The following is a 141334-nucleotide window of genomic DNA, read 5'->3' on the forward strand; positions in this document are numbered from 1 at the left end:
GACAGCCCCTCCAGACCCATCTAACCCCCCCACTCCCTGTCCATGACTGTCGCAACCCCTCTCCACACCCTTGCCCCCCTGGTAGCCCCCCCCCCCCAAAACTCCCGACCCATCCAACCCCCCCTTCCTGTCCCCTGACCAGGGCCAGCTTTAAAGAGCCCAGGAATCGGGCTGCGCTCCGGCCGGGGTTGCAGGGCTTGGGGTCGGGCCGGAGGTGCTCAGCCGGCGCTGCTGGGGCCCGGGCCGGGTCCGGGCCGGGGGTGCTGGGGCCCGAGTCGGGCCGGGGGTGCTGGCGTGCTGGGGCCCGGGCCGGGCGTGCTGGGGGCCGGGCCGGGGGTGCTGGGGCCGGCGCTGCTGGGGTCCGGGCCGGGGGTGCTGGGGCCCGGGCCAGGCTGGCGCTGCTGGGGCCTGGGCCGGGCCGGGTCCGGGGGTGCTGGGGCCGGCGCTGCTGGGGCCTGGGCCGGGCTGGGTCCGGGGGTGCTGGGGCCGGCGCTGCTGGGGCCTGGGCCGGGCCGGGTCCGGGGGTGCTGGGGCCGGCGCTGCTGGGGCCCGGGCCGGATCCGGGGGTGCTGGGGCCGGCGCTGCTGGGGCCCGGGCCGGGTCCGGGGGTGCTGGGGCCGGCGCTGCTGGGGCCCGGGCCGGGTCCGGGGGTGCTGGGGCCGGCGCTGCTGGGGCCTGGGCCGGGCCGGGTCCGGGGGTGCTGGGGCCGGCGCTGCTGGGGCCCGGCCCGGGCCGGCGGTGCTGGGGCCGGCGCTGCTGGGGCCCGGGCCGGGTCCGGGGGTGCTGGGGCCGGCGCTGCTGGGGCCCGGGCCGGGTCCGGGGGTGCTGGGGCCGGCGCTGCTGGGGCCTGGGCCGGGCCGGGTCCGGGGGTGCTGGGGCCGGCGCTGCTGGGGCCCGGGCCGGGCCGGCGGTGCTGGGGCCGGCGCTGCTGGGGCCCGGGCCGGGCCGGCGCTGCTGGGGCCGGCGCTGCTGGGGCCCGGGCCGGGCCGGCGCTGCTGGGGCCTGGGCCGGGCCGGGTCCGGGGGTGCTGGGGCGCGGGCCGGGTCCTGGCCGGTGCTGCTGGGGCCGCCGGGCGCCGCTTGGCCAGGGCCGCGCCTCCCCGGAGCTCTCCTCCTCCTCCCCCCCAGCTTACCTGCTGCTGCCGCCGGCCTGCCCCTGCTTCATTTCGAGCTTCGCGGGAATCAGGGGAGCAGGGGGCGGAGCGTTCAGGGGAGGGGAGGAGGGGGAAGACAGCTGCGGGGCCAGCGGAGTGGTAAGGCTGCAGGGGATGGGGGGAGCCGGGAAGGGGCTTTGGCTGCCCAGCGGCACTTGGCCGCTGCTTTTCGATCTATAAATAGCCGACTGGGGAAATCCCGGACATTTTTAGATTTTTAAAAATCCCCCCCGGACGGCTATTTATAGAACGAAAAGCCGGACATGTCCGGGGAAATCCGGACATATGGTAGCCCTATTTATCCTCCTTCAGAATCACTGGTTTCCAGCCAAAAAAACTCGGTGAATCATGTGATATCAGCCCCATACTGTCTGAATAATCAATATGCATGATCCTGACTAAGTGTATATGCTGCATTTGGGAGCATATTTTCCACCGTGGGAAGACAGACACATGCTAGCTCTGCTTGAACTAGTGCACCAAGAATAGCAGTGTGGCTGTGGTGGCCTAGGCAGTAGCTCAGTCTAGCTGCCTGAGTATGTACAGAGAGGGTTGAACATGATTGTACTTGTGTGGCTAGCCCAAGCTGCTACCTGTATCACCATGGCTCAAGCTAGTGTGTGTCTGTCTATGCACACTGGGAAGCACACTCTCAGCTGCAGTGCAGATATACCCTAAAAGGGTAACCTCCCTGTAACAGGATGCTGGCCAGGAGGTCCTGAGCCAGGCCCCTGTTAGCCCAGCTCCAATTAAGAAGCATTCATTGGGGTTGGCTGAGTAGGCCATGCCAAATTGCTAGAAAAGAAGCATCTGCAGGCCTCATTAGCCAGGGGGCTTTATAAGGCTGGCAGGCAGGAAGTGAAGGGGGAGGGAAAGCCAAAGCCTGTGCATCCCTGGTGGCTGGAGAAACTAGCTGTCCCCCAGGTTGCTGGTTGGGAGCAGACTATAAACAGAAGGTGGTAGGAACGGACACTGAAAATAAAAAGCACTGGTGATTGCACTCAGAAGAGGTCTCTGGCTGATTTGTTGCAAGGGCAAGTGAACTCCTCATTACACTCCCATTTTATCCATGTTAGAGTGTGCAGCAGCTGTGGTCTTACTTTACTCAGATTCCTTTAGACACCAAGACGATGGAGGATCAGAGTGAAGAAATACGTACTTACAAAGCATAGTCAGAATACAGTTACAAATTTCACCATGCGGTACGGTCTAGCTCTTACAAACTGGCCAGAAAGAGTTGAAATATCTCTGCATGAGATGAAAATACAGCAATAGCTCCTTTAGGAAAACCAGTAAAAAGGGACAGAAATTACAAGTCTTTGAAATATTTCAAAGAGGCCTATACATTTTTGCAAACCATCCAAAATATGAAACTGATTATGTATTTAGTGACAGTTTTATAGCACTACAGTCTCCAGTGTCGAATGATAAGGGGCTGAGGCAGCAGGCAGGCCATAGACTGTAGTGGCTGTGAGCCTACATGTCATAAAGTTTAAGCTGCTCCTTCATATCTCCTTCAGACATCTCTCCAAAAGTCTCACTGTTTTCCTTCATGAGCCTGAAGATGGCAGTCAGCTGCTCTCTCTGAACCCTGTCAAGAAGAAAAGTAAAAGGAGAAATAGCCACTCTCCAAGAGGCACTGTGAATAGCAATGATGGAGTCAAATGAGACAGGACGCTCACCTTACAAGTCCTGTTGACTTCAGCAAACCTGCACATATACAATAAGCAGGATTTGACCCTTAATACCCACTCCTCTCACACACACACACACACACACACACACACTAACTATCCAACTCTTTATTCCAAGACATATCCCCTTATTTTGAGCTGTCTTAGGGCTTGTCTACAGACACTCTTATATTCTGAAATAAGTGTCCACACATGGAGTTATGCTAAAATAGTTATTGCACTTTAAATATTACCTTAATCCAAATTAACTTTCAAGTGTACACAAGCCATTAGTCTGCTACTGGGAAATGAGTGATCAGAGAGAAGTCAGTCTAGCATTGGGGTTTACTAGGTTTTTTTCCCCAGTGTTGAGTAATGGGCATCAGGAGTTGGCCCTGAACCTAGAACATGGACATATTCTGTTATACATACCCCTAATTTTTTTTAGGGGGAAGGAGGAAAGAGTACTGTTTCATTACTAGCTGGGATTGGTTACAGGACTGATGTGGTCTCACTGCAAGTCTCCCTGAGAGTGCAGCAAGTTTCCCACCTATTACATGCAGTCCTTGGCTCTCCTTCCTAGGATTATAAGAACTCAAGGAGCCATGGTGTTATGACTGTAACAAGGGCAGAACAAGGCTTTGCTATTATTATCTAAACCTCAAAGCTCTTACTGCCCTTCCATCCCCCAGGAGAACAGAGTCTGTTGACCCACAGCAGGTCAGAAATGCAGAGCTGGTGCTGTCCACAGATTCAAACCCTCTCAGCATCACTGGTCCCTGAAGCAGGCTGCTGACCGTGGATGGAAGATTGGCCTTAACTCTCTGCCGTCCCAAAACCCACCTTCCTAGGATTCTCTGCTTCTGGCACAGCCAGCCCTCCTGTCTATAGTAGTAGAATCTCATTCCAGTTGCCAAACCTATCCTGACAAGTCCCTTCCTTACCTGCCAGATATTCTGGCACCAGGCCCTGATAATAAACTCTAGGGACTCTTTTGCCGCAGCCGAGACAGACAACGGGCGAGTTTGCAGCAAGAGTTTTCGCTAACAAATGAAAGCATGAGAATTTTGTTTTACTCCATGGTGACGATACCACCATGGAATGAGTCTCTGCAGGTTGTGCTGGGAAGCAGATATTACAAGTGGCAATCTCACAAGCACAGGAAGATGGAAGATCAGAACTCAGCCGGCATTAAGCTATGTCTTCACTGCACTAAAAGATGTGATATTATATCAAGATAGTAATATCAATGTAAAATCCTACTGGAGACAAGTCAATATAGCTAGATGAGGTCGATCCTATAACACCCTCCTCCCTCCCCTCCACTAGGATTTTACATCTAGATAGTTATCTTGAGTTAGTTACCTTGATGTAGAAATACACCTTTTTTTGGTAGTGAAATCACAGTTTTAGGAATGTGGTTGCTTAAAACTTAAGGGGGAAGCTGCTTAGAAGTTGTGGCGATGGGAGTGGTATAAATGTCTAGAGCAGACAAAAGACGTGAAAAGCTCTGTGTAGCTCGAAAGCTTGTTTCTTTGACTAGTAAAAAAAATATATTACCTAACCTCCCTTCTTTCCCTAGAGAAGACAGAAACAGTTTCAATGTGTGTGTGAAACAACAGAGCACAGCACTGATCCATCAACAGCAATTCCACTGTGCTCTGTTGTTTCACACACAAATTGAACCGGTTTCTGTCTTCTCTAGGGAAAGAAGGGAGGTTAGGTAATATTTTTTGATGTATCAGTGCTGTGCTCTGTTGTTTCACACACATTAAAAAACAAAATCAATGGTAGGAGATGGGCCATAGTCACAGGTGAACAAAGGAGCTTTCAATCTGTGAAGCACAACTTGGAACTGGAAGGGTTGCGTGTTCCTTACATCTACTGATAAACACGAATACTGATCAGAAGTGGTGACAAGTGAGCTGCATTTCCCACCCTGCTTTAACATTGCAGGGGAAATGGAATTCTGAAAAAGCAGAGCTTAGCAAACAGCAGCAGTTATTGTGCCAATTACTTTGTTCTACAATCAAAATCCATGTGGCTGTAGCATTTAAAGACTATATATATTCTGTTAATGAGCTAGGATCATTTTGTTATGAAATGAAAGCTTCTCTGTACAGCCTTGGCTTGGAGCGGTCATTATACCCCCACTGAACCAATGACATCTCAACTCTATAAGCCTCAAGAATCCCACTGTCTCTCATATACTTTACTCACTTGCATGAGAACACATTAATCTAACCTTTTCAGAATAGGAAAAAGGAAGGGAGGTAGAGCAGTTACAGATCTTTGTATTTTATTTCAGAACTTAATTGGATTCCAGGGGGCATATCTCCTATCTAGTCTGGAGAAATTCAGTATGTGTTCTTCTCCTTACACAGGCATCTTTGAAGTTTATTCCAGCTGGGAACAAAAACTAGTTCTGGTTCTCTTTGTTATTGTTCCAAGAAGCTTAATAGATTGGGTTTAGACTTTTTCTCAATAGCAACTTTTAGTGACCAAACACTTTTTTTCTAGTATGGTCACAGAAAAGTTTCAACATGTTTTTTGGTTTGTTTGTTTTGTTTTTGTTTCAACCCAATATCAATGCATTTGGATTTCACTCATCACTGACAAAATAGGCTAAGGCTGGGATTTTCAAAACAGCTGAACTCTTGTTGAAAATCAGTGGTATTTGGGCTCCTTGTCCCCTTAGCTCTTTGAAAATTCTAACTCAAGATTTTCAAAAGTAATTAATGATTTGAGGCACCTAACTTGAGACCCTGCAAATGGACCTGATTTTCAGAAAGTGCTGAGTACCCACCTTCTGAAAAATCAGGTCCCTGTACAGCAGTGGTTCTCAAACTTTTGTACAGGTGACCCCTTTCACATAGCAAGCCTCTGAGTGTGACCCACCTTATAAATTAAAAACACTTTTTAATATATTTACCACCATTATAAATGCTGGAGGCAATGCAGGGTTTGGAGTGGAGGCTGACAGCTCGCAACCCCCCCAGGTAATAACCTCACGACCCCCTGAGGGGTCCCAACCCCCAGTTTGAGAACCCTTGCCGTACAGGGTCTTGGCTACCCAAAAATGGAGGCTCCCAAAATAAACTTGTCACATTTGAAAAATCTTGGCCAAAGATTCTGCAATTGGAACTTCACAAATACTACGGATGGTGAAGGAGCAAAAATAGACTCCAGCTCACCTCTCCCAGCTCCACTGACTCTGCCTAGCTCCAACAGAAGTAAAATCAAAAGGTTTCAGGGTGTGATTTTTAACAGTGTTGGCCTAATTCTGCTCCCACTGAGGTCAATGGGACTACGTGTGGAGTAAGATACCCATATTCACAGAGTGACATCACAGTCTGGCCCTCTGTCACTACAGTCCTGACTCTGGGCACATATAGGCAAATCTGCTGAGTAAGACTTTACAAGTGTCTTCCTCCACATTCTATACGACAACAAGTCCTTATTGGGTATTTTCGCATGAATAAGAATTCCCTGCTAGGGCAGCAAAAGCAGTGAAAGATAGATGTGACCCAGATGTAATGCTATAAATCACCACTAGACAAGTGCTGTGGAAGAGAGAAGGGAGGGGAAAAAAGGAAAAGGTAAAAACAACACAATCCCCATCCAAATAAACTATTCAAAGATTTATTGAACTGAACAAAGGCAATTTACAGTTTCAAGCCACTAGAATTACAGTCCTGTGTATAACAGCCACCTTCAGATGAAAAAAAAAAAAAAAAAAGTTAAAAAAATACCTAGACAGCCTTTTTTGTTGTTAAAGAAATAGCTTAACTCGCTGCCACTTGCAAAATCTGGGCTCGGCTATAGACTTCGCTTGCTTGATGTATATTTTGCCATATAACTTAAAGATATCTGTATATAAGGCATTCTTTGCATAGTCACACGCTTGGAACGTCAAATCTGCCAGCCAGCACGAATTGGAGACAGAATGGCCAGTCATGTTGGATACCTCGAAGCAGAGCGGCCTTGTGTGTCTAGGAGTCATAAGCAATCCATTTAATGTGCTAGCAGTTACCGGCTTGGAAGGGGCAGCTTCCTTAAAGCTGAAGCCTCCGGCTGTTTGTGAAATGAGCCCTTTTTACAGACAAACATTCTCCAAACCCAGGCGCTGCAAAGAACGACCAAGTAAATAGTTTCAAGTATTGTCTGTGTAGGAATAAAACAAAGCAGCCTGTTTTTTGATATGCTTGAAGCTTTAGCTAAGAGGCGACCTCTCCACAAAAATGAAGGGAAGCTTGGAGGACAGATTCCAACTATGCTGTAATGCTGCAGGACATGAGGTGATGTCAGCAGAGGACTCAAAACCCTCTTCCCATGGAAGGACTTCCTGCAAACCAACCCAACCCTATTTGAAGTTAGATCTCAATGGAGCGGGTGCTGATGCCCATCAGAGCTCATCTCCTGTACATGACAAGGCTCAGAAGAGAAGCTGAACCTCGGGCAAAGCAGGCAGGCCAGCAACAGTGACAAAAAGGAATGGGAAAGAGAAGGGGGATATTAGAACAGCAAGGTGGTGTGGAGAAGGGAATGGGAAACGTTGTTGGCACCCCCAGAAACTCATCATAATCCAGAAGGAGCCCTCAATTTCAGGGCTACCTCCTCCACCCTCTCCCTCTTGGGAACTAGAGCAAGGAAAAGTAACTCCAGGCACTACCAGTCATTAACAAAGCTTGGGCTCCTAAACGGGAAGTCACCACAAACAGTAGAGCTACAAGACAAACCAATCTCACTTCTTAGGTCTTCCCTCTACCTAAACTAAAGGATAAACTTTCTGCTGAAATGATTACAGAGCAAGATTAAGTCAATCCAGTGATAGTGTCTCAACCCCCCTTTCCCCCCCAATGCTAAACAATGTTTTAAATCTCCAGCTGTAATTTTCAAAGCTAAAGGATGAGTTTGGTCCCCGGAAGAAATGGGTTGGATACTCGGGTACAACATCTGGGTGGACCTAAAATAACATCTGGATTTTGCCCATTTCCTCTAAAGGAACAATACAGGTTTCAGGATAGGGCAGACAGAGTGTGATTAACACAACTCAATAGACTCACTGAATTTTTGGTGTCCACTCTGGGTTCTGTTTGGGGGGATCTCAGTCCATATTAGGTCTTGAACCCCCCAAACACAACTCCAGTCACAGCTCTAGCCTGGTTGCGCCCAGGGACAAAAGCAAGAGATTCTCCTTAACCTTGATACCACAAGGAGTTATTTTGAAGAACCCAACTTCAGCCAAGGAGAAACTCCCGAGTTTTGAGGGTTTATTGTTTTTTCTTTTGTTTGTGTGTTTGGTTGGTTTTGGTATTTCTCTCAAGCCTTTAAGATGCCAAGGGGAAAGCCTTTAGGAGGAGGCTAGGGATAACTTCGTATAGTCTTCAGTTCTGCAAAAAGAGAAACAAGGAGAAAAGAAGAGAATTCATTTCAGTCATTTCACCTTTTGAGTTTGGTTTGTTAATTATTTTTGTAACGAGCAAGGGAAAAGGACTTAGTGCTGGAGGGGGAGGCAAAGAAAGTTTCTGAATCACAAAGAGCCATTTGCAGACTGTAGTGCCTCAAAGTAAGAGGCCTTTTGCTTCATCAATTGCAGCAAGATAGTCTAAACCCAAACAACAGAGTAAGCCAAATGACTGCATGCCCTCTTGATGGGTACCCAATACAATTCAGACCCTTCTGATCCTACCAATTGGGTGCTGCAGCAGCTCCTATTCTGAGTGGACCCACTGTCCCACCCAGAGCAACTGGATTACCTGCCTGGCTGAATATTCCTCAGTACATGCCAAGCCAACTCGGGGAAATAAGCCTTGTGGTGAACACGTGACTGCTTCGCTAACATTCTCATGCTATCGGTAGCAGGCTTGAGCATGCAAAGACAAGAGGAATAAGACTGGTCTTTCTAAAATCTTCCTTCAAAAAGAATACCTATTGCTCTAGTGCTGCCTGTCCCTTTTGTATTAAACAGGACATAATCACATGACAGGCCTGGGGGGGAGGGACCCGGGCCACTGCAGCTGTTAGATGATTAAAGCACAAAACATCTCTTTCAAAAGGCAGCCAGGTTTAAATGTCTCCTATTCCAGCCCCCTCTCTTACTGCCCTTCATCCCCAAACAGCTTGGGAAGGGGAGAGTCAGACTGCCACATACTGTCTGGGCCTGGCATCAAAGCTTGAGAGTCTCCTCAAGAGAGTCGCTAATGGAGGTCCACACCCCTCACTTTCATCTCAAGGCTACAAAGTCTCCCATGCAAATGCCATTAACCCGATTGCACATGAATTCACATGGTGCTAAAAGCTCAGTTTAGGCTCCTCCTTTACAGGGAGGCCTATCCCCACACCTGGGGCAGGGATTGGTAACTTGCCAAGAACTGCACCCAGCTGGTTTAGCAGAGGCACTTTCACCTAGCACGAGGGGAGGTTTGGATGCTGCAGGTCCCAGAAGGCCATGCTCCACCTTGATCCCAGCAGAATCCTGTCAGGCGAGGACATGCGGTCTCTGTGGGTGGCACCTCCCAAGCAGAGATGAGGGCAGCTGCAGGCCAGCCCGTTAGAACTCTATGGAGTGCTCTGGCCCTGCTGTTGATTCCCTTCACTCAGAGGTAACCAAAGACTTCTGGTCATGGACCTCTCGCTTCACAGGTAGAGCAGAGGTGGGGTCTCCAGCGCCGCCCCTTCCCACAGCTGACGCGGCACAGCCGGGACGCAGCAGGAAGGGTGTAGAAGTTACTCCAGTCAATGTGAGATAACAGGACTCCATACTATGCACCCGCTGGAGGAGTTCCTACAGTCCAGGCATTAGGCTGGGTGGGGTGGAAATGGTGGCACCACAGCTTACCCATGGAGAGCACAGAATCAGGGGAGAAGCACCATCTAGCAACTAGCCAGTGGGACTGGGGCAAAAAGCTCCCAAGTCCCTTTCCTTCCTTTTCCATTTCAAATGCCTCCCTCCTCCACCCTCCAACACGAACACATCGGGGTTTACATGAAACCTGAAGCTTCCTTTGGAGCTTTGGGAAGAGTCCTTTAGACTTTCTGTGGCTCTGTTTCCTCATCCAAATGGGACTGACTACCAGCCTCCGGGGAGAGCAGGAAAGCCTAAGCAGTGCTGACAGAGCAGAGGGGAAGGCAGTTTCCACGCACTGGCTGAAGGGGACAGGTGTGTGGCACTGTGAGGTCAGACACATGAAAACCATACCAGACGGGCCAGCTATTAAGCACTTGGATTAACCCTGGCTAAACATCGAGGTGCGGACCCAGACTTTCAGGGGATATGGTGTAGTTCCCAGTGCAGGTCCTGTTTGCTCACTGAAGACGATAGGAATGCCTTTGCAGGCTGAATACGGTAGCAGCTGATTCACTTAGGGCCCCATTTTCAGAAGCGTAGACTTTGCCCGGAGCGCCAGCTGCTCAACCTCTGGCGTCTATGAAATCCAGAAAGGAGAAGCAGAAGCTTGGCTGGCTCCATGAAGGGCCAACCCTCTCCTAGTCCAGAGTGAAAATACGCTCGATTCTGATGGGATGTCAATGAGGAAGGGCCACTGGAACTGGGTAGAAGAGCTTCTCTCACCATCCCAGCCCACCTTTGGCCTCCCAGTTCCTCCTGTGAGGGATGTTCCCAACACCACTTTTCCTCCATACTGTCCCTTGCAGGTACTGAGACCCTTTTTAATTACCATCTTAAATGTGGTACAGGGTCCGGCAAGGGGTGCCCAGTAAATTTAACTGCCCCCCATGGCTGGGACCTTAACTGTTCTCCTTGATTCACCACAGCACTCTGAGGTTTTGCTGAGTCTGAGGAAGGATACATTGAACCCAAGTTCTCTAGCTGCTTCTGCCAGTGGGTGAGGCATAGAGAGACTGCTTCAGCATAGAGAAAACATTAGAGACTGTTTACTCTTAGAAAGAGAGACGAAGAGGGAAGGTGAAGAGCTATGGAATGAGCTTTAATCAACGGGAGTCCAAATGCCTCCTGCAGCATGGAGTTAACAAGTCAAAAGGTTAAATACACAAAGTGAGCTCCGGAAGTACCCAGCCTGTCCATCGTTTCACAGGGACACTAGGCAAGTGGTATTTTGAAAAGAGTCTACATGATTTAGGACCACAAGCCCCAATGACTTTCAGTAGGACTTGTGCTCCAGGGACTTGTCTACACTTAAAACGCTACCGCCGCACAGCTGCAGAGCTTCAGTGTAGACACTATCTAGGCCGACAGCAGGAATTCTCCCGTCAGCGTAGGTAATCCACCTCCCTGAGAGGTGGTAGATAGCTTGATGGAAGAAATCTTCTATACTGGGGTTCAGGTTGGCTTAACTACATCGCTCAGGGGTGTGGATTTTTCACACCCTTGACTGACAGAGTTAAACTGACTGAATTTTCTAGTGTAGACCAGGCCTACGTCCCTTCAGCTCCTGAAAATCCTGCCCAAAGGGCCAGACTCCAAAGTGATGAGTAAAGTGGAGCAAGAGGCAGACTTATGCTTACTTCTGGCCCCTTGGCATATAAATTACACCAGGTTTTGGCTTTCCACCCACTTATTGGCTTGTAACTTATGCATTGTCTTGGTATTCAACCCAAGTTCCTCTACAGGCACATGCTGCTCCCTGCTATGGGAGAATGCAGGCGTGCCAGAGGTTTGAGACTCCCAGTGAGTTAGCAGATGGAGAATGACAAGCTGCCCATGGGAACACAGGACTAAGCAAAGCAGAAGCTGAGGAAGACATGTCATGAATAATGGACCGGGGAGACACAGAGAAGCAGCCATGAACCAGAGGAGAATTGGGGAGCTGAGCAGAGAAAGGAAGAGAATCCAACAGCTCAAAGCGGGGCCCATATTCTCAGCCACACACAGTGAAAGAGAAGAGACTCTAAACCTATGGAAAAAGCTGCCAGGAGCTCTCAAAGCTCCCCCGTTGCCACCCACAGGACATGGGCAATATTTTCTACATGTGACTCTTATGTTTGTTTTATGTGCAACACCCCATTTGTAGAGGGTGTTCTACCAAACGGGGGAGCTGCCCCAGAAAAGTTTAAGTCTGGGTATTAAGTGTGGGGAGGGAAACAGGGATTTTTCCATGACGCTGTTGGCTCTCTACTATGGAAGCATCGTTTGTGGCTCCGGACCATAGTTAAGGCTGCAGTGAGATTAGTGCAGGGGACTCAAACACGCGGCCCGCACCCCTCCTGCACTCCCTGCCCTGAGCTACCTGCTGCACCCTGCACCCTTGCCACACCCCTCTTATACCCCACACACCAACTCCCTGCTCCGCTGCACCATGCACCCTTTCTGCACCCCCTGGGGGCAGCATTGGGGTGGGGACTTCAGGGAAGGGATTGGAATGGGGCAAGGAAGGAGCCTAATTGGAAAAGGTGGAGTGGGGGCAGGGCCAGAGGCAGCGGGGGGTATGTGTCAGTGATGCAGCCCTCAGGCCAATGCACTAGTCCTCATGCAGCCCTCGTGGTCATCTGAGTTTGAGACCCCTGGATTAGTGGCTACATTGGAAAACAATAAACGGGCCAGAGCTTAACTCTTTTAGATTAGAAGACCTTTTTGGTAGGGACTTAGTGGGAAGAGGTAAATATTTGGCCAGAAAAGAGGAGGGGAGGGTTGGCACTTCTGCAGCAATGCCTGGGGGCAGGTTAACCCCAACTGCAGTGTGGGCCCAACATAGACCCACTGGAGAAGCATAGGACTCCCATCAAGGATGTGGTAGGGAGGGGAAAACGTTTCTTGGCGTTGGTTTTTTTTTGGCTGAATGGCAATGCGCATTGCCTTGCCCATAATGCTCTCCGCTGCTAGACAGGGCCATCATTCTGACCTAAATAAAATAGCAGATGCCAACCCCTTCTCCTCGCTGCTTGTTCCTCGCCCCGGGACACCTATCGTGCTGCAGAAGATGAAAAGCCAAAAAAGGAACAACAACAACAAAAACTTACCAGCCTCTCTCATCCAAAAGAAGTGCCATGCTGGACAGGAAAGCACAGCTGCCAAGGAAGGGGCCAGGGAGAAAGCAAGCAGCAAAGGGGAAGAGATGAAGGAGGAAGGGAAAAGGCCCACCCCGTCCCCATGCTACACAAAGGAGAAAGCAAGCAGAAGGCACCAATGAGCAAGCAGAGGGGAACATGCGATGGAGATGCTAGGAGAGCCCAGGGGCTGGGAATGCTAATGGAGACCTGTCCAGATACAACCCCACCCCTTTTGCACCCTTGGGGGAAACAATAATGGAGGGGTTTGAAATATACACAGCGAATAGACTAAGATTGTCAGACTGTCAACCAGCCCCTTGCAGCCCTTGTCCATTCTGGAGGAGTCGCCACCACTGCTCTCCAGTCCAAATTTTAAAACAACCCCTTTCCCTCTCTATGTCCAGCTGCACCCCTGTTTCGATGCTAGGTTCATGTTGCGATGCTACGTCATGGCAGGGTCTTTTCTCCCCATCCTTAGCTAGGGGTAAGCGCAGACTGGAAAACCAGCTCTCCCACCCCGTCCCTTTGAATTTCAATACTCTAAAACTTCAGATTCCAGACTGGACCCAAAGTGGAAAGGGGCCAATTTTCCAGTTCTAAATTGAGGCCCAAGAGACTGGAAATCTCATGAGATCAGCTCATAATATTCTGACTCCCCTGGGGCTGGACTCCAGTTTAGGTTTGAACCCTAGCCTAAGCCTAAGCCAGATCCAAACATCACCCCCTCAGCTCATTCCTGGCCAGTTCTTAACAGAAGAGTGGAGGGGAGGGGGACGTTCAGAAGGAGGGAGAGAATTTGCCCCCAAAGAGTTCAGCTGGTTGGTTGGATAATGAGCCCACTTCCCCCAAATGGGACAATCACTGCCCTCCACCCCCCCCACCCCCCCGAGTCTTTCTGCAGCCTCCCTAGCCTTGCAAAGCACTTGCAGATTCAGCTGCACAACACATGTGAAATAAGCAGGGCAGGATAGAGTCTAGTGGATCATTTAGTTCCTAATTCCAGTGGCTCCCATTAAGTAGCAAATTCACATACTAGGGAATCTTGCCTCCCAACAAGTTTGTCCTACCTGTGGGTTTGAAGTCGGGATCCAAATCAAAAGGGTTTACTTTGCCCTGTAGAGGGCGCTCCTACTCCAGGCATATTATGGCTGTGCTGGAAAAATAACCCCTGAAGCTCAAAGGATGGGGAAGAATTCGCACACTCAGGATCAGGGTTCCACTTCTCCTTCCTAACCAACCTCATCCTTGAGCAAATCTGGGGGCAAACGCCTTCCCGTTCCATTTCCAATGCCTTCCCCCCATCCCATTCTGACACTAATACAAGCTGGGCTTAGCTGACACCCTAAAGTTTCAGACAAGAATGTCTGGAGCGTATGGACTTCCCCTTTCTAGCCCTGCAGCCCATGCAAGAATTAGAAGCATTTATGATGCTTGACACCCACCAGTGAAAGGTAATTATGCTGAAAATACAGCTGCCATCCTTTCTCTCTCCAACTCAGACTGATTACCATTTCCCCCATAGGATTAGAGACCCTACAGATACTTCTGGCTATGTTCACCTTCTCCTAAACCCCTGGAATGAGGAGTGGAGGAGGGAGAAGAGACCCTCCCACAAACACTCAAACACTTGCTCTCTCCTTGCTCCAGCCAAGGTCAGCCAATAATTCTGGGAAGGGAGGCATGTTAAGAAAGGCATAGACTCCTGGGGGCTGGCTCCTGTGTCCCACTAATGTCCACACTAGTTTTGCCAAGCACTTTAAAAGGACCAGGCTCTGGGCCAAGAAAAGAGGTCACAAAAGGATTAACGGACCAAATGGAATTATTCCTGGATTACTTCCTCTTTAAAAACACCTGTCTGCCAGCCCTGCAGAAGCTTACAGAGTTGGGTGAAGTCCTGATCATCTTCCTGCCCAGTTGCAAAAAATTTTTATTGGACTCGGAGCAAAGTTTGGGAAGCAGCTGACAAAGCCTACTTTTAAAATAGTCAGTGTGTCAGTCGGTCACTGTAGTTGCATTTAAGAGCATTGCCTGTACCCCCTTGTGGCCCAGCCACCAAGACAGCTGCACCAGTGCAAGCACCTCACGTAGCCAGGTTAAACCATTACAAGCAGTGATTTGCACAGGTATAGCATGAAACCGGGGTAAACCACACCAGTGCAAACTGTGGATTAGCCTGTTTGTACCAGTGGTTTGCATTGGGGCAGCTACACATATGGCTGGCAACCGATGGCCAGAACTGGGGCAAATCCCTAGTGCAGAAGACAAGGCTTTTAAGAAACAGGATCTGGCAAACCACGTTTAGCCAAAACATTCACCAGTCTGGTCACCGTCCTTCTCCCTTTCTGAGAAGTGCCTCTATTTTTAAGACTGAAATGATCAGAGACAGGAAATTGCAGCAGCTAGTACATTACACACTCCTTCCCCTATCAGGGCATTTAGGGCAGATTTAGGGATAAATCCTCAATTTGGATCAAGCAAAGTGGTGCAAAAATATCTGCAGTTTTGAGGCAATGTGGGATGGCATGAAGCAGAAATGTTTTTTTATTCAATAACCATTTCTGCTGCACGTCCTTCCCCTTTCCTGCATGGGGCTGACAACTCCTCCAGGCACAGACAAGAGATGCTATCAGAAAAACAACCAAAACGCCTTTCTGTGCAACTTTAGCCTGCACAACCTAAGGCACAACTCGCGATGGCTCCGTCATCCAGGCTGTGACCCTAGTTTTCAAACTTGGCAGACAAAAGCGGATTTAGGGGCCTAACTTCCAAGTTTCACAGGCCGAGCACACAGGTGTGACGGACAGAGCCTAAGAGGTGCTGAGCACGCATGGCTTTTCCTGCAGAGATCACAGCTGCTCAATACAGGCCATAGCTAGAGGGGACAAAGGTCTGTATATCCCATTTCTCTAGATCAGTTTGTGGTGCTGATGGAAAATGAGATGGGGGCACGGAGGAGAGTAGATTTATTAATTTGTTATGAGGAGGGAGTGGGGGGGGTGAGGGAGGTGGGACAGACATGGTTACTTCATTTAAAAAAAACAAAACAAAAAAACAAAACAAAACCACTAGCAGAGGTTATCAGGTGGTACCACTACTTCTAAGAAACATCATCTCCTTACCAAAAAGATTTGCAAGAATGTTTGTGGCCGAGGACCTAAGGTACTTGCTACAGGGATGTGAGGTCAGAGGTCAGTTCAATCCTGTAATATAAACGCAGCAAACCTGGGTCATATCAAAACAGCAGCATTGTCGGGAGGTGCCTGGCAGCGGGGGTGGGGGACGTAAAGGGGTATGAGGCAGGACGAAGGAGGAGTCTGAGCTGCACTGCTACTCTCAACGGATCTGCTTAGCATCTTACCTGCGGGCAGCTCTGCCCCAATAGAGCAGCTAGAGAAGAGGAAGCTGTGAAGCCTGAAATGAAAAGTTGCTGATGCCACAGCCGAACTCCAGAGGACAAGAAACCAGAAACAAAACACAAGCTTCTGACAAACACACAGAAACATGGAACATTGACAAGAAAATAAAGGAGCTGTTAGGAGAAACACAACAGTCGGCCAATGTCCCTTCACATGGAACGCTGAGCAGAACTTTGAAAAGAACCCCCAAGTGGAAGAGCCAACTCCGGGTGTTCTCAACAGGTTCTAGGTGTGACGATACCCCACAGGAAACCCCTTTAAAAAGGAACTAAAATGGAAATAGATGCTGGGGCTTGGTAGTGCTAGGCATTCTCTGCACATAGCCCAGCGATCAGGAGTTTATCCTGCACTTCTTCCCCTAACATTACAACCCTCATGCCTAGAGAGACACATCACCAACTGAACTGGGCCCATCTCATCCCGAAGGTGCGTTTTACAAGGCGGACAAGTCAGTTTTCTAGGAGACTAGGAACACAGCAGGTCATTCACTGTTCCTTTACCTCCTCAAAGCCAGCGAGGCCCCTCCCTCACTGCTTGGCACTGAAAGGATGATGTCTAGGATCTCATGATGAGACGAGAAAGTCTCAGAGGGTTCCTGAGGGGAAAATCCCATAAGACGGTTGGTTCCGGCTCAGCTTTGCCAGGATCAAGATGGCAGCAACCTATGATTCATCAGCCTTCTGTTTTATCTCCCAAGACCAGGGGAACCTGGCCTATGAAACACATGTCCTGGGCTGGATCCTCCGGTAGACTGGCTGTGTCACAAGTTCCCAATTTGCTTTCAACAGATCCTCACCAGACCACGGCTCCCCCATGCCCCAGCACACAAGGCAGTGGGATAAAACAGAGGGCTTGCTTCTCCCTTGCCCCGCATTCTGTGCAGGCAGTTACACCAGTACAGAGTAGGTGTAAAATGTTACCCTTCTGATTTAGCAGCTTTTTCCGCCCACTCTGCACTAGCGTACGTGATTACCCAAGGTGAAGTGCAATGAAGAATCAGGCTCCAGGGCTTCCACTATAGAAGCAGAGGTGGATATTTGCTTCACTATAGCATAGGAGAAGACAACTTTATAGTGAAAGGACAACAATTTGAACCCCCACTCGCCGCATCACGAAGGCCAACCCATTAGCAATGGAAGAGGGCTGCCTAACCCACTACCCTGGCAGCTAGTGAGTTAGAAAACCAGCCTTATCCCCAACCCTGGACACCAAACAGCAGGAATCACAAAGGTCCTGAAGCTAAATTTGCCTAACTGCTAAGTCTGCGATGCAGTGATAAGGGTACAAAACTTCCTTCACTTCACTCAAGTCTTTAGTAACTATAGCTGTACCATAGGCTTTTATATCAGACCTGCCACCATGGCATTGACCCAAAACACGGCCTGAAAAACTTTGCTCCACTGTAATTGTCCCAAGAAAATTCAATCCATCGGACAGCTGATAGAGACGTACGTGTGTGTGTGTGTGTGCGCGCGCTTTCACAGCGGAGATAGTCATCTGAAGAGGAATGAACAGTCTAGGAGACAAGAGTCCCTTAAGCAGCCTTTGAGAATTCATCAGCAAAGCAACTTTCATCAGAGTTCTGAAAAGGTGATGGGTAAAAAACCCCAGAGTATGTTGTCTTATGAAGGGAGAAAGTCTGGGCTCTGTTGTTTTGAGGCAAGGCAAAACTTCTCCCCTGGCCTGCATGAAAGGGAACCGCAGAAGTTGGGCGGGTAGCACTGCAGGGTACAGTACCGGTAGTTACCATTCTAGACGCTGTCTGGAGGTAATTGTTAAGAACATAGCGCAGTTAATAGAATGCAGTCTCAGCAGAGAAGCCCCATAGAGCTGGTGTACAGCAATGTACACACTAGTTCGCTAGTAGTTAGTGGAACCTAGGAGGGACTGGCTCGGGGGGGGGGGGAGAATGCCCCCATCCCCAAGGTTTTTGCACTTGCTCAAAATTTCTTAGGCTGCAAAGGCAGACGGGTCATGGCCTGACCATGCAGTGGTTTGGTACTAAATCATACAGCTGTGCTGGAGCGGTATGGAGCATTGCTTCGGCTGCATGGTCAGTGCCACTGAAACTGACCCATGAGAGGCTTTGTGACCTGGCTCATGGGGTTGCGACGCTACTCAATTTTGGCCTAGCCACCCCTCTGCACAGACACATGGGGGCTGGGCCAAATGGTGTTGCAACTTGGCTCACGGGAAGTCTCTTCCTGTTTTGCGGCGTGGCAGAGGAGTCACCGAAAACTTGACATCTGGCAGCACCAGCTCATGCACTGAGTGGGTAAGAGAGGAGACTCCCCAGCTGAGGGAGACCCGGGGTCTCTGTGGGGGGAGGAGGACCAAGAGGAGGGGATGGGATGAGCTGGGACTGGAACAGGATCCCAGCTGGGGGGCGGAGGGGAAGGGAGGACATGGAATTTGCCCCGCCTAAGAAATATCTGAATTGGTGCCACTGCTCATAGTCACTGAACTGAGAGCAGTGGTTCATTCAAAATGGGGTTTTATACACAGGCTGCGGTTCGGTGTGGGGGCTTAGTCTGGTCTTTATCAGATTGCAAGATGGCAACGCATAATCTGCCAAGTTCATTTTATGAAAACGTGGCAAGCCCTGGGGCATAAAGAGCCTTGAAAAGTGTGGTGTTTAGATGCTGCACGTGATTATTAGAACTGGGAGGGGAGGAGTTGAGGAGGCTGGGAGAGTTACGGAGTGTGCAGCTACAGCTTGGAAAAGACACTTCCACTGTAAATAAAGTTCTGTTGAAGTTGTTAATACTTTGCCTGGTGGATACAACAAAAAGCTGGAATTCTAGAGGAGCAGCAAACTTCAGGCCTTCCCAGCAAGCAACTGTGAACTTGATCCACAGAAATCAGAAGTGGGAAAAAGCCACTAGGCCATCTGGGGCCTGGGTTTCATAGCTGCTGAGTACCTGCGCTTTCCAATGACCTCATTCGATTTTGTGAGTGCTCAGCACTTCATAAGGTCAGGTTCTCTGTTCTCTCCTGCCCTCTCCGGGTTGTACCATAGGATTGTCTCATGTAATTTTACAATGACTTGAATAGTTATTACTATCCCTTTACATTCAGGCAATACAATCTTATTGTATTCATGGAAAATACTACTAAAGCCCTATATAAACTTCTGCGTTCCAGCATCTCTGGGTTTTAGTCAATCTCTGAACACCCTCATTTCTGAGACCTTCCATGAAAACACAGCAGGTAGGTGATAGAGAAAGGTAGATGGGGGCCAAAGCCTCAGCGGGACTAAATCAACATGGCTCTGATAAAGTCAGTGGAGCTATGCTGATTTACCCCAGACGAGGATCTGGCCCTTGATTTCAGTGGAGCTGTGCCGATTTACAGGAGATGAGGATCTGCCTCTGAGGCCCAGATCTTCAAAAGGTATTTAGGCACCTAACTCCCATTGATTTCCATGGGAGTTAGGCACCTAATACCTTTGAGGATCTAACCCAGAGTGTCTACAGAAGGAGCTTGAACAGATACAAGGGAATCCAGTGTCATGGTCTCCCAGCCTTCCAAGTCCAGGTTGCTTCTAACAGCTCTCCAGCCTCTCTGAAAGGGACAGGGCCAGACCAAATGCACTGGCCAGACATTCACACCACAGCTCCCGCTGCGACTCATGGAAGGGAGGGGTTAAAATCGACACCGTGCTGCAAGAGGACGGCCGCAAGGGGCCTCGTGCCCAAAGTAAGAGGAAGCTCAACGTACCTTTGTTCCTCCTCGAGTTCTTCTTTGGTCATCATTGTCTTATACTGGTTCCCTCTCAGCTTTCCGGGGCTGTATTTAAAGGAGATCTTCTCGTCCGCTGCTGGAGAGAGAGAGCAGTCATGTAAGAAAGGAGACCCCGGTGAGTTCTGGCAGGCGGCCAATGGGATGGATGGATCCCTTGCACTCCTCCCTCCACACCCTAGAGTGGGAGATGCGGCACCCTGGAAGCACATTTGACAGCTAAACACCAATTGGAGACACGAGCATCTTCAACAAAGTTACATGATTCCAGTTGAAGACCAACGGTACCTGTAACAAGACCCCAGCCTGGTCATTCGGGGAGAGGTTTAGAGTCCTACCTACAGCCGACTATCACCACAACCATCTAATGCTGGTTGTTTTTTTTCTTCAAAGGATCAATAATGCTCACACTTATTAACAATCCTGTAAACTGGCAATAAAAATTAAGTCAATATATTTGAGCACAGAAATAAGGAACGCTAATTGAACAGTCTCTTCATTTTTCAGTTACAATATTCCAGAGAGTCTATTCAAGTTATCTTTCAAGACTGCAGTTGGGTTTTGTTTTGTTTTTGAGGGTGCAGGGGAGAAGAAGGAGATTCAACACTCCAAAATGGGTCAGTGGTGGTTTTTGTAGCAATGCGTATTTCAGGTCTTGGGGAAGGAGAGACACACGTGTCAGAGTTCCCATTAGAGCAGCTCTTTACAAGCCCAGCTTGGTCCTTCTCCAATGTTGGCGTCACTGAGTCTGCCCGACTCACCTGGAGTTGGCAACAATCTGTGGTCCATCGTTAGTGACCTATCCTCTTTAAATTCTAGCACATAGGGACCTTGTTGGTCTATTTCTCTCCCGTGGAGTCAGAGCTCTGGAGACTCATTGGGCTTAGCAGGAGGATGGTAACCTCCACTTTGATTAGCCTGCAGAATTCATCTCTATTTCTGTCTGGACATTCCTTTCCCCTCTTCCCCAGGAACTAGGACCCCCGTGCTTATACTTTGGGTTTGTGAATAATTGCTCGGGAGACCATGCTGTAAGCACATTGGGCATGTGCCACACAATCTATTCAAACTCACCATGGTCCAGTCACCCTGGCCGTGCCTCGGGCTTTGAAATCACAACATTCCAGCAGCCAGGAGCATTGCAAGAAAGCTTGAGAAATGGTTTTGGGAAAGGGAGACACCATGCGGCAAACTCCTGGGCTGCAAACAGAGACGGTCCAAAGCATTCTCGACCGGATCAACAGTGATTACAGTGCTGCTGAAGTCCCTCTGTGGCCAGTGGATAGACACAACGGGAAAAGGGTCCTCTTTATTAACCTGTTTGGGTAGCATCCCTTTGCTAGAGCGCAGTGTTTTCAATCCTGGGGGTCCACAGGCTGTCTAAAATTTCCAAAGGGGTCCACACCTACATTTGAAATTTTTTAGGGGTCTGCAAATGAAAAAAGGTTGAAAACCACTGCTCTATTGCAGGCGTTCTCTCCTCTGCCCAAGCCCCTAGATCACATCTCTGTGCTAATTAAAACTCTGTAGCTCACAGATGTGGAGCCAGAGCTTTAGCTTCTCCAAGCAGATTTGGCTCGAGCTCTGTTTATTTTTAAACCACTCCTCGGGGTTATCTTCCTGCACGAAGTCAGCCCAAAATGCATCCCAGGAGGGCCGGGGCTTGGGCATATTTGTTGGCTTTATAACAAATAAATAAAACATCTAGCGGTTGTGTTGAGATAAAGTCGACACTCCAGGGACCATAGTGCCATATCGCCTCTTGCCAGATACTCTAGCATGGCTTCTTCCAGAACAGGAGAAGGATACAGACCAGGAGTGTTGTAAATATCCCTGGAACCTGCCCTAGCTAGTGTGAGAAAGAGAGAACTTTTGAACCTTGGAAGGATCCAGGCTTTGTTTGCTAATCCTCTCGTCCGTGCCTGATCAAGCTATTTTCTCCTACTTCCCAAGCTCAAGGGCTGGAAAAACAGAGGTCAAAAACTGCCACCACATTGCTTTTCTATCCACAGCTGAGCTTCAAGCACTTTCCAGGCCTCAGCATACCCAAAAAAAATATCCCACAGAGCATGCATCCAGGTTTTAGTGTGAACCAACGTTTACCGGTACAAACCTGTTAAAACTGCCGACTTAACAGGAAACAGAGGTTCCCAGACAGAGCTTCTCCTCACCCCCCGCCTCCACAAACATTTCACTCCCCAGTCGCTGCACCTCAGCGTGTCAACAAGCCTCACACTGCTGATCCGGGTCAGTTTTCCAGTGGGGAAGGTCCCGAATCAAGGGCTAATCACTTCCCTGTAGTGCTGGAGTGAAAACAAAAGCCGCTGTCTGGCCTCTTGTGAAAAGCTACACTCGTCGCCCAAGAGCTCAGCAAACCTAAGCCTGTCACAGTGCCCTCGCTTCACAGCCCAGAAAACGCAGCTCCATAAAGTCTCATTTCCCTCAATGGAAAAAGCTTAGTACTGACAGGCAAACAAGCCTGGTCAATGGGAAGCAAACAGAGACTAGGCTCAGTTAACCAGGCCTTAAAAGCGCTGTTGAAATGTGCCTTTAACTGGTTGTTGCTCGGGGTGATATTAGTCTCCTATTACTTACACTGGCGTAAATCAGGAGTCATTTCTCTGAAGTCAGTGGAGTTTCACTAAGGTACGGTGAAAGGAGAATCAGGCTTCATCTGCGCCCTTCACATCAGAAATCTTTATTCTTAACGTTTTTTGCTTGATAGAAAACCAAGCTGGTTTTCCCTCCCCGAACAGGGGCTGTTCAGATCAGAATGAAGAAGGGACTCGAGAAATTGAGGGGAAGGGGAATAGCCATCCGCCCATCTGCCTGCCAACGTGCGCGTGTCGGTTTTGAAGAGAAGAGCTGGAAGTTTTCAGTGCTCAAGGGCTCTCTTTCTCTTCAGAGTGGAGACAGACTTCAGGAAATACATTGAAAATTCTAGGCATGATTTTTCCCATGAACTGCAAAATATTTAAGAGTAGAACGTGACCTACTTAAATAGAACAGCTGTGAGGTGAGTTTTAAAAAAGACATTTGTCTTGTGTATTTCCCCCGCCAATGTCTGCATTGGTTGCCAAGACACTGGGTTTGCAGGGTATTTTCTTACTGGCTGTCATTTTGTAAAAAGAAAAAGAGTCCTAATTCAAATCTACCTCTCCACACCCAGTGCTTCTTTCTCTACCAGAGACCTTGGCTCTAGCTCCAGGAACCTGCCAGCTCCCCAGAGGTTTCTGTTCAACTTTACTTCTTGAAAGAAAAGAGAAAGAATGTTCTTGTGTTTAGGCCATCCAACTAGTATTTAGGTAGACCTGAATGCTATTCCTGGCTCTGCCACAGACTTCCTACATGTTCTTGGGTAAATCACTTAATCGCACAATGCATCAATTTCCCCATGCGTAAAATGGGGACAATACTACTTTCCCACCTCACAGAAGATGTGAGGATGCATTCATTAATGAGTGTGAGGTGTTCAGGCACTACTGCAATGGAGGCCCTATAAGTGCTTAGATGGAAAATTCATTAAAGAAATAAAAAGGTAGCTGGCTAGCAATCTGAGACCCTTGTGGTTATATTAGATGCATTCACGTGGCTTAGTATCCTCACTGGCCAGACTGAGTCATCATCTTATTCAGCCCATTAAAATGCCTGAATTATTTAGAACATTCCTTTAAAAGGGAATGAATTGCAGCCTGCATGTCTACAGCACCATTTATCCAAGGACAGGTTAGTTAAGCCTCACAACTCCCGCTGCCTCCCCATCCCAGTAGTGGAGAAGGGATCACTTAACCTAACCCTGAAATGCAGCCACTTCAGGGATGGAACACAGTAACACTTGAACAGCACCCAGCAATACAGTTTAGGACAGGAACTGAAGATCATAGCATCTATTTCAAACTGCTGGAGGAATTCAGGCAGGCAGAACGGGGTTACCCATCTCACTTCCTTTTTCCCTTTTACCACTGAACACGGAGGGGAGGAGGGAAAAAAACGGAAGAGAGAAAACAGTTCAGGTTCTGTTTTTTCTTGTCTTCTAATAAAATAATGATGACGACAATGTCACCGACACTGAAGAACCCAAGCCAGAGCCCGCCAGGCGAATGCCCGAGCAAACAGCAGTTTGGGAAGGGAAATGCAGAGGCTGGAGATGGGCAGCTTAGTGAGAGTCCGATCAGTTTCCGTGGCTGAGCTTTAGAACTGAGCTAGAGGAATTTAGCGCGGAAAATCTCGGCCTAAGCGCTTTGTTAATGTTGGCTCAACGCTCTTGAAGGCAGAAAGGAGGAGAACTGAGCAAGAGAATTTTTACAGCTTGGAAAAGGCTGGAGCCTTGATCCTTTACTGTAATGCTGGCCGGGGGCACAGCATCGCAACGGTCCTCATTTAGCAAAACAAGCCGGTGTGGCAGCCTATTGCTAACGCAGCAGGTACTGCCAGGCAGGCGGCCTGGAGAAGATATCGTGCATGGAGCCTGGCGCTGCAGGGACTGGGGCAGCGCAGTCAGCCCAGAGCAGGAGGAGGGGGTGCTTTTTCCAGGTGTGAGAAGATAGGGAAGAGCCTTGAGCCCCTCAACACTGACCCCACTAGCCAGTTAAAGTGGGGTGCCAATGGCCAATAGAGGGACTTCTAATTCAGCCCCACTCCAAGCGTGGGTTTGCCAGAGCTCTGACTCCTTGGTAGCACAGGTTCCAATCCCAGTGTCCTTAGCCCAGGCTGACCTCCTTCTGAGGCTGGCTGGTAGGGCTCTCGTACAGTTTGAACAACAGACTGGTTGCAAGAGCAGTTTGCCGCAGGATCCTGGGCCCAAACTCCCCCCCCCCTCCCATGTGTAGCCTGCTGTGTGCCCTCTCCCACCCCAGAGGCAGCTGCATTTCAGACAGTAGCACTGAAGGTCTGCGGGAGGTGAAGGGAATTTGTCAGGATAAAAGGCAACACAGTTGAGTGGCATGCGCTCTAGACTGGGAGTCAGGATACCTGGGTTCTAGTCAAAGCTCTGCCACCCACTGGCTGTGTTCCCCTGAGGCAAGCTCGCAGTGCCAGGCTCTGTCCCCCACTCCCCTCTACGAAACAGCGATAGCGGCTCCCTGCTTTGAAGGCACATTGCAAGGATTAGCGTTTGCCTATTAGCATTCATCGTAAGCCTCCTGCTCCAGAGGGATTGTGACGGGGGGCTGTAAAGGCGAGCAAGGAAGTGGGACAGGGAGGAGGGATTCCTAGTACTCTAGCCCCCCAGGATGGAGGCTTTTCTGGAAGCCAACACATTGACTGTGGTGCTGCTGGGGGACTGTCTCCTGGTCAACACACACACTTGCCTGTCATCATCGGTTTTGGGATGTGTGTTTGTGTGTGTGTGGGGGAGTTATGAGCAAGGTTCCTGGTTGTTGTCCCAATTAGTCAATTAATCATTTTCTAATAAAGTAATTGACTAATCAGTTAAACACAGCTCTAGCTAAACCCTCTGGAGATCTCCCGGTGCCTTCAAGGAGCTTTTTGGCAGGCTTTGTTCTCGTGTCATGCCAACGGCTGGAGGCAGAAGGCGCAGCATATCTGTCATCAGGATGGGGAGGGAGCTTGCTGGGGTGAAAGCAATGCAAGGAGAGGGGAGGTGAGAGGAACCCACAAGAGCCGGCCGTGGAGCTGGTGTGCCACGCGCAGTCTTAAAAGGATTAAGGCAGCAGTGTTGATATGTTGCTGGCCTGTCCCCAGCTCTCCATCCTCTCTGCACCGCGGAACCCAGCAGCAGCATGGCTTATCCTGGTCCCCTCCCCCTCCCCCGCCTGGGCCTGCAATAACAAATGCCAGCGATGCGATCTGTTCTTTGTGCTCCGCTGACTCTAGCCCAGCCGAATGAATTAACAGCTCAATAATCAGGAGGAAGAGGAAGCCGTCAGCTGCTGAGGGGAGCTAATCCCCAGCCTTCCCCCGGAGGCTTGCAGCTGAGCAGCTTCCAGGCCTTGCTGACCAGGGGCTGTATTTATAGCAAGTGACAACCTTGCCCTGGTCCCCCAGCATTGTCCTAGAACAGGCCCTCCCACCCCAGACTCTGTGCCTGGCACACAACGAGCAGGGTGAGGAATGCCTAGGCCATTGCATTCCTGCAGCCCTCCCTTCTCTTTCCACTCTCTCTGCCAGCTGGGAATTTAAAGGGACAGAGACCTAAGTCCCAAGAACGGAGATTTGTCAGTCTGAAGAACACCCCCTACCGCTCCCTATGGTCTGATTGTAAAAGCCAGATGCCCCTTGTGCTACTGCAGCACCGAGTGTGTTTGCACACAACTTGGGTCTGGTGGAAGCAGGGGTACTGGAACAATGTATATAGTGGGGGTGCTGAGAGCCATTGAAACAAACCGTAAACCCTGTCTATCATGGAAACCACTTCAAGACAGGGGTATGGCAGCACCCCTACTTCCAGCACCTATGGATGGAAGGAAACACCCCCCACAAACTGAAAGGTGATCTGTATGGGGGAGGAGAGGAGGGAGTGTCACCTGCCACTCTATTTTTTGGGGGGGGCGGCAGGCGGATTATTTCTTTATGGAGTATGAAAAAATGCCCCGCAATGTTCTTGGGGTTTTTTTAATACAGTTTTTCCTCCTTGTGTTTTATGACCCTGGACACTCCGGCCTTGTCTCCTGTTTTTCCTAGAACTCTAGAAGAGGGAAATTTCACTCTCAGCCTTCAGGAGCTTCCAGCTCAGACCCAAGGCCCTTGGCAGTGTGGCTGCTATCTACACCCTCTCCCCCACCAGCTGCTGCTTCGCCAGCACTTACCATCGTCCAGATCTGGTTCATTCACCACCAGTCTCTCTTTTTCCCAGTCTTGATCTTCCTCCTGGAGAGAATGAAGAGCAGAGCAGTTCAGAGGTGAGAACCGTGTGCGGAGCAAACGGAGCTCCCCGAGGCGGCATGGCCTGGTGGATCAGACAATGGACTGGGACATGGCAGACTCTGGTTCAATTTCTGGCTCAGCCATTTGGCTGCTGGGTGAGCTTGGGCAAATCACTGCCCCTCCGTGACTCAGTTTCCCCCATCTGTAAAATAGGGGTAATGATCCTGACCTGCATAGAGATCTATGGATGAAAAGAGCTAGTTTTTATTAATAAAATTATATATTCCACACACACAAACTACAGTAAAAGAACATTACGGTTGCCTGTGCATCCTTATTTTAGCCTCCCCTTGGGCACATACATGACGATACAGTCTTTAATTAGGTTGTCACATGCTATATTTTCCACAGGACCCCTGCCTCATTCATTGCCCAGGATGGACGGTGCTCACTTACTGCTCAGCTATTCAATATTTTGTTTTCTCTTCATTATTCCATGGGTGGCCCTCGGTCTTATTTACAGCACACAATTCAAATCCTGCTCTGAAGGGAGAACTATTGATTTTCTAGGGCACTCCAGTATCTGAGCGCTCCACACACATTCATTTATCTTCGTGGCACTCCTGTGAGATGAGGAGCCATCACCTGTTTTCTCATAGTACTTGACATATACAAGCACCGCTCTGAGTGACTTTAGCAAAAGTGTGAGCACACTCAACTGCACCTGGTCAGACCCTGGCTTCTTGTCAGCTCTCCCCCACCCACAACCTTCTTTTTTCCACCCCACTGCTTCCCACTCCCAGTCTCCCCTAGTCTAATCTCAGCCCCCTCACTCATTTCCCTCCTTGGCTTCCAGTCCCAATTTCTGTGGCCAGCCACTCATTTCCACCCAGTCTCCTTGCTCAGCTAGTGCCAGTCTCCATCCAACTCCCGGTGCCAGTTTCCATCTCACTCCCCCTCCATCAGCTGCCCCTCCATTAGCCTCCAGTCCCAGTCTCCCCTGTGTCTCCCACGTCTGACTCTTGTCCACTCTGCATTTGATTCAATCAGCGTCCTCCTCCACATGATGTTATGTAGAAGCATCCTCTAATTTCCTAGGCCTGGACTAGACCCAGCATGGCCCAGAAGTCAGGAATTGCAACTGCAGGGAAAGTCCTGCTCAATGCCGGGCTGGTGCCTTTTCAGTGAGGATGGACTCTTTGGGGAATTAAGCTGTGAGGCTCTAGCAAGTCTACTACGCATTAGCAAATTGCAAGTTTTCAAAGGCTTATTACTTGGCCGAATACAGGCAATTTTCACAGGTATGTTAAAAGGCACATTCCTGATACAAAGGGCACCTCCCTGCTCCAACGCATGGGGGTGCTAGAACGTCTTAAAAAACAAACGATCACCAGACTTTAACATCAGCAAAGCAATGTACGTCTTCCCTAGCCTCGTTCTTGGAAACAGCTGAACTGGTTTGGCTGAAATTTTCCAAAAAAAATTTAGACTCAGGCAGAACCAGGCTTGGAAAACTTCAGCCCAAACTATTAAATTTTGGCAAAGATGTAAGCAATGGAACCCAGGGTCTTGTAAAGGGAAGAGTCAGGCAACTCTAACAATCTGCAGGGGTAGGAGCACTGCCAGATTCATCCTTGTCCTGTACAGTGCAAAATGAGCCCATCCTCGGTCCTAAAGGCCAGCCCAGGGCTAACAACTAAACCACCAAAAGGAACAAAATTTACCATGGGGCAGAATTCAAAATCAGTGGCACCTCAGAGAGGGCTGTATGCAGCCACCGTTATAGGGATTTTCCCAAACGTTGGGGGCATGGAAAAGAAAACCGCCCTAGACTTTGATCAGGATACCCTCCACGGAGAATGGGCTGGAAAAAGGGAGAAGAAAACCACAGCCGCCTTCCTCCAAAATCATAGTGATGCCTCCAGAGTGTCTCCCATCCTCTCTCCAACACACACACACACACACTCTGCAATGCACACCAGAAAGGCAGCAGTCAGAGTGTTCTCTCTCTCTCCCCAGCACCGGCAAGGAGACCCGCAGTTTGTCAGAATCCAGAGGGTGTGCAGTCCTGGCTCCTGCCTCCACCCCTGGCTCGTCTGGCTTCCCACGTTTGATTCAAAGCGACAGCTCCTTCACAGCTGCCCCAGCTTGCTCGGGGGGGGGGGGGGGGCGCAAAGGGCAGGGGGTGGGTTTGTGTGCGAGCAGAAAGAGCCTGGGAAGCTGCCAAGCTCAGTTAGGGAGGAAGGGGCTTGAGAAGTTGCCTGGGAGAGGAGACAAAGAGAACCAAGATGGCCGGGAGGGCCGACTCGCTGAGCCATGGGCGTTGTTCAGGTGAGCTCAGTCAGCAATGCAGAGATGAAAGACAGGACAGGAGCTGCCCCCTTGCAGGACAGGCCAGTGGGGTTTCTCAGCACAGTTTTATATAAACATCAGGAATCTGGGATGTAGCCCAGAGCCCAGGACTGGACACGTTATGTCACCAGCGGGGAATGAGCATTATTCACGGCCATTTGGGCTCATCTTGCACCTCCGGTCCCTGGCTCGCGGACAGCGCACACGCCTTGCATCTCTCACACTCACACAGCCCATCACAGCTATTTTGGGCCACACTTCCAAAAATGGAAGCTCCCTTTCACTCTCCATTCATCTCTTCCCAGGCCCGCATGGGTGGGGGAGCCCGCAGAGCCCTTTCTTTTATGAACAGCAGCGGAAAGAATGTCAGCAGCATTGCCGGGAGGGCGACTCAACTCACGTCCCAGGAATGCCAAGAGCTTCCATGCAGAGGTGTCTTCTCCTTGCAGGAAGGCTGGTGCCGTGGTAGCTCCCGTCCTTGGCATGTACCACATTGAATCAGAGGAAGTGGCAATGGAAGAGGCCCACTGGGCTCCTCCAGTCCATATCCAGTGTGCCTGAATTTTCAGAGCTGCCTGGCTCTTCTATGGGTGCCTGGGGTGTTCAAGTCCTTGGAAAAATCAGGCCCCGACTTGATTTTTGTTGCTAGTTTTGCAGCAATGGGCCAAGAGACTATCCCTCAGCCTCATGGGCTCAGTTCTCCATTCCCCCACGAAGGATCCCCTCCAAAGCAGTGCTGAGCCCTAGGCTAGCACTGGCATAAGCCAGCTGGCTAGCACTGCCCTGGGACTCCTGGGAGCAGTTCCTTCGCAAAGTCACACTCCCCCAGTTACCAACGAAGCCACAGTGGTGCCTGTGTGTAGATGGGCATATTTTTGGGAGGGGACAGTAGGTGGGGAGAGAAGCGGGCCTAGTGGTCAGATTACCAGGTATTCCTTGGGAGCTCCCCCTGGCCTGTGTTGCACAGGAAGGCACCAATAGTGGGGAAAACCCTCTCTACCAGGAGCTGTGGGTCCCACCAAGCCCAGCAGGATATCCTGAGGCCCTGGGTCCAGCTAGAGTCTGCAGTCCAATAACTCCTCATGCAGAATAATTTCTCAGCTCCAGCTCAGGGGAAGAAATATCTGCAGCAGGGAATAATGAGGGCTTTTGAATCCAGCCCAGCATCCTTAGAGCCAGCAGCAGGCCAGCACAGGCTCCCATTAGGAAGAGGGCACTACCCACCCGAGCACAGCCCCATCCCTCCCTCTCTGCACACTGGGGTGCAACGTTATCCTGCATGAACTGCCTTGAGCCAGATGTGAGAGCTCCCGTCTGTCAGCATCAGGAAACCCCAGGCCTGGGAAGTGCCTGGTGCTGTAGGTGGGGAGGGTTAGAAGAGACCGCAAGGGTCCTCTAGTCTACCCCCCAGGGTCTCATCCTGGCTACTCATTGTGTCCATTTCAACCTTTCCACACCCACTCTTGATTCCCTGCCACTCTCTACACCTTAGCTGAGCCAGCCCCTCACCCTATCTCTGAGATCCCCCCACTCTCACACCACAGGGGCAGCTCCAGAATAAATACAGACGCTGGGCAGTGGAATGATTATTCTGGAATAAAAGGCACTTTTATTTATGGACTCCGGAGCGTGCCAGGGCATTTTTAGTAACGCATGCAATTCTACACTTGCGTGCAAGGCATGACCTCGCACGTACGGGGCCTGTGAGGTCATGCTGCGTGGAGGATCCCAAAATGGCATCCTCTGTGCATGTTCGGGGCCCGGATGGAATCGTCCTGTGGGCACAGCTGGTCAGGAAGACACATTCAGGGCTTACATGGGCACGCAGTGCATGTGTTGTGTACATAGACAGCACCCCACTGTTTGGAATGCAGCATCCACATGGGAGTTGTTATGCCCGTCAGTTTCCCCGTGTAAACAAGCCCTTACCCACTCTAGGTAGAGGGCAGCCAGCCGGGAAGCAAACATTAACTCAGCTCCTCAGCGGGTGCAGCTCCGTGAGAGTCAGGAGAGCTACAGCAGCCTACACCAGCCGAGGATGTGGCCTGAGGGTTTTCATGACCACCGCTGTGCTTCAGAAATTACTCTGCACCGCCGACAGCAAATCCGCTACCCTTGGACTCCTGGGTGCACTTCAGATTGACACGACAGGCTTCGTAACCCACTTCCATAGCTAGATCTGTGACACAGTTCAAGGGCCTCGGTGCTTTGCATTACCTGCCAACTCATTAACGTGGGGAAGGGAGCCATGGGTCTGCGCAGTCTGTAAGTAGCGACTCTATACCCCGGAGCTTCGCTCCTCTTTATAAAGTAGTTGGCATCTCTGTGCAGCCAAGAACCTCCCAGCTTTTAATCACCCGACCACGTGGGCTTCGCCCCTCTGCAGCTGGCACTAGCTTGGAACAATACGTGACTTGGGTAGCATCGCTCTCTCATGTCGGCGCAGTTACCATTGTTCACAGGCAGCCCTATCAGCAGCCCTGCCGCCAGGCCCAGACCCACCCACGACTTGGTTCATTGTGCTCTAATGGACTTTTCAGGGCAATCCCACACTCCCACGCCTCTTGGGATTTCCTCTGCCCATTTTGAAAGCTGTCGTCGGCATGGGGACGTGGACCCTTATTTGGATACATACAGGCCTGATCACAAAAGCGCGCGAAATGCTGCGGCATCTAGACTGATGTGGAAAAGCCCAATAAAGCGAGCCCATGGCAGAGAGGTACCAGCCTTTGTATTAGACAGGTAAACCCCATAGCGGACTTGCAGTCCCACCCACCCATCCTCGCTACTCCATTCCTGGGCCTCTCCTGAGCACAGATTGACCTTTGAGCTCAGAGGCAACAAGTGGGGGAGGAGGCGGCACGTGGGGTCACATGTCCCCCCCCAGATTTCTGCCAGGGTTTGTATGCCCTGCCCTGAACCCTGCTGCATACCATCAGAACTTTTAAATTGTGCCCCCCCCACCCCTCCATCAACAGTTACGCGTCATCTCTGTTTCATTGGTGAATATCAAGCTGAGACCTAAAAAGCTTGATTCACTTGTGACCCAAGCCAGGATTTGGACCCAGGTAATGCAAGGAACCAGACAAACTTATAGTCGAGAGTTTTTCCAATAGCACGTACAAAGGCGGGTCCGAGCTAAAGGACTGGCTCCTAAGGGCCCACGAAAGCAGCTGGAAGCATATCTAAGGCAAAGGCATCACGGCTGTTGCAAGGCTTGGCCTGTCTGGATTTCCTGGCAGGGTGATAAGAACCACTCCCCTAGATGCCAGTGCACCGAGTCTCGGCTAGCAGGCTGCAGGAGGAGTTTGGAGAGGAGAGGCGAGCAGCCTCTTACCCTGTCAGCACTTGCAGGGTCTGCGTGGCAGACCCACCTCCCCTGGACAGCTGCTCATTCCAGAGAGTCTTCGCAGACCTGCAGCCACCTGCCAACTTGCCCTGCCTGGTACAGAGCTCGGTGCGGCCTGTTTGCTCAGACCCCTGCCAGCTTCGGAAGCGGAGCTGTGCAGACATTTGTTTAAATCCTGCCCAGCCCTATTTCCCACCCACCCCCGCCAACCCTTCACGCCACAGACTCTTCGCCCTGGCTTTGACAGTACTGCATCTAGCAGACAGCTGATGCTAACACAGGGGAAGGGATATGGGGCCACTGTGTCCAATTCGCTTCACAACAGGCAGGACCAAGCCAAGACCTGCAGCACCCGCCCAGCTGCTGGCTAGAAGAGAGGCTCCCAAAGGTATCAGCGTTGGGATAGGAGGGGATAACGGGGAAGTGTCCCCCTTCCCCCTCCCCATGCCTCTTCCAGGGAGTTTGGTATGAGCGCTCCCTGCCTCTTTGAGGAGACATGCCAAGAAGCCGAGTGAGACCCACAGTCCCCAGCTGGGGTGGGGTAGGGAGGTACCAGGGGGAGAGCATCTCAAGCCACCGGAGCAACAGCTCTCCCCTCGCACCGTGTAGCCCCTGTGACAAGACAGAAGGCAGGGAGAGGACGATACTGGCAGCTGAAGGGACTTAGGAAGCACAGCTTGTAGCCCCACAGTGGAAGGGGAGCTCCATGACAGATGGGACCCAGTGGCAGAGGCCTGAGGACACCCCTACTGTCCCAGCGGGGTACGGGGAGTGCATGGAGGCCTCCAGGGCAGGGGAATGGAGCCAGTAGATAGAGCAGGGGAGGTTAGTGAGGCAAAAGTGGGAGTAGCGGGTGGGTTTGGTGCCCTTCCTTGCTGCCTCAAAGTGCTTACAATCTAAATGGACAAGACCACAGGGTGGGAGAAAGGGAGGATTATGATCCCACTATACAGGTGGGGAACTGAGGCACAGAGTGGCTAAGTGACTTGCCCAAGGCCACGCAGGGAGTCAGAGACATTACAGGACTGCTCCACGCCCGTAGGGATGTGGACAGTTAGCTAACAGAGAAGGGGCCAGCAGGTGGTGCGCTAGAATACGTGCCACAGCTCCTGGGTTTTTGCAGGACCTGGTTGTTGTTACGCTCCAACAGCAGCTTTGGCTTCCTTTGTGTAGCTCTCGACACTGAGCTCTTAACCTGCCAGGAACTGAAAGCGCCTGAATCCCAGTCTAGAATAATCAGCTCATGAAAAGGTTTCACTCTGGACCCCAGTCACGTCCCAAAGTGTGAAATAGAGGGGTGGGGCTTCACCCTGCTTTCAGAGCGGGCGGCTGCCCGGCCTGGACACTGCAGAGGCAGACGGGGTTTGGTTTTTAACCCCAGCCGAGCCCTGAGTGTGACTGAGGCTCCAGGACCTGCTGAAGCCAAGCCAACCGCAGCAGCTCCGGCAGGCAGGCAGACAGCCCAGACAGCCCAGGCTCTGTGCGAAGCTGGGCCCGGAGCTCTGCCCAGTTGAAAAAGCAGCCAGGGGGAGGCTCAAGGAGACCTCTTAGGGCCATCAGGGCAAGCTGCCCCTCCCAGCAAAGGGAGCACTAGAGTTGGGAGAAGGGGACTCATCAGCAGCAGGGACTGAGCCCAGCTGGCAGCAGAATCTGAAGCACCTTGGCTAGGCGAGCCCATAAACCCCCTGCTCTCCCGGCCTCTCCTCTCCCCACAATTCGCTGGCTGCATCAGACAGCAAGCACAGTCTCCCAGGGAGGACACCTCCCCGCAGTGAAAAGCCCTGCTTGCCTTAGGGAGGCAGGACACAGCGATAATTATCTGGGAGCATCTGGAGGACAGTTACACAGGCAGTTCGGGCCAGCTGCTGTAACAGACAGAGATCACGTTACTGCAGGCTTAACGACAGGCCTGGTTATGCAGCAGCTGCCCAGCCCCAGAGCAGAGACATAGATCAGCCACCTTGGCCGATGCAGCTCTCAGTGACCCCTGCCTGCTCCTGCTCCCCTGCCATACCTGGCCCATTCTACAGCACTTCCCCTGCTGGTGCATCCAAGCAATAACAACACTGCAGTGAAAGGTCTTCTCTTGCAGAATCTCTAAGCACTTGCAGACAGTCACACCTCCCAGCACACATGAGAGGGGTGGGAGTTATAACGACACCCCAGGAGACATGCACAGAGAGGTTAAGTCACCCACCTGAGGTCACAGAGCGTCAGCTTTCCAGCTAGGAACAGAACCCAGCGTCCCAACTACCAGCGTCACCAAAAAACAAGGCAACTTTCCAACACACTCCTCCAATAACAAAAGGATAGCACGCTTCCAAAGGCAGTCTCGCCAACCCCAAATGTGAAAAATACCCTGAATCAGGCACCCCCAAAACCATAAGATTGGCTTAAAAATCATGAGATATAAAAATAACCAAAATTATTTGTTATTTGCCTTCTGGTGTTTGAACCTATAGGGCGAACTTAGGTCACTTCCTTTCCTGGAATTTTTTAAACAACAGCAGAGCTTCTCGTGTTCACATGACTCCGGCAGCTGAGGCTTTAAGAAAAACACCAATTATCATGAGATTTGCAGTCAAATCCCAAGAATGCTGAAAAAAGTTAAGAGCAAAGTTTGGCCTTTAACTGACTTAAGTACAGGCAGGGTGGTCCAGAGAAGGTAGCTAGGATGTCCTGTGTTCTAGTCCTGGCTCTGCCAGTCTGGGGCCTTGAAGTTTGCTAGGGACTTTGCTATTGATCTGATGTGGAAGATAGTCAGGATACATGATAGGTGGCAGTGTAAAACCTTAAGATAGACAAGTCAAACCACCTTCTGCCTCAGTTTCCCCACCTATAAAATCAGGATAACAATAGTGATCTACCCACCTCCCACTCAAGGTGAGACTGACTTAATACCTGTAGAATGCTTTGAATGCACACAACTATTAATGATTAGCCCATTCAAAGTCCTAACCCTTGGACCGGGAAGTGAGAGACAGAGAGAGAGGAAATGGGAAGGATCAGAAGAAGAGATTGTCAGGAGGGAGGGAGACCCAGCTCACTCTCTGCTGTACAAGTCTGTCCCCTCACTCCACCCTCCACCCATTGGCAAAGTCATCTCATAATCTGTTTTTAAACACAGTGCTGGACAATGCGAGCCATTACCTCACCTCTTCCCATTTCCTCTGCGCAGCCCAAACCCTCTCTGCGAGGAGCTCCCTCAAGCCCAAGTCTCCCCTCCCTTTAGCAAAGGGGGCAACCGAAATCTGACCGAGTAGGCTGGTGCGTCTAGCTGCCCTTCATTGTTGGAAGGCGAAGCTCCAGTTGCCCCAGTGTGTCTCTTACCCCGGGGGGAGGAAGGAGAAGCAAGTCGCCAGCCTACAGGAGAAGGGAGGAAAAGCGTGCTTTGGAATAACCTCCCAGGCCCCACACAGACGTGAGTAACATATTGCCATTTATGGCTGCGCTTTCTGATCCAAGCCTGATGCAAGACATTGCAAGAGAGAGAAAGAAAGGAGCAGACAGAGAGGAGAGGGAATAAAAAAGAAGAGCCAAGAGAAAAGGGGGAAAGAAGAGGCGTCTTCTCTGCGGAGTTTGGCCGAGCAGATGGTCACCGCCCAGCCTGTCCCCTCTGACCCTAATCACGCCACTCAGCCTCGTTTGTGCGTCTAGGAAAGCAGCTGCTACAACGTAAAACCTCCTTGCTCCCCCATGAAATAATCCTGGCCAGCGAGGATTTGAGGGGCCAACCAGGGACATGCCATGCGAGCCACCCCAGGCCTGGCTGTGATTCAGCGCATAAAGGCCCCCTTCCCGCCCACCCCATCGCCAGCTCAGTGCTGCCCCTGTCCCAGGCACGTGTAGCTGGGGAGTTCCAGTTCTCCCATGCACCAGGAAGCAGCTGCAGAAGCAAGTGGGCAGCTGCCTCTGACAAGGAACCCCACTGAAGGCAATATTCTTCCCTTCTAACCCATAGGGAGGCATAAAATTCTGCCTTGCCCTGTCCAATTGCACCCAGCCAGGCAAAAATATACATGTATCCATCGGCTGGGTGAAAAGGCTGGTGTGGGGGTGGAGAGGTCATGGCGGGGGAGTTTCTGAGGGGGTGAGGGTAGAGGATAGAACAAGGAGAGGCAGTTCCTTGGTGGCCTGGACCTGTTTCACATCCTGACTTGCAAGTGACCCAGCCCCTCCACCCCACATCCCACTTCCAGACCCTCTGCTCGTTCACGGGCTCAGCCGTGCCTCCCGCTAGGCTCCACCAACAGCACCCAGTCCTAGCCTAGCTGTGAGCAACAGCATTCTGGGTCTAGGCATGCAACTGAGCTCCCCCAGCAGCCCCCTGACAGTGCTGGGGAATGCACTTCTTCGCCCCCCCCCCCCCACCTCTTTAGCAGGCAGCCCTGAAAGCTGCGAATCAGCTGCTGGCACCACCAGGACACAAACAGCTCCTGTGTTAGGCAGATGTACTGAGAAGAGGGGGAAGACACAGGGCGAGGGAGGTGCTCCTGGGTAAGTTAATCATGCGCATCAGAGGGTGAAGGGACTGGGCAAAGCTACCCTCCATTAGGGGGCAGGTGGGAGAAAGGTACCAACACTAGCTCACACTCCTGGGATGGGGACTCAGCACTGCAGGCCTCTCCCCAGGCAGGGCTGAGCCAAACAGTCGTCTGGTTCTAGCAGATGAAAGCACGAGGCCCCCACGGTTCTATGCAAAGAAACGGGTTGCCGGCTGCAGCGCGGCTCTTCGAAAGTGGAAATCCCGGACGCGGCTGGAGAGCGGGTGAATCTGAGCGTTTGAGGGGAGCAGGGCCTCTCGGGCCAGGGCATGAGTGGCCGTTTTGGACAGGGCAGCGTTCTCCAGCCTGGCCCAGGGGAGCTGTCAATTATTTCAGAGGGGAGAGCAGCAGTGCAGATAGCGCTAGTGGGCCACCCTCCATGTCTCCCCCGCCTGCCAAAGCTATTCACAGCTGTGGTGGCACGAGAGAGTCGGGGGGCCACCAGGGAGTCAAAAGGACAGGGCCAACCAGCTCTCCTGCTGTACCGGCCATTCCCTTCGAAGACAGCACTTTGTTGTGGCTAGATCCTGAAGTAACAGAGGGCGGAGTGTTGGGCTGGGTCGTATGCTGGCAGTAGACACCATGACTGGATGTCTTTTCCCAGGGCCGGCTCTAGGCACCAGCAAAACAAGCTGGTGCTTGGGGCGGCACATTTTTAGGGGTGGCATGGCCGGCGCCAGAATGCCGCCCCTAAAAATGTGCCCCGGCCGCCCTAGCTCACCTCCGCTGCTGCTGCCACAGCGCGCGAAACAGCTGATTCGCACGCCGCTACTCGCCCTCCCTCCCAGGCTCTCAAACCTGGGAGGGAGGGGGAGATCTCGAGCGGCCGTTTTGCGCACCGCTGCTCCCCCTCCCTCCCAGGCTTGGGCGCCTGGGAGGGAGGGGGAGAAGCAGTGCCCGCGCCGCGGCCACTCGGAGTCCCCCTCCCTCCCAGGCTCTCAAACCTGGGAGGGAGGGGGAGACTCCGAGTGGCCGCGGTGCCGCTTCTCCCCCTCCCTCCCAGGCTTGAGAGCCTGGGGGGAGGAGGCAGGGCTGGGGATTTGGGGAAGGGGCGGAGTTGAGGCGGGGCCGGGGGTGGGGTAATTAAATAAGGGGGGGGCCAAAATTGTTTTTGCTTTGGGCGGCAAAAATCCTAGAGCCGGCCCTGTCTTTTCCGCCTCTCATTTCTAAGACCATGAGACCAGAGCTTTGTGAAGCCCAGACCTTGGGTCAGACCTGGGGACCTAGACTATCTTGTGAGCCACATTCGGTGCTGCTGCGGGTGTGAGATAGGGGGCAGAGGCATCGGCTGGCTCCTGGCGACTGAGGGGTTAATCCTCAGCTCAGTCACCCCTTGCCCAAGTGCTCAAAGCAAGGGCAATGAACTGGGGCTTAAGGTGCCAGGAAATACCTTTGGGAAGGAGGCAGGAGCCACGTTCCCGGATGGGGGTTGACCCTTAAGCCAGGATGGTTTTGAATTGACCTATTTTTGCTCCCTTGTTATAGACATTCCTGTGGTGGAAGAGCCCTGCCAGTGGCCTCCCCATCCTGCAAGTCCTTCCCGCAGCAGCCGGGGGAAGCCAGGCACTCACTGTGCTGGCTCTTGGAGATTTAGACTTGAAAGCTGGCGAGAACCTCCCTGCCTTTAGCGGCTTGACCCTCTCTGGAGAGCAAATCCCTTCATGGCTGGGTGACATAGCCCAGCTCCCACCTGCCCACTGGCAACTAGGTTTAATAAAACATTCCTAGGGAGAGTTTAACTGCCTGGCTGGGTTGTTGTTCCTTTGCACCCCCAATCCTCAATAGTCTCCATGCCCCTCCAACGCCTCATCTGCATTAGCACCTTCCTCTGGGCTGTCGTACTGCTGGTGGCAATGTTGGGAGTGCTAGTGTAGACCAGCTGCTGGCATTTTAACCCCAGGGTCATGCAGACCAGCTCTGGGCAGAGGAGCTAAACACCAGCAGCTGGTCCGTCCTAGTCCCCCTGCTCACACAGGTGGGGCAGCACCAGGACTAGAGCAATAGGGGTGGAGCCAGGAGAAAAATGCTAGTCTAGGTGCTAAAGCCCCTGTCTGGGCTTTAGCCAATCTGCTTTGTAAATCACTTGATTAAACCACTGGCCCAACTGACCTCTCTTCCCCTGCTTCCCAGTGCTCAGCTAGCAACACCACCAGCAAGCTCTCACTCACCCCAGTGCCATGTGTCCATTACACATTTCCCTGCCTTCGAGAGCCTTTTCCTCCAGGACAACTGGCTCAGCCTCTCCCCTCCCCGCCCGCCAGTTACTGCCATGGAGCAGCTGCAGCCTGCCAGCCAAGGGGCTTGCGCTCACAGCGAAGGCGTATCCTGAACCAGCCGAAGGGGCAGGTCCACCCAGGGGAGCCTCCATGGCTCGGCACAGAAGGCCCTTCTGAAGCTTGTCCCGTTTTTTAAGCACTGAACGCTCTGCACACGCTGTTGCCCCCAGGGCAGACTGGGAACCTTGGGGAACACAGCTCTCAGGAGCTAGTCACATGCCCTGATGGCTGCACCTGGGACCCCTGCAGAATCCCAGGTGGGGAATGATCACCAAGGCAGCACCACACCCAGGCAGCTCCTTTACAGTCAGATTTCTGTGCTGCGCAAATCTCAGGTTATTTATTCCTCTCCCTGCCCAAGGTCTCCGATCTCCCTTGTGAGCTGTGACAGAAGGGCTGCGTCGCAATCAGACTCCTCTGTCTCCTTGGGATGTCTTATGTACGGTCAGCACCAGGCCCCTGGCTACATTCTCCCTGCAATTCGCTAAGTCAGCGTAGTCACAGGTTGGCCGGCCAGCACTGACACGTCCCTACCGTGTTTAAGAAACCGAAGGAGGCTGCGTCTCTAGTGGTTAGAGAGCAGGACGGGTAGTCAGCAGATTCTAGTCCCCACTGTGTGACTGTGGGCAAGTCACGGCACCTTGCTGTGCCTCAGTTTCCCTACCTGTAAAGCTGGGATAAACCTCACCCACTAATTTAAAAGTACCTGATGATCTTTGGATGAAAGGGGCTGTAAGTGCAAAGTATATCTCCTCCTCCAGGGAAATCTGCAACTGCTATGGCCAAACTGGATTCAAAAGCTTAGCAAGTGGCTAGCAACAAAACTGAATTTGGGAGGGGCGGGGGGAGCTTATATATGTTAGCCCACCGCCCCGGCCCAGTGGAGTAGTTATATAGTAGTGTCATGAACTGGCTAGTGTCTGTGAACCACTGCCCTCTACTGGATGGAATCAGAACTGTCTGATGGGGCATCATAGACCCTATACTGCTAATGAAGATTTTCCTTTAGCCTCAGAAGATGGGGCCTGTGCTTCTTAGAGCAGGAGGATCAGAGTTTTACCCCCCACAGCTGACTCCAGGAAGTTCCAAGTGGCTACAGTGAACACCACAGTAACAGCTCCCCAGAACCAGCACCTCCTCAGAAGCACATCCCAGATTTGGGGGAAGACAGGGACACGAGGAAGAGAAAGCGATAGACACGTACAAAGGGGAGACAACATTCAGGTCCCGCTCGTGTCCCAAACCTCTGATTTAGAATCCTACAGGAAAAGGCTGAATGTGGTTTTCCTTAGAAGTCCACACCAGGCCAGGCAGAATCAGGAGCATGGGATGGAAGGGCAGACACCATATTCCTGCAGCAGCACGGGACGAACCCAAATCCACCCCAAAAGAGCTGCTGGTACCCACTTAAAGCCTGTCTCATGAGACATAATGACAAGGTGAGATCTCATCTCCCCAGGTCCTGGGGAAGGGAGGAGCATGGCAAGAGCTGGGAGGAATTGGTTACTTCCTGGTGTGGGGGAGGCTGCTGGGTTTATCGTATTTTTAAACATACCAGAGGTCAGAGACATTCAGAGCCCTTGGATGAGTGCTTTGCAATGTTTCATGCGAATCCAAAGAAAATAAAAACTGCAATGCATTGTGGGTCAGAGCATGCACATAGTAATAAAGATGCTGGCATGACGCACGCTACGGGGGGAAAAATGTCTTGCAAAACCTCACTTCACAGGGGAAGGGATTTTCACAGACAGACAAAATCTCTTTAGTGCTTTCATTATCCTAGTGGTAGCATCTGGACAAGTGCATTTTGTGCCTGACCTGGTACATTTTCATGATGATTTTCCAAAGCTGCTGCGACTTGGGTCCCAATCCTGCAGGCTGAACTGATGGGCTCCACATAGGGCACAGATCAGTTTGCAGGATTGAGGCTTAAACCCAGCAGCAGCTGGATGTCCCCTGCACACTGAAACTCTGCTCCCTCCTTACAGTTTCTCTCCACCTCTCTCTCTATGCCCTGTTCAAATCCTGGTCTTAGCTTCCCAAGTGGATATTCACAAGAGCTGCTACTCCATGCCCAGCTGATGCCAGGGTAGCCATCACTGACTCCCAGCCACCCACACAGCAGGGCCATCAGAGCAGCTGGGCTAATATCCACCTCCAGCCATAAATCAAGGCCTTGTCTGCCTGCAAAGTGATACCCCAGGTGGGAGGCCAGCTGACTTGGCGGAGGGAAGTGTCAGTTTATCCTGAGAAGAAGGCCAGCTTTGTCTTAGCACAGTTCATCTTCCATGTGGTCTGCCCTCTCACAGCCTGGGCTCCCTGCAAGAAGCCCAAGGCTGCTCACTGCCCTGCAGTCTTAGTGCCATTGTTCGCTCTGACTGCTTGGTCTGACAGGCGGTTTCTAGTGCAAGGCAGCGGTGATTGGACCTGGTGGTTAACCCTCTACAAGACGGGCTTGATCCAAAGCCCACTGGAAAAAAAACTCCCCTTGACTTCAGTGGGCTGTGGATAAGGAGATCACTGAGCACACCCTCAGGCAGAGGTAACCAGAAAAGGATTGTTTACCTTCCCCATATCTGTAATGGCAGGAAACCTCTGTCCTGTGATGGCTCCTATCCAAAGGACATTCAGACACCCTCTCTGCTGCTTCATGGAAAACAACCCCTTTAAAAGGCTGTTCTGCCAGGGTTGTTATCTGTCTCCCCCACACCCACACCCCTTCCCTATTTTGGTTTTTGTTACCAGGGCTGCTCGCATGGGAAAATTGCAAAGGGCAGTTTTTCTGGGAGGACCGGTGCTTTGTAATGTTTCTCTCTCATCTCGGACAACGGCCCTGAGGCTTTCCTTAGAACAGAGCATTCTCTAGTGGCCAGGGCACTGGATTGGGAGTCAGGAGACCCGGCTTTATTCCCATCTCTGCCATCAGACCTGCTGAGTGAACTTTGGCAACTGACTTCCCGTCTCAGCCTTTGTTTCCCTTCCCACCCTTTGTCTATTTGGATCATGAGCTCTCCAAGGCAGGAACTGTCTCTCGGTAGGTGTCTGTACAGCACCTCGTACCAGTGAGCCCCAATGTTGGTTGGGGCTACTGTAATAAGAATAGAATTGGGATTTTCTGATTAAATTTCTCACAGGAACCAGACCGGTCAATTTCAAAGATGGCTTGGTCTGGTTCTCACACTCCAAAAGAACTCAGGATATAAACTCATCTTGTGTTAATGGAGCTGACAGCATGACCAGTAGGTGGTTATCAGAGAGCAGACGATTAGACACCAATCAAAATCAAGTACTTTGGCAGGATCAGTTTTTAATCAAAGGAAGGGGGAAGTGTTACTGGTAATTAAAGAAGCCAGGACTCCTGGGTTCTCTTCCCCAGCTGTGCCACTCACTTGCTCTGTGAGCTCAGGCAAGTCACTTGGCCTCAGTCTGTGGTGTCCCCACCTGTGAAATGAGTCTGAATCTTTACCTGTTTCATAGGTTGGTTGCAAAAAATGAATACGTTTATAACATGCTTTGAGATCCTTCCACAAAAGGTCCTAGGGAAGTTCTGAGCATTCTGTTTACCTGGGTCCAAATCCTGCAAGGTGCCGAGTACTGCACATTGCCATTGACCTCAGTAGGAGTCAAGGATGTTCAGCACCTTACAGGATGGGGCAGCTCATAAGAATCTCCTTTAGAATGGAGCCAGTTTGCTCCCCCACTTCCTATACATCCCAGCTCTCAGGATCCTGCCAGCAAAGCAGATTTGACAGCCACAATGATAAAACCACTTGGAACAGTTATCTGCACTGTTGGCAAGGATCTGATCCCTTTTGTTCACTCAGTGCTGGCCTCAGCTGCTCTGGTTTAGGATCTTCCCAAGGAAGTTGGGCCAGAGCCTAGACGTTTTCACCCCCACAGCTGGAAGCACCTGGAGAAGGCAACATCAGGGAGTGCGTGTGTGCGCATAAAACACACACTGAGCTCACTTTCGAAACAACATATGGACAAACTCTCTGTAATAAACTTCAAGTCATCAGAAGGGGAGGGAGATTCTCACGTGCAAGGGGGAGTCCGGTAGCAAGGGCCCTGGATTGGGCGTCAGGATACCTGGGTTCTGTTCCCAGATCTGCCACTGAGCTAGTCACTTACCCTTTTACCCAGCTTTCTGTGGGATAGGAAGACCTCTCCCCCACCCTTCTTTCCAAAGCACTTTGAGATCTAGGGATGGAGAGCGCCCTGGAAAGCCCCGATAGCTTTTGAATGTCTGTTCCTTTCCAATAGCATTAACAGAGATGGTGTCTGTAAGGGGCATTTGTGTGGAAAGGAGGAGCGTGGCCTTTCTTAGCAACAAGCTACCCCAGGCCTTATCTCATCTACTCTTTGCTAAGAGGAAGCTCCCCTCTTGTCTGACCCATGACAGTTATTGGCCAGGCGCTAGATCCCTTTTAAAACTGCTTCCATGTCAAGGCTTTGCAGCATGACAAGCAGCTGGGAAGCTTGAACTGCTTCTGAACCAGCCCAAGTCAGCTCACCCGGCGGTAAGGCACTTAGACGCAAGCTCCTCTGGCCACCTGACCCCTGCACACTGACTCACCCTGCAGCCAGGGCCAGCAAGAGCAGAGGCCGGGAGAGCCATTGCTGTATGTTCACCCCTCACCAGAGGGGTCACTGCATTCCATCCTACTAGATTATGTAGATCAAAACAAGTGGAAAAAACAAGCCAGGCAGTCTTGGTATCCTTTGGGGGAGGGAGGAAAGAAATCTCTGTCAGACCTTCGTATGATATCAAAGCACTTTACAGACATTAGCTAAGCCTCACAGCACCCCGGTGAGGTGGGGCCTATTGTAGCCATATCACAAAAGGGGAAACCGAGGCACAGAACTCCTAAGGGGCTTCCACAAGTTCACACAGTAAGCAAGCAAGCAGCAGAGGCAAGCATAGAATCCAGGAGTCCTGGTGCCCAGTTCCACTGCTCTAGCCAGGAGACCGTACATCATCTCGGTACACTGAAGAGTAACAGACTCTGAAGCGAGAGAAAGTGGGTGAGGTAATCTCTTTTATTGGACCAGCTTCTTCCAGTAAAAGATATACTACCGCACCCACCTTGTCTCTCTATTATCCTGGCACCAACACGGCTACACCACCACTGTATACGACTCTGAAGCTGTCTGAGGAAGAGCAGCAGAGAAAGTTAAACAGACACTGCTGGTTGGCAGTGCTAAGGGAAAGCTTAGCATGGCATGAGCGTATGCTAGGGAAAAATAATCGGAGACAGCAGAATTCATGACCCCAGCCAGTCAGCATGAAAGACTAAGACACGCCAGTGCTGCTTGCTCAGAAAAACGTTTCTCCCTCAATGTTCTGGTTGATTTGTTAATGGCTGTAGTGAAATTGGACCACTCCGAGGCAGTACATCTGCTGATCAAGGGAAGAAACCCACGCTGGCACTGCAGAACGCCCCCCGCCCCGCAGTCTGATGTACTGATTCATTTATAAAGCTCTCAGCCCGCAGAGCAAACCCCTGCCATTACTACAGAACAGACAGCCAGCTGACTGCATCTGGGAATCCTATGAGCTGAGTCATTTGGGGGACTGCAGTTTTCCAGATTAGACTGGACCCATTGGACAGGATGCATTTCTACCAGCACCAGAAGTTGCCCATAAGATGCCTGCGGCCAGGATGTTGGACCTGAATCTAGACCCAGATCTTTACTGAGGGTCAGAGACAGCTCCACACCCCAGAGTCTAACCTCGGTGCTGTCTGGATAGCACCTGCTTAGCTCACCTCCATTCTACCTCTCTAGTCCCCCTGCCCATTCCTAGGGCACCTTTCGCATCTACTAAAAGCCTCTAGGATACACAGAAGTTATGGGGCACATGACTGCCTAGTGCTGCTCCCAACCTCTTCTATATGGACTCTGCTGTAACAACAAACAACAGAGAACTGCCATACCCCACTCCCACCTCTTCTCTCGGATCCTCTCCTCCAGGGGTGCAGGGTGAGGTTAGCAGCCCGAGGACAGTGAGCGCTCTCACACTCCTACAGTCTGCTGATGGGAAGCCAGTCACTGGCAAAGTCACACCCCAACCTTGGGGTATGTAGCATGTTTTGAAAATTCCTCTGAGAGAGGGGACGTGGGGAGAGCTAAATACCTTCCCCCAAGACAGAGACCCTGTCGTTTTCACAGTAGCCAGAGAAAGACGCCTCTCTGTCTAGGTGAGCAGCTGCCAAGAAGTACAGTGATGGGGCATTAGCTGTTTTATATGAAGTCCCCACCCCACACACACTCCCCTTTGGGGTGGCACATTTTCTTCCCTCCGCTCTACTGTCCTGAATCAGATTGTTTAGCTAGTGCCCTTGTTGTAAAACTCAACGGCCTGCTTAGAGGAGTCCTAGCACAAGCTAGATCTCTCTTTCTCTCTCACACACACACTCAGCACAGAAAAATGTCCCCCCCACCCACCCTCTCCATCCACAGCCTTAGGTCCACCAGAGAGAAACTGTTTGGAGCATGACCTGAATGAAGTCATTCTTCCCAGGGGGAAAAAAAAAATGCCTTGCATGGCAGAGAGGGCCTATTTTAACTCACTTTGGGAACCTGTGCAGGAGGGGAGGGGGGGGAAAGAGGGTGAAGGAGGGAAGGAAGCCCTGCCCAGGAGTGTGCTTGTCAGGGAACAGGGTGGGCCGGGAGAGGAGAAAGGGGCAGAGCAGGGAACCAAGCTATTGCCCCAAGTTAGCTTCCCTTGGGAGTTTGCTGGCCATGGAACTGGGCTTTGCTCTTGGGGGCAGTCGGGGCTGGCCTGGGGCAGGGTTCCTGGTGGCACAGAGCAGTTTCCCTTGCCCTGTTTTGTCAAAGGAAGCGCTGCGGTGAGTCCATGCCCTGGTTAAGTGCCCGGTGGGGTCAGTGTCCCAGCTGTGCTCCTCTAAGTGATTAGTCATCAAGGTGGGCTCTTTTGGGGAGCCAAGTGCACCAGCCTTCAAGTAGTACAGCAAGTTGCCCACCTGCAGGCATGCAAGGTGGCATCACACTTGGATCAACCACCTCCCTGGCTGCCTAAATCGCTTCAGGGTCCAGCCCTCCATTGCCTTCTGCCTGCTTCATGGCCCTTCTGCCTGCTTCATGGCCCTTCTGCCTGCTCTCCTCCCCCTCCCCGGGCACTCATCTAGCATCAGCCTCCCTGCTCTATCCTTTCCCACAAGCTCAACACTGGTGGTGCAGGAGCCTTCTCCTCCACAGCTCCTGCTGTTCAAAACAGACTCCCTCTCACTGACTCTCCACATGTCACCTGCACATGCCTCTCCCTCTAGAGCATGTCAGAGGCCAGTTTGTATGGGAGACATCTCCGGTTTATACATCACTGGATTCTAGTCCAGTGGTTCTCAACCTGTGGTCCATGGACCCCTAGGAGTCTGCAGACTATGTCTATTATTTCCAAAGGCGTCTGCACCTCCATTCAAAATTTTTTAGGGGTCCACTCATGAAAAAAAGTGGACTAGGATAGTGGTTCTCCATCCACATATGCCCCATGCTTTATGGTTTCTCCTGTACCTGACACACACACACACACACACACACACACACACACACACACACACCCACCCTTCTCTCTGGACATACTTTACAAGGAGGCAGCCATGCCACGCTACGGACTCCTATCCTTCAAGAGTGTAAGGTGCTGAAGGGGTTAAACAAGTTTTGGGGAAACAACCCTTGTTTTAAGATGGGGTTGGGGAGAGAGGCAGAGAAATGTAACTGCAGTCTGCCAATAAGCCTGTGGAGCCCAGACAACAAGCCAACTGGGCAAGGAGATCAGACAAGCTGGTTGAGACACCTTCACTGTGGATGGTGGTCTCATCTCATTTGCCCAGCCCCATCGCTGAGCAATGAAGAGACGCCTTCAGCTGCAATCGCTCTCCTTGCGAGTAAAACTGGCAGGCTCCTGTCACTCTGTCTGGAAACGCCCTGGCTAGCTTCTCTACCCACTGACCAAACCCAGCCAGGTTCTGGAGTGAACTCTGAGCAAGCTGGGGGATGGTGCAAACCAAGGTGCATGGTAACGGTCACCCTGACCAAGTTACTGGTTTGAGCACGAGCATCCAACCCCAACAGAGCCATGTTTGTTTAAAAGGATCCGAGCGGCTTTGGTTAGTGAAGCTCTGAAATAGGGACCGTGTGTGGGGTGAGGTGTGTATATGTATGAGAGAGAGGAGGAAGAGCCCTCCAAACAAGAGCCATGCTACAGCAGCAATAAGCCTGGAGGGAAGCCAAGGGTACCAATGGGAACCCTCTATAAAGTCAGCAGCTTTAATGGGATGCTGCCTGTTTCCAGCCAGAAAAGCTGGGACACATACTGGACCCTGCAGCTGACTGAGGAGTGCAGAGAAACCTGGCTAATAAGCTTTTCAACAGCAAGCCTAGTCAACAGGGTGGCTACCACCAGGGCTAGTATCTCCCCAACTTAGGCCTCCAGGTATCATCCTCTTTATCCCAGAGGCAAAGTACTCCCATTATGAGACCAATAATACGGACAATCCTCAGTGGGACAAGAGATAAGGATGTCCTCAGGAACAACATGACCAAGCTAGAGTAGCTCGATTCTCAGAGGTGCTGCCCATGCGTAAGTCCCACTGAACTCAGGGGTTATGGGAGCTCAGCACCTCTGAAAGTGAGAAGCTAAGTAAAGTTGAGCATGGATACTGCCCAGGCCCCACTACAGAGATGTTACAGATTAGGAAGAGCATGGTTAAAATATAGGCCAGCATTCATGTGCCAAAGTCACCACGCCTGCTTCAGTCTTCTTTCCATACTAATTAATAGGGCTTGGCACATCATCTAGCACATTTCCATTCATAGAGCTCAAAGCACATTACAAAGCGTTAACCTCATTTTACAGGTAGGAAAATGAAGGAACAGAGTGACTTGGCCAAGGTCACATAGTGAGCTAAGAATTGTAAATTCTCCAGGGCAGGGGCTGGTTCTGTTGTGTCTATTGTACCGTGGCCAGGACATTTTAAAAGTAAAGCTAACAACAACATAACCAGGCATCTCTGGCCCCGAGGCCTGTGCTCCCTCCACTGGAGCATCCTGCCTGGAGTGTGGGTTTTAAATAGACACCCCACACACACTTTTTTTTTTTTTGGGTAAAGCCACCCTTAAGCTACGCACCCAATGACCCACAGATGCAAAGTGCCCTTGAAAATTACCACCAGGCAAACCCTGGGAGAAAGCTTTTGGTAACTGCAATTCAGCAGGTTCAGGCAATTCATGTTTAAAAGAGTCAGAAAAGCATCAGGCCAAGTTTACCATCCATTGGTGACTGGCCCCCTGGAATCCTGGCTGTGCTGGAGGAGGGGTAGCAACGAAGCATGAACTCTTCATGCACCTAAGATTGCTCATTTATTTTTAAGCAGCCAAGATCTGGAGCAGTGGGAGGATTTACTTTTGCTGCATGGCACTGGGTGACTGCCACACACACTGCAGATACCCAGGGCACTTTTCAGGGCTCCTGGGCACTGAGTCTAGATTTTGGGAGTCGTCTCATGCTGAGACTGCAGGGCAGTGTGTTCAAATCTCTCCTTCCTTGGCATGGGGGAGGAGGAGCACTGGAGGCCGCTGCACAAGGGCTCATCCCCATTATATTCAGAGCCGCAAGAAGCCAGCTTCCACCAGAGACATCTAGATAAAGGGTGCAAAAAGGAGACTGAGGGGGAACCCTCTGAACCCCTTCTCCTTATCTGGATTAGTGAGGCCAGTGATAGAGAGGGAGGAGCCTCACAAACCAGATTTGCAGACTCAGGTCAGCTCAAGCAAAGATTAATCTGACTTGCATTCAATTCTCAGAATTCATTTTTTTTAGAAGAGGTACAGGCGGGGCAGGGCGGGTTGGGAGTTAAAATCCTAAATCAAAATTTCAGTGGAGCAACACGAAGCAGCATTTTGTTCTCACACTCTCAGAAGCAACAAGCTTGTCATAACTCATTAGATCAGAGGAGGTGGGAAGGAGAGAGATTAAATAGATCTGAGGTTTGGGGCAGGATGGGAAGATCTGGAGGCCACGAAACAAAACTGGCTGGCTAGAGGCATTTCTGTGCCAAGTGCATGAGATCCCAGCGCAGAAGTAACTGGACAGACCCTGTGCACAGCACTGTATGGGTGTGCCTGGACTGACAGGGAGTTATGACAAACACTAGGTTTCAGGACAACCCTAGTATTTGCTGGTGCTGCTGCTGTCACACACACACAACAGCAACACAACTTCTAGGTGGGGAGCTGCACACACGTCATTCCCACAGGCAGGAGTGCTGGCACAATTTAGGGGGCGGGGAGGGGGGGAAGGTGCTGAGAGCCGTCGAACCAAACTGTACACCCTGGATAATGGAAACCACTTCAAGCCAGGGGGTGCTGCAGCTCCCCTAGTTCCAGCACCTCCCCCCACAGGGCCAGGCAGCAGGATCCAACCCAACTTCCCAAAGTTACACAAGCTCCCCGGAGCTCCCCGCTCTTACCTTGCTCTCGTCGTCATCGTCCTCCTCCTCCTCCTCTTCTTCCTCCACCACCTCAGCAGCCTGGCGGGGGATGTTCATCTCCTGAGGGTGGCTCTGCTTGTCTGCTTTTGCAGTCCTGGCTGCCGCTGCCACCGCCACCGCCTCCTCCTTGGTCTGCTGCTCTTCATTCTCCTCGGCTCTCTTCGCCTTCCCCTCTTCAACCCCAATCTCCTCCACCGGGATCCTTCTCCCCTCGTCCTTCGCTCCTTCCTCGTCCTTCTCCCCCCTCGGAATCCCCTCCTCCTTCAGCGCTTCTCCCTCCTTCCCTTCCCCCTCGCCATCCTTCCTCTCCTCCCCCTGCTCGGTTGCCTCCTTGCCCTGGGACCCTTCCCCCTTGGCTGTCTCGGCAGCTTTGTCCCCTTCAGTCGTTCTCAGCTTCACAAAGACCGAAGCCAGGATCACAGCCAGGACTGTGAACAGCAGCGGGACCGCCAGGTACAGATCCACGGCCACATCCATCTCAGGGCAGCCTCTGGAGCCCGAGTTGCAAGGGACTAAGGGCGTTGCTTGGTTTTTTTTGTCTGGCTCCCCTGCGCGGCTGCTGCCTGGGAACAACTGACCCGCTCTGGCTAATTTCAACGGGCAGCGCAATCTGCCCGCAGCTGTGAGCGAAATCCCGGCTCTGCTAAAGCTGGATAGGGTTTCACAACATCCACAGCAGCAGCGTCATTTCCCAGGGCCCTGCCCACAGCTGCCTTCCCACCGCGCAGGCAGCCCAAGTTGTGAGGTTTTCTCTCTCCCCCTTTCTCCTTCCGTGCGTTCTCAGCCCGGGCCCAGCCCCCCTCCCCGAGCATTGAGAACCAGGTCTCCACTCCCCTAGGAAAGGGGACGATGTTGGGAACAACCAAGCTAGCCTGCTGGAAGTGATCAGCTCTCCTAGAAGCGGGCTGTGTCCAAAAGGCTCTTTCCAGAAAGTTCCGGGGACTCATCGAGTTATTAATTTAAACGAGCCTTGCTTTGATTGTAGCAGTGTTTAGGCAGCACCCTTGTCCTCCTCTGTATGGCACCTGACTCTCAGCCCCTCCCTCTCCTTCCTGGAGCCCGATTAAATTCACTGCATGGGCATCTACTGACTTGGATCTGACTGCAGGATCTGGGGACCCTGTAGTGAATGATTTGCAGCTTATTATCCCTTTGTTCGGTAATGGAAGGGCTGCTCATGGGAAAGGTGGATCTGGAGGTAAGAGGATGCCAGAGCTCCAGAATGCCTCCTCTTCCTCCCTCCCTCCATGCTGGAAGTGACAGGAAGCCCTTGTTTGTGGACTGGCCAGGCTGCCCTTTGCATGGATAAAAAGGACCAGCAGGGAAAATTAGATGCCTGTATTACTCCCATCTGTCAAATGGGGTTGGTTATACTTAGGCTGTGGAATGGTCTCCCGAAGGGAGTGATGGGACATTGCGTGGAACATTTTAAAACTAGATTGGGCCTAATGCTTCACAGGGACCCAGCTGCATTGGACCCAGCTTGGACTGGGTGATTTGTCAGAACTTTTAAGTCTCTGCCATCCAGGATTCCCTGCCTGTGGGAGGCTCAGTTAAGGTTTGCAAAGCACTTTGAAAATAGAAGGTGCTATATGAGTGCTAATTATTGTTGCCACAGTGGAGTGTCAGGGGAGCGTCAGGGGAGCAGACATGGGAATCTGGCTCCCATAGCTACCCCAGCAAACATTCCGTGGTTGCATATGTGAGTGGGCAGTTTATTGATTGACTAAAAATAGCCCCCTCTCCCCCATCCAAATTAAATCCTAAGGGAGGGAGGAAATGGACTGGAGCTGATTCTTGCTGCGCTGGGTAATCCTATCAAGCAGGAGCTCATTAGTCTATGGATATTTGTATTCTTAGTAACAAACAACCACAGCACTTAATCTTCTTCTTCTCTGTGCAGCTTTAGGTTTCATGGGAGATCATCATAGCCACGCTACAACTCAACCCGAACAATAACAAATGATTTACAGCTACTTGGGATTTAGAGATTCAATGCAGCATCTCAGGCTTCTCAAACACAGTTTTTGTTACCTCTCCCCTCCATTCTTGAGACTGGTAATGTTATGAGCATCAAAAATTTGACTCATTAAATAGAGGTAATGGGAAAAGAATGTGGTATGCCATAGAATGAATCCTCCATCATCTCAGTTGTCCTTGTGGGCTATAGCTGGTGGAGGCTACCTCTTTCTCAAGCTGTCTCCTGTTATAATGGCCCATTGTTCCCCGGGGTGGGCCTTGCCAGGCTGAGAGCCTGACGTCTGTCAGCTCACTTTTTGGCACTGAATGGAATATTGATTATTAGGGCATGGCAAATACCCCACTCTTCGGCTCTGGCTGATATTCCTAGGCAGAGGTCATGCCTCAGCTAGCACCTTGCATCCCAGGATCTTACAGCACTACAAATGAGCAGAGCCTCACAACCTGCAGTGATCCAGGGACATTGTTCCTATTTTACAGAAGGGGAAACTGAGGCACAGAGCACTTAAGGCCAAATTGTACAATAGCAGCCTCTGATGTGAGAGTCTCAAGTTTCAGGTGCCCAACTGTAGACACCTGGAACCTGATTTTCAGAGATGATGTGCACCCACAACTCCAGCTAATGTCAGTGGGATCTGCAGGGGCTCAACACCTCTGAAAAACCAGCTAGAGGTCTTGAAAGTTTGACATCCAATAATGCTGGGACGTCTTTGAAAATGTCACCCAATGCAATTGTCCAAGCTCACCCAGTGAGTCAGCAGTAGATCAGCAACCGAGCTCAGATCTCCTGAGTCCAGCCTCTGGCTCTAACCACTAGACCTTGCTCTCCCTCTACCCTTCAGGTGCTCTTTGGTCTCCTGAATATAATTTTCCTCCACTTCCGAATAACAATTTCCCACAATGGGCCCTGAATACACCACACACATTTACCCATTTGCTGAGGATAGCTGGTGGCCCTCCCCTCTTCTCTATTTTTCTCATGGGGCAGAGGGATGCTGGCTCATCGTGCATCTTTTTTTGCACCAGGCACGTCAACCTGCCCCCAATCCAGCATGTATGTTTTTTGGGGTGGGGAGAGAGGCAGGCTGGGCAGTCTACCAAGCTCCCTCATCTCCTCCTAACAAATTCTGCCCCTTAAACTGAGGGTGCACTAGGCCCCTGAAAAACCTAGCTCATGTAACCAGCTGTTTCCCTGAAGGTCTAAGTTCATAGGGACCTCCTTTCCTGGATCCCAAAGGAGGACGGCCGCTAGGGGAGATCTTCCTGTGCCTTTGGAAACCAAGAAGAGGGGGGATTCCAAGCCAGCAGCAGGATTAATGCCCCCGGCTCTTGTCTTGACTGCAGCAGACTAAGGGACAGGAAGCCAAGAATTCACATAGCAAAAACACAGGCTGGAAACACTCAGCATGCTGAACGTGTCTGATTTTCACATTAATAATTATCTGTCAAATTCGCTATTCAGGTTCCCAGCCCTGTTAATTGTTGCCCTGCTCCTGGCCACCATGTAAAAAGACTCAGCAGGGCCCTTGCCAGGCTTGGCAGCATGGATTGCCAAGGGTGCAACACAGTTGGTCAATCAACCCTGTCTTACCCTCCACTCTGCGTGTGTCCATTCAATCTTTGACTTCTCTGCTGCCATTGCCAGCGCCAAGGGGATCAGGTAGTGCTAACCGTGATGGTGTTTAATGCTCTGGGGACATACATCACCCAGGATTCCACTCGCTAAGACTGCCCCCCTTTTTAAAGTGCTGTTTGTTAATGGGTACAGCCCTTTTTCAATGGCCAGGGCTAGCTCTTGAGAAAGCCGCCATGTATTTGTGAGCCATCTTTGAAGAGCATGCTGCCCTCTACTGGGAAAAGGTTGGCTCAACACCAGACACTCAACTGTCAACCGGGCTATGAAATAATCCATGGAAAAGGGCTAGCCTACACAGAAAGGCAGACAGTGGCTTTGTAAAAGCATAGCGATCATCAGACTAAGAGGAACCATCTCTGCCAACCATCTGTGGATGGATCTAATCAGAGGGGCTGAAAAAAGCTGGAGATATTTTTAACTAACAAAAGAGGAAGAAAAAAGCCAAAAGGAGATGACTTAACAAAGGGCATTTCCCCAGGGACAGAAAATCCAGTCCAGGTGCTTAAGAATGTGACCAGCTGCTAGTCTCCCTCCTCTATATATTCAGTTCATGGGCAGAGGAATTAGATCCCAATTGTCCCCTCAGGAGCGTCTGGCACAGAAGGGACACACCCATTCACAGTAGAGCTAAAGCAACCAGGAACAGTTTCATCTCACTCTTGCGAGACAAGATCCTGCTCTATTCAGGTATAATCCTGGCTCAATACATCAGCTGGGTTACTGCCCACATGGGATGAAAACTGTGCTAGCAACAACCCTACTAAGGGCTCTATATTCTCAAAACTGCCATATTGGGGTGGGGGGTTGGGTCATGCTCGAAAATCTTCCCTGCATGGATGGGAGCAATATCCTGCTAGCCAAGGAAACTGCTAGCAAACAGTATGCTTCAAGGTCCAACAAGAGGTAAGTTTATCTAATCAGTCCACCAGGACCATGTCAGTTTCCTACCTTACAGATAACAGTGCATGAGGGTTGATGCGGCCTCCTGGAAGCAGATGGACAGCTTCAGAGGAGGCCCTTGTAGTAGAGAAATGACCAAGGTGTCAACCACAGTCCCTCCCCACCAGCAACCCCTCCTTTAGTAGTTTTGCTAGCACAGGGTCCTGAACTACAGTTATTTGCCGCACAATTTAAAATACATTAATAGATTGATTCTATCCCCAAAGGGAAGGCCAAACTGATTTATAATTTAGGGGCCTGTCATGCTTTCTGTACCAAGCACTGAGAGGAGTTTGGCCCCATCTATTGCCAAAGAAAACACCCTAGGCTGGGTCTGCCCCGAGGTGCTTTTGAAATTCCCCTACTCTGCTCTCGCACCAGAGCATCTTCACGGGCAATGATAGGAGCACTAGTGTAAATCTGCTGCTGCTTTAATCACCCTATCATCTCTCTGCTCACAGCAGATTCTGTGCTTACTTCACTAACTCACTGTATAAACTTAGGCAAGACACTTAAGTCACCATTTTCAAATGTCCACCCATTCTGGGTGCCTTCATTTTTGAGTAGTCAACCTGCACCCCTGATTCTCAAGCTACTAAGCACCCATGGCTCCTTTTGACATCCGTTGGAGTTATGAGAGTCCAGCTTCACTGAAAATCAGGCATCAGGAGTCTCATATGTTGGGTACCCTCAAACTCACAAGGCCCATGGAAAACATTGGCCAGCCAGGCCTTAGTTTGCCCTTGTCCAAAATCTACAAGCCAGGTATGATATGGGTGGTGCCTTGTAAAGCACTGTGAGATCCCTGCATGGAAGGGCCTGTTGTGCATGATATTATTTTAATAACAGGGATTTGCCCAATGCAACCATGGCAGCCACAAGGTGGTGTTTAGGTGGCCCTTTTTCAGCTCTGTGGGAACACTGTCATTCTAGCATACGGTTGGGAGGCTACTGCACATGCTGCATTCGAGATTCACTGTGAAAGATCATTGTTTCTAACCTCTGTTGAGGTCCATGACAACATTCACTTCACATCAGACCCTGTAAGGAGGGGGCCACTTTTACCTTATTTGGCAAGTGTGCTTTTAATTGAGGCTAATAGGGGAAAGATGGCAGAGCTAGACAGGCTGTCACATGGTAATTACAGCTTTACATTCCAACTGATATAACCTCCTCCAGCAGCTCATTAGCAGCAATTAAACAAAGGATCAATGTGCCCATCCTCTATGCTAGAGGGAGGAGCCATAGTGCAATTGCTGTAAAAGGATAAAAGAAATCTGAGGAAGAACAGAGCAGGGCCATAGCAATCCTTCCAATTTGGGGACATATGAAAGCATATATCATGGGAATTCTAGGGATGAAAAGCAGAATGACCGCCACTGCAAAAATACTTCTGCAGCTCTGCATTAATCCAAACTGCCCTTAATGTTAGCATTTCAATGGCTCCATCTCCATCAAGATGTTAACTCTCCCGAAGGGCATGTGCTGGGGGCCTGGATTCGTTAAACAATGCAGTTGCTGTTGGTTCACTGTTTAGTTCCAGCCAATTTTCCAGCAGGCAAGGGAAGAGAGAGCAATTGTGCATCTCTTGCATTGCAAGAGCTCCACCGAGGGAAAAGGAATAGAAAGTTTGTTTTTCAAATCAATCCTCGGCAGGGAGAGGCGCAAACTTGAGAGGAATGGACCAAGGCTGAGGCACAAGTCAGCAACATTGTCTGGTGTTGCCACAAATTCATTTCCCCTTCAGATCTTTTTCTTTCCATAATTTCTGGAATATTTTTAAAATAAGTTTCTTAGATTCCTCAGGGCTTTCTCTCCCTTGCTGCTGCCACGTGCTTTGTGTTAACTTGTTGACCACAGGAATCTGGTTTCCTAAAAGGCCCATGATAAAACTTACAACAAACCCTGTGATAAGTTCCAAATGTTGTTCCAATACATGCACACATGTATATGGGCAGGCTTAACATATAGATGAGTTCTGTCTAGTCTCTGCCAGTGACAACTAGGATAGTCCAGTGTCCTCCAGGAAGGCTAACTCCATTAGTCCACCAGAAAAAAACCAAAGCACTAAACAAGCAATGGAGGGGCACAAATCACTGCACTGCACTTTGAATTTGGCCTTTGCCTGATCATCTTCTACATTGCATGTGTCAGCTGTATTGGCTACAACACAACCCCATCTACTCACAAGATCAAGCCCACTGCTGGCTTGTGACAAGGGAGACATGCAGCAGGAGGCAAGTTTCCAGCAATTCACTTGTTTGTCCCCCTCCCTCCCACTGATTGCAGTCTGACAATGAATATTAGCTATGAGGGTCCCTCTCCTGGCCGCCATCACGTCCCTAGTAGCTATCCCATGGTGGCACAAGCTTCCAAAATGTGTGCTGTCCTCATCTGATACGAACATGCAGCACAGGGCTATGACTGAGACCATAGGTAGCACAGGGATACTGTGAGATAAAGAGACTGACACTCCTCCCCCCCCTTCCCCATACGCTATAATGATGGAGGCTCCTCTTTTCTACTGTAACTAATCTGTCTGCTGCTACAGCACAGCAGACGACAGAGACACCTGCTACACATATGTAGTTTTTCCAGATCGCTAGATGAAAAAGAATACGTGACAAATAGAGTAATGCAAAATAATCATTTTATTTAAAATAAGAAGCAGAAAACACAATCATCATCTAGACAAAACAATTCAGAGCGTTGCAGCTCTGCCCGGCAGAGGACCAATAAGAGAAGTTAGTGGCAGTGATAGGGCTTTAACTGTCCAATGAATCAGCAGGCTCCATTGCCCCCCTCCCAAGAGGAACATACAGCACAGTGTCTGGGAATCCAGCCCGCACAGAGGTTTCACAGTGCCACCCATCTGTCCCCATAGGATGGCTGGGGATTCAGGAAGGAAAAGGGCCTCTCGATTAATCTTGCCAGAGGCGGACATCTCTCTAGTAAGCAGTTGGGAGAAGAAGTTGCCATTAGTCTGACCACAGTTAGAGAAAGGAGGAAGGGAGGCTACTACTAGCTCCCCCTGCCCTATGTGTATGGAGCAGGTATCTTCAAAGAAACATGCATTCTATGAACTGTAGCTAGGTTTCTGACAAGATTTCACCAGTCAGTCCCTTTAAACTGTAACAAGGGAAGAGGTGAACTTGGGATACAACTGATTCACATCAGCTGCTAAACGGGGGTAGAAAGGCAGTGCCTGATCTCAGATGTTCATTGGCCAAAAGGAAAGAAGAGAGGACAGCAAAGCTGACATGCAGTAGCAAACCTGGGATTCTAATTCAGCAAGTTTAGGCACCAATATTTTCATCCCAGAGCTCAATGAAACCTACCCCTACATTTGGCACAGTTCATGTAGCGTGAATTGGTTTTGAAGTGGGCACTTCTGAAGTTATCGCTGAGCAAGTGCCCAGAAGCACTGAACCTTTGTGCCTGTAGCACTTGTTAGTGGGAGGAGCTAGTGCCAGTTTAGAAAGCAGTGTCTAGCCTGCTTAATAGGGGCTTAACCATATTCAGTCATTTCTAACACCTTTTACAGAAGGATCAAGGGTATTTTACAACCATTAATTCAAAATAGCCTCACAACATCCCTGCAAGGTATGTATTATTGCCATTTTAGAGCTAGGACATCAAATACACAGAGAGGCTAAGCTATTTGGCCAAAGTCACACAGCATGAAAGTAGTGGACCTAAAAAGAAAACCCAACAGTCCTGAGTAAGGCTGGCTGGAAAACAAGAATTCTGTTTCACAAAAAATGCTGAGGTGCACATTCCAGCAGGCTAGTCAGTCCCTTTTGCTCACTCTCAGCTGCTGAAGCTATTCCACTTTGTATAAATCATCAAATATTCAGCAGCTTAATGACTGGTGCTATAGGCATGTGGTTAGGGTACACACCTGGGATGCAGGAGACCCAGGTTCCAGTCCCTACTATCAGGCAGAGCAGGGACATGAACCTGGGTCTCCTCATCTCGGGTGAGCGCCTTGGCTATTCTGGGTCTGTCTCTCTGGTTTTAAGTAGAAACTCCATCCTAGACTTGAGGAACCTTCCCAACAAAGTTTTCATGAAACCCAATATACCTCTATGCAAAGTCAACCCGTTCCGAGGAAAAACATTTGAGTAGCTCTAGTTCAGAATTCCAGCCCTTGTACCTGGCGGCCTGAACAGGGCCATTGCTTCTCAGTTGAGGCAAGGGATGGCTTTGTGGAAGTCAGCTGACATTACCTTTCCTACTGCTAGTTTCAAATGTTACCTTATAGACCATTCAATACGAGGAGACGGTGTCCATTTTAATTGACAGCTTTATTGTCACACCACTGATCTGTTCGTAGGCATGGAAAAGTGCTCTGCACTCTGGAGCGTCAGACTGTGCAATTGCTAGAAAAGGAGCAGCTTTCTTGGCAGTGGGAGGCAGGTTGGTTTCCCCATGACAGACTTCAAGGGCTCAGGCCCAGACTTCTTTCATACAGTAAAATATTAAGATGAGGCCCAGCTGTAACCATGCTGCTGTAGGCAATGGCTAGCCACCTCGGAGCGAGGCAATGGCCCAAACCACAGCCCCAAGAGCTTTATAATCCAGGTTAACCCTTGCCATTGGGGGGGGGGGGGGGGGGGGGATACCCTTCTAATCCTGTAGCCACCACAGCCCCCTATCTTGTTCTAAGTGATAGCAGCTGCAGCCTGCTCCATTTTATGAAGATAACGTGCAGTATGCAGGCTCTGGGCAAGCTGCCAATGTGCCCCGAGCTAGGCAGACTACAGGCATCCTCGGCCAGGGAATTTGGATGTTTTGACACAAAACCATCTTCAGAGCTAAGCAGCCTTAAGGAAGAGTCCCCCTGCAGGAAAGACTGCAGCAGTTTTGAAGAAAAGTCTGCGCATTTGTGTTCTATTGCCATAAATGCACTCCTTGGATTTCCTGCTTAGGGATGCACTGATGAGCCACCTGCCTCACACCTCCAAACTCCCTCCCACTTCTGTTACATAAAAGTGACTGGCACAAAGGAGACTTGGAAACAAAGGTCTGTACTGCTGACAAACCAAGATAAGCAGGGCTCACTTTTACAACAGATTGGGCCATATCCTGAGATGGGAGAGGGAACACAAAACAGTAAAGGACAAGTTAAAAATCAACATTCAGGGGGTCTACTTAATACACTGTATACAGAAAATTCACAGTTAAGGTTGCCAGTCTGCATTTTAATTCAGTCACTAGTGCAGTGATTCCCAAACTTTTTACCTCATGCCCCCTATACCCTGTCCACGCTCCCCCCCCCCCCCCCACCCAGAGCCAGGAGCGGGGCTGCGGCTCTAAGAGGGGGGATGCGGACAATGGTAACGGGGCCAAGGCTGGGGCTACAGCTTGGGACGGGGTCAGACCCTCAGCCAGGGGTCGATCCTCAGCTGGGGGCAGAAGCCTTCAGCTGTGGCCGGGCGGGCAGCCAGGACCCCAGATGTGGGGCCAGCAACCGTGGTCGGGAGTATATCCCCGGGCCTGGGGCTGACAGACAGGATCCTGGGTGCAGGGCTGGCAGCCAGGATCCCCAGGCACAGGCCAGGAGCACAGCTGGGCAGCGCTCCCTCCCCGCCCCCTTTGGGGTTGGTCTGGGCCCCAGCCGCACCCCACAGAATTTTACTCCACACACACACACACCCAGAGGGCGTGCCCCACAACTGAAGACATCTGCACTAATGCCTAGGCATTGCGGCTTATATGAGAGAGAGTGCACTGCCCCTCTCTTTTCAGTTCCCCCTCCCAAACAGCAAAACTGAAATGAGGGTGCAAAGAGAAACAGTCCATTTAGCTGGCTCTTGTGTGCAGTGTTCTTTGTATCAGAGAAAGATGGTTATTCCCCCCTTTCCCCACAAGCACAGCCTCTAAGGCTATAGGAAAGCTTTAATGCACAAGCCCTGGTAAATTAATATCAACCATCCTAGTAGATTGCTTAGGGATGAGTCTTTATCTTGGCACAATACCACTGCAGCTGTGTGAACCCAAGCATCACCTGTTATTTTAAAACGTTTAAGACAAAATACCTCCCCCCCTCCCACCCCGTACTCTTTTACAGAGCCCAGAGCAAGTGCTACTAAGCTCCTAAATACATGACCTCAAAGAGACAGCTGCTTGCTGGGGCTGAATAAAGTCTGTAATTCAGTTATATAGTTTTCCCCCTACACCTAAGGTTCATGGGTAACTGTTGATAGATGGTGACTTTCAGTGGCTTCTACTATACAAGAAGCCACTCATCTCTTGTTCCCTCAAGCCCCAATGCTACATCCAAGTGCCAGTTAATCTTTTTATACTTAATATGGCAGATACCAAGCATAAGTACATTTGATCATTGCTGGTTAAGGTGTCACATCTTAGACTATCTGGGTTTAGTCAGAGTGTATGTAGATTAATATGACCACAAAAGGTGCTTCTCACAGGTAGCCATTTCAAGTCATTTGAAGTCACCTCCGAGTTCAGAGTACATAACAGAGTTAGTCTCCCTTCCAGCGCTCTGGTACAATATCCACCGGATGTTTGTGTAGAGCAAAGATGCCAAGATCCTCTCCTAGTTTCAGCATGTGCAGTACATGTAAACGTATGACAGTGTCAAAGCAGGGTAGGTTTCTGGATGTAGCTGCTGGTTTTAAAACAGTCCTTTAAAAACAGGTATCAGACTGTTTTCCTTGCCAACTTCATGAACTGTAAGACACATGGCATGTCCTTGCCCAGAGCTGGGTTATTTTCTGATCATTTAGTGCACTTTTTTGGGGGTACAGAAGGGCACTAAGCATTGCACAGTCATTTAGACTTGGGAGTTCCCCCCAGTAGTTAGCAAGGAGTCCTCTTTAGTCAGCATGTGATGGAAGATAGGAGTTTGGATCAAAGTAGCAGTGAAGACTTGAGAAGGATCATAAGAGTAGATAGGAGCTGAGGGGGTAGAACAAAGCTGGCTGCTAACGGAGCTTCGAGTGGCAGCTGCCTCTAGACGGTTCTTGTTATCTCTCAGGGGTGAGCGCGGCTTCCGCAAGATTCCCTAATCCTGTCAAAAAAAGTACACTGCCTGTCATGACTATAACCTTTCTTCCAGTGTCACAATGCAAGACAGCAGTATACTGCCTAAGCAAAAGGCTAAGGGTTTTTTTTGTTTTTGTTTTTATAATAAAGCTGCTGACGTGCTTGACAAGGCTTAGAAACAATTCTGCTTATATTGATGGTATTCTTCAATACAATTGCAGCTGAAACCCCAGCCCGCACTACAGCGTCATCTAAGGAGTTGGCAGAGGTAACAAGCAAATCATGAGCTGCAACATAGAAAGGCCTGGAAGAGATCTGGGCAACAGAGAGTGGCTCTTGGACAAGGTGCTAACTTATTAGTCTTATGTAATACACCTCTACCCCGATATAACATGACCCGATAGAACACGAATTCGGATATAAGACGGTAAAGCAGTGCTCGGGGGGGGCAGAGCTGCACGCTCCAGCGGATAAAAGCAAGTTCAATATCGCGCGGTTTCACCTATAACGCGGTAAGATTTTTTGGCTCCCGAGGATAGCGTTATATTGAGGTAGAGGTATATATACCAAATATTAAAATTAAATGTTTTCACTGCAAGAGGCTGAAAAAATGCAGAAAGGATGGAGCTCTGCAATATAGTTTGCATTTCTAAGAGATCAGGAAACCAGGATCTGTGTTCATTAGCTTCTGCTGCTCATTCTCAGCCTGAAGTCAGAACTGAGAGTATCATAAGAAGGGATTAGAACAGGGGTTCTCAAACTGGGGGTCAGGATCCCTCAGGGGGTCGCAAGGTTATTATATGGGGGGGGTCGCAAGGTTATTATATGGGGGGGTCGCAAGGTGTCAGCCTCCACCCCAAACCCCGCTTTGCATCCAGCATTTATAATGGTGTTAAACATATTAAAAAGTGTTTTTAATTTTTAAGGGGTGGGGGGGTCGCACTCAGAGGCTTGCTATTTGAAAGGGGTTACCAGTACAAAAGTTTGAGAACCACTGGATTAGAACCTCAGCTGGGAAATAAGATGCTAGTTCAGTTAACTCCAAACATTTAAGGATAGTTTGGTGTTTTGACTCAACTCCATATGACTTGCCTACTACTCAAAGACAGGAGAAGTTGAGTGCTGTATCACTGAATGTTAGATAGCCATATGTACCGAAAGACCAGACAGGCGCCTACACAGGCACATTACGCATGCATCTGGGAAGCGAGACTCCTCCAGCTGGGTCAGTACTACGTGCATCTTTCTGCTAATTCATCACAGAGCTTGCAACCACAAGACAGATTCAGAGCAACCCAAGGTCTGTGATGAATTAGGGGATGCATAAATGAATGTGAGGTGGCTGGTACAAGCAGCACTTTAGTGTGGTTAACTTGTACCTTTTACCCAAGGGAATCAGGGACAACTGCTCAGAAGCAGGATGGTTTCTAAATCCAGCATTTTGCCATAGCTTTTTAGTAGTAAATATCTCCCAAGTGCTTAACGTTTTCTGATCCTCCTTACCTTGGAGCCCATGGAGGGGAGAAAAGACCTTGTCCCAATAGATTCACACCAAGTGAATTCCGTTATCATTTATTTTAAGTGTCTCCCTCCACAAATCAGCTAAGATCTCAGGCTTGGGCACAGCTTCTTTTTTCTCTTTTTTAAAGTGTTTAAAGCAACAAGGCCTTAGAATGAAGTTTATAATCTGTTAATCCTTACAAAAATTGAATAGTAGGCAGAATTGAAGTAGTCCAGGCAACAGTGAAGTAGGAAAGACTAAGTATACAGAGTTGCTTGAAGCTTTTCAGTTTGGACGCTCAGGTGATCAAGCCTTGTTTTTTGCTGGTTATTCCTCCCTTTGCCAATTTACCACACAATTATGCTCCTCAATGGGCATTGAATCTGATATTCCACTTTCCCCGCAAAATGCCCCGCTACTCCCAAGTTCATCCCCAGCAATTGGAGCATTCCTTCTATATTAAAAAATGATTAGAAAAAAGTTATAAAAACTGTTTATTAAATAATGTAAAATTTCTCCTTGGCACTTTCTTTTTTAAAGAGAAGATCTTAAGTTCCTGTTTGGAGCAGGGCAACGTAATTAGAATTGGGGAAGAAGGGAGAGGAGAGAGGACATCATCAGTGGCAAGCTGTTTCACAATCTAGCCTGCCCCCTCATCCTCCACCCCCCCGCATCCCATGCATGATGGAACAGCCTAACTTAACCCTGCCATCCCTGCATTAAAACGTCTTTTGTTTGGAAAAAGAAAGAGCTGTCACATCTGGTCACCTGGAGGAGCTGCGTTCTTTGCTCACACAGTCATCTTGAGAGGTAGTGTCACCGTTACCCATCATGCTGCAAGTCCTTCTCTTTTTCCGCCGATGCATCATCCCTTCGGTCTCAGAGCCAGAATCACACTAAGTACAGAGAAAGACAAAATGAATAAACAAATCAATGCAGGGAAATACAAACCTTCAGTTATTACTCAGAAGATCTGACAGTGAACCACACCTGTGCTAATACAGTCACCAGAGAAGTTATCATGCATGTTCTTCCCCGAAGCATCACAATTTCTATACAAGAGAGCATGTTGCATGCCCTGCAACTTACTGCAATACACTTAGGCTAAGATTTACAGGTATTCTAATCTGGCACCCAAAGGCCCCTGATTTTCAGACTGAGTGCTCAGCACTTTCTGGAAAGTCAAGTCACTTACTTAAGGTGTCTCAAGTTGGGCAACCAAAATCACTAGTCACATTTTAAAAAAATCTTGGCCCAAACTCTGTGGCCTTGTTCCCCATCTACAAAAAATAGAAAGTAAAACTATCCTTATAAGGGTAGATAGAAATTTGTAAAGTGAATAAAGAGCCTCAGGTGAAAGGTGCTGTGCAAGTACTAAACTAGTCAAATTTTCTCAAAGGCTGTAAAGGTTGGTGGGAACTCAAACTCACCCTCCCTCCCACTAAGAATTTTTGGATGAGAATCTCTCATTCAGGTTCCTCTGAACACCTTAAAGAATTAGTTATGCAATTTAATAAGAGTCAGTTAATAGATATTACTACTGAGTGGCAAAAGAAGAAAGTTTGAAGGATGGGAAAGAAAATGAGAAGAATGTTTCCAGGTGTCAGAACGTGAACACTGTATGGCCGGAGAGAGGAGGCAGGGTCTACACAAGTCCCTACTCATGGAAGTGACAAGGTCTCAAAGAAGTTGGGAGTATATCCATGCAACTTAAAAGCAAGGGAAGAAGATCTGCAAGGAGCTGGATGCCAAAACAAATGGGAAGCCAGTGGAGCCATTAGAAGATGGTGAAAGAAGCAGCGCGAGGTATATTAAGCATAAAAAGATGGATTCTGGGGAGCACAGAGAATCAGGAATGCCTCAAAGCCAAGTTTGTTTTGGCAAGAGGAGTGAGCCAACCCTCACAGAAGACTAAAACTTTCACCAAGATCCCCACTGGTCCAGTCCTTTGCTTTATATTTGCACACCATTAGCTTCTCTGAAGTTTAGGATTTAACTTTGGAGTCTAACGTTTATTCAACTGTTACCTTCAAACCCACTAGAGAGTTGTGAGTCAGGGAGATTGTATGTATTTTTAGAAAAGAAACAGGCAAGGCTCCTTCGACAACTGGTTTAAAAGGGTAGCATAGTCATGGGATAAGGGTCATCTGCAGTGTCAAATCCTTACCTCTGAATCAGAGTCCGAGGAGCTGGAGCTAGAGGAACTGGAGGAATCACTGGAACTATCAGAAGCAATACCTGTCGATTCTTGTAGATCAACTGAATCAGCCAACACTGCCAGGTCAGGATGCTCTTGTTTTAGGATCCTAAACACAACCATCATGATTAGCAATTAGAACACAATGAGAAACAAAAGATTGTCCTTGCTTTTATGGGTTTGAATTTACTCTAGCATGGTTTTAATTTACACTAGCATACACCACAAAATCTGTCCACTGCCACGATAATGCAAGAGCAACAGATAATGATTTGCTAGCAAGGTACATCACGTAGCATTGTGCAACTGCCTGCACTCTAGCTTTGATGGGTTTTTATATAGTTTCCATAGTTATTTTACCTCAATTTAATATTCTAACACCGAACATCAGAGTAGAGGACATTAACAAGATTTTGATATCAATAAAGGTCCTCCTGAAGGGAGAATGGAATTAGTAGTGATAACTGAGTTGCCTATTTTTTTATTTGAAGTAGTTAGAAGTAAACTGCGCTTATATTCAGAGGCTACTGGGTGAGAAAAATACCTTGAATTTAAAGGTTTCCATAAGATGCTAGATCTGGACAATAGACATCTCTAGAAATCAATAAGGCATATGAAGCCTTTAATTCCTAGTTTACATGGATAAACATGAGCCACCTCAGTAGTGACCTAAAGTTGTTGCTACCTGATGGCTAGTTAGCAGAATCTCAGCTCCTACCACTACAGCCTTGTCCATGTTACAAGAACCACATCACAATTAGCCTTATTGGTGGTGGTCTCTGCAGAACCAGAGAGTGAATGGGAAGGGAGAATAAGAAAGTCTCACCATAGTAGTTATCTCTGCAGATCAGGGGAAAAGATACATCCTTTCCAGGGGATAGTGGACTTCCATCTCCAAGGCAAATAACAGGACTCCCATCTCCATGCCCGCTAACATAAATCCTTTCACCAGTACTAAATTCCCCTTAAATGCTTAGAGCAGCAACACCCAGCATACTGGATCACGTACCACCTTCTTAAAAAATTGTGAAGTAACTGATGGAACATCAAACTCACGCAGCACCAGTGGAACATGTACCACACTTTGGCAATCCCTGATTTAGAGCATTAGTTTACTAACTTACTGCCTCTACATTTTATCATTCTTAGCAAAGAATTTTCAGATTGCATCGTCTACGTTTTATGCATGTCACTTGAACTCATCAAGTCAGCTCCACGAGAGGTGAAATCCAGATCAGATCCTTCCCCAAACAGCAAGACTAAGCTACCAACTCCAGGGGAGGGAGCCAAGAAACGTTGCTGTAAAAAGCAGGACATAGTTTAGAAAACATGTCTTTAAAATGACTCAATGTGTTTTTCCCCCAAGAAAGTTGTACGCAAGTATATACTATTGGTGTTATTCCAGCTGCATGTCTTGCTTTGAAAGAAAGTGTTTGGACTATCCCTTCAACTGCCTGGAAATTAGAAATAGGAACAGAATTTACTGCACCGTTACCTGTACCACTTCCTTGATAATTTTGGCCTCCCTCTTACTGTCTTGTGCCATACCACAGGGAAGTTGGTACAGCTGGCAAAGTTCTGTGTGATGGCAATGGTTGTATCGAGATTGAGAACTACGTGCCACCAGCCACCTACAAAATGCAATGCAAGAGCAACTTTTAAACACACTTTTTTATATTGTTTATCTAAAGTATTGTAGATACATCTATCTAAGGTACTTGTATGGCCCCATCACCACAGTATCTGAGCACCTCACAATCTCCAATGCATTTCCTCTCAATACCCCAGTGCAGTTATTTTACAGATGGGAAACTGATGCACCAAGAGACTAAGTGGCTTACCTAAAGCCACACATCATGTGTGTGGCAAAGCAGGGAGAACCAAGTTCAGTTCCCAAGTCCCAGGCAAGGGCCCTAACCACTGAAATATCCTTCCTCAGCAGATGGAATCAGCAATAGCTCATAGAGCCCACATTAAGAGGTGGAGTTGCATGTATATTAAGACTGGTCTGTGGTTATGAATTTATGTGTGTGTATATTATAAAGTCATAACCAAAGTTGTACACATCTCATGACAATCAAGTTCAGAACACTACAAGCCTCCATAAAAGGCCTTACTGATACACTTTTATAGTACAATATACAATCAGTTGGTTCAACTGCTCATTTTAGGGATTTAAAGCATCTATTCTTCTTTTGAGTTTTTGGACCCGGATCATCACACCTTCATACCAGGAAGTCCCTCCACTCACACTCCAACATCTTCCCCATATGATGGCCAAGTACAGAAGACTGCCTGCAGGCTTTTTCCTAGCTCTCTTATTCCAGAATTTCCCCCCATACATAAGCCCCTATCGGAAAGCTGTAATCCTTTGACTCAGTGCAGTATTCTTCAAGTTCAGTGACAGAACTTTCCAGCACACTATAAGTTAAATCTTCATTTTTGGTTAAGTGGTATTTCTGAGTATCTGGCTACTGACAGCTTGCTTAACTGCAAATGCCACTGTGACCCAAGCTGCACAAAGGCCCAAGGTCTAACTGCAGATCAATTTTCACCCTCAAAGGAGTTTTTAGCTTGAAGAATTTCACTACTTTTTTTTTTTTTTAAATAGAAATGTTTAAAGTTGCTTTTTTCCATAAAAGGGTAAAATTAGAGAGGTTCATATGGTCATGTTGTAATCCCATAAAAAAATAAAGCCAGGATTCATAATGGAAATTGATAAGGCTCCAAAGCCTTCTTAACTGAAGACATAATAAAAAGGCACTAAGTGCCAAGATTATTACAAGGCACTTTGCAAACATGAAATCATCATCCCCATTTTACAGAGAAGTAAACAGGCACAGAGGGGAGATAAAGGATTTGCTCAAGCTCACATAGCAGGTCAAGGACAAATAAGAATAGAATACAGGTGTCAAACTCCCCTGCTCTATCCAACAGTGGTGCTCCTTCCCCTCCCAATTAAAGGAGGTGTAAGTGTGCATCAATTTCATAGAAATGCTATGCCCTTTTAATAGAGACACTTTTAGAAGCTACGGCATAATCTTGCATTTGAAATTAAAGTGGTGGAAAAAAGAAGATGGATGGGGTCTGTCTGCATTTTTGCATGACTTTTTCCTCACACCTCACAAATCCTGTCATTTATTACACTGTCAGTAACCCAAGAAAACAGAGAATGAGAGAAAGTTATTGGTCTTCAAAGGCCTCTATTCTTCCATGCTTTGATTACTTCCTCACTGTATAGTTTAGTTCAGGATCCTTTTCCCAAGCACACATGTCCTGCTTGTTATGCCATCAGTCCCCTGTAACAGGGGAACATACATGGCATTTATGTTTTGGATATTCAAAGGGCAACATAAAAATGGTTTTAAACAGTGTCCTATAGTGTACAGGATTGGAAAATGGAGGACCATGTAAACAAGTGTGGATACTTTTTCAACAAGGATACATCTAAATACGTGTTCTCCCATACTACTACAGATTTCCATTGGAGACAGCCACACATACCTGGTACAAAGACGGTCTCGCCTGGTTTCTGCACAATTTCCAGGGGTTTGAATTCAGGAGGCCAGGTGGGGAGCTGCGTCCTAGGGTATATGATACTGAACCAAGTGATCGCCTCATCCTGCTGGTTCCCTCCTTCTTCACGTGTCACTTTGATCAACTCTCTGGGAGTGCTGGTAGGGAAGAGGCACCAGCGCTTATGTCCATGGACTAAGGCATTCCAAGCACTGGTTCCCAGAGGATCTATATGAATTCCTGTTCCTGATCGAGGTGGGCCCATTACAAACCATCTGCACGGGGAGGGGGGAGGGGAGGCAGAGAGAACCAAACATCCAGGTGCATTACAAGAGATAATTACTTTCTTCTATGAACTTTCCATTAAGCAAGCATGTTTCCCTTCCATTTCTACCACAGCTTGAAATTAACATGGCTCTTTATATTTTTCTTTGTTTGGGCACTAGAAGCAGAGTTGGCAGCAAAGCATTGACTATAGGGACTGTTAGTTTAATACTGCAGCAAAAAGTGCATAACATTTTTGCCTACGACCTATATAAATAATGGCAATTGTTTTCTTAGTTTCTTGGAGCAAGGGTTTGTTTGTTTATATTACAATAAAAATTGTTTAGAAATCAGAAACTGTTCCTCAGTAGATGATGATTACATCTGTTTTAAGGACCTAAACCACCTGGTGTATAAAATGGTAATTGTGTTTTTCTAAGCTTTTTCCTGGTTGTGAGTAGCATCTATAGATGTGCTGTTCTACAATTCTTGATCCAATGAGGAATAAACAAAAAACATCTTAAGAAGATGAAGTTAAGACAGCTTTCATCACCCACACACTGTTCACTTGTGACTTTCTATTCACCATTGCATCATTTACCTGGTCATAGTTAATTCCCCAATAGTCTCGTTGGGAAGATATGCAAATCATTTTTCTCCATGCAGAGAACTACTGCTTCGAAGGCTTAATGTTACACCCATCCTTAGTGATCTCAATTGGTCTGGGACAGGATATGAAAATGTACGCAAGATATCATACTAGATACTGTTATCTTAAGTGGGGTTAATCACTAATAGATGTCCACAACAGAAGGAAATAAATGCAGGTTTCTATGGGCAGAAGAGAGATTATGAATTAAGCACTCAAACAAGGGAATTGTGAGTCCTATTTCAATAAGATGCTTTGAGAACATCAATTATGACCAGGTGACAGTGCTGGAAATGGCAAATACCCCCAACACAAGAACTGTTCACTCCCTGAGCTACATAGTTGGATCGATGTTAACTTTGTAGTGCAAGCCAGTCCAAATGTGTGGGGAGCATCTAAATTAGCTTTCATAAAAACCTTCACTACTTTGAGACAATTACGGTTAATTGATAGGCAGTTAAAGTAAAAACTCTAGTGTAGAAAAGCCTTTAGGCAGAGCTTGTATGAAATATGGAGCTAACATGAACTAGCTAAGTCTAACCTAAACCTGACACTTTCCTAGGGCTGGTCTGCATTGGAATCTTACATCCACAACCCTGAGACACATAGTTATGTCGACCTAACCCCTGGTGTAGACAGCACTAGGTTGATGGAAGAATTCTTCCATCAACCTACCTACCACCTCTCAGGGGAGGGTGGATTACCTATGCAAACAGATACTGTCTACACTGAAGAGCTACAACAGCAGTGCTGCTGTACAGTTTTAGCCCTAATCTAGACATGACCTAAAATACTGCTTGCTTTAGCAGGGCTGGACTTAAGCACAACCAAAGTCTCATTGAAGGCCTAATAGTAAACTTGAGCCCAGTAACATAATTTGAAAATTCTAAGGCACTTTACAGCCACACAACATGGCTCTGGGGTAGGCATTATTCTCTTTTTACAGATGAGGAAACTAAGGCACGGAGCAACTTGTCTAAAGTCACATAGCAAGTCTGTACCAACAGCTGTTAACAGAACTCAGGAGAACTTACTCTGAGTTTTCTCCTCTATTCCATATTCGCATGATAATTTGAGATATTTATAATCAAAGTAAAGTTAGTTTGCTTGTGAGCAACTGACAGAAGAAACTGGAATCTACATCCCATCGCCACCTCATGGATACTGTACCTATAAGGTGGTCTGCGCTTCTCTCCTGCATATTGGAATAGGTCATCGGTGAAGAACTTGGGCACTTTGTAGTCTTCCAGGAGTTTCCTGCGCTTAGGGTGCTCTCCATAGCTGCTGTCGAAGATGTAGAGGGGGCTGTCATCACGTGTGGTCTCCATATACTCTATGTAATATTTCATCTTCATCTTCACAGAGTACCCATCATTGTCCTCACCACACTTGAACTTCTGGTTCCTGTACTTGCGCTTCAGGCGTTCTAGAGTCCACTTCTCTTGGGCAGACCAGCCCATCTGAGCATTCAACAGAACTACAGGCTTATAAGGCTTTTCATAACGCTCAACAAATTCTTCCACCGATAAATGGAGTGCATCTGCCCTTTCCACATTATCCTGTAAAAATCAGAGAACAGTTGGGAAAAGAGAACTGTAATGTACCACAAACCACCTTAATCACCACAGGCCAAGTTTCTAAAGGTTGGTGCCTAAAATGATGTCTACACTATAGCTGTAGTACCATAGTGTAGACATTTCCTACAGTGACAGAACAGGTTTTTCCATTGCTGTAGATAATCCAACCCCCAAGCAGCAGTAGCTAGATTGACGGAAGCATTCTTCCATTGACCTAGTTGCGTCTACACAGAGGTTAAATTGGCATAACTACAGCACTCTGAGGTATGAATTCTTCATATCCCTGAGTGCTGTAGCTATGTCGACCTAACTTGTAAGTGTAGGCCAGGCTTAAGCTGCATCTGGTAAATTTACGTTGGCAAGCCCTACACTTGCATTCAAATCTAGAGGATATGGAGACATTACACTGAGTGCATGCAATTTTAGCCTTCCCCTACACAATACTGCAGTGTCAGACCCCAACTGTAATAAGTCTCTGTTCCTGCTCCTACACACATCACCAACATCATGAGAAACATGAGCATATTTAAATTTTGCTTTATGCTCTTCACTGTAGACGTGACCCAAGATCCACTAGGGGTAAGAAAATACATAGCCTGAAGCCTGGCAAACAGTCCCCCTTGCACAGCATTTTACTCTGCTATTTGTGATGTGAGAATTCTATTTCTTCCTCCCCCTGATACCATGGGGAAGGGATTTAGAAACTACCTTTGAATTAAGTAGGCATGTCTGTATTTAGTAAAAATACACACCACTATAGAATCCAGAGGTTTTCCCAAGTCCCTTGTCAATCCTGTTTTTATTATTTTGTTTTTTATTATCCATCCTCTGATTCACCCCATCCTGTCTTCCTCAGACATTTCTATGCATCTCCCAGAATCTTCTTTCAGGTCACCTAGTTAAATACTGTAGGATCAACAATCATCCACCACTAGGACAGTTAACCAAATGACAATAGCTTTTTTCCCCATTTCCAAGCATTTTCCTTTCCTTTCCTTTAAGCCCACATACTGCCCATTATCTACAGCTCCTGCCCCTTCCCCGCACTCATACTCCAGCATCAAAAACGTGCTTGACGAGCTTCCGGGAAGGGGAGCGCTCCACCAGACCTGAATCCTAGGAGTCACGCTCAAGGAAGAGCAGCACGAGGCACTCCCTCCCTCTCTCAAGGAAGGAGGAAGCTACTTCTAGTAAGAAGGCAATGCGATGCATGCCAACCCTTTCCCATGATCTGGCCAGTCCCTTGCTCTCCCGCAGCTTGTACGATACCCAGTTTAGACTGAAGCTTTTTGGGCCAGACCCTGGCAATTTCTTAGCTGCCTTGGGGTGAAGTACCAGCAGCACCCCTGGCTATAAATAATTTGCTGGCTTCATAGGACTAGGCCACGGGTCCGGCGCAACACTGCGCTGCTCTCCCAAGCCAGCCTCCTGCCTTAGGGAACCACAGAGCCGCCTGTCCCCTCCCCCCCTCCTCTTCATATCTGGGGGGGTGGGGGAAGTCTCCCAGCTTCCCCCTCTGCGAGCTCCCACGCACACCTTGGATGGATGCTCTAGGGACGCGCCAACCCCCTTCCCTGGGTTCCTCTTCTTCCTGGGGCATCTGGGGGGGGGGGGGGCTCCACCGTTCCCTCACCAGAGACCCTAAGCTCTGTACCCCAGGATCCGAGTTCAGCCTGGAAATCCCCGTGCCAAGGAACCGACCCCCCTGGCCAGCCCGCACCGTAAAGCCCCCTCCCCTTGGAGCTCAGGTCTGGAACGAGGCGTGTCCCCCCCGTGCACCTCCCCAGGCTCGGGTGTGGCAGGAGCCGACCCCCGGGCTCCCCCCAGCCCGGTCCGCACCGTGCAGGCCGCCGGGCTCAGCGGGAAGGTCTCGCAGTAGTTGTGCCGGGTCCAGTCCAGCGAGTCCTTCAGCTCGGGCCGGGCGCTGCGCTTCGCCTCCCGGATCCGCTTCTTGCTCTTGTGATTCATGCTCGGCGACCCGGGGCCGGGGCCCGCCACCTCCTCCGCTCCCGGACGGGCCCCGACAGCCGCCTCCTCCGCTCCAGGCCCCAGGACCCGCTGCTGTGGCCGCCGGCACCACTAGGGAATCCCGGCCCCGTCGCCGGCTCGGCTCCCAGCCAGGGCCGCCCGCCACTCCGCCAAACCCGCGGCCTGGAGGCTTCGAGAAATTTCACCCCGGCCGCTACCTCTACCTCAGCCAGACCGGAGCCCCGCCCACGAGCGCCGCGGCGCGATCCTATTGGTCATTGACTTCCGTTCCGCCACGCGCCCCTGCCCATTCCCAGCAATGATTGGCCGCGCCGGACCCGGAGAGGTGGGGTCTTTGCCGCCATCTTGAGAAGGAAACGTCAGCGAGAGGGAGGGAGGTACCTAGGGCTGAGCAGGGCAGCTCCCTGCTCCACCTACCCTCCTTTCTTGTGCTTCTCTTCTCCAGGTTCCCCCTCGCTCCGCTTTGTCTCTGCGCTCCCTGATTTCCCTCCCTTCTTCTTTCCACCCTCCTCCACTTCCACCAGCCCATTGTCTTTTCAGACACTTACATGTACTGAGCAGCACCCTCAGTCCCTTCCCTCTGGCTCCTAGGGGAGCTAAGGTGGCTCAGCTTGTCATGGGTTGGGGCTCTGAAAGGTTAAAAGGGGGGGGGGGGTCTGCAGCCACTGGAATCACCACACTGACAAATTAGCTTTTACCTTTTGTAGCAACTGTTCAATTGGGTTTGTGGGTTTTTTGTCTATTGTATTGTTTTCATTGGTTCAATGACACACAACACGGTATTTTCAGTGTTTATATTTTGTGGGTCTTAATTGAAAACAAGTCAGAAACATTGTTTTAAAAAAAAAAAACTTTTTCAACAGGCAGCTTGTTTCATCATGTTTATCATCCCAATAAGAACAATATTTATTTGTGCAAAGCTCCCAAACACTGTTTTTTTGGAAATTGAGACTTCTAATAAGATGGAATGATGGAAACCAGGGTAGATCCTGAGATCATGGCTTGCAGGAGGGAATTCCAGGCAGTTCCATTTAACAAATTTCAAGAGATAGTTTTAAATCCTGCTAAATGGAAATACATTGAGTTAATTTAGGGCAAAATTGTACAGTGTTAAAACACTGCACTGGTAAAACTCCCATTGAAGTCAGCATGAGTTTTAATGACAGCAAGAAAAGGCTTTCTGTCTTCCATATGATTCCACTAGGATCAGCAGTTTTCAACCTTTCCCATTTTGTGATCCCACGTTACAAGAGAAAAAAAGTTTCCTGGTTCTCTCTCTCACCTACTCATGAAGAAAGGGAGGGTGGCTATGACCCTCAGCTTGAGCCACCATTTCTTAAATAAACCTAAATTAAGGCTTGAGCCTACAGATTTGCTCACTGGAGTAAAAGACTTCCCACATGATTGAGTGTCACAGGATCAAACTCCTTAATTATTGTAACTTCCCACAAACTGAGACAGTAACTCTTCAGGGCATGTATTTGGCTAGGGAAGAGATTGTCATATGCAATAATCTTTGGGTCAAATCCTGCATTCCCTATATCTGCAAATCTCCTATTGACTTCAAAGGGAGCAGGATCAAAACTCAGAAGGTTTAGTCTGGAGTAAGAAGCAACAGAGGGTCCTGTGGCGCCTTTAAGACTAACATAAGTATTGGGAGCATAAGCTTTCATGGGTAAGAACCTCAGAAGTGGTTCTGAGGTTCTTACCCAGGAAAGCTTATGCTCCCAATACTTCTGTTAGTCTTAAAGGCGCCACAGGACCCTCTGCTGCTTTTTACAGATTCAGACTAACATGGCTACCCCTCTGATACTAGTCTGGAGTGGGAGTACAGGATTTGGCCTTCAAATGCCCACTGCAATTTAAGTCTTTGCTGTTTTCATAAGGGAAGGAGGGGGTGGTGTGGGCCTGGATACTACCCCAGAAATGTGCTGCGCTTTATTCTCCTGCAAGCAGAAGGTGATGTTATCGGGATTATCCCAATATTAGGGTCTTTGTTTTATATGGGCAACTACACCTCCCCCCAAAAATCCCAATTTGTCACACTTGCTGTTGGTGACCCTAACTTCAGAGTCACGCTGCAACAGCAGACTCAGAGCACGTGCACTGCTGCCGGGGAGGAGCTAGGAGACTGCAGGAAGGGATTAAGGGAAGGAAGAGGGCGGACCTTTGTGCCATTTTATCTTCCCGGGTCTCAGACCCTCTCAGCCAGCTACCGATGGTTGGACCTTGACAAGACCCTGCCTTAAACGTTCTTGCCTGCGATTGGCCTGCTTTGGTGTCAGTTAGCTCATGGGGGAAGTCAGCACAGGGGAAGAGGTGCGTGTTATCGGAGCAGCAGACGCCGTCGCCACTAGAGAAGTGGTTTCAATGTGCGATGAGGGTCCGCGGTTCAGTGTCAAGGAGTACAGGTTTGCGGAAGAGCAGGACGAGCAAGAAAGAGAAGAGCCGAGGCCAGAGCTGGTGGTGCTGATTCCTGAGGTGCTGATACATTTACACATATAGCCCTTCAGTTCGTTTTGAAGCCTGATTTCCTTCCTCCCCTAATCGGGGAGCAGGGGCCAGGAACGCTGAGCCATGTGGGGATGGAAAAGAGGGGCAGGATTTTTTATAAAGATATAACAACAAAAAGGCCTAGATTTTGTATTCTTTCCCTGGATTTCTTTGTATCATTTGTTCTTATCTAGTCCAATAAATTCAGACCCACAATATGCCCCTGTATAGCAGAAATCACTGTATGTACAGCACCTTCTTAGCATAAGGAGGCTCCAACCTAAATTGGGGCCTCTGGGCATTACTGGAAAAAATAAAGTGGGGGATGGGGACAGGACCTTCTAGAAAAGTTGAAAGTAAATTTTATAAATTGTTTGGCTCAAAAGTGCACGTGTAGCTCTAGCACAGAATTCACTATTCTACTTTGTTGGATGCTTAAAGATGAAGTAGTAACACATTTATGGAATGGAATGATCAAATAGTGGTTTTATTTTTGAATTTCTACATTCATTAAATTTGAACAAATAGTTTCTAACTCCTGCAAAAATTTGAATTGATTGAAAATATTTGTTTTAAATGGTAAAAATGTTATTTGTGAGACTGCATTAAGAAAACTAAAATAAGAAACCTATTTAGTGCTCACTTGTTTAGAAGCCCTGCAAGTGAGCTGCCTTTCTGACAGTAAGTGCCTTAGGCCCTATCTATACAGCTGAAATGCAGCATATAACCTGTTTGCTCTGACCTGTGTAGACTCCTCCAAGCCATGTAATAAATAGGCTAAAACCCATTATTCAATCCCAGATAAACAATCATTGGTAAAACAACGAGGAGTCTGGTGGCACCTTAAAGACTAACCAATTTATTTGGGTATAAGCTTTGAAGAAGTGGGTTTTTTATCCACGAAAGCTTATGCACAAATAAATTGGTTAGTCTTTAAGGTGCCACCGGACTCCTCATTGTTTTTGTGTATACAGACTAACACAGCTACCCCTCTGATACTTGGAATCATTGGTAAACTCATTTCTTTTGACTGTGTAGACACAGAGGGCCTTCATTTTTAAATTGTGAAGAACTGATATAGACATAGATAATTGGGTCTAAAATGCACTGAAATCACCATATCTAGGCACAAATTGACTTTAACAGGAATTTTGCCTGAGTAAAGACTGCAGGAGAGATCTTTCACCAAGGAAAAATGGGATGAAATCAAGAAAAAGTAAATCTAGGCAAAATTTCAGAATAAAAATTTAACAAAGATTCCCTTTGATCCTAAATTCCTTACTAATGTGTGCTACCTATGCTCTTTTGCTGCAATAGGACTACTTAGCTGAATGAAAATTCCAGAACCAGACCATTAGATTGTGGAATAATATCCCAAAACAAGATGGTAGAAGTGTCATTGCTTGATGTATTTCAAACTTGCACTGGTAAAGCACAAGACTGCATGCTTAAATCTTTACTAGTCTAGAAAAGTTAAACAGGAGGGTGAGGCAAGAGTCTTTGCTAATCAAGTGGGAAAGCTCTAGCCATGTGGAAAATAACTTAATTGTAGGGATGTACAATTTGTTTGAATTACATATGAGCAGAAAATAACAGGTCAATTGAAGTAGGGATAGCTCAGGATCAGGCTCAAAATGAGTGACCAAAGCACGACTAGAGTAAAAATGCACTAATGTAATATTTTTCTGCCTCTTTCAAAGTGGTTTATGGTGCTGCCAAAGATCATAGAAGGGGCTTATTGTTTCAGGTCCTGGATTCCCAATATGGCATGTACGTTTGGCCCTGTGCTGTGGTTCTTGCTCAGTACCTATGGTTTCACAGAAGAATGCTACCTGGCAAGAGAATTTTGGAGGTAAAAGTAGTCTTGAAAGATTTTTTTGATCATACAAACTTACCTTTAAAAAAAAACCAGTAGGCTCATGGTTACTTGTCTTAACTCTCCATCAGTTTTAATTTTGATTTCTTTTTTTATTTAGGTAAGCTGCAGGATGCTTTTTTCCTATTTCTGCTTCAGTATTAATATAATTCTAAATGATCCTACTTCGTGATCTGCCTTTTGGCATTTATTTTCTGTTCTGCCCATGTGTCTTAAAAAGGTCTAACCTTTGATCCAATTAATGTCAAAAAATTACTGTGGTAACTTTTGTGGTTGGAGATTCATGAAACAGTTTGCAAGTTCTTTTGGTCAAACAGTGGAAAAATGCCCAAATACTCAAAGGAGTGATATAGTAAAACCATAATTAACGCAGATATTTTTGCAGGCTGATTTATGGAAGCACCAGTTAGGAGCCATCGAAGGGGCTTCCTGTTAAATATAAGTTTTGCTCATCTATGAACTGCAGGATTTATCTGTGTGAATAACATGTTTAAGCATGTAGGATTCCATCCACTTCACTATATTTACAAGAACAGAAACAAGAAAGATTCATGACATTCTTAAATTTGTATCTGTGGTGTACCACTGCTGCTACAGATCAAATACAAATGTCTTTTCTCCTGAGCAAGGGCAGTTCAGAGGTGAACATGTAGTTTTAAAGTTACCATGAATTCAACTAAAGAATGGCATCATTAAACATTTTGAGGCAAGATACAGAATATACTCCCCCGTCCTTCAGTTATCCTTTGCATTAAATATAATTGATGAATGAGATTGAAATCTTTTATTTTGTTTAGATTGGAGCAGGCATGAGCCTACCTGGTATAGTAGCTGCTAAATGTGGGGCCGAAGTGATACTGTCAGATACTGAAGAACTGCCTCAGTGCTTGAAGAACTGTGAGCGAAGCTGTCAGATAAATAACCTTCTAGGGGTACACATTATAGGACTTACATGGGGCCAAATATCTCCCAATCTGCTCTCTCTGCCTCAAGTAGACATTATTCTGGCCTCTGATGTATTTTTTGAACCAGAAGGTTAGTGACTACTTATAAGCAAATAAAATGTTATGAATGTATATAACAATAAGCTAGAGAAAGTAAAGAAGTAAGTGATGGTAGTATTTAATTTAGTCATGGCAGTGTCACCAACTCCACCTAGCAGGAAGTCACTAAACACACCCTGAAAAGTTGGTAGATGTAGCTGTTTTAAACACTCAAAAGGTGTCAAAACTGTAACCAAACAAAATTTCCAGACTTCAACCAAGGCTTAGGGCTTGTCTACAGTGGCAATGCTCTCCCAGCGCTCTAAGAAACCCCACCTCAATGAGGGGTGTAGCTCTCAGCGCTGGGGCACTGTTTACACTGGCACTTTACTGTGCTGCAATATGTGCTCAGGGGGGTGTTTTTCCACACTTGAGTGAGGAAGTTGCAGCACTGTTAATTGCCAATAGAGACAAGCCCTTAGTATACACACACAGGCACGTATGTCACAAAATCATTCACAAGCAGCTCAATAGCATTAATAAAATCCATTCCATGCTGCTCTTCCTATACACTATTGCACACCAGAAGCAATAATAGTACACTATCATCCTCAGGAGGGTGCCCTCTGCTCATTGGGAAGGAAACCCCAGCCTTCTGTTCACTGGGAAGGGCACACTGCAGCCCAGGTTGGCTGGGGTTGATTAATTGCAGCTGAACCACCCTTTCTTGCCAGCCTTGATTTGAACAGACGGGCTAGTGAAAGGGAGAGGCCAGACCCAGGGGGAAAAGGGGCATTCATCTGACCTGAACTCACTGCTGCAGGGAGCCAAGAAAGATTTTAAAACAAAAATCCACTAGCTGGACCCCCTTCTCCCCCCCCCCCCCTCCCCCCCACTTTCAGGGTTTAACTTCTGGAAACAGCTGGGCAGCTAAGCCAGGGAAAGGAATGAAGGGCATCTGAAATCAAGATACTCCTCGATCAAAGGTGGGGCTAAGGGCTTCATTCCTGGAGGCACAGTGCCCCACTGGGGCACATGGCCCTGTCTCATCCCATCTTCCAAGATGCCCTGGAATAGAATTCATTCTGATGACATGCTCAATTAAGACAATGACACTGACTTGGTGTGCAACAGAATGTAGTGAGCCTGAAATGGATTTCATTAACACTGAGCTACTTATGAATGATTGACTATAGATATTGGTGACTTTTCTCTGAATGTCACTAATTTGCAGTGAAAGTTGCTAGGTTTGGCACTGGTCACTTTGACATTTTCTTGCTAGGGAAACCAAAATCACTAAATCTAGCGACAAAGTTGTCAAGTTGGCAACATAGTATTTCAGAGGGAAGCAAAAAATTGTGACTGGCACCAAGAAAACATTCCCTAATCAACTGCAAATTAATGCATGCTTGAAGAAAGTCAGAGCTGGGTGTTTGACTTTAATAGTTCTGTGGGAAAACTTGTATTGTTATAGGTTCCATGAAAACAAACATGGTAAAAAAAAAAAGCAAACAAAATATAAAGGATGAAAATACTGAAAGTTAATAGCTAACTTTAAAGCTAGGAGCAATGGTGTTAGTTTTTACTTAGGACAACTGTTGTGTTTAAGACTTACTGAAGAACTATGCTCCAACCATAGGTCTTCTTAGACAACTGTAGCTTTCTGAAGTTATTCTAATCATTAGTGCATTGTTTCCAAGGTATATTTCAACATGCACATAACCAGCTCAAATTGTTTATTTAAAATCTATATGCAGATTTTGAAGATGTTATAACTACAGTGTACTTCTTGATGAAAAGGAACCCAGATGCTCAGTTCTGGACTACATATCAGGTCCGAAGGTAATTTCAGGAGAAACTAACTTGTGTGCATTTTGTCTTGAGGCTCTAAAGTCAGATGCAAAGGGCAGAGTTTTGACAAACAAGGCCCTAAACCAGTCAACCGAATAAGATAGAAACATATGGGTAGCTGTGTATTTAAGCTTTTTGTATTTTAAGTTTGTCACTCTTCTATAGTTACGGGGCTTATTCATGCACAGTAGTTTAATAACAGAACAAGCACTGAACTAAGATTGTACTTTTATCAAAACAATCCATCTGACATTTTCCCTTCAGTTCTGACTGGTCTATTGAAGCTTTGCTGTACAAATGGAAGTTGAAGAACATCCACGTTCCCTTACAGTCTTTTAATGCTGACAAGGAACAGTTGGCTACCTCTCCTCTCCCAGGAAGACACACCATTGAAATGATGATCATCTCACTAGCAGGAGCAAGCTACACTTCAGTTTCTGCCAGCTGATGGTTCTAATTCAAGAAGGTACCTCAGAAAACTAGACTGCACTCCACTTCAAGCAACTTTTGGATAAACAGCATTTCCATTTGTGTGGAGAAATTAATGCTACTTGATCAAGAGGCAGGGAAAAGGTTTGCTTACCACAAAACAGAATGCATTTCCTCCACAGATCCATGCTACTAAAGTAATTTATCATACCCCTAAATGGCTTTAGTGTAATTCTTGTGAAAGCAGGTATACTAATTAGTACAATTTTAAACAGAATTATTTCATCTTATCTTGCATTGTATGAATAAGATCTATTGAAAGTATTTGGTTATGACTTTCTTCTAAAGAGTTGTGTTCACACCTAGAGAATAAAATTAAGAGGATTTTTACATCTACTTTAATTGCATCACAGGTATAGGAGAAAGACTAAGTGAAATTCTGGCAAAACATTCATGTCTACATACTGTAGCTTACCATGCTGATTTATAATGGCCAGGTTGTGATTTTCTTCAAAGTTCAAGTTAGGAACTTGACTATTACATGTTCAGCCTGAAAGTTACTATTTCTTACCCGTTTTCCAGTTTAAGAGCTAAACATAGTGTACTAACAATTTAACTTTAAGGATCTAAACAATGTTCATGCAGTTACCCTTTCTGTATTTAATATGTAATTATGTGAATAGTAAGATTCTACTGGAACAAAGTTCTAGTTTAGTGGCTCACAATTTACTTTAGACATCTTAGGATTAGATAGACACTAATTTTTAGAGCATCTACACAAAGTTAATTCCATTGTTGACATTTGTTGTAGAACAAGTGCACCTTGTTTCTATTTAGAATGTGCACTTTCAAGACTGCATTAACTTTAAAAATTTAGACAAGCCCACTGATACTCATATCCCTGTTAAGTCTGAAGATTAGGCAATCAAGACTTTTCATTAGATGTGCACTGAGGCAGCATTTTGATAAACAGATAGTTTTCTACATAGTGCTTGCAGGCTGCAATTACAACTCCATTGGTGTCTAGCTCAAAAATACTACCATTACTTCTCACAAGATTAGCCACCTTCACTTTTAAGCTGGCACAAAGGCAAATCCAACAAGTACTGTTTTTCATTACTTGTTCTTTTAACAAGCAGGACCTTCAAGCAACCAGGTCTGCCACTTGGCACCTTGCCTATGCTGTCAATATTTAAAGTTTGTATTGTTCAAAAAGAAATGTTTGTTACCAAGATGATATACTAAACTTAGTATTGAAACAGCTACTCCTTGTTGATACAATTTAAAAGCAATGGACAATAATAAGTTACTGAAAAGAAGTTAAACATTCACAATATAATTGCTGAGATCTTTATAAGCTAAAAATAAATGTTGACTCGGACATTAGATTGAGAAAAGTTAACACCAAGAAAAATGTTTAATAACTACAGGGACAGTGGTTATAGTACATAATGTCATAAGCAAAAGATACACCAATCAGTACTTACAAAGGAATGAAACATTTGCTCTTAACATTACATTTCTTATATGCAAGTTCATAAAAGAAGATGGTAAGATTTACCATTCTGGAAAAAATAAGGTGTGTATATCATCAGCTAGATGTGCTCACTGTATGCTCCATTATTTTTATGCAAGGCCCGGGTGACTGGAAGTGCAGTTGTCAGGCATTTTAATTAACTGGACAGCCATTTGTTTCTGCACGACAAGGCATCGTTACACAGGAGCAATCAGGAGAAAACAGGAAACAGCCAAGCACTCTGCACTGCAACACGCCACCTTAACAGCTAACCAGCATTACTCAACTGCTACACAACTGCGCCTAGTGCACAAAAATACATAAGAGAAGAGATTAGAATTGAGTCTGATAAAACAATCCTTTCAAAATCAACTGTCACCTGAAAAGTTTTATACAAATGTGGAATAGACGATACTATTTAAATTCAAAGCAAATAGCATTTACAAGAAGTTTACATCTGAAAAAGTTTTGCAGAATTTTATTTAAGGAATGAAGGCAAATTGAGAACACTTCCTTGACAGTCAGCTACTCGGCATGTAATGGCTGCATGTTTCCGCAACATGAAACTTGAGGCAACAAATTAAGTTACCATCAGTTTTTTTTTTTTTAAAGTCAAACAAAAGCCAGCACTATATAAACAAAAATGAAAATTTACCTCAAATATCCAAGCCAATAATGAAATCGGTAGTCGTTCACTTCACTAAATTACAAGAAATTTGAATAACAGCAACAAAATGGCACATAAAATGTAAAGTCTGCCATTTGAGGCTCAACTTAAACAAGTAAAAAGTTAGACAAAAATGTTACAAAATAACCTTTTCAAAAGCTGGTTGCTTGTGCCTGGGGTCTCTCCAATGGACTGAAGATTCATAGGATCTTTTCCCCCAGAGGCGTCCTTTATGTAGATTTCTCATTTATCTGATGCATCTAGATTTGAAGAGAGAACAGTTCAGCCACATTTCCACCATGCACCTTCCCAATTACGGGGATGACTTCAAGTATGCTTCTGGTTGTGATTCAACTGGCCTTGCCTAATTTAATTAAGTTTTATTAAGGATTATGTATAGTGCTTCACCTCCCCCCATTTGTCACCACATTACCTCTAATTCAAAGGCCAAATTTGAAATTCAAAGTTGATAGCGAAGAAGCATTTAATAGTCACATTAGTTTAAACTGAGTTAGTGAAGAGCAAGCATCAGGCTGTAAATCGTACACTTAACTTGAATTCAGCCCATATAAGAAGTTATAGAAACTAATATTTTTTGTAATACTTAGACTTAATTTTATCTTCCAACTGGCATTCAATACAATCTGAGACAGTATCATTAATTTTAACATACAATTATTTAACCTTACAGCTATCTTAGGCCCATTTCCATTTTAAAAACAGGACCAAACAGTTTGAGGGGTTAAAGACACACTATCCTTTCCCCACCCAGTATATCCTTAGAAGCCTCTAAAGTTCGTTTGAGGAAAAACTAGTTTCCATTTTTTTATTGCATTGCATTTGCCACTTCTATAAGAACTTAATTTTACCTCCAGTCAGTACAATGACCACTGAACTGATGTTCCATTACAAAAGGATAGTGTATCTTTAACTTTTAAAGACAAACCTGCTCCAATACACGCCCACAGAAACTGGTCCCTGGAGGATCAGCCAAATCAGTTAAAATCTGCAATACTGGCCAATATTCTTTTAGCAAACAGGAGACCGCAGCTTTAAAGGGGAAAATGCAGATGTTGGATAAAAAACAGCAAGAAAGTCATTTTCATTAATAGGTTGCGTCTCATACAATATTTCATTAAAACCAAACCATTAATCTCTCAACAAAACATAAAAATATGTCCTCTGCAAAAATTTATTTCCCTAGCCAAATAACTGAAAAGTCTGCTCAAAAAGCGAACAGTGTCTCCCATTACGAGTCACTTGATTCAGGTTGTTAATATGGTAAGAACTACCCCGATACACCCCACTTAAGGGCTATTATGAAGTAACATGCAAATTGCATAGCATTCCAGCTACATTACCATTTTCCTAAGAGGATACAGCTCCTTCCTCTTCGGGAGATTTGGGGGGGCTCTTAGACCTGGATCTGGATTTAGATTCCCTCTTTGAGACTGGTGGGGGACTTCTAGACCTGGATCTGGACCTCGACCTGGATCGGGATCTGGAGACGGATGACGACTTGGATTTGGATCTCCTGGCAGACCTAGACTTAGAGGTCGAGCGAGATCGCGAGCGTGTGCGGGATCTGGACTTGGACCGACTGTAGCGGGATCGACTGCGGGACCTAGAGCGGCTCCTGCTCCTGGATCGGCTGCGGCGGCGTCTTCTGGGGCTACAACGTTAAAATCACTCGGTTAGACGAGAAAAAGGCGTGTTGCACTGGGCTAGTCGGGGAGGAGGTGGAACAAGTCTCCCCCCCGCGGCGGTTACAAGACGTCATTATTCCGAGGAAGCGGCCTGGGGCTGAGCCTACCACCCACCCCCGAACACTCCCCGCCACCATGGACACCACGTGGCTCTGTAAGCCTGCGTTTTCGCGCCGATCCTGCCTTCCCAGCCATGAAACACCCTCCTCCACCGCGTCACAGAGGGGCCACTGGTTCCCCCAGGCTGTACCTCCACTGCCCCCCACCCCCCAAACCCAGGGTTCCCACCCTCAGCCCTGCGCCTCCCAAGTCCTCTATAGCCCCGGGAAAGCAACCATCTGCCCCTGCCCCCACCTAACACTCCTGCCTTGCTGGGCTCTCACCTGCGGCTGCGGCGTCCGTAGCCGCCACCTCCGTACCGGCGCGGCGGCGGCCCCCGGCGGCTGTGATGGGAGTCCGGGGGCCTCCCGTAACGGGCCATCTGGACGCGGAGCTCTCGGCCGTCCAGCACTGCGCCGTCCATGGCGTCCATCGCATCCTCGGCATCGCGCTTGTCGTGGAAACGGACGAAAGCAAAGCCGCGGCTCTCCTTGGTGTAGCGGTCCCGGGGGATGTAGACGTCCCCCACCCGCCCGTACTTCTCGAAGACCCGTCTTAACGTGTCTGGAGACGTGCGGTAGGTCAGGTTATCTACCTTCAGGGAAGTCATGCCCTCCACATCAGGCGGGGGGCGCCCGTAGCTCATGGCGGGCAGAGGCCCCCGAGGGGCGGCGGGACTGAGGAGAGAAACCTGGCGAACAGATCAGGAGAGTCGGTACCGGATCTGGCCTGGGAGGCCCCTCAAGCCAGGGAATAGACGCCGAAGCGGGCCTCAACCTTCAGGCCACAAAGGGGGAAAGCTACAGGCCGTGTAACGAGATCGCAGAAGATTCACGGGCTCCGTAGAGGAGACAGACGGGCACCCAGCCCGGGGATCGGAGGCCAAGAAGGGGGAAGGGCAAATGCAGCGCAGCGGCCACTCTCCTCTCACCGCTGCTACTAGCAAATGAGCGAGGTAGAGTCCGCGCCCTCCTACTTAACGCCACAAAATGGCCGCTCCTGACCCGGAAGGGAACCGGGTCCGCGCGCGCGACCGCGGGGCTCTCTCCATAACCGACGTTTTCCGTTCATTTTTTTTCACCCCTTCGCGCGTTTTACAGAAGCGGACGCGAAACATCCGTGGCGAGTCCGCCTCTAAATAAATATTTCGGCGAGCCTAGAAAGTGGCCGTTGGGGCGGCCGGGCCGTGACCCCGGAAGGGATTGGCTGAGGCGGGGAAATTTTGAACGAAATGTGGCCCGAAAATCGGGACAAAGATCGAGCGTGAATGTTCGTCCCTTTGGGAAAGGAGAAAAAACCCCATACAACGTGAAATTTCTGGGAGGAGCCTCCCGTGGCGAAGCAGGGGGGAGCAGTTGAGGAAAGAAACGAGTCAAAATGGCGGACGATCAGCAGAAAGGGCTGGTGGGTGTGAGGGGGAGGGAAGGTGCGAGCCAGGCTGTGTCATGTGTGAGTGACAGGGCCAGAAACAGCCACAGGCGGGAGGGAGCTGTGACAAAGTTAGATACAAGCTGGACACGACATTCCCCCCAGTATCGTGGGCTGATCAGTTAGGAACCTCTCACTTCAGCGATACTGGGGAGGGCACTTTCCCCTCCCCCCATGCACCCTGTAGGCCTGTGCTCACCCCCTCATGTGGGATGGGAACCTTGTCCTGTGCTCCTCACAGGCACACCCACACGCTGCTGTTGTGCTGGTCAGTCCCCATTAAAGTCCCATTTCTCCCCCACACCTGCATCGCCACAATATGGGGTCAGTGCAGGAAGCCCCCCACTCGCCTTGTCGTGGTGCAGCGGATGCTAGGTGAAGGCACTACACGTAGGCACTTCCTTTCCACCTTGCATTCACGCCCCTAGGGTGACCAGACAGCAAGTGTGAAAAATCAGGACGGGAGTGGGGGGTAATAGGAGCCTATATAAGAAAAAGACCCAAAAATCGGGACTGTCCCTATAAAATCGGGACATCTGATCACCCTAACGCCCACCTAGGTGCAAAAGGTCATTTTAACCCCCCCATCCCAAATCCACACGGGGGGAAGGACACACAACCTGAAGGCCTCAGCACATCCGTGCACATCTGCTCTGCTATTGTAAGGCCAGCATGAAGCCTTATGTCAAGCTGCCATGTGCTGCAAGTGTAGTGTCAGGGCACTGTGTGAAACTCCTTCCCTTTCTCTCTCCCGCGAAACACACACTCCCTGCAACTATGCTGGGGTGTCTCATGCAAGTGCCACCCCCTCCCCCTGCCAAAGTGCTGGAGGCAATTTGTGAAAGTAGCACTCCCTCCCAAATACATCCCACCACTTTGCTTGGGGTGCCACATGAAAGCTCCCCACATTTACACACATTTTTCATCCTGTGGTTGGGAATGCTGCACACAAGCCCCTCACACATATATACATTGCCACACTACTGGGGACATGGTGTGTAAAAGCGCCACAAACATTCATGCACTTCCATAGTGCTGGGAGTGCCATGTGAACTCTCCATGCATGTATACACCCTCTCCAGCAATGTGAAAGCTTCCCAAGGATACCTCAGCATATTGCTTGGAGTGCTGTGGAAAAGCCCTTATACACGTGATCTGTGACAGTGTTGCTGGTGCTGTGTGAAAGCTTACATGCACATTGCCAAGGTTTTGGGGTGCCATGAAAGCTGCATAAGCATACGCATGCTGCCATGTTACTGCTGGCATCGTATAAAAACCTCCCTGACGCCAAGGCATGGATATCACCTCTCAGTGGCTTCCACATCTCTACTCCAAGGTGCTAGGACATCACATATACACTTCAGTGGCACAAAAGACTGCTAGCATTTTTCTTCAGATTTCCCACTGCTGCATTGCCACAGTGTAGCTCCACTAGTGGGATTGTAGCAATAGTGGGAGTACTAGGGTAGACTGGCATTTGGAATTGTTACTTTTCTGTTGTCTACGCCTGCTCAAACTGGTGTAGAGATACAATCAGCCAATCCATACTAGCACTGTGACCATACTCCACTAGCCAGTGGTGCAATACCAGTGTTAGTGTGATAGTGGGAAATTTGACCTTGTCTACACTGTTTTCTTCAATGATACTAGTCAAATAATAATTAATTACTAATAATGACTAATTATTATGTAGCTCATTACTAAAGGTTTATGATTGTGTTCTTCATAAATTACTTTGTTTAAAAAGAAAATAAACTGAAATGAAGAAGAGACTGCATTTCCAGAGATCTCTCTTTAACTGGGATTACAGTGTGAACGAGAGATTTCTAAAAGCTAATACACCCCTAGCCCGATATAACGCTGTCCTCGGGAGCCAAAAAATCTTACCACATTATAGGTGAAACTGCGTTATATCGAACTTGCTTTGATCCACCGGAGTGTGCAGCCCCCCTTCGCCCCCCCGGAGCACTGCTTTACCGCGTTATATCCGAATTTGTGTTATATCAGGTCGTGTTATATCGGGGTAGAGGTGTAGTTAGATTTTACTTTTTGTTCTTAGTGTAATGCTTTGTTTAATAAATATTTTGCTCAATAGTGAAAATAACATATAACAAGAAGCAATAATGTTGATATAAAAACAAAAAGCAAGGTATTTCCTGCATGAGTAATCTAAATTAAGGAAATAATGTCTCACTTCTTGTTTTTATTTCTGTTTTATTGCTTCTTGTTATTTATTCATTTCACATAGAACAGTGAGATTTAAAATTTCTCTTTGACTCGCACCACAAAAAATCCTTCATATCAGGAGAGATTTAAAAATCTGCTTTACAGCGAATCCCTCAAAATGGTAGAGGGAGTCTCCCTCCTATGTCTCTTAGAAATCTCGTGTTGTAAGTGTTCATAATGTAGAAACTGGGCGGAAAGAGCTACTCTTCCCAAGTACATAACCAAGACCTTCTCCTGCAGTGTGATCCACGCAGGCATCCCCTTGAGCTCTGGCTCTTTTATTCCAAGTCAATACTCATAAGAGTAGTGTTATTGACTTGCATAAGTAACAACAAAGCTCTAGTTTCAAATAAAATACTGTACAATTTTGTAAAATACTAGCTGAGCAATCTTTAAGATATTGAATAAGTAATATATTGTTTTTGGCTGTTGTTGGAATGGTAACTTCTGGATAAGCCTTTCAGGGCAGGACATAATGCTGGGTGAAACTGGGACTCCACTGAAGTCCATGGGAGTTTTGTCATTGACTTCAACTGGGCCAGTTTTGCCCTATGTCTTTGTATGTATTTGTGCAGCAGTTAGCACAGTGGTTCTCAAACTTTTGTACTGGTGACCCCTTTCACATAGCAAGCCTCTGAGTGCGACCAACCTTATAAATTAAAAACACTTTTTAATATATTTAACACCATTATAAATGCTGGAGGCAAAGCAGGATTTATGGTGGAGGCAGGCAGCTCATGACCCCCCATGTAATAACCTCACGACCCCCTAAGGGGTCCAGACCCCCAGTTTGAGAACCCCTGAGTTAGCTCAATTCTCACTGGTCTCTGGGTACTCTTCTAATACAAGTGCTAAATAATAATAGCAGGAAGTGGGGGTAGACTTAATATGAGATGTCTGACTTTTTTTCTGCTTTACTCACTTTTTAAAATAGGGATCTTCTGATCTTGAGGATTACTTATTTAAAAAAAGTTACAAAACTCAATACATAAATATATTAGCAATTAAATAATAGGTTTTATGATGGAAGGATTTCAAGGCAAAATATTGAGTGATTGTAGAGGCAGCTATTTCACTTCCCTTTCAGAGTGAATGCGCGACAGACGGAAACAGTGAGAGAGACTGTGCATGTGTGTCAATGACAATGAAATATTTCCTTTCCTTTCTTTTCTGCTGTGTTTACTGAAAGGACCCCCTGAGCTTTTCAGTCTTCATTTCTGAATGCTTTTTGCGTGACTGAAAGCAGTAGGTGACAGTTTTCTTAAAAGACTTTCTGAGAAATTTGGTTTCTTGCCCAAAGTATTATCGTCTAAAGGTTACAGAATATTATTTACAGTAACCACAAACATACTGTTGTTATTTTAAGTAATATTGTAGATTTACTCTTTTTTTAAGTCGTAGAAATGCTGAAACTGCATTTCCCAGAGTGCACAAGGGTGTTCTAGCCTGATCAGTCAGCTGACCTGGATTGTGAAATATTCCTTATTTCCTGTTCAGCATGAATGGACATGGCTTGTGTTTATGAGTGTCTTTTCTTTCCTTTGTCAGGTGATTTAATGTCTTTTGACTAAAATCTGATTCAGAGCAATGGTGGCGAGGAAGTGAGCTGATTTACTAACTCAGCGGCTGGGAAACTACTTCTGGGGGAAGGGATGTCATGAAGAAATAATATACTGCACTCTGCATATCTTCATATGAAAGGATCTGAATAATCTTCACAACTTGTACTAAACCTTTGACTTGTTTTTTTCCCAGTGTTGTTGTTTTTTTCTTTATTTTATTTACAGTGGAGACTAGACCTCTTGGCTTGCCAGTGAATACTTCCTAACACTTAACAATTAGTTTAAAATAACTTGTGTTTGTGAAGGTTTTTTTTTGTTTTTTTTTTTGTTTTTTTTTTTTGGCAGAACTTAAAAGGGAGCTTTAAAAGGAAAATAGAACTTCTCCGGACTGAAGAGGACAACTTCCTAAGAAAAAACAAAATGTCTCCTAAATCGAAAAAGCTTTTTAACATAATTATGTTAGGAGTTGCTTTTATGTTTATGTTTACTGCCTTCCAAACGTGTGGAAATGTTGCGGTAAGTGCAAATATCAAAACACTCCACATCCTCACCTTTCTTTCTGACATCCCAATTTTAAGGGTTGTTTTGTTTAGGGATCTAAGGTGCATGATAGCATTAAATTTTATTTTTTTGTGTTTCTCTTGATTTAGTATTTGCACAGGTACTTAAGTAATCTGTTTCTTTAAGAGAGTATAGCGGTGAAACAGTAATGGTATGAGACAACCCATGGTTGCTTAGAAAAAAATTAAGTTAATTAAACACATTCAGCTTAATAATATCTGTTCTGGCAATTATCTGTCCAGCAATTGAATTAAACTGGATCCTGTCATGTTTCTGAGCTTTTTTATAATTTCGCTTTAAAACATAGGACCAGGATGCTATTATTTGTAACGTTGTCACCTAATTTCTCCTGGTTAATTAATCTTCCTTAATCTCACATTTTCACTGTGTAATGACAAACTGGAGATTGAAGGGGTATGAATACAGTATCTGGCAAGTAGTCTTACTGTCACAACTGACACTGCCAAGTCACTTTACATCTCACTAAATAATTTACTGCTAGTCTCTCTCTCCTTTACTGCAGGCAAATTGGACATAAAAAATAATTAAATTTATCCTTAAAAGCAGACTGCCCTTTTATTACTTTTATTATTGTAATCCTGTGTTTTCTATATTTAGAGACTCTCTTTTCTTATTTTCAGGAGGAATTCCTGTTTGTAGATGTATAAAGGTTGCTTTACCATGTAGTATGGTTAATTTATAGTAGAGGAGGCTGATCTTGTGGCTAAAGCACAGGACAGAGAGTTTGGAAATAGAGGTTCAATTTGTGATTGCTACAGAGCATGTCCATGGCTCAGTTTCCATTTCTGTAAAAATGGGGCTCATACTGCTTTACATTAAAGAGCTGTTGGGAGGCTTAATTTGTTAATGTCTGTTAAATACTTTGAGATCTAAAGGCACTATAGAATCACAAAATACTAGTTATTGTTTCAAATGGACAGCTTCACCCCAAGCATCTTTGTGGGGCGAACTTTTATAAATAAAAGCTGTATACAGTGTTGTTGTAGCCATGTTAGTCCCAGGATATTAGGCTACAAGATGCAAAGTGTAGCCACTCTTTGTTGGCAGGAGAGAGCTCTCCCACCAACAAAAAACTTCCACCCCCAACGAGCGGCGACAGTAGCTTTGTCAGCAGGAGAGCTCTTCTGCCAATAAAGCTCTGTTCACACCGGTGCTTTTTAATCGGTAAAACTTTCGTTGTTTGGGTGTGTGTGTGTTTTTTTTTTCACACCTCTGAAGAACAAAAATTTTACCGACAGAAGTCCAGTGTAGACAAAGCCTTAGAAAGACAAGGTAAGTGAGGTAATATCTTTTATTGGACCAACTTTTGTTGATGAGAGAGAGTTTGTCCAATAAAAGATACTACCTCACCCACCTTGTCTCTCATAAATAAAAGTGTCTGCAAGCAATACTCATTGTCTGGCAGTAAATGAATCAGGACTGAGGTTCCATAGTTCAAATTGCAGTTGCCCCGTGACCAAACCAGCATACCAGAAAACCAGTAGACAGAGGGAGAGTGTAGGAAGGAAGGCCTAGATCAGTGGTTCTCAAACTTTTGTACTGGTGACACCTTTCACATAGCAAGCCTCTGAGTGCGACCCCCCCTCCTTATAAATTAAAAACACTTTAAAATATGTTAACCCCATTATAAATGCTGGAGGCAAAGCAGGGTGTGGGATGGAGGCTGACAGCTTGCGACCCTCCCATGTAATAACCTCATGATCCCCTCAGGGGGGGTCCCGACCCCCAGTTTGAGAACCCCTGGCCTATATCCACAAAGGGACTTAGTCCCAGATCCTTCTAAGGTATTTAAGCACCCTAACTTCTATTGCAATCAACAGAAGTTGGGAGCTTAAAAACCTTTGAGGTTCAGGGCCTTAGTCTGTAATTAATAAATGTGGTTTTCAAAGGCTTGTGTACTGCTCATTTGAAAAGAGAAAGGAGTGTAGAGTAATTAGAAAAGCGGATGGGAGTCAGAATTTTTTATATCAAGTCCTTGACTCTGTCACTGAATCTGAACAAGCTGCAGTTTAGTTTCCCGGACTGTACAATGGGTGTAATAGTTACTTCCTCACATAGTTTTACGAGGTATAATGGTCATTTCTAAGTTACTTTTAGTTCCTTGGGTATTGTTATTAACAATCCGTTCTAACTTTGCTCTTATGCTAATCTGTCTGTAGTTTTCAGATTTAAAAAAAAGTATAAAATGTACTTTCTGTATTATTATTTATAATTTTCTCTACACAGCAAACTGTTATCACGAATTTAAACAACACAAATTTTCATGGCAGTGGCTATACCAGGTAATTTACAATGATATTTTTGTCCTTTTGTTACTTTAAAAGGCATAGCTAGTCTTAATGAAATCTTATAGGGACATGCTCTTAGGTGATTGTATTTTTCTGCTGAACTTACACGTTAAAAACAAAATTATGTTATCATACTTAAACACAGCTTACTGGTAATTTTACATGTAGATCTTCCTATTTAAATGAACCGCATTCATGTTTTGCACTTTTTCCGTGTAGGGAGAAACAATGCCATGCTTTGTTTTTTATCTCAAGTCATGCAGTCTATGGTGAAATTATTGAAAAGTAAAGCAGCTAGCTAAGGCGTTGATCCTACAAACTTGGACCTTTGTACCCACATAGAGCACAGGGTCTGCCTGTGCAGATCAGCTTGCAGGAGAGATTTCAACAGTCACATGGAAGGGAACACTCCGAATGATAGGAGGATCATCAGGGTATCAGAGCTGTGGAAACCATTTTTTTTTAATGTTTATTGTATTGTCATAGCAACCAAAGTCCCCAATCATGATCAGGGGTCTGTTGTGCTAGGACTGTGCAATCATTTAGGAAGACTTGGTCGCTGCCCTCAGGAGTTTACAATCTAATTTAAGATAAAGTGCAACAAACAAGGGTAAATAACAATAGAAGGGAAAGAGGGGCTAGAATAATAAGATCATGCAGTTACATAGGCTAGGCGATATGTTTGATGTAATAGTTTTGAATCATTTGAAAATTTTCCTTAAATAAATAAAATAGACTACACTAGCCAATACTCTTGAATTTCATTTGAAATGCTTATTCATCTTTATTATTTATTTGTGTAGCATGGCCATTATTTATGGGGTGTTCTCGGCATCAAATCTTATTTCACCTTCAGTGGTTGCTGTAGTGGGACCTCAGTTATCCATGTTTGTTAGCGGTCTATTTTACAGGTAAGTAATTCATTTAAATCTATAGTTTCTGCTTCCTATGCATCTCCTCCCTTTATTTCACCTCCAAAAGGTATCATGTCATGCATGAAATTGTACTGGCTGAGGAGGGCAGGGTGTTGCTTCTTGCAATGATATCAATGTTGATCTTGAGTCACTTGGAATGTCACTTCAGAGCACTCCCTCCCCCAGAGACAGTGACCATGTTATTTCCACAGCATTGGCAGGTCTGGCTGACCTTGGAGTAAAGAACCAAGATCAGGCCTCAGTCTAATGACTGTATTAGAAAAATAGCATTATACGTTTAGGGTAATAAAAAACTGTTTTGTTTCAAATCTTATTGACTTGGAGTCTTTTCAAAATGAGCTTAGCAATAAGTACTTGATTTAGAGGAAGCTAAGATGCAAATCTGATTGTTAAAAAGCATAATCAGCATAACATTGCCCACATTAAATTTGAATATAATTCATTGTTATATTTTAGCATATACATTGCGGTTTTTATCCAGCCTTTCACATGGTCCTTCTACACTGCTTCTGTTTTCATTGGGATAGCAGCTGCTGGTAAGTATTGCACTTAGTGTTTATCTGCTTATACTTCTTCACTACATTTCTCTTTCAACTATTTTTCCTCCTTTCTCAGCAACTTTTTTACTTGAATTTCAGTACTTTGGACTGCACAGGGAAATTGCCTGACGATAAATTCAGATGAAAACACTATTGGGAGAAACAGTGGAATCTTCTGGGCACTTTTACAGTCCAGGTAACTTTCCTTTATTAAATCTTTCCCTTTGGTTACATGCACCCTGTACTTGCTGTGTTGTTCAGTGAGGGTGCAAGGGAGACTTTTGTCTCAGACAGTACTTCAGAGTGATGCTCCACAGACTTTGAAACGAAAGGAAAAGCTGGAGGTGACGTTGCTGATATTGAGCAATGCTTAATGGTAAATAGGAGTTATATATGGCAAGTCTTTCCTCCTGATGGACTAAAGCTAATGTCATTTCTGATATCTTGGATCCCTTTGAAATGTAGAGCTGGCCTTATGAACGTGAATCCTCAATTTTGTTTTACATTTCTATGGGGCTAGCCGTTTGACTTTGACAATGTGAGGACAGGCACCCTCTGTCTCTTTCACATTTACACCATATTCTTTTATATATAATTTGTTACCATAATAAATACTATATTCCTGTGTTATCCCTCTTTTGTTTGCAGCTTGTTTTTTGGAAATCTTTATATATACTTTGCTTGGCGTGGGAAAACTCACATATCAGGTTTGTATTACTTGCTTTGTGTGTAGAATACTTTGATGTATCATAATGTATGAAAAAATGGATAAAATAATGAAGTAGGAAGCAGCCATAGGCTATGTCTACATTACGGACCTTACAGCAGCACAGCTGTACTGTGCTGCTGTAAGGTCTCCTGTGTAGTCCCTCTATGCCGGCGGGAGAGAGCTCCCCCGCTGGCATAATTAAACCACCCCCAACCCAAGTATCAGAGGGGGTAGCCGTGTTAGTCTGGATCTGTAAAAAGCAACAGAGGGTCATGTGGCACCTTTAAGACTAACAGATGTATTGGAGCATAAGCTTTTGTGGGTGAATGCCCACTTCGTCAGATGAATGCGTCTGACGAAGTGGGCATTCACCCACGAAAGCTTATGCTCCAATACATCTGTTAGTCTTAAAGGTGCCACAGGACCCCAACCCAAGTGGCAGTAGTTATGTTGGCGGGAGATGCTCTCCCACCGACATAATGCTGTCCACACTGCCATTTTTTGTCCATGAAACTTTTCTCAGTTAGGGGATGTTTTTTGCACACCCCTGATGGACAAAAGTGCTAGTGTAGACATAGCCATAGTTGTGACAACTAGAAACACAGGGAACAGTAGGTAAAATTTGTATTTGTTTTCTGGGGAGTATTTTAGTTTTAGGCTTTGTCTACACTGGCAATTGAAAGACAAAACTTTTGTCATTCAGAGGTGTTAAAAACACACACACACACACGAAAGACAAAAGTTTTGTTGATTTCAAGTGCTGGTGTGAACAGCGCTTTGTAGTCAGGAGTGCTCTCCTGCCAACAACGCTAATGCTGCTCATTGGGGTTGGAAGTTATTTGTTGGCAGGAGAGCTCTCTCCTGCCAACAAACAGCGCCTATACTGTGCACCTTTTAGCAGCACGGCTGTAGCGCCATAGCTGTGTCGCTGAAAGCTGTGTAGTGTAGATGTAGCCTTAGTACGTAAAGCCATGTGATACAAGAGCTGTGAATATCTCCAGTATTCCTGGCTGCTGTTCCTTTTGCCTGCTTTTAGGGCTCGTATACAAAGGGAAATTCATCAGAATAGTGTATTGCAGAATTCCATAATAGCTTCCCATGTGAAGACTTTTATTCTTGAATAAAAACAACAAGGAGTCTGGTGGCATCTTAAAGATTAACAGATTTATTTGGGCATAACTTTCATGGGTAAAAAAACCTCACTTCTTCAGATGCATGGAGTGAAAGTTACAGATGCACTCCATGCATCTGAAGAAGTGAAATTTTTTACCTACAAAAGCTTATGTCCAAATAAATCTGTTAGTCTTTAAGGTGCCACCAGACTCCTTGTTGTTTTTGTGGATACAGACTAAGGGTACATCTACACTACAGCGGGGAGTCGATTTAAGATACGCAAATTCAGCTACGTGAATAGCGTAGCTGAATTCGACGTATTGCAGCCGACTTACCCCGTTGTGAGGACGGCGGCAAAATCAACTTCTGCCGCTTTTTGTCGGCGGCGCTTACTACCACCTCCGCTGGTGGAGTTAGAGCGCCGATTCGGGGATCGATTGTCGCGTCCCAACGGGACGCGATAAATCGATCCCCGAGAGGTCGATTTCTACCCGCCGATTCAGGCGGGTAGTATAGACCAGACCTAACATGGCTACCTCCTGATTCTGGAATAAGAATGTCCACATGGGGAGCTGTTCTGGAACAGCTATTACACTTTAAATTCACATCCTACCTGTTCCAGAATAATATCCTGGTGCAGACAAATCCTCAGTGTCCCTGTCTTGATACAGATCATCAAGGTTAATTTCTTGTTTGAATTATAATTAATATTGTGGCTGGAGCCTTCCAAATCTATCAGAACTTGGAGTAAAGTGCCGTCATTCAGTGAAGAAAGTGATAGGTGGTCTAAGCTGTAGGGATCCACACAGAGCATCTGAGACCTGAGTTGCTGTAAAAAGGTGGAGGCAGGGACTGATATGTGGATAGTGGTTGTCAACTAAGAAAAAAAACAGAATTGTAACAGGAGCTGATGATCCTGCTGTAAGGTGAATGTGAGGAGGAGGGTTTCCTATATTATGTACTAAAAAAGAACTCAAAATATCTGATAGAGCATTCAGCTATTCACATCTTTAAAACATGAAGCCTTTTCCCTGTAAGACGTCCTTCCAAATAAATGGAATTTTCAACCTCATTGGATAAATGTTTTAGGAGGATGTTTCTGCTAAAGACAATTAGGAATGAAATGTTGACTTTTAAATAATCATCTCAGACTTCGGAGTTAGCATCCTCTTGTGCTGAACACGGCAGTTCACAGCTCTGCTACTGTACTATTGATTCAGGCTCTCTGCAGACTGAGTAGCACAGCCTAGATAAAAAAATAAATAAATTCAAACATCCAAAAATTAAAGCAAAAGCTTAAATTCTGCCAAAAACATAAATCTGTGGAATCTGAAATTCTGTGTTTCCGGATTTATATTGCTTCTGCTAATCACCTCGTATTACAGCGTTTAACAGAACTCACATTCAAGTTTTCCTTTACCTTTAAGTGAATTAAAGTCCCTTGAAGCATGTTGAAACAATTTAGGAGTCTCCTTCCATTTCATTATAAGGTGAATGTTCCTACATTTGAACATCAGTCTCCCCTTGCCACGCTTTATTTCAGGTTCCCACAAGAGCTGTTTGCACATGCACATAAAAGACTATTTTTAAAACTGCACACACACAGACACATTGTTATTGATTTGGAATTTTACACAGTTTTTTTTAAAATGTATTTTAAAACTTTTCTGTTCACCTTTAAGCCATTGGAGAAATAAATACAAGTACATAGGAAGTATCTTTAGGATTGAGAAGTGGGACCCCAAAGGTTAGTTTGTCTCAACACACAGCATGATTAGCTGCTTCTCAGCAATTTTTCTGCCTGATGAATAGGGGAAGCCTCTGCACAAAAAAGTTTACCGTGCCAAACAAGTTGGTTAGTGTAGAGGGACTGGTGCATGGAACATCAGATACCTTTCCTCCAGATACTCAGTTATCTTTTGTCAAATTCTGAGGTTTCATGAGCGTATGGCGTTTGAAATTTATAGGTCTACCAGTTTATGGTATCACATGACGTAACATTAGTTCCTGGGGCTGGAGAGGAAGAAAGTTATTTCTAATCAGTGTAGGGGAGATGATGTAGCCTCTGCCCTGCAAGCAATACTGAATACTGTTATTGAATAGCCTCTGCACTTCCTCTTCCCTTTTATTAACTCCCGCTAGGTCTACACTACCCGCCTGAATCAGCGGGTAGAAATCGATCTCTCGGGGATCGAATTATTGCGTCTCGTCGGGACGCGACAATCGATCCCCGAATCGATGCTCTTACTCCACCAGCGGAGGTGGGAGTAAGCGCCATCGATGGGGAGCCCCGGAGGTCGATTTTGCCGCCGTCCTCACAGCGGGGTAAGTCGGCTCCGATAGGTCGAATTCAGCTACGCTATTCGCGTAGCTGAATTTGCGTATCTTAAATCGACCCTCCCCTGTAGTGAAGACCTGCCCTTAGCCACAGCAGAAAGTGGTGGTGATATTCTTTGACCAGCCAGTATTCCATTGGCATATCAGCAATGACAAAGGAACTTGCCAAACATGTGGGGCACTTTGCCCCACGGATTGAAAGTCAGACAACACCACTGAAGTTAATATGTATTATATACACCTCTTTATAAACTGTACCTATCTTTAGCATGGAAACATCTTAGCTATCTGCACAATTATTTGTGGAGATAGTTTACTAGATATGAATTATTTTATGCAGACCTGTGTGTGACACCTTTTTGATTTTCCACAGAGAGTGATCGCAGGACTGTCTTCATTGCTCTAACTGTCCTCAGTCTCGTGGGCACATTTCTGTTCTTTCTGATTAGGAAACCAGAGGAGTCAAAAACACTGGAGGAGGAAGTTTCCACCACTGATGAAAGCATTGTAGACAACTCGTAAGTGCTTATGACAATAACACATTATCATCCAGCCAAGCATGCGTGTACCTAGTGCATAACGGAAAACTCCTTATTCGCTTCTCCCTCCGAACCAAAAGCATGAATAATTTGGATAGAAGAGTCCCTATAGCCATTAACTAGTTGATGCAATCCTTACTTGTTCTCCTCATAGGTAGTACACTTGAACATGGGATAGGGCATAACAAATAGTGTATTTTCATTGGTGAGTAAGAGTCTTCGGAGAGACATCATTTATCTCCCTCCTCTCACTATTAAGCGTATGTATGTTCTTTCATAGTTTTCCTTGCCCTCATCTCCAAACAGTAACTATTGGTCTCCAACCATGGAAGTGATTTGGGGATAGAAGCAGAGCAGAGGGGGGTTTATGAAGGCATATTGGGATCAGATTGGAATCAGACTGTTTACTTCCCTCCTAAAAGCACATTCTCAATGTGTGTCTCTGCAATAATTATTCTGCAAGAGAGGGCTGACCTCCTTATTGAGCAGCACAGAAAGAATCTTCAGAGCTCTCTGAGAATTATAGGAAGCTTGATTCACTATCAGAATTTGTATCTGGCAGTCAAGTGCCTTTGTAGTTCTAAGAGCTTTGTAGGTCTCTAAACCCTTTTATCCACACCCCTTACCTTAAACAATTCTTCCATTGTTCTTTATTAGTTATTTGAAGCTAAGTGGTTTGTAATTTTGATTTGCTGGTGGAGATAGGGCTTAGAATTCTTATTGGCAGGTGCTTTATGTATGGGTCAGGATTTTCAAAAGCATCTGCCCATCAAGGCTTGTTGTATCAGTGGCAATGTAGGCTGATTATCTGGCCAACAGTTTTAAAACAATATCATGCCACAGTGGTAGGCAAGGGTTGTTTGGACAGATTTAATAACCTGTAGAGATCTGTTAAGCTATCAGTTATTATTTAGCTGCAGATCACTCATAAATGGTCTAGGTACCATGCTGATGTGCACATTAGAAATGCAAAGATATAAACACTAATGTCTTCCTGAAATGATATTTTCAGATACAGTTATTTTATTAGCATAGCTGTAGGATGATTAGAAAGACGAGAGCACATGTAGTGGAGAGAACAAGTCTGATACAGACAAAGCCCAGAGACATAGTGCTATAAAAGAGGATACTCTGTGAATGACACATACCCACACTAAAGGCAAATATCTTTTACAACTAGAGGGTTATTTCACAAAAATGTTTTATTAAACATATTAGTGTGTTGAAATGGCTAATTATGGGCAGGAAAATGTACAGAAAACTAAAAGATGAATTAGTCTATTTTCCAACATAATGGTAAAAGCATGGTTATCTCTGGTTCATCTTTCTGATCTTAAAAAAATATTTACCCAGGTCTGTCCAAAGCAAAGCGACGAGGGCAGTGGATGCATTTAGTAAGTATTATTGCACTTTAGAACCATCTCTCAAAAATATTACAACAGATTTATGAACCTGTCAAATGATCCTATTTGTACACCACCATATATGAATAATTTTAAACAGAAATTTGGCTTCAATAATGCAGAGCAATAGACCTGCATTCTCCCCTTCCTTAATCCTGAGACACTTAATCTTCCTTGTTTATCACTCAGCTAAACAACCCTCACAGTTCCCTCATCTGTTCTTAATTCATCCAGTGTATCATGTAGCCCAGATCCTTCATATCCCAGATTAGTCCAGGATCTTTAGAGTCTTCAACTGTGGTGCCTGGTTTAAAGTGACATGACATTGAGGCAAACAGTAGGATGCATCTGTGTTTTGAAGGCTCTAGGCACCTCCTGGTTCAAGCCTCAGTGGAAAGAGCAAAGATCTCATTCTGTGGAGATTAAAGAGGATTGATGAGCAACTGTGCGAGTTGCTGAGTTGAGAGGGAAGCAAAGGATATTTGACAATCTCAGGACAGAATTGAAACAAGTCTAAGGAGGTGAAAAAGAGGGTTAACACTAGGAAGGGAGGACAGGGTATGAGAGGGAGAGATCATGGGGATGAGGGGAGGAAAAAAGGAAAAGCCACATGAAAGTAAAAACGTTTTGCATTAAAGAAAGAGCAAGATGAAGTATAAGTTACCTTTTGTATGAATTTACATCAACATTTACAATAAAGTTCAGCAATTTAAAAAATAAAAATTCTTCATTCAGATACATGTGTGCAGCTCCCATTGGAGCTTATAATTAGTGGCATTTAACTGTTGGTATCTGAAAGCAGAATTTGTCCCAAAAACATGTAGAAAAACTCAATTATTTTAAAATAAAAATATTCTGAATTGAGATTATAAGAGTACAGTACATAAAACCACTCAGCCTTTTATCACTGGAAAATTTATTTGGTTGATTTCCCTCTCTACCCTGTCCCCCCACAATAAAACCCATTCAGATTGGACTTTTATGTTAAAGGCCCCCTATGTAGCAGCCTTATTTAATCAAAGAGAGAAAAAATCAGTGCATGGTTTGCATCACTTTAATGTATTTGTGCCTTTGGTAAACAGCAAAAGAAAGTAAATGTACCCTTAATGTCAGTGAATTTTATTCATTTATGTTTTTTCTTTGCAGAGAGCTCTATTAAGCTATACTTCACCAAAGAGATTTTGCTCCTTAGTGTTACAACGGCTTATACAGGTAATGAAACAGGCAAAAGGACACAGTCATTTGATAGTGCCAGGGCATTTTATGGGACAGTAAATGAGTACCCCTCGATCAGGATTATATTCCTGTATCCCAGGATATATTACTTTAACATATTGGAGTTTATTACCCTTTTATAGTATTTTTGTACTCTGTTTCTGAAAAATGCTCTCCTGTAGATTAATTTTTTTGTACGTAACCCTGCCAAAATTATGGGATTTAATAAGAGTTGTTAAACCCAGTTTAAGGTCAACCAAGTTGTATCTTGGCTAGAGCATGGTTTATGAATCTGTTTTATTACACAGTTTGTCCCTGTTCATACTGGTCAGATTGAATAATGTTAGAACACAATTAAACTGCAGTGGAGTCTAATAATGGCAATTAAACTCATTTTTGTAGATGAGGTGTTTAATATCAGCTCCATCAGACTTGCAATGAAGTGTAGGAGACTTTTGTAAGAGCCCTTGTCCTAAAACCATGTGTGCATTAGGAAAATGTTGCAAAGACATCCTTCATTGCAGTCACTGGTTTGACTCTGTAATAGGGCAGCCCCCACGTGAAGTGCCCTCCTGCGGCAGGCTGCTACACAATAAAAACATAAGAACGGCCATATTGGTTCAGACCAAAGGTCCATCTAGCCCAGTATCCTGTCTTCCGACAGTGTCCAATACCAGGTGCCCCAGAGGGAATGAACAGAACAGGTAATTATCAAGTGATCCATCCCCTGTTGCCTATTCCCAGCTTCTGGCAAACAGAGGCTAGGGACACCATGCCTGCCCATCCTGGCTAATAGCCATTGATGGACCTATCCTCCATGAATTTATTTAATTCTTTTTTGAACCCTGTTATAGTCTTGGCCTTCACAACATCCTTTGGCAAAGAGTTCCACAGGTTGACTGTGCATTGTGTGAAGAACTACTTCCTTTTGTTTGTTTTAAACCTGCTGCCTATTAATTTCATTTGGTGACCCCTAGTTCTTGTGTTATGAGAAGAAGTAAATAACACTTTCTTATTTACTTTCTCCACACCAGTCATGATTCTATAGACCTCTATCATATCCCTCCTTAGTCGTCTCTTTTCCAAGCTTAAAACTCCTAATCTTATTAATCTCTACTCATATGGAAGCTGTTCCATACCCCTAATCATTTGTGTTGCCCTTTTCTGAACCTTTTCCAATTCCAATATATCTCTTTTGAGATGGGGTGACCGCATCTGCATGCAGTATTCAAGATGTGGGCGTACCATGGATTTATATAAAGGCAATATGATATTTTCTGTCTTATTATCTATCCCAGAGATGGGCAAACTACAGCCCGCGAGACCGTCCTGCCCAGCCCTTGAGCTCCCGGCTGGGGAGGCTAGCCCCTGGCCCTCCCCTGTCCCCCGCAGCCTTAGCTCGCCGTGCTGCCAGCGCTCTGGGCGGCAGGGCTGCAAGCTCCTGTCGGGCAGCGCGGTGGCGTGGCTGGTGCCGGTGGGGCGGCACGGCTGCCAGTCCTGCTGCTCTGAGCGGCATGGTAAGGGGGCGGGGAGCGGGAGGGTTGGATAAGGGGCAGGGAGTCCCGGGGGGCAGTCAGGGGACACAGAGCAGGGGCCAGTTGGATGGGGCAGAGGTTCTGTGTGTGTGTGTTAGGGGGCAGTGAACAGGGGGGTTTGGATAGGTGTGGGGGCCTGTCAGGGGGCGGGGGTGTGGATAGGGGTCGGGGCAGTCAGGGGACAGGGAGCAGGGGGGGTTGGATGGGTCGGGGGTTCTGAAGGGGGCAGTCGGGGGCGGAAAGTGGGAGGGGGCGGATGGGGCGGGGGCCAGGTTGTTTGGGAAGGCACAGCCTTCCCTACCTGGCCCTCCATACAGTTTTGGAACCCCGATGTAGCCCTCAGGCCAAAAAGTTTGCCCACCCCTGATCTATCCCTTTCTTAATGATTCCCAACATTCTGTTCGCTTTTTTGACTGCCGCTGCATGTTTTCAGAGAACTATGCACATGACGCCAAGATCTCTCTCTTGAGTGCTTACAGCTAATTTACACCCCATCATTTTATACATATATTTGGGGTTATGTTTTGTATCATCTGCAAGATTTGCCACCTCACTGTTTATACCTTTTTCCAGATCATTTATGAATATGTTAAATAATACTGGTCCCAGTACAGACCCCTGCGAGAAACCACTATTTACCTTTTTCCATGCACCTGCCTCAGTTTCCTGTTTGTTTGCCCATGACAGACTCTCGGGCTTAGTCTACACTGAAAAGTTATAGCTCCATACCTGTGTCAGTCAGAGGTGTGAAAAAAATACATCTCTTACTGACTTAGCTATGCTGACAAAATGTAGACACAGCTGTCGATGGAAGAGGGCTTCCATTGACATAGCCAACTTTATTCAGGGAGGTAGTGTTCCTATGCCAGTGTTTCTCAAACTGGGGTCACCGCTCGTGTAGGGAAAGCCCCTGGTGGGCCGGGCCGGTCTGTTTACCTGCCCCATCCGCAGGTCCGGCCGATCGTGGCTCCCACTGGCCGCGGTTCGCCGCTGCAGGCCAGTGGGAGCTGCAGGAAGTGGCGGCCAGTAAGTCCCTTGGCTCTTGCTGCTTCCAGCAGCTCCCATTGGCCTGGAGCAGCGAACTACGGCCAGTGGGAGCCGCGATTGGCCGGACCTGCGGATGGGGCAGGTAAACAAACCGGCCTGGCCCTTCAGGGGCTTTCCCTACACAAGCGGCGACCCCAGTTTGAGAAACACTGTCCTATGCTGACAAGAAAACCCAAACTGTTTTTGTAGGCTGCATCTACACTACAGTGCTAGGCTGACATACCTATGCCAGTATAGTCTCCATCGTGTAGATATACCTTCACTGTCTGAAACAAAACCTGCCTCTGGGCATAATTGTTCATATATACCAGTGCAATAATTCCCCTAAACCCTTGCAACAAAACTGTTCTTGACAAACTCACAGTAAGAATACTAATATACAACAATTTTTCCAGTCCTCTCTTCAGGAATAATGCCTCCAGATCACCCACAGAGAGTCAATAGTGGCACGGTGTTCCCATTTCCTTTTTGCTCTACTCTCCAGGCCATCCATATGAGTGACCAGTCTCATGAACTTTACCACAGTCCTCAAGTCAGGTTGCCCACAAGAGAGCTCCTCACTATGTTCCACGCCTCAGGACTCCCTGCCTGAGTCCTATCCCTGCTGAGAGCCCAACCTCTTGCTTCGAGGCCCAGCTTCTTCTCACCAAGCTGGAGAGGGGTCACTGCCCAAGCCTTCTGCTCATCAGAGGCTCCCAGTTTGGCCAGGTCTCACCAACAATTCTGTTCCAGCTCTCTGCAGAACTCTGCTTTCTCTACCAGGTCTCTTATAGCTCTGTCCAATCAGCTTTTTGCTCTCTCTCTCTCTCTAGGTACTTCTTGTCTCTGATTCTCCAGGCTTTGTCTCTCCTGTTCTCAGACAGCTGAGGTTTCATCTGGTGATCACCTTCCTCTAGGGGCCAGGACAGGTGCCCTGTTTTAAGACCAGGTGGTGGTCAGCTGACTAGACATAGGTCCACACCCCTGAGCGACATAGATAAGCCAGCTTAACCCCCGGTGTAGAGAGTGCTGAGTTGATAGAAGAATTCTTCTTTTGACTTAGCTACTGCCTCTCGGGAAGGTGGACTAACTATGCTGGTGGGAGAACCTCTCCTGTTGCTCTAGTGAGTATCTACACTGAAGCGCTGCAGCGCCATAGCTGTGCTGCTGTAGTGTTTCAAGTATAGATAAGCCCTTATTTTCTTGGATTCTTATAACGTGTTTTCAAACTTTGCCATTTACCTTTAACACACTTTAAAAATTGGCTATTTTAGCCATGCTGCCTTCTCATCCCTGGGGGGAAACTGCATGAGAGACAGGAGAGTAACATTATTATAGAAATTTCAGTGTCATGCCTACTCACAGTACCAGAACAGTGGGAGAATACAATGTCCACCCCTTATGTTTGGGAAAAAAGTCTCTGTCAAGATCCATAAGGCTACCACTTTATCGTCTCTCAAATGCCTCCTTAAGACTTACCTCTACCGTATTGTCTATAAACCACTGCCAACGGGTGATGTCTAGGCTGGCGGTGAGCTGAGACTATTGCCTATTATTCAAAACATACTCATTTTACTGTTGCTTTGTCCTCCATCCCCTACCTGCATTAGTTTGTTTCATCCACTGGTTGTGTTTTGTGACAGGGGCTCTCTTAATGCATGCCAGTATACTGCCTAGCATAGTGCAGCCCTCTTAGAGGTGCAGTACCTTTGGAAGTCGAAGGAAGGTAACATGGTGCTACTGTGGTACAAAAATACAAAAAATAAGATGATGTCTTTTGATATCTGATTCTGCAATCCTTATTCAGGCAAAACTCCCATTGAAATCAATGAGAGTTTTCTGTAACTCAAGCCAAATTAGGCTCTTAAAGTAACCATATCAGAAACTTAGTCTAGCTTGAAATATGTTGCTGCCATCTGGTGGCTCAAATTCACCAGTACCATCTGTATTGTAAAGTGATTTGGTACAATTCATCATAAGAGCTCCAAAAGCAGATAGTGATTCCGAATTGTTGTGGTCTGTTATTGAAACTGTTGGAAGTTTTGTGAGGCTTTACAGCTCACATACCATGTAAAATCACCTACTATTACTAGATCTTTATATGGTGTACTATATTTTCTGCAATAGTAAAGGCCAAAGAGATTTACTTAAGAGTTCATTTTTGGCCTGGCTTTCTGTTGGTTTAAGCAAGTCTCTTTGCACTGTTGTAAATATACTTGCTATGGAAGAGTTGACATTTATAAAATGGACTCTATCTATTGAAAAGTCTTATTCCATGACTCATGGTTCTGTGGTCATCCTAGTTGGGACTCAGCCATATTACCTTCCCTCATGTTAATGACAGTACAAGGGTAGAGATGTACTAAGCAAAACATTGGTCTTATCTTAGAGTTTATTTTTATTTTTATTCAGTTTTAGTTAATTATAAATGTATTGAAAGTAGTAGTACATAGTAGGCGCTTAACTTGGAATCTGTCACTTCCTTTATAAGTCTTTAGACAAGGGCTTTTTTTCAGAAATGCCATCACTGGACCCCCCCCCCCCCAAAAAAAAAAAAAAAAAAAAGTTGTTTTTCCTGCATTGAAGAAGTCAGGCTTTAAAGACTTGACTATTTGACTGTTTCCCTGAAGTTATATTTATAATAATTCTGTGGCACTTTTCATCTGCAAGAATTTCCAAAACAGTTTGAAAATTGAAATACATATTGTATTAGGGATCACATTGCTCATCATTAACATAGAGCTACCTCTGGGATGGAACACAGCAGCTGGTCAACATCTGCAATAACAATACATCACAGCTTAGGACAAGAAAAATACCATATTTTATTAGAACGTTAGGGGAAGTGTATTAATTAAACACAGCTATTTATTGAGCACCTTAGGTATTTTTTTAGCTGTAAAATGTATAAAGTTTACTAAACAAAGAACAAAATTTGTGTAGGAAAGTATTAACAATCCAAGGGCAGTTTGTCTAGTGGTTAGAGCATGAGCCTAGTAGTCAGAAGCTCTGAGTTCTATTACTAACTCTACTTCTGACTGCTATGTGACCTTGGGTAAGTCACTTAGCATTTTATGGCCAGTTTTCCTCTCTGTAAAATGTGGATAATAATGGTTACTTACCTCATGTTAGGGGTATTATGAGCATTTGGGGTTTTTTGTAAAGCACTTTGAAGATGAAGAGTATATGCTAAATATTATGAATGGATATAATACACAAAATAAACAAAGTGGTATATGGTCACCACAATAGTGATTCTTCATGGTATAGGTGAATATTCATGGAGAATTTAACAAGACAGAAAAGAGTTGCCCAAGCGGAGATCTAGCCAGAAATGACTTTCTGTGTTGTAGTGACCTCAGAAACATAGCATTAGTGCAGCCCATGTCACAGTACCCGTTTTTGTGAAAGCCACTACAAGTCTTAAGATTCTCACAGGGTTCCAAATTTTGTAATGTGCTTTTTTGAAGCGTGTGTCAATGACTGAAGCACTGTTTTGGCTGGTGCTGGCAGCAGGCCTTCTTAATATAATAGTAAATGATCATTCTAGGTGTGTCACTGGGGCTATAGGTTTGACATCCCCATTATATAATCTTATAACCAACTTCCAGTTAAATGTCATAGAATCACAGAATGTCAGGGTTGGAAGATACCTCAGGAGGTCATCTAGTCCAACCCCTTGCTCAAAGCAGGACCAATCCCCAGACAGATTTTTGCCCCAGATCCCTAAATGGCCCCCTCAAGGATTGAATTTACAACCCTAGGTTTAGCAGGCCAATGCTCAAACCACTGAGCTATCCCTCCCCCCACATATTGTGCCACAGTATCTGAAAGCAGTGATACACAACAGGTGTGTGGTTATATTGTCATACATTTATTAGGTGTTTGGTTGGAGGTCAAAGACCCATAGTAAAATCTTACTCCCATTGAAGTCAATGTAAGTTTTGCCATTGACTTCAATGGAGCCAGAATTTCACCCCAGGTGCAGATATGACACTAACTGCACATGTCATGGTGTGTGGGTTTTTCTAAAATAATTTATGTATTCTGACTTATGAAAGTCATATATTTATATGGCTTGGAATATTCCTAAACTAATGTGATTGCATCTACAATCTTCATATTTTAACCATGTATTTGTAAGAGACAATGGTTAGACATAAGGAACTTTTGCATAATGATGTCTGAAATAATGCATAATACTACAGCTGTCAACTTTTGTCTGCCTTTCCTTAAAGGTCTGGAATTAACATTCTTTTCTGGAGTATATGGGACCTGTATTGGTGCTGTGAATAGATTTGGCACTGAAGAGAAAAGTCTTATTGGACTCTCTGGTATTTTTATTGGCATTGGAGAAATTTTAGGTGAGTCTAAAGAAATTAAAGTTTAAGTATAAAATATGAAGTTGTTGAGATTATTGAAAAAGTTGTTTCTACACAAATGAACAGTGCACCACACATGTCAGGCTTGCAGCAAAAGTTGCATATGCAAGAAGTAAAGTACAACTAAAATCTGCTACAGTACTTGGCAGGGTTAGACTAGATGACCCTTGTGGTCTCTTCTAACCCTATGATTCTATGGTTCATTATTGTGCTGCACCTTGTGTAGTCATTTACACTAGTACAAACTGAATGCAGAGAAGGATGTGGAAATTACCAGATAAGAGTCTTAGCATTTTGCACCCATTTTGCATTGGTATAATTGACTATGTAAGATGAGAACAACAGTGAATCCAGTCTATAGTGTTAATAGGCAATTTTTAGCATTTGTACATGATGCTTTTATAATTAGCTGTGTCTGATTTACATTTTGTATTGCTAAGTCTAAACCTTTTTTATAGTAAAAAGCTAAGGCTGTATGCTTAGAGATGAAAGGCTAAATATACACCAAGGGTAAACTTAGTACTCAATTAAAATGATTGAATACAAATCTCAGTTGACTAGATCAAAATCTCCTACCCTTTGCTTACACTAGAGCATTTTGGTGTAACTAACACCATTGAAATCCCCTAACTTGTGAAACACCCTGAATCCACACAGGCATTCACACCACGGTTTAATTGCACTTGCTCTGAATGAGGCTAAGCACAGTATCATCCACCACTATTACCCTTCAGCAGGGGTTCTCAAACTTCACTGCACTGCGACCCCCTTTGGCAGGGGGACCAAAGCCAAAGCCCAAGGGTTTGAGCCCCAGATGGGTGACCTGTAACCTGAGTCCCACCACCCAGGGCTGAAGACCTCAGGCTTGGGCTTTGGCCCTGGGTCGTAGAGCTCAGCTTTGGCTTCGGCCTCAGCAAGTTTAATGCCAGCCCTGGCAACCCCATTAAAATGGTGTCGCAACCCACATTGGCATCCTGACTCACAGTTGGAGAACCCCTGCCCTTCACCATTGCAATCCCTCTGTAGATAGTAAGTACTGGCAGAGCAGCTGCACAATGCAATTAGCCCTTTCAGTACTGTCCCACAAAACTCCTGCCCACCTTTCATGGATGGCTCTGACAGCCCAGAGAATTCACCTCTGTTACCTGTCAAGTTGCATCCCTCGCCCCCTGGACCCAAGGTACCACTTGGCTGATCTCAGCTCTGCCGGTCCCTCCTTCAGGGTCTATCATAGATACATTCCTAATGTACATTTTCAACATGTGCTGCCATAGCTGATGTTTGGATTCTTTCTTTACACTGTAAATATATGATTTAATGGAAACTTTTTAAACATGTTTCTTTTTTTGTCATTAATGCTAATAATTATGTATTCTTTTCCCCTCCTACAGGTGGAGGATTCTTTGGCTTAGTGAACAAAGATAATCGCTTTGGCAGGAACCCAGTTGTGATGCTTGGCATTGTGGTCCATTTTGTAGCCTTTTATTTAATTTTTTACAACATACCAAATGATGCCCCCATTGCTTCGTTCGAAGGAACAGATAATAGGGCTTATATGAATCCAAGGTACAAAGTGTTTTGTTTCTCTTGATCAGTGAATTCAAAAGCATAGAAATGTGAGGCTATCATAAGGGCCTCAAGAGGTCATCTATTCCATCCTCCTGCACTGAGGCAGGATTAAATATACCTAGACCATCCCTGACAGGTGTTAGTCTTCCCGGTTTTTAAAAACCTCCAATGACAAGAATTACACAACCTCTCTTGGTAACCTGTTCCAGAGGTTAACTATCCTTATACAATAATTATAAAGTTTTTCCTAATATCTAATTTAAAACTTCCTTGCTGCAGATTAAGCAGATTACTTCTTGGCCTATCCTAGCTGGATGTGGAAAAGAGTTTATCGCTGTCCTTTTTTTAACAGCCTTGGAGAGAAGCAGCTTGTTCTTCTGTTGGAAAGGTAGCTTCAAGCTGTTTTCACTGACTAGTGATCAAGACCTTACAGAAGGTTTCCATCCACAGTTCTCCATTCTCAGTAGCTTCAGATGTTATAGCAATTCATACCAAAATGTAGGGGGCAGATCAGAATGGTGTCAGTTCATATTAAGTGCATTGTTTGTGAACATTATTAATGATGATCTGAGAAATGACTTTAGTTATTGTAGATGCCAGTGATTCCAGATATTCTAATAGACCAGAGGGCACAACTATACCACACACTGTGACAGCAATTTCTAAAGCCAATTGAATACTCATTGTCCAGGTCCACTCCATTAACTTGTGGCCAGATTCTGCCTGCCCATTACAGGGGTGCTCAGTGTTGGGGAGTGGGCATCGGAAGCTTTCTTGCCTTGTGCATGCATAACCCAGGTAAGGGCCAAGCAGAATTTAATCTCTGTGATCAGGATATTGCAGGGACTACTCTGTTTCTGTGCCCCCATTGTTCTATCATCTTGCTTCCCACACACACACAGGTGTGAAGGAGAATGAGTTGGAAGGGAGCAATCCCATGTTTAAATACAAGTAACTGCTAATTTGCCAGTGTAAGAAACTGTGAACATATTAATGGATTTGTGTTAAGCATTATATTTGAAATTTTCTGCAATTTGAAAGGTCCTTTTTAAGCCTCCCATATTCATACAGTTTTCATGCTCTCCATATCCCTGGCTGTCAGATTTGCATTACTACTTTTCTGTTGCCTGGGAAAGCATTGTGAGGTCGGTGGTTGCAGACATTAAGATCCAGATATGCTTGCCCATTAACAGAAGAGGAGTCCCAAAGTGAGGTAGTTGTTTTAGCAGCTCCAATTCAGTGTAGGATTGACTGGCTGTAGCGCTGGCAGAAAACTTAGAATTTCAGAGTACAAAAATCCTGTAAGGAAATATTTCTACCACCCACATGAGTAATTTTCCATCAAAATTCAAACCTGAATTAAATTTTCTACTTTTATTTCCAAGACAAGTCTGACAAAAGAGTTTGTTTATATTGAGAATCTCTATGTGTACTAGTACTAGCCAATAGCTGAATATCCCTATTAAAGTTGGTTTCATTTTTCCCTGCAGCAAAGCGTTGGCCATTTTTTGCAGCTTTCTGTTGGGACTAGGAGACAGCTGCTTTAACACCCAACTCCTCAGTATTTTGGGGTTCCTTTATTCAGAAGACAGTGCACCTGCCTTTGCTGTTTTCAAGTTTGTCCAGGTATTATCTTGCATCAAGTAGCAAAGTCAGACTGTGTATGTGAAGATGTCTTTGGGGGTATATGAATAATTAGTATTCTACTGAAATAATACAGATTTTTTTAGTGAGCTCAATAAATTTAATACAGTAACTCCTCGCTTAATGTTGTAGTTATGTTCCTGAAAAATGCAACTTTAAGCAAAACGACGTTAAGCTAATCCCATTTCCCCATAAGAATTAATGTAAATGGGGGGAGGGGAGGTTAGGTTCCGGGGAAATTTTTTCATATATATATGAATACAGCATAAGTTTTACTTATACAGTATAAGTTTTAAACAATTTAATACTGTACACAGCAATGATGATTGTGAAGCTTGGTTGAGGTGGTGAAGGCAGAGGGTGAGAGATTTTCCAGGGAATGCCTTGCTGCTAAATGATGAACTAGCACTTGGCTGAGCCCTCAAGGGTTAACACGTTGTTAATGTAACCTCACACTCTACAGGGCAGCATAAATGGAAGGAGGGGAGACAGCATGGCAGACAGAGACAGAGACACACACCCTGTGTGTGTGTGAGAGAGAGAGATGCGCATTGCCCCTTAAGTACGCTGACCCCACTCTAAGTACATTGCCTTTTTAAGTAGATCAGCAAGTTGAGACAGCAGCTGGTGCCAGCAAGCTCCCTCCGTCCTGAGCCCTGTCATGTTCCCCCACCCTCCCGCTCTATGGAGATGGGGTAAGTGGGAGGCAGGGGGACACCCTGACGTTAGGCCCACCCCGGCACAGCAAGCAGTAGGCTCCCAGGAGCAGCTCCAAGGCAGAGGGCAGGAGCAGCACATGGCAGTGCGGGGAGGGACAGCTGAACTGCCAGCAATTGATAGCCTGCTGGGCGGCTGCGGCACAGGGAACTTAGGGGAGCGGGGAGCTGATAGGGGGGCTACCGGTCCACCCTGGTTCCAAGCCCCCACCAACTAGCTCCAACGGGCTGTTCTTTCTGCAAGCAGTGGACATTAAGCAGGCAGCTGCCAAACGTTATAAGGGAGCATTGTTCAACTTTAAACGAGCCTGTTCTCTAATTGATCAGCAACGTAACAACAAAACAACATTAACCAGAACGACTTTAAGTGAGGAGTTACTGTACTATCCTTCCCAGAAAGGATGGGAGCCTGTTCTGTCTTCTGTGCAAAAACTGTTTCAAGTAGTAGCCCTTGGTTCAGGAGAACAATATAAAAGAACTGTGTTGATGTATTGAGCCATCAGGCACTCTCAGGTTTTTGAGTGTGAGCTATAGATAATGGTGGGTTCTGCTTTAATGTCTAAATGCATGTTCAGATATGCAGATTCTGATTTTTGGTTTACATATTTATTTACTGGAAGAAGTCTTTGGAGATTGGGCAGTAGGTAACAGCAAATGTATTGGTTAAATGTTGGTTTCCAAGTTTTTAAAAGTTTGTACCACGTCACTTGGAGTTACCAGTTGTGCCCAACACTTGGTTAGGGGAGCATGGGCATAAGAAGAATTGAAATGGTCATTTCACATGTCTTAAACCATCACCCCAAAATATTTATAATTAAGCCAGTTGTGGACTAAATTAGAAGCCCTTCACATAAATGATTGCTTTCTCCTATTCTGAATGGGTTGATAAACTAGCAGACATGGAGCCCAAGTGGATTCCCTCTAAAAGAGGAAACCTTTCTGGTTTTGAGCTTTCCCAGATCTTGGATTGTGATAGTCAGAAAACTGAGGCATGAAGAGGTGACAAGACTTGCCCAGGGTCACCCAATAAATTGGGGCTGGGAACATGGGTGTTCTGATTCCCAGCCATGTGCCTAATCCACTAGATCACAGCTGCTGTGTTTGTAAGGACTTTATTATTTCCAATGATTTCCCAATGCACCATTCATCATTTTGATAACATTATCCAAGATAGTTAAGTATTTAACGTGATGGGTCAGGCTAATTATAAGGGTTCTTTAATCTAGCTGGGAGCTAATGAGTATTGTAGCTTGAATCCTTAACAAGGGTGGAGTGCATTTAAACAGCTACACTTGGTAAAATTTGCAGTTATGTCATACATGCATGCCTCTGGTTCTGTAATAAAGTGCTGTAAAACTGGGAAAAGATTATTCAGGTTATTGTTTTATATACTGTACTCATTCCTCTGATGTGTTGTGCATGAGACACAGTGGTTTCAGTACCAGAGAATTGAATATAGGATATTATAAATATCCTTGTGTGTGGTGTTCAATTCATCCAGTGAAGCCCACTTAGATGACAGAAGTTAAAACTGAATTTTCTGTGTATCAGACCAAAAGAAATACAGAAATATAGTGAAGCCTTTTTACCTTTAATATCTGATAAAGGAGTATATTTCTAAGAGAACTAAAGGCTAAATGTCATTCTGTATGCATGTCAGTAATGATAATCTTTACATAGAACAGTTAGACTGCATACCTGCAGTGATAGCCTTTGTTTTGTGTTTTTTCTTTCAGTCCATCTGTGCTGCAGTCGCATTTTTCTACAGCAACTACCTTCTTCTTCAGTGGCAGCTCCTGATCATGGCAGTGGTTGGGTTCTTTGGAACAATCTCCTTCTTTACTGTGGAGTGGGAAGCAGCAGCATTTGTCGCCCGTGGCTCTGACTACAGGAGCATTTGATCCAGGTGCTCCATCAGCCTGATGTGAGGAGATGCACAGAAACATATTTATTGAAATGACTTGAGAAGGCGAAAAGATCACATCACAGAGGCCGGGATGAAGGAAGCCTCTGTTAAAGCCCTTTCCGTGTAACTGATAGAAACAGTCATAACGAAACATAGAAAAACAAAATGCCAAAATGAAAAGGCTCTCTTTCTTATTTTTATCGACGTTGATGTGCAGGGTCACAAAAATCCCATATGAGAAAATGGAAGGAAAACTGGGGATCTGTGCATTGAACAATTTTATTCAGATACATCCCTTTGCTGAGTGCCTATTTCTCTTAATTTCTCTTTGTGATCATGTACTATAGAAATTCTAGTTTCATTCCTCTCAAATAGTTTTATTTTTACTTAGATCCAAGCTCTGCAGACTCTTATCTTGTAAAAATTCCTTCTGTGTATGAGTGATATATTTTTAAATAAGATACAGTGTGCTGCAGCATGTCTACATATCTGAGAAACCAATCAAACCCATGGACTTTTGTGGCAATAGAGGTGTTCTCATTGGAACATTTTGTGATGCTGTGCCCCTCCATCCCTTGGTTCCTAAGTATATAACATTGTTGATACCCTATTTTATAGCTTAAAATTTTAGCCAGGCTCAGTTTTTAAAAAGAGAGATCTTAAGTATTATGGGCTGACGTGAAGTATATTAGAAAAATTTGGACAGGATTTTCTTTATTTTAAGCTTATCAGAAGGCTAAGTAAAGGCCAAGATGATTAAGGGCCTGAACCGGAGAAGTGTGGAACAACTGAATCCCTATTTATATCAACAGGTATTATGAGTGCTCAGCATCAGGCTGCAGATTAGGTTGGCTGCCAGAACGTTCTCCAGGACAAGGAGTCATAGAGACACAGCTCTCAGCCTACAAACATTGAGTTCACTGGCACTACTCATGCTTAAAGTTACTCAGGTGTACAAGTATTTACAAGATCAGGGCTTACATTAGTTAGATGTACATGTTTGTAATGGCATCTTGTGATGGGCACGTTTTCCCATTTACCTCTTTAAAGCATGGTTAGAGGGGAAAGTGGACTGTAAAAATTGTCCCTTGTTACTGCACATCCAGTATCTGCTTCATGTGCATCATCTAAGTAATATCTGAATAGCTGATTGACAAACATGTTTTATTACTCAATAGAACATAGGAAGAACATGCAATAATTTATTCTGCATCATCAAAAAAACCTGGCAGCTAAGTTTTGGATGCAGAATTATTATAATTGGTGATAATGTATGCAGCAGATACAACGCACCTAGATTTCATTTACCTAGTTGAACTTGCAGTGCTGGCAGTTAGGTTTTGACTAGTAAGCAAATTGATCTGAAGCAACTGAGAATAAATGTGAACACCAACGTGCAAACTCTTTAGAAACACCTTATTAGAAACTTCCTTGGTTCGATTTTTAGCAAAGTACCATCTTTTGTTAGACTGCAAACCTTTTGGTGAGCAAAGTTGGTATGTTGGCTTCTTGTATTTAAAGATGATTAAGAAAGATTTAAATTATGTTTCAGTTTCTCATACTATGTCATAACTACTTAGGTGTGTACGGAGGATAAATTTGGTATTGAATTAGGGGAACCCTGTGCCTTTCTGTATCTCCATGCCCCTCTCAAAATGGTGTGTCACGTGAAATCCTCATGTGGTACAACCAAGCCTGTGCATAGTAAAATGGCACTGTACACAAATTTAGGCGTATTGGCTTTGGGGTCACTCCAGGTTTCTGCTGTGAGGTCAGAAAGGTGTTAATGAGAGAACTATTGCAACCCCAAATACTTAGCTGGGAAGTGGATAGGTGAGGGAAACTAAAGGAAACCTTATTGGTCAGCAGGAGTTTCACTGAATAAAATGTAAAAGGGAGTGAGATGGAGAAGAAGATGAAAGGGGAGACGAGCTAATATAACAATTCTACTTTGTCAGTCAAACTAAAGGGGAAATTCAGGGCATGGAATCAAATTGAATAAATGCATATGATGTAGCTGGCTGCACATTAGTGCCTCCCATCCACTTCTTTTATTCAGTAATTTCAAATATAATATTTTTATATACCATTCATGATGGGAAAAAAAGTAACGACATTAGGAAATCCTTCAGTGATTAGGTATTTTCCTCCTGCATTCTTTTTTATATTTTCTTCAAAGTACCAAAAGGTATAAAGAACTTTAATTAAGAGATAAAATATCAATCTTCATACTATTGGAGTCTGTTCTCCACACACTAGTAAGAGAAGTTTTTAATTGCTACAAGATCACAAGGAGCAATTCTGTTTGGTAATAGGTGGGTGAACAAATTTGTGCTTATGGTGATGAGTGCCTTGCAAATGCATTAAAAATAATACAATTTTGTTTTAGAAGGTAATACTTCTGATGAGATTGCTTTTAGAAATGGTGCTTTATTAATGGATGTCTGTGTGCAGTGTTGTTCATCTGGGACAACAGAAGTATGTAGAGTGCTTTAGTAAAATCTGTAGGGAAAGATTTTCACCTCTAAATTTTCACAATTTCAGCAAGTATTTTGGACTTGATTTTCAAAGGTGCTGAGTACCCGACCTCCCACTGTTGACAATTAGAATTGGGGGTTCTCAGCACCTCTGAACATCTAGAGCCTTTGTCTTTTTCTATTCTAATTGGTTTGACTCAAAACCAGATGATGTAAGACACAAGGAAGGCTCAGAATTACTTATCAGGTTATTAAAGTGAACTAAGTTTACTTTTTTGAGCCAAGTTCGATAAGAAATGTACAAAATTCTTCAAGCCACATTATGAATATCAAACATTTTAAAACTGAATACCCTATAAATATATGCAGTATTGTTGTAGCCCTGTTGGTCCCAGGATATTAGAGATACAAGGTAGGTGAAGTAATATCTTTTATTGGACCAACTTCTGTTGGTGAAAGAGACAAGCTTTCGAGATACACAGAGCCTGACTTGAGGAAGAGCTCTGTGTAGTTTGGAAGCTTGTCTCTCACTTTATCATGTTTTAATTCCAATTTTTAAGAAAAATAGAAAAAAAACCCTCAATTATTCAGGCAACCATATGATATATAGCTGTATCTAAACTTGCAGACTTATTCCTATGGAATGTCAGGACATGAAAAATACATTCAGCTGCACAGGATTAAGCACATTAGTCAGCTGGTTTTGATACAATGATCAGCAGTAAATAGGTTAATAATGTTGACATCTAATTATGCTCCCATCTCTGTCAGCATTTCTAAAGCTCCTATCACCATATCTAAGCACCGGCAATAAGAGCCAATTGAGATGAATGGGATAAAGTCACATCTCTCTTGGCGCTTGAATCACTGCCCACTGAATTCAGTTGTGATCTTCCCATTTTTTTCAGTGTGAATTTGATCGGGGCCAGGCTTTTTGTGAATTTGTTGTAGTCTGGTTTGCATGCTCCAGAATCACTGGGGCATGGTTTATATTGGGAAAATTATCTCCAGAAGCAGAGCTATAGATTGAACTTGGTTAGCTGCAAAGAAATGTATTTATTTGTTTTATCCTTTACTCTTAATGCTGTAATGGTTTCAGCTTCCTATGATGTCACGTTGTGAGTCCTCCAAACAAATGGCAAAATCCTTTAGGAAGAAAGAGGAAGTCAAAACTGATATTCCTAACTTTTTAATGCAATTCTCCAGCCGCCTCCCTGATTTTTTAAAAATAGGCCTTCTTTATTCATCAAAAAAGCCTCAGGGTGTATGCAAATTTCTCTTCATTTTGCAGTTCTCAAAAGTTTAGATTCTTATGAAAACAGCAAAATCTATGGAAAGCTGTTTTGCAGTCTGGATGTCTGTATTCCTTGTTCATCACTAATTGATGTGTTTTAATTTATATTTTTAAATTTTGAGTATAATCTATACTAATAGGTTAGGATGAGAAGGGAAACTATTATAGTGGTTTCTTTTACAGAAACAGGGCCAAATGCTCAGCTGGTATAAATTGGCAAACCTCCAATTGACTTCAGTGGAGCTACACCAGTTTCCATCAGCTGAAGACCTGGACCGAAAGTTGTAGGGATCCATGGCTACCACACTGTTTGAATGCTGCTAACTATTCTCACAGAAATTACCCTATGAGCTTGTCCTCACTAGAAAATTAGGTCATGTTTGAAGAGTTGTGTTAACTAGCACAATGTTAAACACAACTTTGCAGTCAATATAGACAGGGACCATTTTGTTTAACATCATGCCAGCTGGACATGGGTATACCCAGCTAGAACCATAGCTTTATCTCTGATCAGCTGGCACAATGCTAATCATGATTTTTTCTCAATACAATGAATGCAAAATCATGTTTAACATGACCTAATTTTCTAGCAAAGATGAGTCTTATAAGGCTGTGTCTACACTGATTCTTCTGGAGTCCTTGCAGCTGTACCAGTGCTAGCAACGGTGGGAGGAGTAGCGGAGACCCGCTTCCAGTGTATTTTTCACCATGTCTTCTAGTAGGTGACATGGTGGTAAAATGTCAGCCCTAGTAGAATTTCAGAGAAAACACAGTGTAAGGAACATTTAAGGGCTAGTCCACACTAGAAATGCTAAAGCACTGGGCTGCAGTGTTGCAGCGGTAGCACTTCAGCATAGGCACTACCTACATCAAAGGGAAAACCCCTTCCATTGGTGCAGGTAATCCACCTCCCCAACAAGCAGTAGCTAAGTCAGTGGAAGAATTCTTCCGCTAACCTAGCACTGTGTACACCGGTGGCTAGGCTTGCTTAACTACATTGCTCAGGGTGTGAAAAATCTACACCCCTGAGTGGCATAGCTGAGTCGACTGCTTTTTAGTGTAGACCAGGTCTAAGAGATCTCTGTTTTACAAGACACTCCACAATGACACGTGACCTGTTTGGTTCAGGGACCGAGACTCCTGTTTGTTACAATTTCCATTAGCACACTCAACTAATGTCATTTTAGAAACTATCTAGCAATACAGTAAAGTGCTAATGAGCAAGTAGTGGAAGAAATATGTTCAGAGCTATAGGAGTGTAATGGAAAGGATATTTGGAAGCAGAGAGAGTGCGTCAGAAAGAGCATGCGAGGGGAGAGGTGGTCAGGGTTCAATAAAAGGGATGTTTAGGGAATTAGCTGTTGGCATTAATTCAATTTTTGTTTGTTCTGCTAAATTATTATTTTAGTGTTGACAAGCCCTCCTTCAAGCCATCTTTTCTGTTTTGTTTACATTTTGATGTCATGCAGAAGTCTTATTAAAATTGTTTTAAGCATTTGTTACATTAAAAATGGTGTCTTTGGTTATAATTGATGTCACATTAACTGAAAGAGGAGCCATGTGATGACGATTATAATGAAGACACTGATTGTATGTGAGTGTTCTGACTGAAAACAGACTCCTTAGTATATTTCTTTTGTGGATACAGCCACACAAATAAAAGTGAATCATGGCCTATATTTTTGCTAATATGCTTATTAAGTTGTTGGAATTGTTGTTGTCATTGTTTTAAGCTGTGCAGTCATGCCAGAGGCTTTGTGAAGTTAAGTCAAAATATGTGGGTTGATTGATCTCTGAAAGTCTTTGCATCACCTATATTGGCTTGCTTTAGAAAATAAATGTGTCCTGGAACACCAGCAATCCATTTCAGTCAGGAAGGATTTCACTTCATGCTAGTCATCATGGCATAGAGAGTAGAATATTGAGATGTCTGTGGAAATACAGATCTGACTTCCACTCCCTGATCAGTTTTCTCATCCCACTCCATTTGCAAGCCCACTTTATGAAAACTAGACCCAATCAGTGAAAGGAAGATTTGGTTCCATCCAGTTTTATAGCGTGGGATTTATCTACCACCCTTAAAAATAATTCTCAAGTTCTGATATTCCTTTCACAACTCTTTTCACATGTACCTGTGTTATGCCCTTATAAAATCAATGTAATTGTAGCCTTGTTGATCCCAGGAAATTAGAGAGACAAGATGAGTGAGGTAATATCTTTTCTTGGACCGACTTCTGTTGGTGAGAGAGACAAGCTTGAAAGCTTGTCTCTGTCACCAACTGAACTTGATCCAACAAAAGATATTACCTCACCCACCTTGTCTCTTGTAAAAATCAGTCAGTTTAATGGACTCCAGCTTTGTGGTGCTTTGGCACCTATTTAAGAGTTAGATTAGATGCAAGTGAGGAGAGATTTTTGTTCAATCTGATAGCTAGTTGGCTAAAATGTACTATTTGGACCAAACACAGTTTTCTTCAGGAACTGAATGGTGATGGTTCTAGTAAACTAGAACAGTAGCAACTTGGGTAACAATTCTGTTAGCTGTCAGATGCCAAAACTGTGGATTATGAATGAGGGAGTATGGACAAAAATCTGAAGACTGCAGTGGGGTAGGAAGCACCTGCATGCAGAAGGGCCAGCACAGAGGAAGCTGCTTTGCTGCATTTTCCTCTGAGGATGCTGCATATCCCACATCCACAAAATTCAGTGTGTCCTACTAGTCTGAGGATTGGATCCTTTCAATATTCTGATTTCTGAGGAGGTAAGAACATAAGAACAGCCATACTAGGTCATACTAAAGGTCCATCTAGCCAAGTATCATGTCTTCTGACAGTGGCCAATGCCAAATACTTCAGAAAGAATGAACAGTTGAGCCATTCCCTGCCATCCAGTCCCAGCTTCTGGTGTTTGGAGGTTTAGGGAAACCCAGGGTGTGTGTGTGTGTTGTATTCATGACTATCTTGGCTAATAGCCATTAATGAACCCCTCTTCTATCAACATACCTTATATTTATTTAAAATCTGCTGCCTATTACTTTAATTGGGTGATCTGTAGTTCTTGTGTTAGGTGAATTACACTTCCCTATTCATTTTCTCTACATCATTCATGATTTTATAAGAACATAAATGCCAAACTGGGTCCAACCAAAGGTCCATCTAGCCCAGTATCCTGTCTTTTGACAATGGCCAATGCCAGGTGCTTCAGAGGGAATGAATAGAACAGGTAATCATCGAATGATCCATCGTCTGTCACCCATTCCCAGACATCTATCAGATCATCTCATGTTGATTTGTGTGTCTGATAATTCTGTTCTTTACTATAATTTCAGCCAATTTGCCTGGTAGTGAAATTAGGCTTACCAGAATCACTTCAGGAGCCCTTTTTAAAAAAAATCAGCATTACATTAGTTACTCTCCAGTCAACTGGTACAGATGCTGATTTAAGCAATGAGTTACATACCACAGTTAGTAGTTCTGCAATTTCATATTTAAGTTCCTTCCTTGAATCTCTGTATTCAAAACAGTTACCTTTTATTTGTGGAAAAGAATTGGGATCAACAAAATAGACTCTTAGATTTGTTTTCTTTCCAAAAAGCCATTTGTGTCTCAGGATATTTTGGAGTTCGCACTTCACATTTATGTCATGAAGGAAAAAATATAGAAAGGAGGTTTGTGCCTCAAATGAAAAATTACTCATTCTGTCATATTAAAGGAAAATAGCCATTTGTTAAGGTCACTTATTGAAATTAGCTCCAATTAAGCAAGCATAGCAAATGTAATGGTCTCTGCTTATTGTCAGGGCCATTCATCTTATTGTAATGGCTGATATACATGGGTTTGTTTCTAATATTAATCTTTTTAAAGAAAAAAATATATAGAAGATAACCTGTCTGAAAGAGCCTCATAGTTATACATCATTATTTATTTCATGATTGCAGGAGAAGGAATGGGATATACAGTTCTGTTAACTTCTCCAGTGCTAAATGATTGTACCAGGGAAAGCTGAAATGTAGTTTCTCCCCCCACTGCAGGCAGGACATTCTCACAGGCAAGTCATTCAAACGTACGTTCAATGGAAATGTGCTTCACTGGGACCTAAGTGTTTTCTGGTAGCAGTGAATGAAATTTCTAATCTACTGATTTTCCTCCTTTTTAATATAAGCAGCCATTTTAAAAGCAGATTTAATTGCCGGTCCTGGGCCTTATAGGACTGTCTGCACTGTCACACAGGGACCTAGCTTTTGTTCTTTGGGCCCACATATGGCTACCTCAGCCAACAGGGGCTGATCATCTTTGGAGTGATGGGAATTATTTATTTGTGTCACAGTAGCATCTACAGGCCTCAATGGAGATTGCTTCGGAAGAAGGATGTTAGTGGATAGGGCTGTGGGAGATATAGGTTCCATTTCTGGCTCAGCCACAGACTTCCTTTGTGATCTGCTGTGACCACTTGTTTGACTGGAGCTAGTTGCAGGGATTGTTTGACCCAGAGGTTGTTTGTTTGAAAAGTGTGAATTGGGAGTGCTTTGTTCCAGGTAGGCCTTGAGTGGTTGATTGGAGGGAAGGCTTTGATCCGGGCCAACTGCTTCGGAGCCAGCAGCCTTTTAAAAAAAAGCAGTCAGTTTCAAACCGAGTGAGCAGCGAACAGAGGACAGGCAAACACAGGGAGTTTGCTTGGGAGTTCCCCCAGATTGTTTTTGCTTTTCAGGCTTCTGTGAGCAGTAAATACAACTTCTGAAGAGGCTCTTAGAAGGAAGACATTATGGATAGTGAGCGATCAGCTGTTGTGACCTGCACGGGGTGTGCCATGTTTATCTTTCTCCCAGAGGATAGAAGCAACTTTGTCTGTACAGAGTGCAAGCAGAAGTTTCCAGATCACAGGCTATGGTTCTCATGGGGGACTTCAATCACCCTGACATCTTCTGGGAGAGCAATACAGCAGTACACAGACAATCTAGGAAGTTTTTGGAGAGTGTGGGGGATAACTTCCTGGTGCAAGTGCTGGAGGAACCAACTAGAAGCTGTGCTTCTCTTGACCTGCTGCTCACAAACAGGGAAGAATTGGTAGGGGAAGTAGAAGAGGGTGGCAACCTGGGCAGCAGTGACCATGAGATGGTCGAGTTCAGGATCCTGACAAAAGGAAGAAAGGAGAGCAGCAGAATACAGACCCTGGTCTTCAGAAAAGCAGATTTTGACTCCCCCAGGGAACTGATTGGCAGGATCCCCTGGGAGGCTAATCTGAGGGGAAAGGAGTCCAGGAGAGCTGACTGTATTTTAAAGAAGTCTTATTGAGGGCTCAGGAAGAAACCATCCCAATGTGCAGAAAGAATAGCAAATATGGCAGGCGACCAGCTTGGCTTAACAGAGAAATCTTCGGTGAGCTTAAACACAAAAAGGAAGCTTAAAGAAGTGGAAACTTGGATAGATGATTAGGGAGGAGTATAAAAATATTGCTCGAGCATGCAGGGGTGTAATCAGGAAGGCCAAAGCACAATTGGAATTGCAGCTAGCAAGGGATGTGTAGGATAACAAGAAAGATTTTTACAGGTATGTTAGCAACAAGGAGAAGGTCAGAGAAAGTGTGGGACCTTTATGAATGGGGGAGACAACCTAGTGATAGATGATGTGGAAAATGCAGAAGTACTCAGTGCTTTTTTTGCCTCGGTCTTCACAGACCATGTCAGCTTCCAGACTGCTGCACTGGGCAGCACAGTATGGGGAGGAGGTGAGCAGTCCTCAGTGGTGAAAGAACAGGTTAAGGACTATTTAGAAAAGCTGGACATGCACAAGTCCATGGGGCTGGATCTAATGCATCCGAGGGTGCCAAGGGAGTTGGCTGTTGTGATTGCAGAGCTATTGGCCATTATCTTTGAAAATTCGCAGCGATCAGGGGAGGTCCCAGACGATTGGAAAAAAGCAAATATAGTGCCCATCTTTAAAAAAGGGAAGAAGGAGAATCCGGGGAACTACAGACTGGTCAGCCTCACCTCAGCCCATGGAAAAATCATGGAGCAGGTCCTCAAGGAATCCATTTTGAAGCACTTGGACGAGAGGAATGTGGTCAGGAACAGTCAACATGGATTCACCAAGAGCAAGTCATGCCTGACCAACCTGATTGCTTTCTATGATGAGATAACTGGCTCTGTGGATATGGGGAAAGTGGTGAACGTGATATATCTTGACTTTAGCAAAGCTTTTGATATGGTCTCCCACGGTATTCTTGCCAGCAAGTTAAAAAAGTATGGATTGGATGAGTGGACTATAAGGTGGATAGAAAGCTGGCTAGATCATTGGTCTCAACGGGTAGTGATCAACGGTTCAATGTTTAGTTGGCATCCGGTATCAAGTGGAATGCCCCAGGGGTTGGTCCTGGGGCCGGTTTTGTTCAACATCTTCATTAATTATCTGGATGGGATGGATTGCACCCTCAGCAAGTTTGCAGATGACATTAAGCTGGGGGGAGAGGTAGATGTGCTGGAAGGTAGGGATAGGGTCCAGAGTGACCTAGGCAAATAGGAGGATTGGGCCAAAAGAAATCTGATGAGGTTCAACAAGGACAAGTGCAGAGTCCTGCACTTAAGACGGAAGAATCCCATGCACTGCTACAGGCTGGGGACCGACTGGCTAAGTGGCAGTTCTGCAGAAAAGGACCTGGGAATTACAGTAGACGAGAAGCTGGATATGCGTCAACAGTGCACCCTTGTTGCCAAGAAGGCTAACAGCATATTGGACTGCATTAGTAGGAGCATTGCCAGCAGATCGAGGGAAGTGATTATTCCTCTCTATTTGGCACTGATGAGGCCACATCTGGAGTATTGAATCCAGTTTTGGGCCCCCACTACAGAAAGGATGTGGACAAATTGGAGAGAGTCCAGTGGAGGCAACAAAAATGATTAGGGGGCTGGGGAACATGACTTACGAGGAGAGGCTGAAGGAACTAAGCTTATCTAGTCCGCAGAAGAGAAGAGTGAGGGGGGATTTGATAGCAGCCTTCAGCTACCTGAAGGGGGGTTCCAAAGAGGATGGAGCTCGGCTGTTCTCAGTGGTGGCAGATGACAGAACAAGAAGCAATGGTCTCAAGTTGCAGTGGGGTTGGTTGGATATTAGGGAAAAACTATTTTACTAGGAGGGTGATTAAGCACTGGAATGGGTTACCAAGGGAGGTGGTGGAATCTCCATCCTTAGAGGTTTTTAAGGCATGGCTTGACAAAGCCCTGGCTGGGATGATTTAGTTGGGGTTGGTCCTGATTTGAGCAGGGGGTTGGATTAGATGACCTTCTGAGGTCTCTTCCAACCCTAATCTTCTATGACTCTATGATCTGAGCCAAGTTGCTTAATGTACTTTGAGCTTCATTTTTACAGCTGGGGATAGTTCCTTGCCTCACAGAGGTCCTATGAGTATACAATTCATTAATGATTGTGAGGTGCTCATGCTATAGGGATGATGGTCACGTATGTACATAAACAAATGGCATTACAGTAGCACCGAGAGACCCCAACTGAGATCAGGGCCCATTGTGGTAGGTACTTTGTGGTTCTGTTGTCTATTTAGACTGTCCAAGAATGGGAGGGGAAACAGTAGGTGAATCCACACTAGGAAAAAAAGATGGTAAAAATGCACCTCTTTTCCAAGTGAAGACAAGGCCAGAGCAGTGAAGTGACTTTCTTAAGGCCACACAGTAAATCAGTGACAGAGCTGGGAAGAGTCTGCTTGTCAGCTATGTCTGGCCCAAAGCATTTTAAACAATGTATCTAAAAATCCCTTACTCTCTCAATTGCTCAACTCTCACTGTCATGTGATGCTGTCACTTCGCTAAGTCTCCAGTCATCAAAGAGTCAGGGCAAACCGACCCAAAAAACACCCAGGGGAAGAAATATTAGGCTTTCTTCATATGTCAAAGGCACATGCCCAATTTTCAGTTTCCATCACAGATCCCCTTTGCTCCCCTAGTCAATTACAAAGAAATGAAGGGCTCCAAAGGGAATTTATGGGTGCCTTCCGGACTAGAAGTTTGATGGCTGCAATGTGGCACTGCTATGACTACACAGCATAGAAGGAATCCTATGTACGCAACGTGCTTCATCAGTGATGGACTGAATGCATTTGTCTTAATTGTGGAGGTTTGAGACCCCACTTAAGAATTGGGTTGAAGTCTCTGAAGCTGTGGGATGCAGCTCTGTTATTTCTTTAAAACACACGTACATGCCCCTCTCAACCGGGAATGACTGATAGAGAGAAAGGCAGCAAAAGGATAGCAGTGGACTCTTAAATATTTTCCCCTGTGATAAAATTTCCACATTGTCTGATCCTAAATTTATAGACTGCCACTCTTCACAGTATGCATTTTATAACAGTAGCAGCAAAAAGAAATGATAGAAACAAGTACTGTATCACAATGTCAGTAGGCCCAATTTAATACAGGCTGGGGACTACACTTCAGTCTGCTCATGTTTAACTTTCAGGCATCTGTCCCTATGTGGGTATCAATGCCTCAAACTTGAAGCATAACAAAATTGGACGCTATTCCCCCACAGTGAAACAGCAGCGAGTTGCAATTCCTCATCTGTAGTCGGAGCCAACAGCCTGTGTGTGGTGGGAAGCTGGCACTTGTCATTACCTTGTTAGATCACGTAGGATTTAGGACATCAGTCAGTGTTAAATCCACCAATGGGAATGACAAATTAACCCAAAATTTAAAGTTTTAAAAGAAAATACTACAGGAGTGAAATCCTGGAAATAAAACTGAAACATACAAGCCTTACCATTGGATTACAAAGTCCTTACTGCTCTTCTGTGTATATTATTGCAGAGTGAACACACTGAAGTTTAACAGCAATAGCTCTAGTTAAACCCAGCAAATTGTGAATGATGATAATCATTATACTTTATGAGGGCTTAATTCTGGAAGGTACTGAGCATTCGTTGTATGGTGCTGAAAGCGCTCCCTATTCTCATTGACATCAGTGGCAGTTGAGGGCACTCAGTCCCACTCATAAGGCACTCAGCACTCTGCAGGATTAGTCCTTAACTCCTCCCTTAAGGCTCCTTGCTTGTATCGCTGTGATTTGATTTTAGATCTATGACCCTGAGGGGCCTGCAGGCTGAGTTTCATTTCATACAAAGAAAAATCAGATTTAAAAGATTAGAAGGCAATAAAATGCTTTTAAGAGTCTGCAGCGAACAAATAAGCCCCCATCATAGGTGTTGGGAGGACATGATAACTTGAACTGGTGCAATATAGAAGCCCGAGGTTCCAAATGTGCTACCCAGATAACTCATCCAAGGGGCGAGGAATTCTCAGACGCTTCATATAATGCCACTCATTAGTGAAGCTGCCTGTCAAACTTTGCTGGAGAGAGGGCAATTACTATAGCTAGTGCTGCAGTGTGCAAAGAGTGGTTTTTCCCAGCAGTCTAGCCAGACAAGCACCTTTCACACACACTCCTATTCCGATGTCTCACATCCCTCCTAGCCAGCAGGCTCCTGTTCTTACATTTTTTTTTTTTTTGTTATAGCATGTCAGTGATAGGCAGCAGAGCTGCTCTGGATCGATCCATTGAGCAACTCGGGGGATTTAGGCCAGGAGGCTTCACATGTCTGCAAAAGCTTCCTGATATATTCTTAAAAACATAAGAAAAGCCATATTGGGTCAGACCAATGGGCCGTCTAGCCCAGGATCTGGTCTCCAAGCAGCAGAGAGTGTATAGAACAAGGGAACTCTGGAGAAATCCACGCCTGTCTTTCCTTCTGGCTTCTAGCAGTCAGAGATTTTTAGGGTCAGCCTGAGCATGAGGTTGCATCCCATTCTTGGCTCAAAGGATATTGGTGGAAGGGATAGTGCCCAAACTGTTGCCTCGTCCTTGATATAATCTAGACTGATACATCGTCTTAATCCTAAATAGAAGTTTCATTTTAATCAGCTGTTATGTTGTTCTGAGACATTTAACCACAGGATCCTACACACCATCTTTTCACAGGATGCATAAAAAAAGAAGCGTGCTTCCCCTTGCTGACTCTGAGGCAGCATTTTACCACAGCCGCCTGCATTGTGTACGCTCCTGGTGCCATCATGAATAGTGCACAGGCACCAAACAGGGAGATAGCCTGGCTGCTGCTGCACAGAAGGTGGGGCTCAGGAAGGTGCAGGAATCTGCCAAGCTAGAATACCTTACAACAGGAGTTCTCAAACTTCATTGTAACTGTGACCCCCTTCTGACAACAAAAATTACTACATGTCCCCAGGAAGGGGGACTGAAGCCTAAGCCCACCCACGCCCCGGGCGGGGGCTGGGGGCAAAGCTGAATCCCAAGGGCTTCAGCCCCAGGCAGGGGGCCTATAACCTGAAGCCCTCGGGCTTTGGCCCTGGGCAGTGGGGCTTGGGCTTCAGCTTCAGCCTCAGCCCCTGGCCCCAGCAAGCCTAACGCCAGCCTTGGTGACCCACAGTTTGAGAACTGCTGCCTTATGAGATCTGTGCCTAAAAAGTTAGTCTGTGCTGTGGGTATAGAACAGAATGGTGGCGGGAGGGGAGCTAGCACATAGACTCCTGGGGCTCGCTGCCTGGAAATCCAATCAGATGGTTTTGTAGGGAACATCAGTTTTTCTTGAACTACCCTGTTGCAAGGATCTCATCTGTTAGCCACTGCCCGCTGGAAAAAACCTTTACAAATTGGCAAGTCCATCTACTGATTGGTTTTAGTTTTCCTCTTTTTAATTCCCCACTTATGGAACAGTGCAAAAGGGAAGTTTGAATAATGCACACATGGACGCAAAGAAAATCCCATTTTACCTGAGTCTCTCTGAACCTCTCCAGTCCCGCATCTGGCCAGTTTTGTGACAACCCAGGATGATGTGCTTGACGGAGGCTCAAGTGAACCCAAAACCAGCCCAGTGATTTTTGTGGAACACCATTTTTCTTTAAAAGCTTATTTTGACGGTACTTCTGTGCTGCCTGAGCCAAAGCCTGGTTAGCTGGGGCTTCATCTCCCTATGTCAGTGGTTCTCTCAGTGTTTAGGTTTTATTTGCAGGTGACCTTTAAACTTCTAGCTTGCTCCATCCCATTCTTTTCCAAGTCTCTACTACTTGACCTAAAGGACTATAGGCCTGGTCCAACACCCATTGAAGGTACTGGCATTACTCCATCTGACTTTGGATCAAGCCCTAAGGTCCCTAACTGGTAGCTGCAGCAAACTCATTAACCACCTATGTGGATCAACCACTAGGACTGCTGAAAGACCATCAGCACCATCATTATCAGTCAGCAGGGTGAAGTCAATTCTGATGCTTGGGCTGATGAATGAATAGCTCTGGTAGTTTTGCAAAGCTGCTCTCATGGGTCAAACCCAAACCTTGCATCTGTGCTCTAAAGAAGTCTGTTCTGATCCAAACTTTCAGGGTTTTCCCATCTCCAGTTCTGGCTTCACTTCAGGATCAAAGGGAAAGATAAACTTGGATTCACAAGGGCACAAAGCCTTTGGTTCAGCACTACTAGCTGGGGCAAACAGCAAATATGATGAAAAAGTATCATGGCGGTTCTGTGAAAGGAAAATGGATGTAAGTTCGAAGATATTTGAGTGATTCCCACCCATTACATAAGCCCCTCTTGCAACATCCATAGTGCAGTGCCGGAATGAGGCCATCTCCAATTCCATTGCCAGAGCACTTCCTTGAAGAGAGTAGAGCAGCTGTCTCTGAATCCGAGATTTCTGGATGCAGGTGGCTGCAAACATTCTGGGCTCAATAGACCAGAACAGCTCAGGGCTCACTCCAGTCTGGCAGGTAAATGCATGATAAACATGCTTATTTAAAATCCATATGGAATGTACAACGCCTAGCACAACTGGGGCCTCTAGGTGCTAGTGGCACACAAATAAATATAATAAAGCAGGAGATTATTTTCCCTATTAAAACAATAGGTCAGTTACTAAATTCTAATGCACTGTATTAAACTAAAGAGATGGCAGGTGGAAACAATTTGGCATAATGCAAAGATAGGTCCTAATTCTCCAAAGAACTCTGTGTGTATGTATGGCCCATTGTACCTGCCTGAAGCTCCTTTTCTTCAGTAGGCCTCTGTGTGGGTACAAGGGTTTCTCTGCAGGGGGTTTGTTGCAGGACTGGAGCTTTACGCAGTAAAAAAGGATTCTCTGTGTTACCTTTTAAACTCATGGAATGGGCGGGGTGGGTTTGTTTCTCCTCTTCTTATTTTGAAATGAGTGGAGAATAACACTGTACCATGAAAGGTTAAACCCCGTTTCCAACATTGACAAGGCTGGAGCATTTTGGGATGAGCTAGAATAGAGTCAAAATAGAAAGAAGCTGGAATAGCCAGATAAATTAGAACCAACTAAAAGCATGGTGGCCAGGAATGCAATATTCTCCTGCAAGCCTCTGACTGTTTTTAGAAACAAAGAGTAAGAGGGATTATTTCCTGGTGAATGATTGAAGCGCCTGATGCACATGTTTTCCTCTATTGGAATTAAAGGGTTAATATAGCTCTATCAGCATACTGTGCTTTCTGCAAAGCACTGTGCACAGGCATTTGCTGACTCATCTTCAAAACACCCTTCTGAGGTAGAGAAATATGACCCCATTTTACAGACTGGGACAATCTGGGAGAGAAGGTGAAGTGACTTTCCCACGATCACTAGCAGAATGAGGATTAGAACTCCTAACCACTTGCCGCCTAATCCTGTGCTCAGGCTTCTGGACCACGATGCTTCACAATAATAGTGTTCTGTATGCAGATAGCACTTTCTATCCAGGGCACTGAAAGCACAGTGACGTCTTATTACTTCCCCTTGTGGCACTAGGTCAGTGTTATTGCATCCACTGTAGAAGATGGCAAACTGAGGCAGAAGACAAGGGTTCAAGCCTGTACCAAGTGCCCTGTCTACTTGTGTATCTATGCTGTTCTAATCACCGTGGTAGCTGAGTGGTTCAGTTGGTCACTGTGTGGTTTGTTGTCCACTGCAGGGTAGCGATGGGTAGTTTTTGATGGTTATTAGGGTTATCATTGCTGATGGGGGTGGAGACAGGGTATGGAGAGAGAGGGGTTTCACATTTGGTTCTGAATGAACCAAGATCTCTTCAGGGAGGGGATTCCACACTGGGGGGCAGGGAGGCTAAGAAAAAAGCTATTAGAGGGGCTGCTATCTTGGGAATGCAAACTGGACAAATACCCTGAACTGGGGCCCCAAGTCTAAAGCACAACTGGGAGGCAAGCCTTTTGGCCTAGCAGCCCTGACAGTGCCCCTTGAACGTGGAGTTTGCAGGGGCGCTGGAACAATTTGTATAGTGAGAGTGCTGAGAGCCATTGAACCAAACTGTAAACCCTCTATATGATGGAAGCTGCTTCAAGCCAGGGGTGCAGCAGCACCCCTAGTTCCAGCACCTATGAGGGTTTGTATGCAGAGTTGGTTCATATGGTACTTGCGTTTGTGCATTTTAATGTTTTAGAAAGCTGACTGCTGAATAGTGGCTCAGGGTTTACTTTAACTGAATAAAATCTAACAGGCGCATTTTGCACTTGCTGTTCCTATTTATTTGGAGTTCTGGGCACGCAGCACCGCATCTCATGGCGAGTCCCAGTAAACTGAGACCTCCAAAATCACTTTTGAAAATATTGGCTACCACAGTTGGCTGCTTTACCTGGATTGGCCTGTAGAGGGTGCTGTTCACTCACTGGAGTGTCTGTCCCCCTATTCCAGAATACCAGGTCTCCGCTCCGCTTGTCATTTCTAGCTGCTCTTTGTACTACACTATGCCATCAAGGTGCCCTTTCAGATATCTCACTCCCACTGCCAGCAGCAGACTTTCAAATAAATCCAACTCAGGTCAGCTCTGACAAGAAGCCTCCCTTGTAACTCGGGGAGGTTATCAACCAGCATATTCCTGAAATGCAACTAAAAAAAAATATTTTACTGGAAGCCAACTGTTCTGTTTGATATTTTTTCTCCATGGCAACTTTCGTTGCAGAAGCATTGGGTTTGGAGCTTAGGTTACACTTGATTTAGTAAGCCAGTTCTTTGGTGCACCAAGAGGTTTGGTTGCCAAGCCTCCAGGATTGTCCTGGAGTCTCCAGGAATTGAAAATTAATCTGCAATTAGAGATTATGTCATGTGAGGAAACCTCCAGGAATACAGCCAACCAAAATTGGCAACCCTACCAAGAGGTGGTAAGAAGTACAGAATGTTAAATATTAGCTGCTGCCTGCACAGAACTTTGAAAACATAAAACGACCATATATCCGGAGTTATCATAATTAATGACAACAAAAATGTTGGAAGGGATATTAAACCTTGTGCTTCAGGGTTTAAATGTCAGCCTCTAACTCTGTGAGACCAGGGTGGGACCTATTATGGAGGGCAGATTGTCCTACATGTGCCTACTATGAAGTTTCTTGCCCCTTCCGCTCAGGCATCTGGATCTGGCCACTGCCTGAGACTGCATATTGATCTTGATGGACCTTGACTCTGACCCAGCCTGGCAATTCGTATGTTCCCATATACTTATATAGGTTGTTAGTAATGATGATTGTTACTAGTTAAGGATAGTTAGTGTGTGTGATGCTGTACACGAGAGAGATGACAATAAGGCCCCTGGTTGAAGCTGGAGGTTTGATTTGTATATTTGGGGTCCCGCTAACAACTGTGCAGAGAATACAAACAAATTGGAGAGTATAGTTCTTTATTTGTTTTGATTTGTACAGTTAGCTACAGCCATTAACAGCATCGGGAATCTGACCTACGCCTTTTCCCACTCCTTTAAGCCTCTGCAATCAGTGAAAAGGCTCCCATTGATTTCTGCAGGCTTTGAATCATACCCTAATGCAGCATTGCTGTTTGTTGCTTCTGTGCTAGGGGGCACTTGCTATTGAGCTGATTCGTGGGGGGATAAGCACCCGCCACTCCCACTGACTCAGTCCATGGGAGTTTCCAGTGCTCAGCAACTCTACAAACCAAGCAAGACACCCCTGCACCAAGGTAAGATGGGAAATCTCTGCATTGGTTCCCGTCAATGGAAAATCTTCATTTAGTGGCCTTTGGAACAGGCCTTTAATACCAAGGAGAGGCAGGGTGGACTAGTGCATAGCACATAGGAGACCTGGATTCTATCCCTTACTCTGCCACTAGTTTGCTGGGTGATCTTGAGCATGTCACGTCTCTTCGTGCCTCAGTTTCCCCATCTGTAAAAGGCATATAATGATACAGATCTTCTTTGTGAAGTCCTTTGAGATCTACTGATTGAAAAGTGCTGTCTCAGAGCACAGGACTCAGGAAGCTGATGAAGAGAGAGGTGGCTTTTGCCGTATCTAAGCACTCTGCTACACTGGAATGAATGTCCCAGAATGCAACATGCTCCATGAACAGCTACGCTTCTCATCCTCTAAATTATCCTGATATTACTGACCAAGCCAAGTCCTGTTCCAGCTCTGTGTGGCAGTCTGCAAAGAGCGATTAGCCAAGACTGGCACAGTCCTGTTCTATCCAGTTTGATGTTTCTTTGTGGCAGCTCTCACTGACTGAGTTTATTACTCTGTGGGGCCGATAACGCTTCTGGGCTGCATTAGCCTCCCCGCTTATGTAGTATAGAGATAATTGCAGCCATTTGAATTAACGAGCCTGTCCTGCCAGGCTCCAGGGTGAAGCCTCAACACAAGAGATTGGCAAGGCTAAGTGGTGTCTAAGTTTGGATCCCAGTTTTAACGGCAAAACTTTGGCACAGAATTCACAAGTCACCTCGAGTGACAAACACCCCCTTCTTTTGGGATTTGAAAGCGGAAGCAAGGACACCCTCATGTCCAGAATACAAACAGATGACATGCTAAGCTGCTGCCCATAGTGCGAGCCCTGGGCATCACCAAGACACCAGTAATGAATGGAGGGGAGTTTGCTAAGACTGTTGAGTGGTCCCAGAGTCAGAGGAGTGGTATGTTTGGGAGGCAGACTGTTTCAACACCTTCCCCCCACAGGTGAGATACAGACACAAGACCAGTGATTACAACTCCCTGAGACCAATGGGTCATTAGGAGCCAATGCCAGAGCAAGCAGGCTTAATGGTTCTGAAACCAGTTTGAATAGGGTGGACCACGCTGGGGAGAAGCCATTTTGAGAGACATTGTCACAGACAGGAGATTTGGAGTTGATGGGGAGAATGTCTTTCTGTGCTGTTCCCCTCACTTTAGAGGAAAGCCAATTTAATATAGTTTATAGTGAAGCGAAAGATTAGTGGAGGCTAAATATGTGAGTAGGCTGCTTTCCTACAACCTAAAACCACTTTCTCTGATATTTTGTTCCACGTGCTTAATGAATGTACTTTCTCAAGAAAGCAGATAGTCAATCTCACTGGTCACAGGCTCCTAAAGGGGAGGAAAGGCAAATGCCCCGAACCCCATTGGATCTGCAGGATGGTAGGCAGCGGGTACATGGTGCAGCAGGACCGGGCCCTCCTCTGAGATTCCACCCCAGTCCGGTAAGGAGAAGAGGCTCAAAACCTGCTGTGGGTGCACTCAGAGAAAGCAGAAAGGGGGCAGAGACACTACTAGCCCTGTAACTAGTGCCGCCCCTAGGATTTTTGCCTCCCCAAGCAAAAACAATTTTGGCAGCCTCCCCCACTGTTTTTTTCTTACCCCACCCCCAGCCCCGCCTCAACTCCGCCTCTTCCCCAATTCCCCAGCCCTGCCTCCTCCCCCCAGGCTCTCAAACCTGGGAGGGAGAGGGAGAAGCAGTGCGTGCGCCGCGGCCACTCGGGGTCTCCCCCTCCATCTCAGGCTCTCAAGCCTGGGAGGGAGGGGGAGCAGTGGCGCGCGAGCGGCAGCAGCGGAGGTGAGTTAGGGCGGCCGGGGCACATTTTTAGGGGCGGCATGGCCCGCGCCAGAATGCCGCTCCTAAAAATGTGCCGCCCCAAGCACCAGCTTGTTTTGTTGGTGCCTAGAGCCGGCCCTGGTAACCATGACAACATCCCAATGGAAAGCTGAGTGGCAGCCCAAGGAACAGCAGCCTAAGGAGTAAATAGGCTGTGATAAAATGATTTCAAAGTCCTCCAGCCTTCGGGGGCTCAAACCCATTTAGATTCATGCTTAGCCCCGCCTTCTAAGGCCTGGTCTGCACACAGATTTTGTACCAATATAACTATGCTGGGTAGGGGTGTGACTTTTTAACCAGCGTAGTTATTTCAGTACAACCCCTAGCGTGGACGCAGTTATACTGCTAGAGAGGTGCCTTATACAGCTTATTCCTCTTCCCATACAGGAATAATTGTTTTTCTTTATTGGCATCCTTTAGTCTGCAAGAGACGGTGGGAATTGCAGCCGATGATGTAGATGGTTTGCAGTGTCTCATGTGACTGAATAGTCCAATCCAAGATTTGCACGATCTTTGGCAGTTATTGCAAATGTGTGTATCTTGGTTGGGAGCTACTTGCTATACTGGTACCTTTTATACCACTATAACTGTGTCCATACTAGGGGTGGTGTACCACCTCAACTGGTATCGTTAAAGCGGTACAACATGTGCATGCAGACAAGCTCCAAGAAAGGATCAAATAGCACATCCTTGCAGGCAAAACTCACCCTAGCACAGTGTGGATCTGTCTCCGTCTACTGGCTGATCTAAGGAAGAGAATACCAGTTAGCTCAAGCAATAGATTCATAGATTTTTAAGGCCCGCAGGGATCAGTAGAGGCTTACACTTTCAGTGTTGAACATCCTGGGTTCAAACCCTACTGACAACCCAAGTGGGTGGTAGCTTTATACAGACTCTCTTTTGAGCAGCCACCTTGCCTTCTTCTCCAAAGTATGCAGCCCCATGCAAATGGGGGACACTCAATAAATGACAGGTAATAAAGAAGTATTTCATCACAGGACACACACAGAGCTTCAGGAACTCTTTGCCAGAAGATGATGTGAAGACCAAAAGTATAACTAGGTTTGAAAAAGAATTAGAAAAGCTCATGAACGACAGGTCCATCAATGGCTATTAGCCAACATGGTCAGCGATGCAACCCCTTGTGCTGGGTGTCTCTAAACCTCTGACTACCAGAAGCTAGGACTAGATGACAGGGGATGGATCACTCAATAATTACCCTGCTCTGTTCATTCCCTCTGAAGCATTTGGCACCGGCCCCTGTCGGAAGACAGGATACTGGGCTAGATGGACAATTGGTCTGACCCAGTATGGCCCTTCTTATGTCATAGTTAATGGTTCTTCTTCCCAAATGCTCATTGGCCCGGAGTGTTTTTTGCTCCCCCCTTTTTTGGGGGGGTGGGGCATTAGGGTCTGATGACATAGAGATATTAGAACACCCATCTGTGGAGACAGGAGAACAGGGCAATCACCTGTGGTAATGGGAAGATGGCAGTTGATTGGCCATGGAACCGAGAATTCACCCCCATCTCCAAGAGGGATTAGGGTCCAAGGATCTGTGGCCACAGGGCCCAAGAATCCCTGACAGGTCACAGGACCTGAGAATCTACATCCTCAACAGGCCACAGGAGCTGAGACTCCACAGGCTGTGGGTCACTAGAGTCCCCTTTTCCTTGCCAGGCCTCAGAACCTCAGAACCCTCATCTCCCTGACCCAAGTCCCCCAAGCCCAGGCCTCTCCCACAGAGAATCCACAGGACAGCCACCATTCCATTGTACCAAATGGAAACACGATGCTGGAAATGAAGGGGAGGCTGAAACGCTGGTATTTGAAATGGAGGTGGGACAGACACAATTGGTTTGGCCTGTGTATTGATGTGCAACAACAAATTTTCTACCTGCGTGTACGGTATAAGCTACTTTCCTGATGGGCACAGATGTCCATTCATGAGCAGCCAGGCCGGGTTTTTAATATTTCTAAATGCAGTTAGATGTTGGACACCCTTTAATTCTGATCTTTAGATTATAAAGTGTAAAAATCACATCCCCAATGAGCAAGCAATGTGCTCAGTAGGCACCTAGTGTGGACGCAGTTATAAGCATCTAGGTTTTAGACAATTGGGGCTGGTAGGTTTCACAGCAAGTACCAAGGATGATATATGATGATGGGCATGGTGTAAGTGCCTGGGGACAGATGAGATTAGATATCAGACATTTGGGACCAGAGACAGCCCTGGTGTGAGCCAGTGGCACTTGGTTATGGAGTCAGTGGAATGACATTCACTGATCCCTTTGCTGATGGCATCTGCATTGCTGCCATATTTCAGTCCGAGCCACCCTTGGCTCCTGTGGGGCACCAAGGGAAGGGACCAGATACTTTCACACTGTCTTTGCAGCCAGATGTTTTCAGGCACAGAGTTAAGGGAACAACACACATTACAGAATGATTTTTTTTTTCACCTCAATAGCATTCTGATCAAAATCAAGTCTTGGGCGTCTGCCCTCGTCTCCCCAAGTGTGCTCTTGCCAAGGTCCCTCTCCATCCTGAGCTTCCACACAGCTGAGGAAGGGAAGGCTCCAAGGAATAAAACAGTCCTCTGTGTGCTTGAGATGTGTGTGGTAGGCCTTACGGTCTTTTTCCATCCCTCCCTGCATGCTGGCAGTGAGGAGAGTATCACTGTGGACAGCTTTCTGCCTGGCTTTTTGTTCCAAGGCTAGCACTGAGATTGTGTGATAGGCTAGTCTGCCTAAAGGGGCCTGATCACTAGAGTCCAAAGTTAGGGCAAACAGCTGGAAAGACCCCCTCCCCCTCACATTGTCTAGCCTTGGCCTGTCAGCTCCTAAGATGCCCACCATTGGCTGACACAGATGGTTCTGCCCCACTCCGCCGGCCCCACTGCATCCACCCTTCAAACGCAGACACTGGCATGATACAGCAGCAAATGCGGGCTGGGCCCCAGTGGAGCATTCTTAGCAGGTTGGGAGAGTCAGTTGTTCTCCCCCAGCATGGAGAGTCGCTGGGCAGCATTTGCTTTGTGCTGTTCTCCAAGTCAGGAGCTGCTGTAACACACCTGGGCGCAGACAGCACCAATTGAATTACCAACCTGGGAAATGCTCCCTGGAGTGAAAATGAGAGGACCTAGAGATGCCTCTTTCTCCTTCTAATCCATTAGCGATGGCACAGGCCCCATAGCCCCCTGCCTTAGCAGAGCTCCCTGAGTTAGGCACCCAGCCAGGGAGCTGAGCTCCCCTCTTTCACTACAGGCTGGAACTCTATTCATGTTTATTAGGTTCATTAGTGCCCATGGGGACTGGGGCTCAGCCATCTCCAAGCCACCCCAGCCTTCTCCCCAGATCCATGCAGGGACCCCGGGGCTCTCCAAAGATATGTGCGTGTCTGGTCCTTTCGTTCCTCATTCTCTCTCATTGTTTCCGACAATGGCAGCCGCTCTCTGTCTCCAGTGCTAATAAGAAACCCCTTTCCCACAAGCCATTGCTGTTTATTAACAGGAGAGACTCTGGTGCAGCCAGACAGCTTGTCTAGCCTGGATTCCTGCCCAAGGCTGCTCATATCATATGACTTAATTGCTCACTTTGAAATGCCATGACGGGCATAAAGCTATCTGCTTCTCGTATTAGCTTAATTCTGCAAGCTGCCAAATGCAATGCCCTGGATGTGCATGGCAGATTGGAATTCGCCGAATGGTGCTAAAATGCCCGTCACAGAAGCTCTGTCTGATGATCTCAAAGCACTGTACAAGCACATGATGAGGGGGGAAGCATGATCTACTGGATAGAACATTGACCTGCAACTCAAGAGACCAAGTTCTATTCCCAGCTCTGACCCTGGCCTGCTGGACAACACTGGGCAAATCTCTTCACTGCCCCGGGTCTCAATTTCCCTACCTATATAATGGGAATAATGATGCTTACCTCCTTGTCCTTTGTAAAGTGATTTAAGATCTATAGATAAAAAGTTTTGTATTAAAGAGTTACTTCTTATTATTTAATGAAACTTCACAATTCCCCTAGGAGGTAGGTACTGTAGAAGCTCAGAATTACGAATACCTCAGGAATGGAGGTTGTTCATAACTCAGAACAAAACGTTATGGTTGTTCTTTCAAAAGTTTACAACTGAATAGTGACTTAATACAACTTTGAAACTTCACTATGCCGAAGAAAAATGCTGCTTTTAACTATCTTCATTTAAATGAAGCAAGCACAGAAACAGTTTTCATACCTGGTCAAATTTTTTTTTAAACTTTCCCTTTATTTTTTAGTAGTTTACGTTTAACCCAGTACTGTACTGTACAGTATTTGCTTTTTTGGGGGGTCTCAGCTGCCTGATTGTGTACTTCCAGTTCCAAATGAGGTGTGTGGTTGACTGGTCAGTTCGTAACTCTGGTGTTCATAACTCTGAGGTTCTACTGTAAAACTACCCCTCTTCTACAGGTTGGGAAATGGAGGCAGAGGGTTTTTGTCCCTTGATGAAAGACACAGAGAGGTTAAATGACTTGCTCAGAGTCACAAAGTGAGGGAGTGATAGAGCTAAGAACTTCTGATTCGTAGTCTCCTGCTTTAACTAGTAGGAAACACCTTCCCCAACCTCCCACCCTCCAAACCCCCTCCTCCCTCTAGGCAGGAAATAGCTGGATTTTCAAACGCTTTGGGACTTGAATCCCAGGCTCTATAAGCAGGGAATTATTTGAGGTGGGAAAATTGGTTTTGAAATTAACAGAATATCCCAAGCAATGAGAGGCCTGTCATGATGTTCTGAGGAAGGATCTCATGCAGAGACCGCAGCCCTGACCCAACAGAATGTCCTAGACCACAAGTGTAGTTTCCCCTTGAGATCTTTAACCTCTTTGAGCCAAGTTCACCATAAGCAAGAGCAACTCTAATGACGTCTTTGACGTTGCACCTGTATGCAATGGCAGTGAATTCAGCCCTTCAGGTTTAAAGTGAAGACCCGCCCATTGGGGTGTGGGAAAGAGGCATTTTAAGAAGGGCAGAGGAAGGAGATTTTCATGAGTTTGTCACTTTTTCCCACCAACAATTGACATTTTGATGAACATTTTTGCCAAAAGTTTTTCCCGACCAGCTCCAGAGAATATACAGTGGGAAAAAACCCTGTGAGAACAAAGCTGTCTGGCTACGGGGCATGGTGGTGTATGATGGCATCAGAATCACCTTCATTAGTGTTATAACCTCATTGTTCAGTAATAATGCCTGGCTCTTTTGATCCAGAGAAATCAAAGTGCTTCACAAAGGAGGGAAGCATCTTTATCATCTCCATCTTGCAGATGACGCACAGAGCAGTGATGTGGCTTGCCAGAAGCCACCCAGCAGCAGAACAAGGAACAAAACCCAGGTCTCCTCACTTCCCAGCCAATGCTCTATCCACTAGTCACTATGCCTCTCCAAGTTCAAGTGATCCGCGGAGATTTTAGGGAGATCATGAATATTACAGTGATGAGGCCTTTATAAGTATCTGGATAGATCATAAAAACAACAAGGAGTCCGGTGGCACCTTAAAGACTAACAGGTAAAAAATCCATTGCAATCGACATACTACACCGACTACACACATTTCACTTCTCTACAGAGGAAAAAGGACAGTAAACTATCTAACCTCCAACATGCCACAGGGGGCTACATCAGTGGTACCCTCAACTCACCTAACAATATTGTTAATCTATCCAACCACACACTTAGCCCGGCGGAAGAGTCTGTCCTATCTCGGGGACTCTCTGCCCCACCACCCCCACGAACATGATACAGTTCTGTGGTGATCTTGAAGCCTACTTTCGTCGTCTGGGTACCCAGAAGTTACCTACTACAGGAAAGACCTTGGAGTCCTGGTAGACCGCAGGATGCCTATGAGTCGACAATGTGACGTGGCAGTGAAAAAAGCCAATGCGGTCTTGGGATGCATTAGGCAAGGTATATCTAGTAGGGATAAGGAGGTGCTGCTTCCGTTGTACAAGGCACTGGTGAGACCTCATTTGGAGTACTGTGTGCAGTTCTGGTCTCCCATGTTTAAAAAAGATGAACTCAAACTGGAACGGGTACAGAGAAGGGCCACTAGGATGATCAGAGGAATGGAAAACCTGTCGTATGAAAGGAGACTCGAGGAGCTCGGTTTGTTTAGCCTAACCAAAAGAAGGCTGAGGGGGGATATGATTGTTCTCTTTAAATATATCAGAGGGATAAATACCAGGGAGGGAGAGGAACTATTTCAGCTCAGTACTAATGTGGACACGAGAACGAATGGATATAAACTGGCCGTGGGGAAGTTTAGGCTTGAAATTAGACGAAGGTTTCTAACCGTCAAAGGGGTGAAATATTGGAAGAGCCTT

General features: G+C 46.3%; 5 protein-coding genes and 1 long non-coding RNA gene across 15 annotated transcripts; 3 read left to right on the plus strand and 3 right to left on the minus strand.

The window, feature by feature from the left end:
- Positions 1–2225: 2225 nt before the first annotated feature.
- Positions 2226–50635, minus strand: MXRA7 (matrix remodeling associated 7). Of its 3 annotated transcripts, none has more exons than XM_054047284.1 (4): positions 49789–50635; positions 26720–26780; positions 19932–20028; positions 2226–2744 (listed from the first exon to the last, which is right to left on the minus strand). In XM_054047284.1, the coding sequence occupies exons 1-4, from the start codon at positions 50284–50286 to the stop codon at positions 2630–2632; spliced, it is 771 nt and encodes a 256-aa protein (XP_053903259.1). In that variant the 5' UTR covers positions 50287–50635; the 3' UTR covers positions 2226–2629. The 3 variants fall into 3 exon arrangements, with proteins under 3 accessions (XP_053903259.1, XP_053903258.1, XP_053903260.1); XM_054047283.1 differs by having other exon boundaries at positions 19932–20031; positions 49789–50611; XM_054047285.1 differs by lacking the exon at positions 2226–2744 and adding an exon at positions 6453–8219 and having other exon boundaries at positions 19932–20031; positions 49789–50565.
- Positions 31168–38744, plus strand: LOC128847686 (uncharacterized). Its single transcript, XR_008446933.1, has 3 exons — positions 31168–31871; positions 35657–35899; positions 38508–38744. It is a non-coding gene; the product is annotated as an uncharacterized LOC128847686 (long non-coding RNA).
- A 9006-nt stretch (positions 50636–59641) lies between the features above and the next one.
- Positions 59642–73265, minus strand: JMJD6 (jumonji domain containing 6, arginine demethylase and lysine hydroxylase). 2 transcript variants are annotated; one of them, XM_054047116.1, is made up of 7 exons: positions 72919–73265; positions 70673–71061; positions 68578–68864; positions 66569–66704; positions 65044–65182; positions 63645–63772; positions 59642–61400 (listed from the first exon to the last, which is right to left on the minus strand). In XM_054047116.1, exons 1-7 carry the CDS (start codon positions 73045–73047, stop codon positions 61364–61366), a joined length of 1245 nt encoding a protein of 414 aa, XP_053903091.1. In that variant the 5' UTR covers positions 73048–73265; the 3' UTR covers positions 59642–61363. The 2 variants fall into 2 exon arrangements, with proteins under 2 accessions (XP_053903091.1, XP_053903092.1); XM_054047117.1 differs by lacking the exon at positions 59642–61400 and having other exon boundaries at positions 63354–63772.
- Positions 73266–75278: 2013 nt separating this feature from the next.
- Positions 75279–82827, plus strand: METTL23 (methyltransferase like 23). Of its 2 annotated transcripts, XM_054046677.1 has the most exons (5): positions 75279–75549; positions 77309–77413; positions 78235–78472; positions 80178–80262; positions 80536–82827. In XM_054046677.1, exons 1-5 carry the CDS (start codon positions 75361–75363, stop codon positions 80717–80719), a joined length of 801 nt encoding a protein of 266 aa, XP_053902652.1. In that variant the 5' UTR covers positions 75279–75360; the 3' UTR covers positions 80720–82827. The 2 variants fall into 2 exon arrangements, with proteins under 2 accessions (XP_053902652.1, XP_053902653.1); XM_054046678.1 differs by lacking the exon at positions 75279–75549 and having other exon boundaries at positions 77325–77396.
- SRSF2 (serine and arginine rich splicing factor 2) lies at positions 82089–85650 on the minus strand. 5 transcript variants are annotated; one of them, XR_008446885.1, is made up of 3 exons: positions 84973–85649; positions 83830–84555; positions 82089–83143 (listed from the first exon to the last, which is right to left on the minus strand). XR_008446885.1 is itself a non-coding variant. In XM_054046680.1 (3 exons), exons 1-2 carry the CDS (start codon positions 85332–85334, stop codon positions 84252–84254), a joined length of 666 nt encoding a protein of 221 aa, XP_053902655.1. In that variant the 5' UTR covers positions 85335–85650; the 3' UTR covers positions 82089–83933; positions 84245–84251. The 5 variants fall into 5 exon arrangements, 3 of the variants coding, with proteins under 3 accessions (XP_053902655.1, XP_053902656.1, XP_053902654.1); XR_008446886.1 differs by having other exon boundaries at positions 82089–82519; positions 83032–84555; XM_054046680.1 differs by having other exon boundaries at positions 82089–83933; positions 84245–84555; positions 84973–85650.
- Positions 85651–89811: 4161 nt separating this feature from the next.
- MFSD11 (major facilitator superfamily domain containing 11) lies at positions 89812–119792 on the plus strand. Of its 2 annotated transcripts, none has more exons than XM_054047272.1 (13): positions 89812–90420; positions 92713–92768; positions 93578–93685; positions 94166–94245; positions 94348–94444; positions 94897–94955; positions 98781–98925; positions 100300–100340; positions 101496–101561; positions 108364–108489; positions 109899–110073; positions 111567–111702; positions 114173–119792. In XM_054047272.1, the coding sequence occupies exons 1-13, from the start codon at positions 90325–90327 to the stop codon at positions 114335–114337; spliced, it is 1350 nt and encodes a 449-aa protein (XP_053903247.1). In that variant the 5' UTR covers positions 89812–90324; the 3' UTR covers positions 114338–119792. The 2 variants fall into 2 exon arrangements, with proteins under 2 accessions (XP_053903247.1, XP_053903248.1); XM_054047273.1 differs by having other exon boundaries at positions 89841–89890.
- The last annotated feature ends 21542 nt before the right edge of the window (positions 119793–141334 follow it).

The sequence above is a fragment of the Malaclemys terrapin genome, chromosome 13, assembly GCF_027887155.1.
Source record: "Malaclemys terrapin pileata isolate rMalTer1 chromosome 13, rMalTer1.hap1, whole genome shotgun sequence".
Lineage (NCBI taxonomy): Eukaryota > Metazoa > Chordata > Testudines > Emydidae > Malaclemys > Malaclemys terrapin.

What these genes read in the sequence shown, in the direction of transcription:
- METTL23 (XM_054046677.1), top strand. Translation starts at nt 75,361, where the DNA reads ATGGGGGAAGTCAGCACAGGGGAAGAGGTGCGTGTTATCGGAGCAGCA. An exon ending in TGGTGGTGCTGATTCCTGAG is followed by an intron (nt 75,550 to 77,308) that starts GTGCTGATACAT and finishes TTATTGTTTCAG; the next exon opens with GTCCTGGATTCCCAATATGG. An exon ending in TGTATTTTTTGAACCAGAAG is followed by an intron (nt 78,473 to 80,177) that starts GTTAGTGACTAC and finishes ATCTATATGCAG; the next exon opens with ATTTTGAAGATGTTATAACT.
- MFSD11 (XM_054047272.1), top strand. Translation starts at nt 90,325, where the DNA reads ATGTCTCCTAAATCGAAAAAGCTTTTTAACATAATTATGTTAGGAGTT. An exon ending in TGGGAAAACTCACATATCAG is followed by an intron (nt 94,956 to 98,780) that starts GTTTGTATTACT and finishes GATTTTCCACAG; the next exon opens with AGAGTGATCGCAGGACTGTC. An exon ending in GAAAGCATTGTAGACAACTC is followed by an intron (nt 98,926 to 100,299) that starts GTAAGTGCTTAT and finishes ATATTTACCCAG; the next exon opens with GTCTGTCCAAAGCAAAGCGA.
- SRSF2 (XM_054046680.1), bottom strand. Translation starts at nt 85,334, where the DNA reads ATGAGCTACGGGCGCCCCCCGCCTGATGTGGAGGGCATGACTTCCCTG. An exon ending in TACGGACGCCGCAGCCGCAG is followed by an intron (nt 84,556 to 84,972) that starts GTGAGAGCCCAG and finishes TTAACGTTGTAG; the next exon opens with CCCCAGAAGACGCCGCCGCA.
- JMJD6 (XM_054047116.1), bottom strand. Translation starts at nt 73,047, where the DNA reads ATGAATCACAAGAGCAAGAAGCGGATCCGGGAGGCGAAGCGCAGCGCC. An exon ending in TTATCAAGGAAGTGGTACAG is followed by an intron (nt 65,183 to 66,568) that starts GTAACGGTGCAG and finishes GGTTGTGTTTAG; the next exon opens with GATCCTAAAACAAGAGCATC. An exon ending in CCTCGGACTCTGATTCAGAG is followed by an intron (nt 63,773 to 65,043) that starts GTAAGGATTTGA and finishes CTCTGTACTTAG; the next exon opens with TGTGATTCTGGCTCTGAGAC.
- MXRA7 (XM_054047283.1), bottom strand. Translation starts at nt 50,286, where the DNA reads ATGGATGTGGCCGTGGATCTGTACCTGGCGGTCCCGCTGCTGTTCACA. An exon ending in ACGATGACGACGAGAGCAAG is followed by an intron (nt 26,781 to 49,788) that starts GTAAGAGCGGGG and finishes CATTCTCTCCAG; the next exon opens with GAGGAAGATCAAGACTGGGA. An exon ending in GAACTCGAGGAGGAACAAAG is followed by an intron (nt 2,745 to 19,931) that starts GTACGTTGAGCT and finishes TCTTCTTGACAG; the next exon opens with GGTTCAGAGAGAGCAGCTGA.